The 144,179-nt window shown below is 37.5% G+C and overlaps 5 protein-coding genes across 10 annotated transcripts; 2 read left to right on the forward strand and 3 right to left on the reverse strand.

Annotated features, from left to right (window-relative positions):
- The first annotated feature begins 11,618 nt into the window (after nt 1-11,618).
- On the forward strand, nt 11,619-27,211 carry LOC129277400 (glutamate--cysteine ligase regulatory subunit-like). Its single transcript, XM_064110598.1, has 5 exons — nt 11,619-11,849; nt 18,136-18,343; nt 20,723-20,931; nt 22,959-23,073; nt 24,129-27,211. Exons 1-5 carry the CDS (start codon nt 11,712-11,714, stop codon nt 24,296-24,298), a joined length of 840 nt encoding a protein of 279 aa, XP_063966668.1. The 5' UTR covers nt 11,619-11,711; the 3' UTR covers nt 24,299-27,211.
- A 2,220-nt stretch (nt 27,212-29,431) lies between these two features.
- LOC129277854 (valine--tRNA ligase-like) lies at nt 29,432-64,534 on the reverse strand. 2 transcript variants are annotated; one of them, XM_054914032.2, is made up of 24 exons: nt 64,355-64,534; nt 63,990-64,240; nt 61,154-61,229; nt 60,500-60,600; nt 57,822-57,949; nt 57,059-57,223; nt 56,526-56,727; nt 55,343-55,451; nt 54,500-54,679; nt 53,852-53,976; nt 53,150-53,253; nt 52,496-52,654; nt 50,912-51,002; nt 49,517-49,622; nt 49,232-49,302; nt 47,409-47,639; nt 46,526-46,673; nt 41,034-41,161; nt 36,804-36,959; nt 36,158-36,364; nt 35,878-35,989; nt 34,903-35,075; nt 34,334-34,483; nt 29,432-33,052 (listed from the first exon to the last, which is right to left on the reverse strand). In XM_054914032.2, the coding sequence occupies exons 2-24, from the start codon at nt 64,224-64,226 to the stop codon at nt 32,978-32,980; spliced, it is 3,234 nt and encodes a 1,077-aa protein (XP_054770007.2). In that variant the 5' UTR covers nt 64,227-64,240; nt 64,355-64,534; the 3' UTR covers nt 29,432-32,977. The 2 variants fall into 2 exon arrangements, with proteins under 2 accessions (XP_054770007.2, XP_054770008.2); XM_054914033.2 differs by having other exon boundaries at nt 63,990-64,235; nt 64,355-64,439.
- A 13,455-nt stretch (nt 64,535-77,989) lies between these two features.
- On the reverse strand, nt 77,990-85,707 carry LOC129277135 (very long chain fatty acid elongase 6-like). Its single transcript, XM_064110229.1, has 2 exons — nt 85,616-85,707; nt 77,990-79,005 (listed from the first exon to the last, which is right to left on the reverse strand). Exon 2 carries the CDS (start codon nt 78,990-78,992, stop codon nt 78,141-78,143), a length of 852 nt encoding a protein of 283 aa, XP_063966299.1. The 5' UTR covers nt 78,993-79,005; nt 85,616-85,707; the 3' UTR covers nt 77,990-78,140.
- A 28,116-nt stretch (nt 85,708-113,823) lies between these two features.
- Nucleotides 113,824-124,458, forward strand: LOC135156899 (high affinity copper uptake protein 1-like). 5 transcript variants are annotated; one of them, XR_010295952.1, is made up of 5 exons: nt 113,824-113,973; nt 116,011-116,086; nt 117,028-117,196; nt 118,813-120,383; nt 120,585-124,458. XR_010295952.1 is itself a non-coding variant. In XM_064110691.1 (4 exons), the coding sequence occupies exons 1-4, from the start codon at nt 113,836-113,838 to the stop codon at nt 119,012-119,014; spliced, it is 585 nt and encodes a 194-aa protein (XP_063966761.1). In that variant the 5' UTR covers nt 113,824-113,835; the 3' UTR covers nt 119,015-124,458. The 5 variants fall into 5 exon arrangements, 1 of the variants encoding a protein (XP_063966761.1); XR_010295954.1 differs by having other exon boundaries at nt 120,643-124,458; XR_010295955.1 differs by having other exon boundaries at nt 118,813-120,349; nt 120,643-124,458.
- Nucleotides 124,459-128,140: 3,682 nt separating this feature from the next.
- Nucleotides 128,141-136,123, reverse strand: LOC129277137 (development-specific protein LVN1.2-like). The gene is made up of 7 exons (XM_054913356.2): nt 135,754-136,123; nt 135,230-135,334; nt 134,207-134,364; nt 133,571-133,661; nt 131,614-131,808; nt 130,162-130,253; nt 128,141-128,815 (listed from the first exon to the last, which is right to left on the reverse strand). Exons 2-7 carry the CDS (start codon nt 135,321-135,323, stop codon nt 128,735-128,737), a joined length of 711 nt encoding a protein of 236 aa, XP_054769331.2. The 5' UTR covers nt 135,324-135,334; nt 135,754-136,123; the 3' UTR covers nt 128,141-128,734.
- Between the last annotated feature and the right edge of the window lie 8,056 nt (nt 136,124-144,179).

Below are 144,179 nucleotides of genomic sequence, written 5' to 3' on the forward strand. Positions count from 1 at the left end.
CATGCACAGGGCACTACAAGATCATAAGTAGCCCATAGGGTAGTTCAATTTCAATTCAATTCACTTTATTTGCTCATGAAAACCGTACAAAAACATTACATATACAAAGAATCATATTCACAAAGCAGAAAAAAAAAACACATGCAACTAAACATTGGATTAAATATGAGAGGGACAGTAATGAAAGAAACAAGCCTTGTGATTATATAGCTGACCCTATAAAATAATGATTACCGGTATACCAAACATCTATAAATAATAATATAGGATTTGTATAGCGCACGTATCCACCTTGCTAGGTGCTCAAGGCGCTCCTATATATAAGCTACTCTATCGATTCCGGTGCGCACAGCTTTTTGAGAAATTACTTCCTGCCGGTGCCCATTTAGCTCACCTGGGTTGAGTGCAGCACAATGTGGGTAAATTTCTTGCTGAAGAAAAACACGCCTTGGCTGGGAATCGAACCCACGTCCTTCAGATTGAAATACGAGAGTCTTAACCACTAGACTACGACGCCCCCATCTATAACAACGATAGGAAAAAAATCACTAAACTATAACATAAAGGGGGTGCCTATATATAATGCCTAAATAAAATTTAATTAAATCTGAGTTAAATCTGATATGTTTAAAAATATTGCTAAAATCTTCATTTTGTTATGTATAACGCATATTTAATCCCACTGTAGTTTTATAGAGCGCCATGTTTAAAAGTACAAAATCACGTTATCGTTCAAATTTTCTATATTTTTTAAATGGAAATGGAACCTGGCTATGAGTGTATCCCTATTTTGAAGGTTTGATGTCTAAATCTCAATTTTACTAACACTGTTGCTGTAACGTTAGAGCTATCAACCAGCAACATTTTGATACATCTGATCATGACACATTTATGATACAGTATATAAAAGCGGAGATATGGCAACTTACCTTTAACCTTCCCCTTAATTTGTTAATTTTTCAATTGTTTGCTATTTTACATCATTCGTTAGAAAAAAGTGATACTAAAATTTGAGACTACGACCTACCCAGCAGCAGTGATCTAGGGGGTACGCATTAACTACCTGTACCGGCGAAATTATTTTTCCTACGAACTTTGTTTTTATTGCATGCGCACTATATATATGTTCACTTTACAAATATCATGAATATTCATTAACATCCCTACGATGATCGGAAAGACATGCAAGACGCATCCCGCGCTAATCGTCTCTTGAAAATCATAATTTTAGGCCCATACATTTTCGAAGAAGTTATAAGTATTTAAATGATATTTCGATCAATCTTCAATCCCGCGGGCCTGGAAAGCATGGGTGTAGAGTCACCGCCAAGATGATTGCAATGGAGAGATTTGTCCTAAATCTCCATCATGAATTATGGTGCGGAAAAAAAAGTTTATCTGAACAAAATCGCAACAATTAGGAGATATTCATAATGGTTAGTTTCGGTCATGTTCTCTCATTTGGTTTACGTAGCAGACGATGCTAGCCTGCTAGTATATAGTATACTTACGCAGACCCTATTGCAAATCAAAATCAATTCCGGACTCGATATTTGCTTCCTCAAACTGTAGCTATATACACTGTTGGTCATAAAGGTGGAATAAAATATTTTTGAACAAAAATCGACAGTAATGTTTGTATTTGAAAGGCTACGCGTAGACAAAATGGTAATTGAGTGATTACATAATGTTTCCCCGTTACACAGGTGACATTATAACATAAGAAATTTGGATTTCGTAATAAATTCTTTTGTTGAAGACTATAAAAGCCTATGCATATGATATTCTGTCCCTTTCCCTGATTTAGCACTGTGTATAAGAATGTTGCATTTTTTCGAGTTCCTTGTACCGTTTGAAATAAAAATCGGTAGAGACTTTCCCTGGACTATGCCTGGTCCAACGGCAACAGCAACACGCGAGAGAGTGGTAGCACTGCGATAGGAGGGCTACAAGCAGACTGATATCGCAGAAGTCCTAGAGATATCACAGGATGCAGTCTCTAAGACCCTGAAACGTCAACGTGAGGCATGGAATGTGCGGCCACGGAAATCTCCAGGACGTCCCAGATTGACCACAAGAAGAGATGATCGCCAACTGTTGAATTGCAGCCGCAGAAACCGGAAATTGCCCACGAGCCGTCTTCGTTGCTTGTGGAGGAGACATCATGGGATCAAGGTTTCCCGGTCAACCGTTAATCGCAGATTGCTCCAACATGGTTACCGAGCACGACGGTTGAACAAATGTCCCCGCCTATCTGTTCGCCACAGAGTAGCTCGTCTTCTTTGGGCTAGGGAGCACAGAAGGCTTCATCCAGGACATTGGCAACATGTGGTCTTCATGGACGAGAGCCGGTTCATACTTGACCGAAAGGATGGGAGACAACGAGTTCGTCGATTAGCCGGGGAAAACCTTCAAGATGAATGTATCCACGAGACGACTCAAGGCGGAGGCGGCTCAGTGATGATATGGGCCGGCATCCATTATGGAGGGAAAACGCCACTGGTGGTTCCGGACGGAAACGTCAACGCCGCCGCCTACAGGGATATCTTGGAGTTCCACTGTCTTCCATTTGCAAGACGAGTGTATGGGCACAATTTCCGACTGCAGGATGACAACGCTAGACCGCACAGGGCCGCTGCAGTAAGGGAATTCCTGGAGGCAGAGGGCGTCGTACAGTTGCCATGGCCAGCTTGTTCGCCGGATATGAACCCCATAGAGCATGCATGGGATGCCCTAGGCCGAGCCATCAACGACAGAGAGGTCATTCCTCAAAATCTGCAGGAGTTGGCAGATGCTCTGAGGGAAGAATGGGACGCTATGCCTGTTGACGTCATCAACAAGCTAGTGGACAGCATGCCACGACGTCTGCATGCGCTGGTTCATGCCAGGGGTGGACATACCCGATACTAGTGACTGAGTAAGAACAATGACTCAAGTTTGATGCAAATTTGTCCATGAAATCACAAAAAAAGTCATATGGAAAACTGAGAGAGATTGAAAATAAATATATCATGATCCTTTAATTTACTGTATATTGTCGTCATTGTTGTTCTATGCTCATGACATCCATCCATAAACTTGTAAAATATCACTGTCAAACGTGTGTAAAAGGCAGAATAATAAAGTAAAGTGGTTATCATGCACCATAAATGCCATATTCAAATCATGTTGTAATAATTACGCTGTGAAAATTTGGTGAAAAACAAATATTCCACCTTTATGAACAACAGTGTATATCAGTAGGCAAAGCTTTATAGTACAAGAACATCGTTACTTTCAACATTAAATGCGTTAATTAAGTTTTTTTGACAGTATTAATTGTTTCGAATGAAAAGGGTCTAGGAACAAAAACTATCATATGTTAGTCACGTGACGTTGTACACAGAAATATGCCATGTTCTGACTGCTCGATCTCAAAGTTTGGGGGGGGGGGGGAAATGAGACATAACCATTGCAAGTCATAAAGTATTATACATCAAACTGTAGGTAATCTATTTGGCATTGAGATGACAATCAATCTCGACCTTTTGTAATCTTAGGGATATTTCAGTGGGAAGGTGCCAGTAGGCCAAGAGCATTAGGTTTAACATGAAAAGTTTTGGTAACAAGCTGATTTTTTTCAGGATAGGTCTATAAATATGTCTAAAATAACATACTAAAAGTCCTCATATATCCTCCTTGAGGGTTTTCCGTAATCCAAGATGGCGTCCAAAATGGCCGCCATTCACAGAAAATGGACATAACCCACTCATCATCCACCCTAGACATCCAATTTTGGTGCATATTTCATGGTTTAAAGGTGTAAAAAGAGATATTGATAAAAGTTAGAGTGAACATAGGCAGATCAGTATACCTAAAAATCCAAGATGGCGTCTAAAATGGCCGCCAAAGCCTAAAAACCCACAATTCATCGATTACTAATGTTAGTATCTTTAATTTTGTTTCTATTCAGTGGTGTTAAGGGTCAAGTAGTACATTTGGACAAGTTACAAGGACAGTCAGTGGTCAATCATGTCCAAAAATCCAAGATTGCTTCGAAAAATGAGGTCTAAAATGGTTGCTATTACTTACAAATGGACATAGTACATTTAATATCTGCTTGAGATATATGAATTTGGTATCTAAACCATGGTTTAAAGGGTCAAATAATACATAAGGACAGGTTAAAAGGAGTTTCAGTCGTCCAGTATGTCCAAAAATCCAAGACGGTTTCCAAAAATGGAGTCTGAAGTGGCTGCTATTCCTTACAAAGGGACATAGTTAATTTTACATCCGCGTGAGAGATATCATTTTAGTGTCTAAACCATGGTTTGAAGAGTCAAATAATACATAAGGACAGGTTGAATGGACAGTCAGTGGTCCTGCATGTCCAAAAATCCAAGATGGCTTCCAAAAATGGAGTCTAAATTGACTGCTGTTACTGAAAATGGACAGACTTCATTAAAAATCAACCTGAGAGATATGATTGTTGATATAAAATTGAAGATGGCTATAAAAATGGAGTCTAAATTGAAATAGTCTATCTATTATCTGCCTGGGAGATGATATTTTGGGGTCTAAAGCATGATTTAAAGGGTCTAATAATGCATTATGACAGGTTAAGAGGACATTCATTGGTCCAGTATGTCATAGAAGTAATACTTGGAATTATATATAAATAATTAGAAATGTTATTTTATATAATAGTAATTATTTACAAATAGAATGTAAATTATATATAAATAATATTTATTATTTAATGAATAATGATTATATAACAAATAATTGTTCTATATAATATTGGTACAATCGGCGCCTCATATATAACGTGGGTTCTAACTCAGCTCGCGACTCACGTTAGCTTGCTCTATGCTACCGATGCACGTCGTGTCCGACCGCGGCCGGGTCCGGCCGCCTTGGGGCCATTGCATGCAGGCATGTCCGCATATGGGAATGATACGATGTAATATCGATGTGGCAGATATGGCAAGTTCCGACTCGGAGTCCTCGTATAAGACACAGTAGAAGTCCGGATCTATTCTAAGTTAGTTGAGCCACATGGCTGATTTGCTTGTTTGTTATGTTAAACAGTAGTCGAGTACATTTTATTTTAAAGGGGAATCCAGCCTTAGCCATAAAATGTTGTGTAGGGAAGGAGAAAAATAAATTAAACAGAATGGTGAAAGTTTGAAAGAAATCGGATACGCAAAAAGAAAGTTATAGCTGCTTTAAAATTGAGATCACTAATACTATGTAGATTTCAAATTGGCAACTGGGTAAGTAAATTATGACAAGGGGCAAGGACAACTTTTCCATAGGCCGTGTACTTTATTATCAGGGATTTGTGGTTTTCCCTTAAGTACCCATTCCCCTGGGGGAGTAATCTAAATATATAACCCAGGAAGTATATTGTTTTATGTCCTCATGAAAGAAAAATATAATTTGAAATAAAACTTTTGGGAAAAATGACATTTTAGCCATAATATTTATTGGAGTACATGGAAGAGTAGTCCTTGCCTTACATCACTATGACATCCCATATGCGGCCAATTTGAAGTCTCCATGGGTATAGTGATTACCAATATTTACAACTTAAAAAAAAATCATAACTTTCTTGTTGTATGTCCAATATTGTTCAAACTTTCACCTATCAACTTGTCTGATTTTTCTTTTCCTTATAAAAACAAGTTTTTATTTGGGTTGGATTCCCCTTTAAGGCACTTTATTGCCGGCTTAAAACGAAACTCGAATTTCAATTTCATTTTATTTTCCCTGCATGTCTGTCCCATTGAAGACACCGTTAAAAAAAATCGCACCGAAATAAAAAAAAATCGCCAAAAATTCAAAACGCGAGTGATTACGAACCCGCACGCGACGCGAGTGATTATAAACTGCCGTCCATTTTGCCTAAAAATCCCAGATGGCTTCCAAAACGGCGTCTTAATAACTCCCATCATTTGAAAATAGTGTTAATTCATACAATATCACCCTGTGAGGAATAATTGCGGTATCAACGCTTAAATGCATTGGGGAAAAGTGATATGGCTTATGGTTTCAGGAGCAGGTAACAGCAGGCATTTTTTAAACAATTTTACCCCCTTGGATTTTTGCACATAATGAAAAGCTGAACATCCTTGTTACTTGTCCTATATTTGCCAATTCACTTATCACAGGTGGATATGAAGTATGACCGTTTTTAAGTGATGGGAGTTACACGCCATAGTTGGAAGCCCTCTTGGATTTTAATGCAAAATTGACAATTGCATATCATTGTGAGGGGTCCCAAAGTATTATTTGACTCCTGAAACTATAGACACCCTTTGTAAGTTATAGCAGCCACTTTAGACTCCATTTTTGGCAGCCATATCTTTAATTTTTGGACATACTGGACCACTGAGTGTCCTGTTATCTTCTCGTAATGTATTATTTGACCCTTTAACCATGGTTTAGACACCACACTATCATCTCCCAGGCAGATATTAAATGAACTGTTATGTTAATTTGTTTGTAACAACTGCCATTTTAGACTCCATCTTTACAAGCCCTCTTCGATTTTTGGACATACTGGACCGTAGACTGGCGGTCCTGTTTTTCTTGTCTATAGTGTATTATTTGATCCTCTAAACAATAGTTTCGACACCACAATCATATCTCTCGTGTGGATTCTTAATGAAATATGTTAATTTTTCAGTAGCAGCAGTCAATTTAGACTCCATTTTTGGAAGCCATCTTGGATTTTGGGACATACTGGACCACTGGCGGTCCTTGTAACTTGTCGAAATGTACTACTTGACCCTTAACACCACTGAATAGAAACAAAATTAAAGATACTAACATAAGCAATATAGATGAATTGTGGATTTTTAGGCTTTGGCGGCCATTTTAGACGCCATCTTGGATTTTTAGGTATACTGGTCTGCCTATGTTCACTCTAACTTTTATCAATAGCTCTTTTTACACCTTTAAACCATGAAATATGCCCCAAAATTCGATGTCTAGGTTGGAGAGCGTTATGGCCATTTTCTGTAATGGCGGCCATTTTGGACGCCATCTTGGATTACGGAAAACCTATAGGTCCCACGAGCCTAATTTCATCAGGAGGGCTAAAGATATTCGTTCGACCCAACCCATTCGAATTTTTGTCAATTTGATATTGCTGATTGACAAAAATGTATGAATGTGATTCAAAATCTAACACTGATTCTAGAAATGGTAACTACTGAACTTACTTCGCCCAAATTGGGAAGATAAATAAGTGACTTGGAACTATTTTTTGACTGGCGGAATAATTAGGGCTATTTTACTGTTTCAGTTGATGAATTCGATCGATTCATAGTTATCTTCATAAATGGCGATTTATTTTTAAAATGAGCTGGCTACGGTACCCTTTCCTGGTCAGATTTGGAATGTCAGATATATATCCTATCCATTGGTAGTAAACATTCCACCCTCTAATTTCACATTTATTTTTTATGAATTTTTCAAAAGTGCCATTTTAACACACAAGTCTATGGGGAATGTTTTACGCGCGTGACACCTTTAAGTAATATGGGAAATATCTAGTAGTGGATGGAATACCTGGCCAAACTCTTCAGTATCAAACAATTTCTCACTGATATCCAGTGGCGTAACTACGGTGGGGGGGCATGGGGGGGCACGTGCCCCCCCAATCGGCTGACCAAAAAAAAAAAAAAAAAACGGGGAAAAGGAGAAAAAGAGGGAGAAAGGAAGAGAAACGAAGTGGGAAAGAAGGCATTATTGTTCATTATAATGTTATATTATATCATAATTATGTTATGTTATATTACATAAGAAACATTTTTTTTCATAACTTTATGAAACATAATTTGCTCAGGGCCTATGTCCTCATTGTTCCTGGTGCTCGCATTGTCTGTTTACCGAGATATATAATCCTGTTATACTAAAACCTCCCGTTTTCAAGTCAATATACACCAAACTGCCAAATATATTTCCTCGCACTTCGAGTTATTGTTTTATGTACAATAGTATGCTTCTTTTTCATGACTACTTGAAGTGATTGCCCCATTTTAAGGACTTGATATAAAACATTTCCTGTCCGTGCTTACGTTCGCAGTAGTGGATTGGTGAAATATGTTTGCTCTCCATGGATCAGTAAAATCAGTCCTTAAATGTCCCTCTTTCTAATCTGAATATCAAAAATTTTCAGCTCGCGCTTCGCGCTCGCATCATTTGGTTAGTGAACTACGTATGGTCTTCGTGAATTTCTACAAACAAGCCTTAAAATGCCCCTCTTCAGGTCTGAATTACCTAAATTTTCAGCTCGCGCTTCGCGCTCGCAAGATTTGATTAGTGAGATGGGTATGTTAATCATGATTACAAGTGCTTTATGTGCATGTTTAGATGTAATTCTAACAAAATCAGCAAGCGCTTATTGGCACTCGCATTAGATGACTATGGTGAGATGTGTATACTCTTAATGCATTCCTAAAATATAGTCCTTAAAATCTTCCTGTTGTGGGGTCAATATTTACAAAAATTTCAGCTCGCGCTTCGCGCTCGCATTATTTGACCAGTGAGAGACATATCCGTTTAATGGTACTGTCCTTAAAATGTCTCTATTAGGTATACCTGGCAGCTGGGCGCGCTTCGCGCGCTCACTTAGTGACTCAAAACTTTTGCTGGTGCCCCCCCAATGCCGTGACCCACGGTACGCCACTGCTGATATCAATATGTTTAGTCATCAAGTGGTGCAAAAAAATGGATTTAATGGCTAGCAGGGCTACATCAGGTAAAGTTAGTAAGTAGGTCTGTGTAGCCTAGGAATGTATGTAGATTGGTCAATGTATAGAGTCAAGGCCTCTTTATGTTCTGATTTATCATTGTTTTGTGTTAGTGTACATCACCTACTTAGCATTAGAATTAAGACCTTTAGAACTTGCTCATGTTGAAATTGTTCTTAGGAAGGGGGTAGGTATAGAGAGGAGATAGAACTTTGAGAACTTTAATGAAGAGAACTAGAGTGGTACCTTCAAGAAGGTATATAGAAAAGGGCACAGAGTATAGTGCTCAACTAAGGACGGAGGGGGGGGGGGGGGGGTGGCTGTGTGCTGCAATCTTAGTATAGCCCCCCCCCCTTTATTAAGCCATGCCATCTATAAAATTATCTTTCTCTCTCCCTCTCTCTCCCTCTCTCTCTCTCTCTATCTATTTATGTATCTCTTCCTTCTTACATCTGAGAAGCAACAGCCCTAGCAAGATTTTGAATAGGTCAAATGCAAATATACTTAAGTAGTATCTCATTCTTTTATTGTTTCCTCATCCAATCTCATGTATATTTGGTAATTATGTTTGGGGCAATTCTGTTATCCTGATATCTACACATAATTTACATACACCTTTATATTACAATTAATAGGGACCTATATTGTCATTGCATTCACTGTTGGGCTATATGCAGGTAGGATTTGTATACATCCATATACAGTGAAAATAACATGTATGGGTAACACATTAAAATGGGTGATTGCATAGAAAATAGGCATTTTCAATGCATTTCTTTGTACTAGTGTGAGTGTACAGATATAAAAGAATAGCAAAGTAGCTATTCAAAAAAATAAAATAAAATATCAGATATATATCCTATCCATTGGTAGTAAACATTCCACCCTCTAATTTCACATTTATTTTTTATGAATTTTTCAAAAGTGCCATTTTAACACACAAGTCTATGGGGAATGTTTTACGCGCGTGACACCCTCAAGGAGGATATATGAGGACTTTTAGTATGTTATTCTAGACACATTCCTGGACCTATCCTGAAAAATTCAGCTTGTTACCTGAAATTTCCTTTCTTAAGCCTATTTTGGCCTACTGCTCTTGGACTATACAGCTAGTGTCTCGAAAATATGGGTGGCGCTCAGACCGTTTGCCATAGCAAGAGTGATGAACATGGACACTTTCAAATGAACAGCGAGACGTAAATAGTGAACTAATTGTAATAAAATTTACATCAAATTAATGGAATTTGATAAAATTTTAACACTAATTATCAATAAGGTGTGAGATTATTAATAGTTCAATATAGGCCTATACGTTCATGAAAACCACTGTTCTCTGTGTTGAAGCTGTATGTGTGGACTTTCGGACACTCAAATGCACGCGACTAACCATTATGTAAAATTTGTGTATTTTCCAGAAGACTGCCATTTTTCATATTCTATATATATAGGATTTGATATATTTCATAATTTTATGTTGAATTTACTATTGTTATCTTTTTTTCTTTTCTTTTTATAGTTTCTTTCTTTCTTCCTTTCTTTCTTTCTTTCTTTAATCTTTCTTTCTTTCTTTAATCTTTCTTTCTTCCTTAATTTCTTCTTTCTTCCTTTAATTTTCCTCCTTCTTTTCTTCCTTCCATTTTTTTATTTTTTTCCCTCTCTTAATTTTTAGGGGGAGAGGGACGTACGTCTCCTCCTCCTGAAATTTAGAGGACGGACGGCCCCTATACTGTCCCCCCCCCCCCCGCTTCGCCGCCTATATTCCTTTGGCTCATTCCACTGAGTGCAATCATGGGACGCTATGCAATATTATTGACGTACATTGACGTACACGTCTTCTTCCATGGTTATTGCATGGGGACCAATAATGGGGGTACCCCCCGGGGGGGCCACTTCCATTGACGAGTGGATACCATGCGCGACCATGCGGTCTCAAAAAGCACCCTAAACACGTATTTTCCATATTCTGAAAATGCACCCCTTAACAAGTATTGGCGTCTGAAACCCTACCCTTAACAAGTATTGGAAACAAAACGATACTCTTGGCAAGTACCGGGGGCAAGTATTCCCTTAAATGTACCCCTAAACAAGTACAGCGATATTGTATTGTTATGTCACGGGTCCGTCGGTCGTCGGTTTTACCTTTGGTTTAGTATGGCCCCAGCTTTCACACCTCGCGCAAATTGGACTCTAAACACGTAGTGTTGGGGCAAAAAGGACATCCTTTATGAAACATTTTAATTTTGTTTTATCATCCCCGCAAATTTGACCCTAAACACGTAGCTTTCCTAGCGAAATAGATACCCTTTTTTCATTATTTTTGTGTTTTTGACACCCTTATCACGTTACGTACGTAACGTGCCCTATCTTGAAAAAGCTCCTTTTTACGTGTTTTTTTGGTCGCGCATGGTATCCACTCGTCAATGTAAGTGGCCCCCCCCCCCGGGGGGGTACCCATTGTTTCACTTTCCATGTACTCGAAATTAAAACCAATTTGGATATTTAATTGGTATATTCAATTGGAAAATATGTCACGGGATATAATTCAAATATATATTATATGCGTACTATTAATAAATTTTGAGTGAATCATATATATGCCCTCATATACCTGAGTTGAAATAATTTCCTTATGTTAATTGACATGTTATCACTTTTTTTTTGTTCTGTGTATATACATTGTGCATTTTATCTATATGTGTGTAAACCAGTAAAAAAAAAGGAATTTCCTTTTATATGGACAAGTTATTCCCCAACCGTGGGATCGAAGAAACCGTGACTGGACTGAATAAAAGAATGACTTTGCATTTTTTTTGTCAACAACGAAATGAATTGGATAGAAAATAGACAGCTTATCATGTTATCGATCGGTACCTACACACGCGCACAAGTCCAGAGCTAGAGTGTACCGCTGATCACTAAAGCGTCTACTATCTTGTAGGAAGTACCCTATCTTGAAACCAACCCATTTTGATGCGATCGACGATTCAAGAAGTCAACAAAATGTCAGGTCAAACCATAACTAATGCTTCTACCATCAATCTTAGCAGTGGTAATATTTTAAACTGGAATAGTCTGAAGAGAAAAGTGCCAAAGTCTTCAACAGAAGAGGTAAGAATATCAAATAATCGATGCAGCTGACGATGCTCCTGAGCTCTGCTGCTCCTGAGCAACCATCTACGGTATATCATCAGGTTGGGCAAGGGCTGCACCCCGGTGGTTTCTATGATCATCTTCGATTGTGCTTCGCAAGTTGGGCCTGTGTCTGCAGCTGTGCCTGTTGCAGTGCGCGTGTTGCCTGTACTCACTGTATATCTGTAGAGTGTAGTGTTAGTGTTGGCAACAAATGCGCTTTAAGTTTAAGGACGTTCCACAGTTAAAATGATGTCCTTGTCATTTCCACCAAATTTTGCAGAGTTACTTTGGTATCTTGACTTAGTAAGTTAGTCCACTCACACTTATTTTTAGCCAGGCGGCTTCTAGAGAGTAAAAATCATTTACTACTAGTACTAACTAGTAACGCGATAACGTAAGGTTACTCTCATACGATTCTTTACGAAGCCAGGCAGTCCTCCCCATTCATCTGCGTGTAGGCCTACTGCAAAAAACCCTGAAACTTTCGCCCCCGAGATTTCTACTTTCCTTCTAAAAGATCTAGGCCTAGCTCTAATAATAAAGTCTAAATCATGTAAATGGGATAAAACTTCATTTCCGACATTTCTACGCTCTCGTCGTTATTTTTAAAACAAGAATTCATCAAAAAATGAAAAAATATTGTGAAAAGACGGAAGAGACTTGCCCGATGTTTACGCCGCCATCTTGTTTCTTATTGTACTTCCCCAACGTTACGCGACACCAAAAAAAATAAAAATGTAATTTGAGTATAATAATCGGTAAAAAAGAGCAAATTTTGCTTACCTCGGCCTGGAAAGTGACTTCGCTTGTCTCTTCTACGGAAATACAAGGAAGCCCGTTGGTGGCGCTAATAAATTTCACAACCTTGATTCAGCTCCTCGGTAATTTTATAACTGTCTAACTCTAAATTCTTTGAATGCGCAATTCTCATGATTAATTTACTAATTATTGGCACCAATAAATGAAATACCTTCAAAAACATAATTCAAGATTATTATTGGCGATGATAACACTTTTTTGCAATTAATTTAAAACGATGACTAATAAAGAAAAATTGAAAAAAATATACGTGCCTGGAACGAAACCAGCAGTACAGGCTTTGACGAACGTCAATAATACGGTATACCAAAGTCTATACAATGAAAAGATTGGACACTTCACGGACTTTGCGTAATGCCTTGCGTCGATTTGCGTGTAAAATAGTGTAGGTGCCTAGTCTTTCCCTTGTCGTGTCTTTGATATGAATATAAATCGCGCGCCCTCTTTAGGCGAAAATTGATATCCACGCTGACACATTTTTATCTCCGTGAAATCTTCACTAAAGATCAAGAAAATATACATATTTTTAAAAGATACTTCAAGGAGAAGTCACGGAATGATCTAAATGATTCGGTAAGTGTCATAGCAGAATGTGAAATACCGGATTATGCGTGATGTTTTATGTGGGCGAAAGCCCAGTAGTTTATCGATGTGTCGTGTGTGTTGCGTGCATATGAATGATATTTCTTCGCACGCGAGATGATATGAACCCATGGGTGGACTTAGTCCAGATGGCAGCCATCTGTTACTGTTATGTTAGCATGGTTAGCTGTTTCGAGGTCGAGGAGTTTTTTTATTACATTTTTGTTTCTTTTTAATTTCTGTGAGTGGAGCCTAGTGGTACCTCGAGCGAAGTTCGTACAGGCTCCACTTCACTACCGCAGGGCGCGACACTAGCGCCGGTCCGACGGTCCCCAACTGCTGTCGCTGTCGGGCCAGTAAATTTTCAGAAATAGCAAGATTTACTGGTCCGACATGACCAGTAAAAAATATCATTGGCGGGCCAGTAATTTTTCAAAAAATAGCAAGACTTATGGGTCCGACATGTACAGTAATAATAACCATTGTTGGGCCCACTCACACGTATTGCGAGGTTAGTATTAGTATACTAACCTCGCACCATGAACCGCCTTTGGCAGTGGATTTCTAACTAGTGGGTCGCGCTGGGATCCCACTTCTGGTGTCCACAACACACGACTTCTATGGCTTGATTTTTCTGTGCGCGGCGGCATGTAATGAACCCTTGGGTGTAACTTTTTCAGAAATGGTCAAATTTACTGTTCCAACATAAACATAAAAAATATTCCATGACTCAAATTGCAAACCATTTTCCTCCCGTGATTTTCTGTCATTCACACACAGATACACACAGAATGAATCACATGCAATTTTTACAGTGTACATGTAGCCAGCCAGCCACATAACCCACATGGTAAATTTTCTACTGGCTGCTGCACGAACGAAGCTTGACTAACCTCTGGAAGAAATCTCTCACAGAACTGTCAAAATTCACATTTCACACTCATGAAAAGCTCTAATGTGCATATTTCCTGAAAATTGGGGTAACTCTGTCATTTGTAAGCAGTAAAAGGAGAAATTTTTGCTTCTGTTTTAGTTCAAACAGATCGGGTTTCGAGTGAAATCGTCTGAATACGTGATAGCCCCACATATGCATTTGTGTGTGTGTTGATACACTTGTTTTCTTTCGTAGCTATATTTTAATTGAGCCAAAAAGAAACTGTTAATTTTATTTATGATGATAGTTTTAGCTTTCTTCCTCTGTTCTCTTTCTTTCTTTCTTTGTTGTCAATCTTTCTTTGTTTCTTCCCTCTCTTTCATATTTTGATACTGTCTTTCTTTTTTAATTTTCCTTTTTTTCTTTGTCTTTCATTCTTTCATTCTTTCTATCCTTTTAAAAATATTTTTCTCTCTTTCTTTCTTTAATTCTTGAGTCCATCTATCCTAAATTTATCTCTTCTTTCTTTCTTTCTTTCTTTCTTTCTTTCCTTCCTTCTTTTTACCTTTCTTTCCTTCATTCTTTGTTACTTTCTTTGTTTAATTCTTTCTTCCTTCCATCCATCCTTTCTTTACCCTTGTTTTTTATTTCTTCCTTCTTTCAGCCCTTTCTCTCTTTCTTTCATTCATTCCTTCCTTTCTTTCTGTCTTTTGTTTTTTCTTTATTTTTCCCTTCATTCCATCTATCCTTTTACCTTTTCTTTCTTTTCTTTTTTTACTGCTTGCTTCCTTTCTTTCCTTTCTTCTTTCGTTCCTTCTTTCCTTCATTCCTTCCTTTCTTTGTCGTTCAGTCTTTCTTTCTTTCATCTATTCTTTTACCATTACTTTCTTGTTTTATATTGCTTGCTTGCTTCCTTTTTTATTTCTTTCTATCATTTTACCTTTTCTTTATTTCTTCCTTAATTCCTTTCTTCCTTCTTTCAATCCTTCCTACCTTCCTTTCATTTTTCCATCTCTCCTTTTACCCTTTCTTTTTTTTATTGCTTCTTTCCTTCATTACATGTACTTTCTTTCTTTCTTTATTGCTTGCTTCATTTCCTTCCTTCTTTCTTTTCTTCATTCCTTTATTTCTTTTGTTCTTTCTTTCTTATTTTTGTTCTTTCTTTCCTTCCTTCCTTTCCTTCTTTCTTTCTTTCTTTTTTTCCCTTCCCAGAGACTCCAACCCCAAATGCCTTCTGATCTGGAGATTCTCCCGCCTGGATCCCCTAGCAAACTGGAGACTCTAATTTGATGTGCGCTTTGCTTTGCGCACATCCCGAGCGCGAAATCCCTTGCGGCCGGGGTCCTGCATGGGGCCCACTAAAAAGGTCCAGGAAGCTCTAGGGTTCTAGATGCTCTCTTATGCTATCTCAGACTAATTTTTTAATATGATGGCACCCGTCGCATAATGAGCTAAAAATTTTGAAGGGGCCAGATGTGGCATATCGCGTAAAATTGATAAACAGTTGTGAGCGAGCGAAAATTTTGATGTTTTATTTCAGAAATCCAATTTTGTTAAAGATTTCGACATACATATGTATTAAAAAATGATAATATCACATTTCACCCTACTGTCCTTTTCTCCCTTTTTTTTTCATGGTCGTGACTCCCCCCACCCATCTGTACGACTTAGGAGGGTACCAAGTAATTAACAATTGAATGAATCAAATCATACATTTTGGCTTGATAAAACTTAATAAAACTTTTCATATTTATCATTATTCATGCATGCATATAAAATTGATAAGCATCTACAAAATCATACGTTTTTGTGATACCTTTATCTGTATCAACCAGTGAAGACATACTACCTCACGGCCTTAAAATTGACATTTCCATCCATCTTGTCTCAATACTTGATGATCTCTGGAGTAAGATTGCTCCAAACGCCATAGCGGGGTGCGCCAATGGGCGAGATCGCGTGCAGCATTGACGCTCTACTTAAGTCTTAACTTGAATATCGGCTTGGATATGAAAATTTAATTCCCTTTTTTAAAAAGGTGTTTGGGCGGGAGAAAGATCATTTAAAGCGGGAGAAAATACATCTTGTGCAGGAGACACAGGGCCTTGTCGGGAGATATAAAATCTCAAGCGGGAGATTGGGAGATTTTGGGAAAAAGGGCTTTCGGCGGGGGATCTCCCGCCGAAAGCGGGACTGTTGGAGTCTCTGCCTTCCTTCACATCTAGCCTTTCTTTACCTTTTCTTCTTCCTTCCTTCCTTTCTTTCTTTTTGTCTTTCATTCATTCATGCCCTCAAAGGTGGGATAAAAAAGTTATTTATTGTAAAAATAATAGAAACAAAATATAACGAGAAAGAAAAATAGTTTAATTTCTTACTCTACACCCTTATTTCACTCCGTGTCCATCCTCTGGTTATCCTCAAATTGGTGATTTTGGGCTAGTATCTAATTCCTCACACGCAAATATTCATGGCCGATTTCAAAACATCGCATTCGAGGGTCGCAGGTCAAACAGCATGAATATTTATATTATATTGGATGGCTCAGAAAATACCAGAATTATTCCAAGAGTTTAGGAAAATATTCTACGAATCAGTGGAATATTTTCCCAAGCTCTTGGAATATTTCTGGTATTTTCTGAGCCATCCAATATAATAATCTTCTGCATATCCCATTGACAAGCAAACCAACCAGCCTATACAAATTTTATGCACATCCGCGAGAGTGGCTAGTGCGCTATGGCCGTGCCTAGCAGAGGACGGGCAAAATTCAAATTTTCGCCATGCCAAATTCTACTTTCCCTGTAGAATTACTCGCCCTAATTTATACCATGTAGATAGGCTAGAACTTCATTTCCAACATTTATACATTATCTATTTCATTTTGAAAAAAATATTCATTAAAAAAACCCCAAGAAATATATCATGAGAAAGGGAGTAACTTGCTGATGTTCATGTCGCCATCTTGTTCTCTTTGTTAGCAGCTTAGCTACGAGATGCATATAGAGGACGGCATGATTTCGCTGCCCTCTATATGCGTCCCGTAGCTACGCTACTAACATTGAGAACAAGATGGCAACGTAAAAAAATTCCCCCCCCCCCCGGCAGCTTTAGGGTTAATGTGCTCTTTGGCTTAAAAATTGGGGATAAGCACTTACCTACATGTATTTCTCCTTGCCTTCTCCGTGTTCCAGCTAGTCTAATGTAAGGTTACAAATAATGACAAGTGCAAAAGAAACACGCACTTGATTCTTTATCGTGGAAAAGTGATAATTTTTTGTATGCATTCCTACATTTTATCAACAATATAGACAACAAAATGATCTAAAAAAGTTTGTAAATCATTACACTAAGCCATCATGATTCGATAATAAATTATATTTATTAGTGCTTTCAATGTTATTCCATGCACTAAAAGAGAAAAAGTATATATACATTGATGAGGAATAGACTGCATGGTCCCTTACCGTTGCTCACTTCTTTTCACACATGAGGTGAGTGGTCAGAAAATGAGGATCATCCCACTTTAATGTTACAGGGGCAGTCTCAGTTTGTAAAGATTTCTCTACCCAAGAAATCTAGGAAAGTTTATTCATCTGTCAAGTGCTGACACCAATCGAATGTGCTTGTCAATGTAAACTTACCTATCAGTTTTCATACCAATCGATCATCATGATATGATTATTATTAGATCTATTGGAAAACAGGAAGTTATAAAAAGTATACGATGAACTGGAGAAATTGAGGTCTCAGAATCTTTTCTCAATCCCTGTAATTGCAATCTGAATGCTGAAATTTGAGACTTGCAATTACGTTGGTTAAACTCAAAAAGTGTCTTTGCTCCCAAAATATTGACAATTTGTAATTTAAGGCCTGCAGTAAAGTTGAGATTTAAAGTACAATTGCCCCCCATTAAAAAAAAGATATAAGGCCTGCTGCAAGTGTATCCCTCATAATGATGTCAGTATTTTTTCCCCTCTGCTCCTACAGATCAAATTCTGTTTAAGACAGACACTGAAATGCTGTTTAGATCAAACCTGCGACCAGTCTTGCTCACTTCAACAAGACGTAATCACACTGACTCATCCACAGAACACTTCGTCTCAAAGGAATGTTACAAGAGAGGAAATCAAAGTTACAGTCAAACTTTTGATAACAAAGACTGATGTGGAGGAGATTACAGAAGCACTAGAAAGAGGTTGGTGTCTGATTTTCAATTTCTATTTATTTTGTTGTTTTATAGACAAATGTTATCAATTATATGACTGACATAATCAAATTTGTCTAGGCACAGACCTTGAAAGTGTTCTCCAGCTAGAAATGAACAGATTATAAAGTAAAATCAGACCGACAAAACACTGGAAATGTCATCAAAATCTGACAAAGAATATCACAAAATTAGGACGTCTTAAAGTTTTGCATTATTTGAATGGAACAGTTCATTTCGTTTCATTTCGTTTATTTCCATTTTCAACAATTACAGTTTGTTTTGTACATTTTGACATGCAAATAACAAAACATATTTCAAGTATCCCTGTACAAAAATTATATTCAAGATTATTACATATCAGGTTGGAAATGGAGGAGGCTGCTAAAAGGCGGAGCTTGTAGAGTGCAGCCTCCTAATAAATATTCTTGTAGTTACATAACATATACAAATCAAATAACAACTTGAGCATTAACCAGTTAAATTAAAAAGAATAGGGGGAAATTAAAATAGAAAAGGAAGTAAGAAACAGAGAGATTAACATATCAGGTTGGAAATTGAGGAGGCTGCATGTCCTCATATTCATGAGGACATGCAGTTCTATGCATGTCCTCATGAATATGTAATGAAGCAAGCTGAAGTCATATCCCGACTCGTTCCTTTGTACATGTATTTATTGTACATGAAATTATATCTGTTAAGATTTTGTGTTCCAAGTATGAAAAAATTGATATACTACTGATTCAATATTTTTTAGGGCTCAAAATGACGAAAGGTGAAATTGTACTTGTCGTTGGTTTGAAGGAACATTTGTTCTTGTCAAAAAAACAAAAACAGCCCGAGAATTTAGTATATACAGGAAACAAACTGGAACTAATTCTAATCTTTCGTGACGATACTTTTGGCAAAAACAAGCAGTCAGTAGGCCGTTGTAAAACTTTCTTTTTCCAACATAACAATTTTTAAATAATATTCAGATGATAAATGGTCGTTAATCAGCACAAAAATTAAGTTACACCTGCTTTCGAGAGGAAATCTATTTCTCTGACAAAACAAACTTGAAAAAGAAAATATGCTGACATTGCAATGCATCTAACAACACGTTGCAGGTTGACGCAAAAGGCGCACAACTCTATGCAACCAGTGATGTTACGTAATAATAAGTTACGTAACAATCACATTACCACAATATGTAAGATAATTATTGCTGCTACTTCAAGCTAAATGACAGTAGTAGCAGTAAACTTTGATTTCATTAAAACGTCAGTAAAACCAAGGTTAATTGTCACTATGTTATGAGCAATCTAGATCCCGGTACAGTTACATAAACTGACCTTTGTGAAATCATGAAATCTAAGCTGAAAAACGATCACACTGAAGATTGCCAACACAGATAAACACGCATGGGACAGTGTGTTACTATTGTTTGGAAAAGACCTGACAATTTGGTAAAATTCCATGCTTATTTTGCTTATGTCTCAGCAAATACATTTCTTCCATCATCCTTTGGCACATATATTTATTTATTCATACTAACATACACTTGGGTGGTCATTTTATTAGATTCTGTACGAACTCATCTTGAAATCTTTACCACAACTGGCACTTATTTCTTATACTCATATGAATTTATTATGGTCTCATGTTAAAAGTTAACAAAGAGGAAAGTGAGGACAGGACATCAGGGGCCCTTCTTACAAAGAGTCACGATTGATCCGATTAACCTCAAGTTAATGGAAATCCATCGATGTCATAATTTTTTTACAGGAAATTTGCACAATATCCTTTGAAAACAAAGAGAAGCATACTGAATTGTCAAAAAAAAACTGTGAATGTATGAATATACATTATATCTAGAAAATATTTTGAACAAACATGTATTTTAGATGTTGACGTTACTGGCTTTTCATAGTTGTCGTTGATTGGATCTATCGTAACTCTTTGTAAGAGAGGTCCCTGCTTACCGATTGCATGTTCATGACAGCATGCACACATATAATTGTATTCACAAAATCTTGCTAAAACTTTACAATTACAAAAACCTTGTTATTTGTTATCAGATTCTAATGAAATTTTAAGCGTTTTGCTAGGTGAATTGTACTTTATTTATTATTTTTATAGATATAATTATTTCCAGCCCATTCAAAGATACTATATAAACGTTTGCAAAGTGTGGAAACCTACTCATATTTTTCAGAGATTCAAGATCATACTACACTGACCATGGGTGAAAGAATATTGTAGCCATTGGCTTTGCACCTTTTTTAAAAGAATGGTAAATTACTCCAATAAATGTAAGTGTAAACATTCCTTTGCTTGACACATTCATTTAAGATTGAATAAAATCTTCAATCAATTTGATCTGCACAGTGCTGAAGGAGCTTGAAATCGATAAGATAGATGTCCTCCTGCTCGCCCTCTCAAAGACACCCAATGTGATAGAAGATAGTTTGACCTTTGAGCATCTGAAACCCTTGTGGAGTGAGCTGGAAGACGAGGTCCGCAAAGGCAGGATAGTTAATCTTGGTATATGTGATGCCGATAAGACTATGCTTGAGGAGTTGTACGAATGGGCAACGGTAAGTTGAAAGGTATTCCATGATATTTACTCCTGTTACCTGCATGTAACATTAACGTGAATCAAAATGCTCTGGCTCTGCCTTTGCTCCTAGAGTGATTGCATTAGAAAGTGTTCCACTCTCTGTTTTGCTTGTAATAAGATGTGATGCCAATAATGCACATTTATGAATGTGTTGTGGCAATGCAGTGCATTTGAGGGTATTTGCAATATGCGAAAGCATGAGGCGCTTTGCGCCGAGTGAGTGATTTGCATGTTATTGCAAATATGTGAGATGCGTGCATTGTCATAACATCACCAATTTTTAAATGTGCGTTATTTGTTTTATAAAACGGGCCGGCAGTATAAATTTGTAGTGGATAGGTTGTTTGAATACCTCAAAATTTTCTAGGAATTGCTCAGACATAGAGGTCACACCTGTTGCTGCTTACTATTATGACATCACAGGCATATTTGGTATTTGAGCTTAAGTAAGCATCAGTACTATTAAATAGCCTTTTCTTTGAAAGAACATGTATATCAGATGGAATCTCAGTTTGTACGCTCTTTGGGTAAAATGATTCACCCAAAATGCACAATACTAAATAATGCATTGTGCTGCACAAAAAAAAAGGACAGCTGGGAGGTTGCATAGAATTAAAGCATGAACATGTGACTTGTATATGCATTCACTATTGGCCTCATCCTTGAACCCATTTTATGAAATGGTTTTAGAATAGTATGTATGAAAATTGTTTTGTTGTGCTTTTAGAACCATAATCCTATTAAAATATTAAAATTCTATGGCACCAAGCCCGTGTTCAGTGTGCAGAGGTTTAATTATGAATGAATTAGTCTTTTCCACGTGCGTAAGGGAAGTCAATCATAGAGGGCCCCTTCTTACAAAGAGTTACGATTGATCCAACTCTATGGAAATCCATCAGTGTCATAATTTTTTGGCCTATGATGGTCACCGATCGATGACTGGCCCTCTTTCGACCAAAGACGTTCATGTTTTAGCCCTGTTTGCTAATAGAGAAAGTCTCTACATTACCTTGAATACAATGCGCAATTTATTTCCGGTTTTCAATACATTATTTCACGCTGTAAATATTGTGCAATTGTCGTCTGATCCCATTGGCCCGAATTCACAAAGGTGGTTTTGAAAACCCACTGTTGAGTCCATGGTTTATGCAGATTTCCGGTATAAATTACGCTTGATTTAGCGCGTATATTAAAAAATGTCCAATGCTGATGCACGCTTTTGTCACAGTGCGCCAAATTGACGCCTGTTGCCGTGGTTATCCACGCAATTTTATTCATGACTCCACTCTTCAAACAGTGGACTCATTAATAAAATAGCGTATCTAACCATGGTAACAGGCGTCAATTTGGCGCACTGTGACAAAAGCGCGCATCAGCATAGGACATTTTTTATACACGCGCTAAATTAAGCGTAATTTATACCGGATATCTGCATAAACCATGGATTCAACCGTGGGTTTTCAAAACCAAAACGCCCAAATGGAAATCAACTTCTGACTGAAGGTAAACGCGAATCTCGACATCAATATTGTCTTAAAAAGATACATTTTTAACATCTTTCCGAACATATCTCCGTCAAATTTTTACTCCGTTTTTGCTATAGATATTCTGATCTGCACGATGATGTCAATGCATTTTGTGAGCGGTTGTTAGCGATGTACGTAAAAAATATGTTTATGCACGCCTGTTTTCTTGTTTCTGCAATAATTTTCATAGCGCTAACGTTTGCTGCTGTGTGTACTGCTTTTGAAAGTGAACAAACAACATCGCAATGTGTACATGTAGGAGCAGCGCACAATTGATTTCTGCTGTCCATCAGTGATAGCGTGTTTAACGATCGGCTTGATGGGCGTCGGCTGCCAGCGCTGTGTTTATAAAAGGATTAGCGGCCCAAAGGAGGGGATTCGTTGAATGTCCAGTTGAAGTAGGTCCATGGTTGTATCAAGATACATGGTAGATTTCCTAGTAATGATGAATGAATTTGTCCTTTTTCTATGTGTGTAGGTGAAGCCTATCATTGACCAGCTGAACCAGGATACATGCTGTGTGATTCCTCAAGATCTCAAAGAATATGCCAAGGCTAACAAAATCCAGTTATTGACTCACAACGACAAGAGTGGTGAGTATTTGTTTCTTTGCTCTTTGTTGATGTAATGAAGGCATAGGCTAACATTGATTTGACTTTTTAAAAATCTGAGCAGCAAGGTCCCACTTGTCACCTGTATCTGGGATATGTTATTAAATTGAAACCCAAGAAAGATAACGCCCAAAATCATTATAAAGTGCTTCAAAAAAGTGAAATATAAAGTGACCGGAACACCCATCATGATTTCATCCTATACACTAATGTGTGTTATAATTTTTCTCCCCAGGAGATATACTACATGATGATTTTTCAGTCACAGATATCTTGATTGTCTGCACAAATTTGATTTTCCCCCTGTTTTTGTTCATCCATATGAACAATATTAAATACAAAGTTAAATATTTTATATTTTTTATAAGGCCTTTTTAATGTTAGCCTATTCCTTTTAAGGGGAAATTCACCCTGACAAAAAGTTTATTGTAAAAATAGCATAAAAATAATTAAGCCTAAAAATAATACAAAATATTGGCAAAGGTTTGAGGAAAATCCATCAAAGAATAAACAAGTTATTAGAATTTTAATTATTTGGTTTGTGACGTCATATGCGAGCAGCTTTCCTACATATCGTGTAATGGTATAAAATCAATGAAATGTCATTTTCTCAGAAAATTAAAAATGTTTTTTATTGTACCTTCAGTATATCAATACACAAATCATTTCACATGCGCTCTTTAAAGGAAATAAAAAAGTGAAATTTATGCATCTTGCCGCCTTGAAATTCACGAGTTGAACAGAAAAATTAACATTCTGTGGCCCTCCCCATAGGTAGCTAAGGATTTTTTTCCTTTTATTTTAGTGTGTTAGTGAATTTCAGGTACAAGCATTATCACTAGAGTCAGAGATGGAGTCAAGGCCCAATTTTGTGGGCCTTGACTCCTGGCAGAGTCACATGCATAAGGTCCAGGAGAGAAAGTCTTCCCCAGCTGCGTCATGACTCAGGATTCCCAGCTTTAACTTCATTCCTCGGTATAAGTGATGATTTGGTTTTGTTTTTCTTAATTCAATTTTTCATACCCTCTCCACTCTAGACCTGCTTCCACCGGAGGAATTCCAGGGGGTCCTTGCAGAGTTCTTTCCAGGGGCAGACTCGGAGCGCTGGTACCCGGCATGGACCTTGCGCTTCACTGTCCTCATCCGTTGCAGGGGGGTCATCACCACCAAAGGCTACATCCTCAAGGCGCTCAAGGATCGCGACTGACAACCTTGATGTCGTTCAAGGCGCATTCAGGGTCTGTAACACAAAACTAGGTGATCGTGGGACTTTTACAATTGAATGAATTAGTAGTTGAATAATGAAAAATGTGAGCCAGTATTTGAAGCAATCATTCTGTTTCAACTTCCAGTTCTTGGAATGGCTGTTTCAATTTACTTCTTAGATTTTGCAAAGAATTAATTTTATAACTTAAAAACTATGCAAAGATACAAGTTGTTCTTAGGAAGACCAATCTCAATACCTGAATTCTTTAATATACGCAGGGATTGGGATTTTAAGTACGCGCTAGTGAAAATCTGAGATAATTCTTATTGAGAGCGATACCAACAACATCTGACCATTCATTGACCTAGTCATATGAATTTTTTCTCCAGGAAAGAACATGTTTTTCAAATCTCTGTTTTTAGTCTACCCGATGCCTTTCAATAATCTGTTTTAACATTGGTTTCATGGTTCATAAGTAAATATGAATCTATCCAAATAGAATTATTTATCTTACCTTGAACACATAAAAAAATGATAACTTTCCCTAATAAAATCTAGATGTAAGAATGTGTATATGAAGTATACATTGATTTGCTTCTTTTTTTTCCAATTCAAAGTAATTTCAGATACAATTTGATAATTCGTATTACTGTAATATAGTTGTTTTGTTGATATTGAACGCTTTGACGCCAGGCACTCCATAGTAATGTCATTCATAAGATCATGTAGCACTTCATGAAGTTAATTGATGAAGATGGAGTTTGATTCAATTTTAAATTCAAGATACTATATGCCATAGATCTTATTGTTATTATTATAAGCTATGTAGATAAGATTTATTGATATTACAGGAGTAGCTTTTATGCACATGACACTCCATAGTGATGTCATTCATGAAATCATTTGGAACTTTATGAACAGCTTTGTGAAATACATGCTGAGGTGATCGATTTTCCTAATTATGCCATAATCAAGCATTTTAAATTATGTTGATGTAAGCATTTAGTTCATGTAACACTTGATATACTTCAGGTAAATATCATCATTGATTGTATTCAAAGTGATTTTAGAGGCTTCAAATTACATGAATGATATAAGGATGTAGTGTGATTTCTTAAAATCAAAAGCCCATATGCTTGTTTCGATATGAATAAGCCAGTTCGTAGTTCCTTTCTGCGCATGATCAAAAGATTCTACGCATGATCAGAGGAAGGTCATTTGTACTAAAGTGACATGGTGGTTTAAAATCTAACGAGATAAGCACCAACTTTGATGTCTTGATTATTCATATATTCTTTTGAATTGTTGTTTTCATTTACATCCACAAAAAACAACAATGCGTACACGAACGACTGGTATTTCACAGTTTGCCAAGTACATTATGCAACATGCTATGATATGCATTCAAAGTAGGAATGCGACAAATACCTTCATAAAGTGTTCATTGGTGTGCTATTCTAGTCACCTGGTCTATTCAGTTTATTCATCCTGCTTAGTGCTATGTAAGGCAAGCTTACGTAATATCTTGCTTTGAAATCTGCCTAACATAATGAAAGTTTTAAAAGGTCATTTGACCAAAATTGTCCATGAAGTAACTACGAACTTGTCTATTGACAAAGGTCAGCAAGACTTTCCATATTGTACAGATATGGAATGACAAATACAAGGTGCAAGACAATTCTATTAGTCCATGAATGCAGGCATAATAGAGACATGTTGGTTCCATTGACTTTCAAATACATATACACAAGGGATAGAATATACAATATATCGAATAAGTCAATATAAGGTCGCACCAATAAATGCACACTATATGCTTCAAGTCTCGGAGTAATCAAAAGTGGAACAGAGCCATGGCATAATGATTCCATTGCATTGTGATGTCATAACGATTTCATTATTACATCTTGAGTCATGAGGCTTTTATTTTTTAATTATCCTAGTTTGAATTGTTTGTCACTTCTATTTGGAGACAAGCTTTTAGGGGGAAACAAATGAAGTCGGTCAATGGGGAATGTATATTGATGTGTAAATACAGTCGTGCAGCTGACATTAGTGTTATGTGCCTGGTAGAATTTCTTTTTTATTTTTACTGATTAATAAATCAAACAAGATGAAAAGAAAGGAAGATTGTTGAAGTTTATGTGTACCCTTGGATAATAATATTTGACAAATGTAAACAAAGCATTCAAATTTCAAGGAAGATTTTGTCGAATGGATGTAAAATTATATAAAGTGCAATTTTCGTAGATCTAATGGGGTGCATACCCTGGCCTCATAGGCCCGTATTCTGAAGTCGGGTTTAACTTAAACTCAGGTTTAAAGTTGTGGTTTAAGTATGGACAGCCGATTGTTACATAAATCACTAACGGTAGAGATATCATATTTCAGCTCATTTGGCTCTCAAATCATTCATAATTGTCTAGGAAGTATTATATAGATTATTGTCTTCACCATCGATGTATCAGGAAAGAGCACAGTAAACATAAGAAACGTACAACTTAATAAAAAATTTGCTACTTTTGGCTTCCCATACTTAAACCACAACTTTAAACCTGAGTCTAAGTTAAACCTGACTTCAGAATACGGGCCATACTGTCATTGTAAAAAAAAAAGGTATTCATTAGATGGCAATTTCTGGTCACATTTGCATTTTCATATAACACTGTATGCCTGTAATAACACTCCTTTATGGTGATTAAGTGGACGAAGGAATTATTCTGCAGGTTTGTCTTCTGAAATTGGGGACTTTTCCTCTGATTCTGATACGTGTAGTAATTATTGTACAGTACATCGGTGTATAGGTTTTTGTACAAATTCTTTTCCAAATTTAGTGTGGCAGATCAAGATATATACCATGTGTCAACGTACATGCAAAGCATCAATTATATTAAATTGTATGTTTACAGAATAGATATGACTGAAAAGATGATATTGTCTGTTATGTTTGTATGACATTTTCACATGAAAAGAAAGAGAGAGACAAATGGAAGAGATAGGGGAAGAGGAAGAGAGAAAGTGAGAGGGGAAGAGAGGAGAGAGAAAGGGAGGAAGGGAAAGAGATGGAGGCGAGAGGGGCCTGGGTGGAAGGAGAAATAGAGTAGATCACATGGGAGAGGAGAGCATACAATGTTGGATAGGAAAGAGGATGGATATATTTGATAAATTTGAGTGGTCAGACATCGTATATTCAGGGAAGGACCAAATAAAATACTTGGGGTGGGGTTCATGAAGCTGTTTATAATTAAAACATACAACTGGTCACCTGTTCTTGTTTTGAGCTAGATTAGATTTTTAATCATTTCTACACAAATCACCTAAAGCTGAAATCAGGGTCCTGTTCATGAAGACAATAACTTGAACAATATCTAAAATAAATTTACTATCAGCCAATCATAATGAAGGATTTCAGTAGCTTTAAACTGTTCTTGAAAAATTTGTTGGTATAATAAGTTTTATGAAACAGGGCCCTGGGGATGGTTTCGTGGAAGTTTTCATGGTTGTTGGCACTGACAAATTGACTTTCTCCGACTGTTGCCATAGTAACAGTCAGAGGCCAGTGCCTCTCAGCCAATCAAAACCAAGGATTTCACTGACTGCTTTGTAAATTATGATTCTTGTTGATCACAAGTCCGTGTTTGATTAGGGTATGTCCCAATTAAGCAGTGAAAACTTCTTCTTCTTTTTTTTGGGGGGGGGGGGCAGCGATGGGGTATCTCATATGCATAAGATCAGGACAACAGTCAAGCATGAAGTTGTTCTTGTATCACGAACAGCATTATGGTCCACCTGACTAATCTTATATGAATGCAATTGATGCAAAGCTTATTCTGAAGTATGGGAATCCAATGAATTCATGTCCTAGAAGAATGTATTATTATGTCTGAGCATGGACCATTGTGGTAGGGACCATTGCCCAAGGATATCACCTTGTAAGAGACAATCCACATGTACACCAGGGGCCCGTCTTACAAAGAGTTGCGATTGATCCGATCAATCACAACAATGGACAGCCAGCAACGTCAACATCTAAAATGCAAGTTGGTTCAAAATATGTTCTAGCTATGATGTATATTCATGCATTTCTTGATTTCTTGAAAATTCACTGTGCTTCTCTTTGTTTACAAAGGACATTGTGCAAATTTCCTTTAGAACAAAATTATGACACTGATGGATTTCCATAGAGTTACAATTGATTGGATCACTCGTAACTCTTTGTAAGACGGGGCCCTGGCATGTACAGCATATACACTGCAATTTTGCAACTGTTGATTTTAAGTAATCAAAATGTTCCTTTCAGTTTAGAAAGCAACTGTGAGAGTGCTGTCCAGGGTCCCGTAACACAAAGGTTAGCGATTGATCGTACGTTTGATTTTTTACGATTGTACATTGTAGTCAATGGGAATCAAACATAGAAAAATGTTTTACGGACATTGCTAATTTTGTGTTACGGGCCCCAGGTGACATTGTATCCCTGACATTCCATTGTTAAATTGATTGAATCAATTTCAACTAGAGATGATCGAAACAAACCTTGTGCAGAGAAATGTCCTCAAGAAGAGTTGGATCCTCAGTCGAGGTCCTCCTGCAAGTCATTTCGGCCCATTATCCTTGATGTGGCTATGTGGCAGGAGGCGGGCCAGCAGCATTAGGATGAGATGCCATCTCCAGCTGCTCGATTGGTAAGTTGGCTTTATATCTGTTCCAAATCCAAACATCTTTATAAGAGCCTAAACAACCCATTCACAGAAACATTTGAAAATAAGAAGCATTTTGTAGATGAACTTGCATACCACATATGTGCTGAGAGACTCCCGTTCCCTTTCAGGGTTGACCACAGCTGTAACTTCTTGGGTTTCACTTAACACATATGGCTATGTGTGGGAAGTTGGATTACACTTTTTGTTATGCACCAAGACCCCTTTATGGGTTGATTAGAGATTTAATCTGTGGCCCACTGGAACTGAGTGGGCCCTGTACAGAGTCTATTGGAATTGTAGAGTACAGTGGTTAACAGGTTAAATCTTTTAGATTCCACTCGTCCCATACGGCAATGGGAAGTTAAGTTTGAAACGATCCAAATATCACCTGAAAAATTCCCATGCATAATAACACATCCAATACAGTACTTCATCATTTGAAATAAGCATATTTAATGTATTCATCATAAGATAATACATTTCAAATAGATATGAAATCTGTTAATATTGAGGCAAAATGACAAAAGATTGAAGCACATAAGACAATATTATACCCATAGTATAATAATGTACAACTAATCCTATCTCTACAACATGTAGAAATGAGCTCAAAATACTTAACCCTTGTAATAATTAAAGGATACGGTCACCCTAACAACAAGTTATACAGAAATCAAAATTATAATTTATTTCATTTACTGAAACACAACCCTTTTTTATTGAAGATATCAGTGTTTGGTCATGTGGCATTTTTCTTTTTATGGTTCAGGTCAACTTATTGGTGGGGTGTGCTTGATGTTTCATATTATTTTAAAATGAAATAAAAGTAGGCATATTCAGGTTTGGGGATGGTGTATATACCTAGCATGTGTATCCTGTTTGAAGTGCAACATATACTTTAAAAAAGGTTTATTTCTCTTTATTGAAACAAAGCTGAATTACATACTCTCCCCGGACAAGATACATTTTAGAGTAAAATTAATCACAAATTTTAACATAATAAAACTAACAATTTTCTTTCACTGGGTCATTGCTAAAATAATTCTAAAAGCTTTGAAACTAAACCGTTCATAATTGCTGGAAAATTAAGAGTAGCAAATGTATCCAAATTGTTGCAAATTCTGTCAATAAAAATTTTACCTTCTTTATTTAAATTCATGAAAATAATTAATAGTAACAATAACTCCAAAATTGATAATCTGAGCATAATTTTGGCCCTTTCAGATTGTGAATCATGCATGTTTTTGGTCGGGTTCTTGATAGAGTTTTTTTGGAGGAGTAATTAGCAAGGGCAAAAATTATTTTCATCACATCTACACTTGTTAAAAAGCAAGTTGTTGCTACATGCTGGTACTTTCTCCTTAAGAAAAAATAACGGGATGAAGTTGCTAAAAAATAGGGAAACACCCATAATATTTCCTATAGAAGTGTGTAGGAAATCATGAAGAAAAACATTTAAAAAATCATAATAAAGTGAGAGCTCTGAATGGTCAAAATTCAGATTATATCCTTCATATTTAAAATAGCTGGGCCCGACTTACACAGAGTTATGATTGTCCTTATCAACCTGAAGTATATGGAGATCCATCAACGTCATAATTGTTTCTCAAGGAAATGTGCACAATATCCTTTGTAAACAAAGAGAGATGCCTATTGAATTTTGAAGAAAACTGTGGATGTATTATTTTACATTATATCTCGAATATATTTTGAACAAACATGCATTTTAAATGTTGACCTTGGTGGCTTTCCATAGTTGGAATTGACCAGATCGCAGGTAAATTATAGATGGTTAAAGTAGTTATTAAGCATAGTGGAAATCTTTAGAATATATTTGTAGTCCTTCATATTGACAGTCTAACATTCCAGTACAGGGGCCGCGGAACGGTTTTCAAAGTGGGGGGGCCGAGCCCAAAGTGGGGGGGGGGGGGGCTGACCATGCTAAAAATCACAATCATATGGTAATTTTTACGTTTTTGTACACGCTTTTGGAAAAAAGTGGGGGGGCTTCAGCCCCCCCAGCCACCCCGGTTCCGCGGCCCCTGCAGTAGTGATTTGTCTATTCTTCGTTTTTCTGCTTACCTTCTGTCCAAGCAAATATGAGAATGGATGTCTACTTCCTCTTTCTCAAGGGCAAATATATAACTCAAAAAGTTATTCTTAAAACTACTTCATGAATGATTGCAACAATTTCTGCCATTTGAAATACTGCAACGCATGAGTATGCACCCTCTAACGCATTGTACTATGATGATGTATAAACAAGTACATGCATTCATTAAAAAAAAAGGCAGAACAACAGATATATAAATATTTTTATCGATCAAACCGCCACCAAAGAAAAATATCCCATCCACCGAGAAATTATAAAACACTGGAATGAAATGATTGTCAAACAGACAATTTGATCTTGCATGCTTGCTCATACAAGTACGCATTGAGGGGAGAGTTTCACGTAGGAATTGATTAAACCGGACGATTAAAGTTGTACCTAGATTCCTACATGTAGTTGCATGCCATATTCAACGCATCAAGTGTGGCATTGTCTTGTCGTTATTTCATCAATACTTCTATAAGCATGAATACCGGCAAATTACCGACCCCTAGAACACCAGTAACTCATTGGTCCTATCATAAAATTCTTCTTTAAATGGTCACATGACATCGGACTTACTGCACAGAATTGCACTTAAGAACCTTCTGGTATATTCCCTACCCAAACACTTCGTTATAATAATAATATACCCGGTAGGTTGTTTATATTGCGCACATATCCACCTTGTTAGGTGCTCAAGGCGCTCCTATATTACCCGGCTAAGCTAGGCGTTCATAGCGCACACAGCTTTTTAAGGAATTACTTCCTACCGGTACCCATTTACCTCACCTGGGTTGAGTGCAGCACACTGTGGATCAGTTTCTTGCTGAAGGAAATTACGCCATGTTATATATACATTCAACCTCTAGAGTGACTTCATTCACAAGTCGATGGTAAACATAAGATGACTGAGGACTTGTGATTACGGACCCTTTATGTTGTTACAGTTTAATGGTAACTACCATGGTAACAGTGCTTAATTGATCAAATTCAAGGTTTCCATGGTATGAAACAGACACCAATTGAAGAAATAAACAATGTTAAAAAAAAAAAAGTTGTATCCTGCCACATTTGGCATATATCATAAGTAGTTATACCTTCTAGAAAGATAAGGGCAGAATTCAAAATCACACTTAGATGTATAAGATGATGAGTAATATCTATGTTTTAAATTCGTAACCTGTACATTAATTTAAAACGAACAATTTCGCTAGGCTCTCTTCCGAGGAATCGTACAGAGTACACAACATACCTCTTAATAATTAAACACATGATTTTCGGCCAGCTTCTGGCCCCCATTTTATTCTAAAAGAAAGTCGGTGTGAAAGAGGAACCATTGTACAACAGGACTGCTCCCAGCCAATGAAAAGCAAACATTAAATCATTCTAACAACACAGATTGGACCCCGTTTTATAAAAATTGTTATCAATACTATATGCTAGGATTATTTGGGAAATTCCCTTTCTACCAATCGAACTGCAGGATTTCAGTGGCTTATAACAGTACAAATAGCACGGAGCTTGCCAATAATATAAAGTTATAATTATGACATGCAGTCTTTGTATCAACAACTGCTGAAACATTTCCAAGCGTACTGTCTCAACACAAGTCACAAATGGGATAATTCGCATTACAAGTCATCAAGTATAACACCACTAAAATGCTCACAAAACAGTCTTTTGAAAACTTTTAGAGTGGCAATATAAGTATACATGTATTTGGGTGAATTTCCGGAAGTGCTTGTTGTGTTTTATTTCCTTAATGTACAAGTATCTGTCATTATGATATTCACATTGAATAAAATAAAAATAGAGATTGACCTGGAATACATCTTAATTCTAAACTAAATTGCATCAGATATAATATCGACAGCACGTCATGGGTTATGAAGTTGATAGAGATTCAAACATCCGAATAGCTTCTGTTATAGTCTCGATCTCATTCACAGTCTGGGATAGCTGCAAAGACGAAATACAAAATGAAATTATATGAAATTGGTTGAATGTAAGAATGTGAAGTGTCTGTGATTATATGAGATATATAATGGATTATTGGACAACAAAATATAATTGAGGAAGAGAGTTTACTCAGTTGGTTAAGCATCTATCTGATGAAACAAAGATTGCTGGTTTGAGGGGGAGGGAGAGGAGAATGAGAGGGAGAAAAAGAAGTAGGAGAAAGGGGAGGAGGAGGGAGGGGAGGATGATGAGTAGGAGGAGAGGAGGGGGAGGAGGAGGGGGAGGAGGAGGAGGGGAGGAGGGGGAGGAGGAGGAGGGGAGGAGGGGGGGAGGAGGAGGAGGGGAGGAGGGGGAGGAGGGGGAGGAGGAGGGGGAGGAGGGGGAAGAGGAGGGGGAGGAGGAAGAGGAGGGGAGGAGGAGGAGGGAGAGAGGGAGAAGTAGGAGGAGAAAGGGGAGGAGGGAGGAGAGGAGGAGGAGGAGGGGAGGAGGAGGGAAAGAAGGAGGAGGAGGGGGAGGAGGAGGAGGAAAAGAGGAGGAGTAGGGGGAGGAGTAGGAGGAAGAGGGGGAGGAGGGGAGGAGGAGGGGGATGAGGAGGAGGGGAGGAGGATGAGTAGGAGGAGAGAAGGAGGGGGAGGAGGAGGAGGGGAGGAGTAGGAGGAGGGGGTGAGGAGGAGGGGAGGAGGATGAGTAGGAGGAGAGAAGGAGGGGGAGGAGGAGGGGGAGGAGGAGGGGGAGGAGGAAGAGGAGGGGAGGAGGAGGAGGGAGAGAGGGAGAAGTAGGAGGAGAAAGGGGAGGAGGGAGGGGAGGAGGGAGGAGAGGAGGAGGGGAGGAGGAGGAGGGGGAGGAGGAGGAGGAAAAGAGGAGGAGTAGGGGGAGGAGTGGGAGGAAGAGGGGGAGGAGGGGAGGAGGAGGGGGAGGAGGAGGGGGAGGAGGAGGGGGAGGAGGAGGGGGAGGAGGAGAGGAGGAAGGGAGGAGTAGGAGGAGGGGAATGAGGAGGAGGGGAGTAGGAGGAGGGGAGGGGGGAGGAGGGGAGGAGGAGGGGAGGAGGAGGGGAGGAGGAGGGGAGGAGGAGGGGAGGAGGAGGGGGAGGAGGAGGGGGAGGAGGAGGAGGAGGAAGGGGGAGGAGGAGGAGAAGGAAGGGGGCAGGGGAGATGGAGGAGGGGAGGAGGGGTGGAGGAGGATGAGGGGAAGAGGGTGAAGAAGAGGAAGGAAGAAGAGAGGAAGGAGCGGGATATAGATGGAGAGAGGAGACAAACATCAAAGATATGGACATTAACTTACCTTTTCTGAATTGGACTCCTGGACCTTCTGTGGGACCTTGGTCTGATAGCCATCAACGTCCATTGCCTTCTGAAGACGGTCCTTCTGATTGGTCAGATTAGTCTGGCGTTGGTTCAGCTTGGCCAGCTCTTTGCTGGGATCTACCAAACCCTATCATCAAAAGTGAAGGAGAATTTGTCAATGCCATTAAGTCTGTAATACAATATTCTGCTTAGCATGGTGGCTTAATGAAAATTAGTTTAGTCAGTGCACTAGTTACCTCTGCAATGATTCTGCACAAGATCTATATCTTGTTCATGATTGGGGATGAATCAATCATTTCAATTTGTTCAAAGTAGGATATGAAACAAATACACCACTTACCAGATATTTCTTTCAAAATTAAAGTGAAAATATTCATCCTCAGTTTGAGCTGGCAACAGTAATTGCCAATTTAATCATAGAGGCTCAGACAAATAATTCACTCTACATGTATACTATCTCAAAGGCTGGTATATTTGTATACTATACACCTAAGATATAAATCATTTCATGTGACACAAAGTTACAAAAGTGAAAAGTAATGTTACCTTGAGTAGCAAGTGAACCTCACACTTGTCGGAGACGGTTGCCATGGCGCAACCAACCGGAAGTGCATCATTGACCAGGAGAGTGACCTTTGAGGACGTGGTCAGTGTTTGTATGGTGTCTGTGTACGGCGTTAGCAGTGTGGCAATGTCTTGGTCGGAGCATTTCAAGTATACTATAGCGGAAAAACAGAGAAACAATCACAATCACAAACTACTACGTGTTCAATATCTCCATTGTTCAGGGCCCTGCCTTACAAAGAGTTACGATTGATCCAATCAATAACTATGGTAATCCATTAGTGCCATAATTTTTTTACAGGAAATTTGCAAAATGTCCTTTGTAAACACAGGAGAACACACCAAATTGTCAAGAAATCAATTAATTTACAGATATGCATTCATATCTAGAACAATTTTTGAACAAACATTCATTTTTATATGTTGACTTTGCTGGCTTTCCATAGTTGCGATTGATCGGGATTGATCGGATCAATCACAACTCTTTGTAAGACGGGCCCCTGTTATCAAACCTGGGGCCCGCTGCAGAAAGAGTTGCAATCAAACGCAACTCTAAAAATCATGCGCAACTTTATTTTCAACCAATCAACAACGCGCATTTGGGACTTGCAATTGATTTTTTGACTTGTGTTTACACGCAACTCTTTCTGCAACAGGCCCCAGGTGTGATGCATGGGTGATCACATATCCTGATTTGCTCAGGTTTTAATCATATCATCCTTTTATTATTACTATTATCATTTTGTATTGTGAAGGGGGGTCTACATCTTAAAAGCTTAGCTCTTCAGTAGACCCATCCATCTTTTCATGTCATGTGTTCAAATATGCATATTCCATGCAGATGATGTATTTTTTTCCCCACAAAATGATTTATTATGAAATGAACTTAAATGATTTGCAGAGTATGAATATGGATATGAGAAGTAATTCCTTGAAGGCCATATTGGGTGTACTTACATTCAGCCTTTTGCTTGGAGAGTTGATAGTCTGACCTCATTGATCTAGCTTTGTTGATAATACTCTGAACAAACTCTACATCCTTCTCAAGAGACTGATTGGACCAGGGGTGCTATAATGAGACAAACATAAAAAGAACTTAAAGCTCATCAAAGAAGTACCTTCTTGCATAATCCAACAGATCTTCACTACAACTTTGGCATATTGTGGAGGATATCCAAATAACATCATCATCATCATCATCATCCTCATCCTCATCATCATCAAGAATAAGACTTACATCTACGGCAAGAGGGTAAGGGGTAACACAGATGCTTGGGGGCTCACTTGAGGTCCTCCTTGGTAGCCTCTGGAAGAGTTCCTCCGAGATGAAAGGCATGAAGGGGCTGATGAGACGAAGACCAGTATCTAAACAGGTGTAGAGGATCTGGCGGACCACGCCCAGGTGGGGCGCATCAGGGGTCAGGAGCAGCGGCTTGGTATATTCCTGGAAATAAATGTGGAACTTTCTTAAGGGGGTGTCTGCAATTCTGACAAGCCATTGGATTGAAACAAACACCAAATTACTCTTTTCCTATATTCATTATTTCAATACACGAGACATGACAAGACAAAATTATGACCATCAGCAAGAAATTGACCCACATTGTGCTGCACTCTCCCCACATGAGGTGAATCAGTATCCAACAGGGTTTATCCCTTGAATAAACTGAAAGCTGGAAGGCAGCTCGAGCTAAAGCCGGGTAAAAATAATAGTGCGCCTCAAAATAGATTAGTTCTAGATAGATGGCATTATATAAATGCCTATTATTACCTTATTACGAGTCCGACAGTTGTTTTTACTATAAACATGAACTGAGGTAATCATTTCACTCATGTGGAATTGCCCATGATAACAATGACAGGAAAATGATTTAACTGCTTACCAAGTAGACATCGCATAGATCATAGAGCCAGAAGGCATAGATTGCTGTAGTGATGGCAGGGAAGTCATATACCGGCCAGCCATCCTCGCAGACCTTAATAGCTGATGATAACCGACTCAAGATCCACATATCTGTAGGTGTCTCACTGCCACTCAACTAAGGAATTTGATAGAGAAAATTTCATCTTAAAAATGTCAACACTTCAGCCATATCGACTGTAGAGGCTCACTTTTAGTTCAATCACGTCTTTGCAACAAAACCAATAGATGAGTCAGTGTCTGTAATGGTAAATTGATCCCAAATATGTTTGTATTTCATCACACATATGTATTCACTAAAATCATAATTATCCTCTAATCATTTTCCACTTCTAAAGCTGTATGTATGATATTCCAAAGTTATTTCCCGTCCTTACACTTTTAATGACCTCTGACAATGAAACGTTGACCTCATGACCATAGAATTGATTTGATTAGCTCATATGCATATTGGGCGTAACTAAGAAATTTCATGAACATCCGTGAATCAATTCTTAATGCATCATATCCAGGAGGGACTGATACCAAATTCAAATACGCTGCTAAATGAATATTGATCAGAGGCCGATAACAAATAATATCTACTTTTCTGCTTTGAACACAGTGACCAGACCTGAAGGGGGGGGGGGGGGCGAGCCGGCCCCAGCGCCCCCCTATATATATATATATATATCATAGGCGGATCCAGGGGGGCCCGGGCCCCCCCTATTGGCGGAGCAAAAAAAATGAAAAAAAGGAAAGAAAGAAAGAAAGAAAAAAGGGGAAAAGGGAAAAAAGAGGGGGAAAAGGAGGGAAAAGAGAGAAGAAAAAGAAGAAGAGGAAGACAAGTGAATAAAATAAGATGTGGGGGAAGACTTGGAAAATAAAAAAAATCTTTCATGTCACTATATAAAATTTTCGCTCGCGCTTCGCACTCGCATTGCCTGTTAGGTGATTTTCATATCTTGTTCAATATGGAGTTAAAAAGTCAAGTTTGGAAGTCAATATACAAAACATATTTCACCTCGGAAATCGAACTTTCATTATTTTGTGTGATTTACAAATTTATTCTTAAAAAGTGCTCTGTAAAAGTGTCAGTTTTATGGTCTGAGTATTAACATTTTCTGCTCGCGCTGTGCGCTCGTAAAATTTTGATTTATTAGGTACCTATTATTTTCGTGTATTCCATAAAGTTTTCAAAATATCCCTTTTCAGAACTGATTGTCAAAACGTATCAGCTAACGCTGCACGCTCGCATTTTGATTGGTGAGTTATGTATGTCTCAATATTGATTATACAACAAACTACTTAAAATCCCCTTTTCATGACAGTTTATCAGAAATTTTGGCTCGCAATTTGCGCTCGCTTTAATGGTTAAAATATATTAACTGATGCATCCTATTCATAATTACAAAAGTGCTTGAAATGTCCAGTTTTCAGGTCATAATATCATCAGATTTCGCACCCTCATTAGGCATTAATGAATAAGATATTAATTAAATTGTCCCTTTTGTTTCATCTCGCGCTAAGAAAGAGGAATAGTAAGATAGTCGTCATTGACATATGCATGTCCCGAGGATATCCCGGTCCTATGTGAAAATTCAAAGTAATAATAACGTGCGATCCATATCCACCTCACAATGTTCCTACAAAGTGCTTGAAATATAGAGCTGAAAACAACCTTTTTTCAGATCGGAATATCAAATAGTTCAAGCTCGCGCTTCGCGCTCGCTTTGATTTTCATGACAAAAGATGTATTTAGAACGCATTTTTATTCAGATACTCAACTTCTTCTCTATTTAAATCATTATCCAGTGTCAAATCACATCAAAAATTTTCTGATCGCACTTTATTAATGTAGGAAGATCCCCTTTTACTCATTCGTTTTATGATTCACAAAACATGAATAGAGTGTCCCGTTTTTAGGTCTAAATCTCGATTTTTCCGCTCGCGCTTCGTGCTCGCATCAAATGCTTAGTTATATACCTATCCTGTTCACGATTACAAAAATTGATTAAAATTTCACATTCTTTATGTAGAAATGTCAAAATTTTTCAGCTCGAGCTTCGCGCTCGCATTATTTGATTGTTTAAATATGTAACATCTTCATGGCTAGAGCAAGCAGTCCTTAACAGGTACCTTTTCGCTCAGTTCAAAACGTATATAAAATTTTCTGCTAGCGCTCTGCGCTCGCATTATTAATGTAAGGAAGATTCCCACTTACTCATCCTTTTCATGATTTTCAAAACTTGAATAGAGTGTCTTGTTCAGTAGGTCTACATCTCGAAATTTTCCGCTTGCATCAATTGTTTAGTTATATACCGATTCTGTTTAAGTTACAAAAAGTGCTTAGAATTTCCATTCCCTAGGTTAAAATTTCAGCTCGCGGTTCGCGCTCACATTATTTGATTTTTTAAAATATGTTACGTCTCCATGGCTAACTGCGAGCAGTCTTTAACAGTACTCTTTCCATCAGTTCATTTGTGCTCGAGCTTCACGTTCTTAGTGATTATTCATTTGCATATACATCTTTTTCAGGATAACATTCATTGCCCAGAATGTTCAAAATATTAGGAAAAATTACATAAGATTTCCCAAAAATAAAACTAAGAAGTGACTAATAGGAATACCCCTTCAAAGAAACCAAAAATCATTTTTGAGGGGCAGATTGGGGAAAGTATGGCTGAAAAAATTCCGGGCCCCCCCTATTGGCGAAGGCTGGATCCGCCCCTGAATATAAACCAAGAAGAAAGTGTTCTTTTTAAATTGAGAGAAATGCTAAAAAACAGAAAGAAAATAAAGAGTTATTTTCTCACAAGCAAAAATAGGCCAAACCTATTTTGAGTGACCACACACACAGTATGGATACATATAAGTCAGAAATCACAATTCTAATTGTGCAATTCACATTGTGTGTTATAATTGCACCATTACAATTACGATTTCTGACTTATCCATACCTTGTCTGTGTAGTCACTTAGCCCTAAAAGGACTGGGCTATTTGAGATGTATTGAGGATGGGGGGAGGGGCATGATGGCCCCCCCCCTTCTGATCTCGGCCGCCGTTTGCGCGATTGCGCCAAAATTTGGCACGCAAATTCTTTACCACATAAAATACAAGCTAGTATTAAAAAAATCTGAAAATAATAATCTTTTTATTTTCATGAATAAAATATGCAAATTTATTCATGAAAAACATTATTTGCATATTTAACACCCTATTTCGCTTCAAATTTTCTTATTTTTTTGCAGATGTCATCTTTGCAATCTAATTTAAAGGTTTCCACACAGGAAAATTGCAAAAGCCAATTTTTTCCTAATGTATTATTTTAGAATTTCTTATGTATTTCTTAGTTTTTTCATTGTTTTTTCAATGGAAATTATTACAGACCATTTAACAACTAAATTAAACCCTAAATTAATTAAGCAGACCAATTAGAACGAAAAATAATCACCCTTTTATGAATTTCATCTCCCATAGACTTTGTACACAAAGCATAAAAATTAGCCATTTTCGGCATGACATTGATAAAAGTCACGTGACGTCGCAATGGTATACCCGTATGTCACGAATTTGGTCTCAAAAGTTACGCGAGACTTCAAAGAAAAAAGTCATAAAATTTTGCGGCGCTATCTTTTTGCGTGTCAGAAATATCGCGCAAAGCGTTGAGGGGGGGCCATCATGCCCCCCCCCCCCCCCCCCCCCCGTCCTTTTAGGGTTAAAATAGGTTTGGCCTAATTTTGCTTGTGAGAAAAAAACTTTGCAGAACCTTAACTCCAGCACACACTACGTGATTTGTTGCAATACGGATTTCAAAGAAATTTCATAACATTTGATATGAACATTCCAACCAATAAAATCTTAGTAAAGAGAATTCAGAAATGTGATCGAGCCTCCCTGTAGGAATAGAAGCAAAATCAATTCCAAATCGTAATGACGTCATCATCGCCTGCGAATTGAAGCCGATTTGGGTTTCACTCCGAGCACAGGGCTTGTTGCAAATCAAAATTATGATTTTATTATTCCTAACATTATCCCTAACTTCAAACAAAATAATTTTGCTTCTTGGAAATATCACATTTCATGCAAAATGCATCAGATCACATAGTGTGTGCTGGGCTTTAGTCATAAACTGAAATTTGCTTATGATACATCCTCTTAAACATGTTTTACATTTCATTTTGTTTTTAGAAAAACCAAATCAGTACTTACCTCAAAGGCGGGGCTTGGAACAAAGTTATCTCCGAGCGTCTTCATGGCAAACTTTGTAGCATTCCACATCTTGTTGCAGAAGAAACGGTAGCCTTGTACACGTAGGACGTCAAGATTGATGTCGCGACCTGTCATGATAAAAAAAAAAAATCAAAAGAAAATATCAAGTACCGTCTTCAAATTGACTCACTGCCAGAGCTGCCAACCTGAAGAACATTTCAGTATTAGAAAAGTTTAAAATCAGTATTTTCAAAGAAATACCATAGAACGCATAAAACTGGAACTTTGGAAATCAGTATTTTGCATGAAACCATCAGGATTATTCTCACTTTTCAGTACTAAATACGGGAAATCCGCACTACTTGGCAGCTCTGCACTGCTCTTCTGGTCCTCTGTGATGTCTTCCATTATTTTTACTTTCTCCTCATTTTTTTCTTCCTTTCACCTCTTTCTCACTGCCTCCTCTTCCTCTCTGTCCCGATCCCTCTCTCTCTCTCTCTGCCACACTTCTACAGCATAAAATGTATTCCTTTTACATACAGTACATACAGGGAACCTGTACATTTTTTACACATATATGTATGCACTTGGCAGTCTTTAATCCTAATGCAGTAATGGTCATCACTGTATAAATTGGAATTTATGACGATGGGATGTATTTTCTCATTTATTACAATGTAATACGCTTCTTCCAATGTATCAATCTTTTTAATTGCTATATTGGTTTTGTGTTTTAATGACACATACACATGACCAGGTCACCACAATTAAAGTGTAATATAACAAGCTCCTCAGCCCTGTGAAATAAAAATACAATCAATCAACAAATTCATCATAATTGTAAGTCTATGAAACACTCTGTATAAAAACTTACAATCAATCATATATATCAATTATATATATAATATGGATTTACCATGTGAGGTTGCCCCGGGGACCTCGACACGTCTTTAGACAGTGTCGAGGTCCTGAATGCAACCACTCATTATCACCGGAGTACAAAACTTCGCGATGTTTGGCATAAGAAAACCGATGATCATAATGAATCAAAAATCTAACGAGTAATATCAATCTTACCTAAACAAACTGTTCCTAAATCAGCTTACCTTTGAAGTAAGAATAATGAATACAATTCCATGAAATCCTTCAAAAGAGCATCAATTTTCGGACTTTTGTTCCAATCGCGAGATCGCCATGTTTGAGGTAAAATTCTGCGCATGCGCATATGAATATTTATAAGATGTCGTCACTGCATGCCTTTACAGCACAGTTTAATGAATATGCATGTAAGAGTGAAAACTTTCGGCAAGTCGTCTCTATTCAATTAAATCGTGATTTAGGCATATAATTCAATACCATTTTCCTTTTTTGGGGGGGAAAAAAATAGATCTATATTTATGAAAAAAAAATATTTATTTCATATATATTTTTATTTTGTTACATTTTGTGTTTTTATGATAAGTTTTTGTTGTCATTTGTTATATTCTTTCTTTCTCCTTTTCATTCTTAATTCTTTCTCCTTTTCATTCTTTTTTATGCTTTGTTTATGGGAAGGGGGGGGGGGGTAAAGCGTGACTGTTCGCTTGGTGTGTGTTTTATTTCATATAACTTCCTCAAATTATTATGATTTAATGATACTAAAAATGAAAAAAATATTTATCAATAGTGTGCTTGTGTTTTAATATATTCAGAGATTTCTAGATCCGAATTTTTTTAGTCTGTATTATTATTATTATTCCCTTTGTGATTATAAAAAATCCAACAAATATTTACAAATGGATTCTAATTTTACATTTAGAATAACCAATTTATGATTTTCTTAAATATGAATTCTGATTCAATAACGTTAATGATTTCATGTTATTTATCTTTTTCACATGTTATAACAATGAGGAAGGATTGAATATGGTTTTAAAACAAAAGGAAATACTTAAAAACAATTTGCCTGCTTTAAAAAGAAATGCTAAGTCAAGATGTTAATATATAATTATAATTTTTAAAAAAAATATGCCGCTTTGATAATCACCAATCACCATTTGTTGTTTAATTCACCGCATGGCAGTAGCATAATCAACCCCTCACCTGCCCCCCCCCCCTTTTTTTCGGGGACGAAATATCCTCAATTTTTGGTTGAAAAACTTTTTTTTTTTTTACTTGTCAAATTTTTCATTGGCCCTGTGCCCCCCTTTTGGAAAATCATGGATCCGCCCCTGATTGAACTCATTTATATGGAGCACTTCTACACTGTCAAAAATATTTTTAACAACGCTGTTTACTGTGAGAATTGCATAGTAGTCCCCCCTAAATTTGAGATGGGGGACGGTCCCCCCCCTAAATTTTTTGTTGATAATTTTTTTTTTGCTTGTCAATTTTTTTTACCTGTGTCTATCCCAAAATTTCAATTTCAGGTGGACCCCCTGATTTTTTTGGCTTCCGCCACCAATGGTATTAGAAGTATATAAGCTGATTTAGCGTCACCATGATTTTCATTAATTTCTTGTATATAAAATAATGAATGATTTAGTTCCAAATTATTTAAAACCTTTAGTATGTAAACGGCCCGTGAAATACAGGACACGGTATTCTTTACGATGCCCCCTTCAGCTTCCCAAAGCTAGAATTGAACATAAAAGAAAATCTTTCGCATATGTCGGACCCAAATTATTTAATGCACTTCCTTCAAATTTACAAGTTTGTACCTCCTTGTTAGTTTTTAAAAAATTATGCAAAGCCTTTCATACGAATTGATAAAGAGCGAAATGATATTCCATTGATTTACAATGCTATGTATGTTTAAATTGTCACTTCCCACTCTATATTTTGGTGTTAATTGTTTCTGATGTTAGATATTTTGTATTTTGTATTTTTGATGTTGTTTGTTGTTGTTGTTCATAGTTATCTTGACATGTATTTTAAACTGCAGGGCGCCTTTGTAAAGCAGTTTTAAGAACTGAACAGGCCTACCCTGCAGTATAAAATAAATAAATCAAAATAAATAAATAATAAATAATAATAATATAAAAACAATATAAAGAATGGGATGTCTTTAGGAAAAAACCCTTTTGTACACCTGGAAAACAATCAGACAAGCAGGATTTGCGGCGACTTTATGCGTCCTATAATGAGCAACTCAATTCTTAGTAATTATAGGCTTATACTTATCCCGCAGAGATTTATATACCCAATTATTGAAGCTTAAAAATGCCAACAAGATGAAAGATAACATATTAATTTATAAACAAACATATGAATTATAATCACATCTCCGTTCAAACATAATACAAATTAATAGGCATCAATTGTATGAAAATGGTTGTTGGATGATAATGAGATTTGCATATATTTTCATTTCATTTATTTTAAATTCTCATTAAAACATACAACATACAATTGAAATTAAAACTAAGGATACATGCACAGTATACAAAATAAACAAAATGGAAAACATAACAAGTGAGAGAGAGAGAAAAAAATATGTGGGAGCCAGCATTGGATTCCGTGATATTTTTAAAATCATTTTGCATCACGGAGTCCTCTAGGCTAAGCCAGCAAAGCCCTGTCAGAGGCTGGGTTCCAGAAATAGGCATCAAAATCTTAAATAGATGGTTTGCTGATCACTCAATAATTTTGATCAACGAATATATTCCTTTAATATATGAGTGTTCATTTATTTCTTCACTTTTTTATTTACATATATCTATACAGTTTCCAATAATAATAATAATAATTAAAAAAAACGTGTAGTACGATACCATGTGCATAATCTCTTGAAAACAATGAAGAAACAAGAACAAAGAGAATAAAGACCCCAAAAAAAGAAAAATGACGAAGAAAAAAAGGAAAAAAAAAAAGAGCAAATACAGAGAATATTTAAAAAAAGGGAAGAAAGAAAAAGAAAACAGACCCCAAAAATGAAAAGAAGGTAGAGGAAAAAATAAAAATAAAAATAAAAAAGGGGGAAAAGAAATAAAACAGAACAAAAGAAAAGAATGGAGGAGAAAGAAAAACAAATAATTCAAACGAAAATATGTTACTTCTTTCAAAGAAAAAGCCGAAGCTAAAATAGTTGCCAGGCAAAGGGTGAAGCAAGAATTTACGGAACTAGACTCATGAATATTCATAACAATCTCTATCCGACGCATCAAATGATAGCCTTTTGTCGGGGCATTCTGTTGTATTATCTATAATGGACTTTAGTGGTATTGGCAGGATCTGATGATAATAAGAACTTACTGAAATCGCATATTGAATTATTATTTTATTTTTAAAGTATTTTTTCTCTTTTATCGCTTGTTTTTTGTTTTTTGCCCGTTTGGTAATAAAAATCAATCTATCTCGTTGCCTCGTCAAAAGGCTATATCAATCCTCCATTGCTTCCTGTACGAACGAGTTTTAATGCACACCGGCAAAATTTTCCGACGTTTTTGCTTCGTTTTGGGGAATTATTTCGAAGTTTTGAGGGCCGCCCATATTGCGGCTTAAGTTGTAAGTATGTATTGATTCCTTTGTAACAGTTTTGTGCAATTTTATGTATTTTTGATTGATTCCCGATGCTCATCTGATTTCATCTGGTGAGTCGGGGTGAATCACAACGCAGCCCGAACACAGTACGTGTTCGGGCTGCCGCAGTAACATGTGAGGTACTATGAAGTAAGTCTGACAGGACTATGCATGTACACTACCTTGTATGGTATACAAATAGCGAATAGGCATGAGTGCGATGGTGCGAGATTTCGCATGAGGTGAAAGAAAGATGCTCTATTCAACGAGGCGTTAGCCGAGTTGAACAGAGCGTTTCTTTCTTTCACCGAATGCGAAATCTCGCACCATTGCACGAATAAGAATATTCGCTATTTGTGTTGTACAACGCCTCAGAATTTAGCGAAAATATGAAAAAACAAAGAGTTTATCCCCATAGTAATCTATGAAAAGGGAGCAAAAATACCGAAAGCAGAAAGCAAAATCCCACAAGCGCACATGACCTTGGGCAGCCTTGCGCATTTAGCCAGCTGGCTTATACGCGTATTGTTCATTTTTACTAAGCGCAATGAATAAAATCGTATTGTGACGTCACCTCCTAAAGCCGTGCAACGGTACATTTTGGATGGTACGTCTTTTGTGCAACGGTACAAATGTTTGACATTCAGCCTCCCATTTGCTCGCGTATAACAAGCTAAGTAGGTGTTGTACAATATATAATAAACAAGGGCAAGTCTAGCTTGACAGGATTTTGTCTTCTGAGCTCCATTGCATAAAAGTTATTATTACTGTAACTTTGCCATCCAATGGTAACTACCATGGTAACAATGCTCAACAGCCAATCAAAATCAAGCATTCAGAGAAAGTTACCATAAGATGGCAAAGTTACCATACGAGTAATTTTTATCAAAGGGGCCCTGGTGTGTAATGAAACAAGTCAAAATATGAGAGGGTAATACACATAGTTTGTGAGGTATAATTAACAAGGGTAGTCTAGTTGGACAGGGTTTTACCTTGTGAGGTGTAGGCGCAGAGGGCAAACCTGAGGGCGTCTGTACCACACTCCGGGATCCCGTTAGGATAGTCCTCCTTCTGACCCTTCTTGGCCTTCTCCACCTCCCTGGGATCCAGGTTACCCTGCTCCAGGATCCTGTGTAGCTCCTGCAGGAGACAAACAGTCAAAAGGAGATCGGTGTTATAATAAATTCTCTAGCGATATATTGAATTAAAACCATATGCAATAGCAAACAAGAGATGTAGAGCCATATACTGAATCTGGCTGTAAATCAAGACAATGGTCTGTTCCAATTTCAAACCTCACCTGCCACCCCAATATGGGATCACAGCATGATCAGCACAAAGATTATTCAGGGTAATCACCTAAATGACATCAACCGCATCGATCACATTGCAGAGTAACTTGATCAATCTTCATCAAATTAACGGTGTACAGTCACCCTCTACCTCCCACTAAACCCCTCGCTACCCCTCCCCCATCCCACACGATGCCAAGTACAGTAACAATTAGCTTGAGAGTAATCCCTTAATGGCAACAACAGAATCTATCCTGTTGCTACATGACATAATAGATATTCCATCATATACAATGGTGTACACATGTAGTCATCCTCTTCCCTCATCTCCCCCTCCCCACCCCCTTACCCCACATGGTGCCAACAACAGAAAGCAATCCCAGAAACTCACTTGGAGGACAATCCCCTTCATGACGTCAACAGGTTTGAGTCATGTTGGCCAGACACTTATCCAAAGGTGTATTATACATAGGCCGGGTAGCTACCATAGTCACCTTACCCCTACCCCCCTCCTCCCACACCCCTTCCCCATCCCCATCTATCACTACCCACCCAACATGCAGACAGCAATCGGGTGACTCACCTCAAGGGTAATCCCCTTGATGACATCAACAGGATCGATCACATTGCCGAGGGACTTGCTCATCTTCCTTCCATGCGCATCCCGTACCATGGCATGCAGGTAGACCTCCGTGAACGGGAGGACGTCGTTGAGGGTCAGACTCATCATCACCATCCTGGCCACCCAGAAGAATAAGATGTCGTGGCCTGTCTCTAGGAGCGTGCCGGGGTAGAAGGACTTCAGATCAGCAGTCTGAGGATGAAATATCAACAATTCTTCTTTCTAGTTTTTTTTTCATTTGGAATATATAATTCATCTTTATTTGCCATAAAACAAAACATCAAATCATTAACACATCGAAACAGGCTTAATAAAGACAGAAAAAATTAAAGATCACTATAAAATGATTATACTGTAACATGTAAATATTCAAATAGAAAGAATAGAATTAAAGCCCAGGTTCCTGACAAGAAAAGTTCAAAACTAAATGGCCCGAATTCACAAAGATGGTTTTGAAAACCCACGGTTGAATCCATGGTTTATGCAGATTTCCTGTATAAATTATGCTTAATTTAGTGCGTATCAGGCACGTGTATAAAAATGTCCAATGCTGATGCGCGCTTTTGTCAGTGCGCCAAATTGACGCCTGTTACCATGGTTAGATACGCTATTTTATTCATGAGTCAACTGTTTGAAGAGTGGACTCATGAATAAAAACAGTGGACTCATGAATAAAATAGCGTAGAATCGGGCCAATAAGCTCATCTGGCCCATCGGGCCTCATGGGCTAATAAAACTAAGTGTATAAGAAATAGTACAGGACAGTAGATAGCATAGAGAGAAAAAGAAAAGAAGGGGAAAAAGTAGCTTTCCTTAACCCTAACTAGACCGGGCTTTTTTGGCTGTTCTGCGGCCGGGGGGGGGGGGGGTTGATTCAACCCCCCCCTGAGATCTCGGCCGCCGATCGCGCGAGCGCCGCAAAAATTTGCACGCTGGTAGTGTGCGATGTAATCTACAAGGCTGTATGGTAAAATTTTCCAAAATAATGAGATTTTATTTAATATGAATTAATAATGCTAATTTATGCATAAATCATACTTTTTGCTCTAATTCACTAAATAAAGCTCCTAGAATGCTAATTTTTTTGTAAAAGTATTCTTTGTAGCATTCTTAACAATGGCAATTGAAAAAAACTTCGGTTTGGAAATCAATTTCTTATGTATTTTATTGTTTTATGTATTTCATTGTTTTTCAACCTTTTGTTTTTCTTTGTTTTTTTTCACCAGATTTATTGCACAACCTTTTTGAAGCATAATTATGCTAAAATCAATTGATTTCAGCTGTTAAAAGCAAAAATAACCATATCTTTATGAATAAGATGAGAAAACTCAATTTGCATTGACTTTGTACACAAAATCACGTTTTGGAACAATTTTTGGTCTGACATGCACTTACAAAATGTTGCGTAATTTTGAAACCGCATACCCGGGTGTCGCAAATTTGGTATGAAAAGATGCGCGAGACTTGAAAGTATAAACTCTGTGAGTGGCGCGGTAAAAAAAGTTTTGTGCGGCGAAATGATCGCAGAAAATGTTGAGGGGGGAGTTGATTCAACCCCCCCCCCCCCCCGGTCAGTTTAGGGTTAATGCTATAGTTACATGTACACCAACAAAACCAACTCCTTGATTTTTGTCTGACTTTGGGCCTATCGATATACACATCCCATTTAATAACATTTCTTCTCAACAAATATGCCCTAGACCAATCATATAGCAGCATTTCAGTGGCTTACAACACTAGCTGGTAACTTGCCATTGATAACATTGTTTTGTTGTATCATGTACCTGATTGGGCCATCCAAAAATGGAGAATGGAAATAATCCCGAGGAGAACCAGGTATCCAAGACATCTTCATCTATAAAGGGAAAAGAGAGGACATAAAACAAGTGTTATCATGAAATAATGATGATGATAATAATGATAGTAATGACAACAACGATGATATGGGGCATTTTAATTATATTGTGCACATATCCACCACTATCCTTGTAAGGTGCTCAAAGTGCGCCTATATTACCCTATTCTATTCTAGGTTACAGATTCCAGTGCTTTTACTTTTATTTTCTAACCTTGTTTGAGGGTTATTTTGTCCTCTGTGACCTTGAAGCGTTCTGCAGCTTTCCGCCTGGCCTCCTCCTCAGTCAGGGCGGAGATCCAATAGTTGTTATCAGTTTCCTGTGTTCAATAAAAAGACACGAAATTATTTCAAGAACATTGCTAACAATGTTACTACTACTACTACTACTATTAGTTCTGCATCAAATTTACTAAAGATGTCTTCGACAGATATTCCTGTACTACTTCTCTGATCAAGTCTTTCATTTTGGTATGGGAACAAATTAAAGGACAAGTCCACCCCAACCATTAGTTGATTTGAATAAAAAGAGAAAAATCCAAAAAGCATAACACTGAAAATTTCATCAAAATCGGATGTAAAAGAAGAAAGTTATGACATTTTAAAGTTTTGCTTAATTTCACAAAACAGTTATATGTACATCCTAGTCGGTATGCAAATGAGGAGACTGATGACGTCATCCACTCACTATTTTTTTGTATTTCATTATATGAAATATGAAATATTCTGATTTTCTCCTCATTGTCAAGTAAAACATAGATTAATTCCTCCCTGAACATGTGGAATTAGCATTGTTTTAATACTATATGGTTCAGTCAAGTTGGTCCTTATTGTCAAATCTGTAAAAAATGAAATATTGTATAATTCAAACAATAAAAAACAAAAGAAATAGTGAGTGATGGACATCATCGACTGTCTCATTTGCATGTCACTGAGATGTGCATATAATTGTTTTGTGAAAAATAAGCGAAACTTTAAAATGTCATAACATTCTTATTTTACATCCGATTTTAATGAAATTTTTGGCGTTTCGCTCGTTGGATTTTTCTCTATTTATTCAAATCATCATTTTTCTGGGGTGGACTTGACCTTTAATATATTCATCTCAGTAAATTTATTGTTCAGTTTGATACAATCAGCTTAAGAAAGTGCAATGTAAACAAATTCTGCAAACCATATTATTTCATCAGAGCCTGAAATCATGCCACTGCCTGAAGATTGGAATCCCTGTTTTCTGTCACTTACAGAACTGCCAAAGCCTTGAAGTATACAAAGTATTCATCTACATTTATGGAATGTGCAAATACATAGATAATCACATGTATTCCTGTCTAGTCTACTGTACAGGCACATACCCAGATTGAAATCAGCAAATGGGTGTTCACACAAAACTAGCATATATAAAACTTGCTGTTTCAATTTCGGGGTCTGCATTACTCTATAAGTAATCAATCATGAGCAAGAGGGCATTCAGTACACAAGTCGTTGTAGGCTGCATATTCAGACCACTGAACTCGAGAGAAGGGTTTGCACACCAGACTAATACATGTCTGCCCACCCCTCTTGCAATTTGTATGGATGAGAAGTATATTGTTTTCATTGCACTTACATCTCCTACAGGAACACCCGGGTCGTTGATTGTCACAAAGTATGCTGGGATACGATGTCCCCACCACAGCTGTCTTGAGATACACCAATCCCTGTGGAGGGAAGATTTTGCTAATCAATTTTTAAAGGCCAAGTCCACCCCAGTAAAATGTTGATTTGAATAAATAGAGAAAAATCAAACTAGCATAACGCTGAAAATTTCATCAAAATCGGATGTAAAATAAGAAAGTTATGACATTTCAAAATTTTGCTTAATTTTCACAAAACAGTGTTGTGCACAACTTGGTGACATGCACATGAGAAGAACGATGATGTCCCTTACTCACTTTTTCTTTTGTTTTCTATTGTTTGAATTATACAATATTTCATTTTTTACAGATTTGACAATAAGGGACAACTTGAGTGAACCATATAGTATTAAACAATGCTAATTCCACATGTTCATGGAGGAAATACCCATTGTTTCACTTGACAGAGAGGAGAAAATAAGAATATTTCATATAATAAAATGCAAAAGAAATAGTGAGTGGATGACATCATCAGTCTCCTCATTTGCATACCAACCAGGATGTGAATATAACTGTTTTGTGAAATTAAGCAAAACTTTAAAATGTCATAACTTTCTTATTTCACGTCCGATTTTGATGAAATTTTCAGTATTATGCTTGTTTAATTTTTCACTTTTTACTCAAATCAACTTTTTGTTGGGGTGGACTTTTTCTTTAAAGGCAAGTAGTAACTTCTTTCAGGATTCAAAATTAAAATCAGCATTCCAATTGCCTGACCTTAGCAGACCAAGCTGTCTTTCAAAAAAAGCTTGTATCTTAAAATTCAAAACTTTTTAGGAGAGCTCAGGAAAAGCTCCATTTTAGAGTTATGACATAAGTAGCAACATTCTTTTGCCTATAAATACTTCTTTACAGATTTTAAGAGACTAAATTTTTAGACATGCGGTTGCCACCATTGCAAAAAATGCTAGGTGCAGCTTTGTCTTTAATAGTTTTCGTCAAAAACTTTGATTTAAGATATGAGGTTTTGATGGCCAACTGAATATAGAGCAAATCCATGACATAATAGCATACCAGAGATTAAGAGGAGTAAAGCCATGCGTTACATTATTGGAGAAAGGAATTCATCTCCTATTCATTTTTGTTAACTTGTGGTGTGTAAAGCTTGGCAATCACAAGGAAATGGTGCTATATGAAATATCAACAAGGTTGGTTTGGTTTAGATTTCCCTTGAATATGGCATGCAGCATACATAATAGACCTGTTTGGTTTCAAATCATAGTAACTCAAGTACTGACATAAGATTAAAGGCATTTCAGTGGATTATGCAATGAGTATTGATGTGTCGCTTTGTCAGTGAATTAATATGTATTTATTTGTTACATTACACAGCGGGAGAAAATAAAGGTGATTGCTGCAAATGTGACGCAAATCCGGAGCGCCTATTCAACTTGTAGCCCCCAGTTAATAATTATAATTTTCAAACATGTAGCACCTTAATAAAATTGATCCACAGAAACATTGGAACTTGGAAAATTTAGGATTATCACTCTAAAAAATGGAATCCAATGTCCTACCTGATGTTATTGAGCCAAGAATACCACGTCTTCTTGTGCATCTCAGGGACGATCTTCAGTGTGTTGTTCTCTACTACTTCTACTGCTCGTCTAGCCATTTCCCGACAGTCAACAAACCACTGAGACTTCAGTAAGGGTTCTACGATGTCTTTGGAACGACTGAGGAAGAATGAGATGATTTGTTTCATGTAGTACAGTTGGTGTGTATTGTTTGTAAAAAAAAAACATCACCACAATCAACATCTATGTCATCAACATCAATATTACTATCAATATTATCAATGGCATCATCATCAACAAGTATCATCATCATTGTCACAGTTCTTTATAAAATACTCTACTTCAAAATCATCATAATCGTCAACATAATACTCGTCATCATCATCAATATCATCGTCATCATTATCATCATTCTCGAAACCATCATCACAACATCATCAACATCATCATCATCTATCAACATCACCATAATCATCATCATTATCGTCATCTTCGTCATAATCGTCATCATCGTCTTCATTGTCATCATCATCAACATAATCATCAATCATCAACATTATATCATCATCATCATCATCATTGTATCATAACCATTAACATAATATTCATACGTTTCATATTTTTGTAATAAAAACATCCCCACAAATGCATTACCTGCACGTTGGCACCACCATAGGGTTTGGCTTTGTGCCTCTGTAGAGATCTTTCTCCTTCAGTGCTTCTAAGACAGCTCGTCTTGCGTTAAACCTCTTCATTCCCTGAAAGTCGATTTGAAAATATAAAGGCTGAAATATCGCAAATACCTTCCATCAATAACATCAGTGGCACATAATTAAAAAAACATACTGCCTCTAGTTAAGAACATGGTTTTGAATCATCTGGAGTTTGAATCCATAGTTTATGCAGATTTTTTTTTACATTGAGTATGCTAAATTCAACACATATATAGCGTCCAATAATGAATGCACATTTCTATAACAGCATGCTATAAAATAGACACATGTTACTATGGTTACAATTAATGTACATAAATGGTGGGCTTATACATACAATAACCTTAATGGCAAGAGTCAAATTTATTACCCTGTGGCAAAACCGTGCAATTATTATTGGACACTCTATCAATCTACCTACTGAATAAAGTGTGATTAAGAATGAAGTCTGCATAAAAAACAACCTTTGTGAATTTGTAAATACAAGTTGAACCGAAAACTGGAAATAAAATGTGATTTCATAGATACATAACAAAACAAAATAAGTTCCTTTAAATAAATGATAACGATTAAGACAACACACAACTTCATAAATGAAAATAAAAACCTAGAGAGACAAACAAAAAGGAAACAAAGTCCATACCTTGAACTGTCCACCAACTTCTGTGATGTTACCATCATCATCAATGACATTGAGGAATTCAAGATTGTGACGCTTGCCAACCTGGTAATCAGTGTGATCGTGGGCTGGTGTGATCTTCACAGCACCTAGGAAAAACATCAGTGAGAGCAATTACAACCAAACTTATTCCACTGCCTGCCGTGAGAATAATTGTGATAGAAAGTCTTTTACAATTCACATAGATAGGAACAGCTAAGGAAGAATGAATTGAATTGTATTTTTACAGCTGGTGTTTTACATTGTTCATTATCAGCAACATCATCACAATCAACATTTTACTGTTATCAAGATCGATATCATTGTCACTCTTTTCATCAACATCATTCTATAAATATCATCATCCTTATCACAATCATCAAACTTACCATCATCATTGTCATCATTGCCGTCATCATCATCACAACAATCATTGTCATCACGACCATCATCATCATCACCATCATCATCATCATAATCATCATCACCATCACCATCATCATCACCAACATCTTCACTATAACCACCAACACCACCACCATCACCACCTTCATCACCATCATTGTCCGCTCCTCCATCCATTCATCCTCATTCTCCAATTTTCACCCCCATCATCACCACCCCCTGAGTTACCTGTTCCGAAGCCCATTTCAACAAAGTCATCGCATAGGATGGGCAAGGAGCAGTTCCTGAATGGATGAATGACCCGCTTCCCGTGTAGATGCTTGTAACGGTCATCATCCGGATGGACGGAGACGGCGGTATCACCCAACATCGTCTCAATACGAGTTGTCGCAACAACCAGCTCCTCATCTATGTGAAATATGTATTTTGATAAAAAAATATACTGATTTTTAATGAAGAGAAGTGACAAGCTCCTTATCTTTGAAAAATAAATCTATTCTGGTAAAAATAAATCAATCTTTATTTTGTCTACATGTATATCTTCACTTCCCCTAAATGTCTACAACATAGCAAGAAATATACAACAAAAACAATCTCACATTTATCTATTTAAAGGACAAGTCCACCCCAACAAAATGTTGATTTGAAAAAAGGAACATGGAAAATGAAACATGGTTAGGCATATCACAGGTGATATGCAAATGAGAGTTGATGAGGTCTCACTAGTTCTCTTGTATTTTATGACATGAAATAAGCAGTTTAGGTTAAAGGTTCATGAATACACTCTGGATTGAAGGATTAACTATTGAGGTATGGCTCAGACATAAACGAAACAGCATCTAGGGCCCATTTCATAACGAAATTACAACTGTTATCACTTTGCCATTATGGCAAATACCATGGCAACAGGGCTCAGCAGCCAATCAAAATCAAGGATACCATGGTAGTTGCCATAATGGCAAAGTTACAACAGTTTTAACTCTTTATGACACAGGCCCCTGGTCAATAATGATGGGTCAAATCATTTATCACATGACTTGCCAACAGTCCAATATCAAGATTACGTCTTACCAGAATCTTGAACCTTGTAGGCAAATTCTACTAAGACCCCGAATTCAACTTTCTCTTCATAGCCAGGCACAGAGAGATAGGTCCTCCCAGTCAATTCCTTCTTCTCTACCTAAAAAAATATATATAAAAAATAAAAGATTAGGAACCTGGAAAATAAATAAACTGTGTCATCAAAAGTTAATTAATTTCTTTATTTTGGCTAAGAAAAAAATCATTCCAAGCCCTGAAAATATCGAGAGGAAAGACCTTTGTGATACAAAAATCTCATTTTGTGATAAATTTTGACATACCATTCAGAATATATTAATCATATTTCACACTTATCCTTTGCTTTCCTTTTTTTTATCCCCTTGGTTGTGAAAATTTTGGGCGGTCCATTGCCCACTATACACCCTCATCTGTACGCCCGGGGGGGGGGGGAAGTTTTGAGAAAAATCAGACAAATAATGAGAAAGTTATGAGCATTTGAATACTAGTATAGTAGTATTGCGATCACTAATCAATGCTATGGAGATCCTACCATTGGCAATGCAACAAAAAATGTGTGATGCCCGGGGGGGGCCACTTCCATTGACGAGTGGATACCATGCGCGACCATGGGTTCTCGAAAAGCACCCTAAACACGTATTTTCCATATTCTGAAAATGCACCCCTTAACAAGTATTGGAGACAAAACGATACTATTGGCAAGCATTCCCTGAATTGAACCCCTAAACAAGTACAGCGATATTTCAATTGTTATGTCATGGACGTCGGTCGTCGGTTTACCTTTACCTACATCATTGGGTTTAGTACAGCCCCACATCCCACCCCTCGCGCAAATCGTACTCTAAACACGTAATGTTGACTCCTGGGGCAAAAAGTACATCCTTTATAAAACATTTTAGTCTTAATTTTTTATACCCTCGCAAATTTGACCCATAACACGTAGCTTTCCTAGCGAAAATCGATACCCTTTTTTCATTAGTTTAGTGTTTTTGACACCCTTATTACGTTACGTACGTAATGTGCCCTAAAAAAATTGAGACTCTCGCTATTAAATTAGGACAATTGGCAAGTACCGACAGTCTGCAAGCACAGACCCTGATTGAAAGTTGATAATGTTGATTATGTGATAAGAGTGTCATTTAGGATCTTTGCCTGCAGACTATGACAGGGGGGCACGCCCGCCTTGCGGACTTACTTCGATGTCGGAGATGGCAGACTTGAGGGTACAGGACCAGTTGATGAGACGGTTGCTCCGGTAGATGGTGCCGTTCTGATGCATCCGTATGAACGCTTCCTGGACAGCGTTGTAGAGCTTGGGGTCCATGGTGAAACAGGCCCTGTCCCAGTCCATTGATGAGCCAAGGGTTCTCAGCTGATCATAGATCCTTCCTCCTTTCCTGGATGGGGATATCATCAGAGAAATATCGGATCAATCTCTTAAGAAGCCTCTACATTTTATGAATAGTCCACGAGCGCAGCAGTTGGTTCCAGTTGTATTGTATAAGGACTTAATAACCACTGTAACTACAACCATGTTGGAGTCGCCTAGGTTGTTGGGACAACACTGAGAAAATAAGCAGAAAATCTTTCCTCCTTCTCTTGTGGATCATGAAAAACAATGTATCAACTACCAAAGCACACATCTGATATGATATTCAAACTTTTTATTATATGTATTACTTTACAAATTGCTTCATTACTCCTCCCCCCCCCTTTTGCCATACTTACTCATGTTTCCACTTCCAGACCTCCTCTACAAAGTTCTCTCGGCCGAGATCGTGTCTTGTGAGCTTCTTCTCTCTCCACAGCTTCTTCTCCACGACCACCTGAGTAGCAATGCCTGCGTGATCGCATCCAGGATTCCACAGACATACCTTGCCCTTCATGCGGTTCCTGTACAGAGCAAGGATTGGATTATTATTTAATCATTAAAGTGTTAAAAGTGGCAAATTGGCAATGCAGTGCACGACATACAGCATTGATATACAAATTGCGAAATGTTACAATTTGCAAATGATTCATTATATATGAATTATAGTCAACATTTTAAGCACTATTGTCCCCCACCCTAGCAATTGTTTTTTTTTTTAAGTCTTTCAGTATATATCTATTTCAATTATAAACTAGAGGGGATCCAAAATAATTGTAGGCCTACTGAGTGAAGTATGAGTGGTTTTCTTGATTTGAGGTACAGATGATGTATTAAGAAAAAAAATCTGAACTGCTTTTTCTGGCCTTAATAGAATATAACTATAGTGATATATAAATCAAATTAGTGCAAATTTGAGAAAAAAAAAGTAATTAATCAATTTTGAAAATAATAAATTTCTAAAATACTTTTCCACAGCATTCAAATTAAGGTATTCTTTTATAATATTGCTATACACAAAAGAGATGTGAAAATGAAAAGCAACTGTGCCAAGAAATTGTTGCCCACTTGTGTAGGGGCAACTGATTTTACGTAAACTCTAAACTTGTAGTGCGTACTGACCATCTTGTGAGGGCATCTTCAACGGCATTCGTCAGGGCGTGGCCGAGATGAAGAGACCCGGTCACATTGGGAGGAGGAATACAAATCATGAAAAGATCCTCCTTCTTCAGATTTGTCAAATCTCTACCCTAAAAGTAATAATCAGTTTGAAAATTCAAACCTTTTGCCAGGTTTGCTTGATAACATACACAGACAAATAAGTACGCAAGAACCCAATTGTATTTAAATTCAATCAAACAAGTCGGTCTTGAGACAAAGCTAGCACAAGTTCCAATCTCACACGAGTGTCAGAATACAAGTCAATTTATGCTGAAGCAAACCAAGGTGGTGTTGCCAAAAATTACTTGAAATCATGTGAAAATAACAAAAAACTCACAACTCACAATTATTTTCAGAGTCTTGGCACATATTGCATTGTGGGACTGAATCAATTTACTAAACTGAACACAGCTGGGGCCGGTTCAGTTGCAGAAAGAGCTACGATCAAACACAACTCTAGCAATCAAAAGCAACTTCATGTTTCAACCAATAAGAAGTGAATATTTTGAAATGGCGCTTGGTATTTCTAGGTGCATTTGAACACAACTCTTTCTGCAATGAGCTCCTGGGGCCCGTTTCATAAAGGACTTGCAATTGTTTAAGTTTGCCATAATGGCAACTACCATGGTAACAGGGCTCAGCAGCCAACCAAAATCAAGGTTACCATGGTAGTTGCCATAATGACAGTTACAACAGTTGCAAGTCCTTTATGAAACGGGCCCCTGATAATTTAAAAAATATGAAAAAGAGAAAGGGAGAGTTGGGGTTTAAAGCTAACTTTGAAAGGTTTTTGATTCTTTCTCCTTCAAATCAATCTAACAGTAAAAGTTGTAAAGACTAGCACATCAATGATGTGGAGCTCATCCAGCATCTCGAAACGAAATTGAACACAATTTTAATTTCAGCCAAGTTGACGCTGTAGTGAATTATATTGGTGACATAAATTGAGGATATAGAATTGAAATAAATGAAGAAATAACATAGAAGCATTTTTTGTGATCTATGAATAAATTTCATATAAATTAAGCATAAATGATTTTCTCATCAAAATTTCTTAACTCTGTGTGAAACCTTGGTGAACCTCATGTAGCTCTCAGATGGAACAAAAATAATCAAAATCAATCAACAAATAAAATAAGAATTTTTTGTGAGTTTTGAAAATATATGAATAAATTAGCATATTTAATGAGTTTCAAAATTCTGTGTTTAAATTTTGTATCACCACCTCGAGCTATCATATAAAGCAAACAAAACTGAAATTGATCAACAAATGAAGAAGAATAAACATTTTTTGTGATTTATGAATAAATTTTGCATAAATTAGCATAAATGATTTTCTAGACAAAATTTCAAAATTTTGTGTACAAGTTTGGTGAACCTCATGCAGCTCTACCAGATTGAACAAAAAAAATCAAAATCGGTCAACAAATAAAGAAGAGGCATTTTCTGTGATTTATGAATAAATTTCGCATAAATTAGCATAAATAATTTTCTACTGAAAATTTCAACATTCTGTGTAGAAGTTTGGTGAACCTCATGAAGTTCTACCAGATGGAGGAAAAAAATCAAAATCGGTCAACAATTAAAGAAGAAGCATTTTATGTGAATTTTTAAAGATATGCATAAATTAGCATATTTCATGAGCTTCAAAATTCTGTGTACATGTAGAAGTTTTGAATCCCCCACCTAATGCTATCATATAAAGCAAACAGAATTGAAATCAGACTTGAAATGATGAAGAAGCATTTTGAAATTCAGTCAACAAATAAATAAGAGGCATTTTCTGTGATGTATGAATTTTGCATAAATTAGCATAATTTTCTACTCCAAATTAAAAAAATTCTGTGTAAAAGTTTGGTGAACCTCATGAAGCTCTACCAGATGCAAGAAAAAAAATCAAAATCGGTCAACAAATAAAGAAGAAGCATTTTATGTGAATTTTTGAAAATATGCATGAATTAATTTTGCATAAATTAGCATAAAAATTGTTTTAGTCAGAATTTCAAAATTAGTCAGAATTTCAAAATTCTGTGTATGTTTGGTGAACCACATGAAGATGGAAGCAAAAAATTCAAAATCGGTCCACAAATAAAGAAGAAGCATTTTTGGGAATTTTGAAAAATGCGCATAAATTAGCATATTCAATGAATTTCAAAATTCTGTGCAGAAGTTTTGAATCCCCCATCTAGTGCTATCATATAAAGCAAACAGAATTGAAATCGGACTTGAAATGGCGAAGAAGAAGCATTGTGGACGGACGACCGACGACAGACGCCACGCCACGGCATAAGCTCATCTGGCCCTTTGGGCCGGATGAGCTAAAAATCGGTATTACCAAATATCAGTTCAACAAGAGTCAACACTTCATGAAATGATCATGGAGTGCTTTGTGTATAATGGGATTTTAACTTAGAAAGTTTTTAAAATAGCACATTATTTAGCCCACCCCCCCCCAAAAAAAAAAAAAACTTATATAATTGATAAACTTGACAATTTCAAAAGACTTTGAAAAACAGATCAAATATACATTCATCATTATGTGTTACATTGTCACATATTAAGGCCTGCACATAAGTTAAAGTCACTGTAGGCTAATGCAATGGCAAAATATTTTTTGAAGTACAATCAAAGTTTCTTACTCCATATTCTGGCTTGAAGAAGCCCTGTTTTTCCCACCATGAATACCAAGCAGCTTCTACATAGGCAGGGCTGTAGGAATCAGGGAGGGTTCCACTCACATCTGAAATGTAATTCAACACAAATGCTCTTTATGTTTAATTATCAAGTACCATAAATTTTATTTTCTTTACCAATTTACCACCATTATCTTCAACATCATCACCATCATCATCATCATCATCACCCCACTAACACCAACACCACTGTCATCACCACTGCTACCAACCCACCACCACCACCATCATCATTATCATCATCATCATCATCACCACCACCATCCTCATCCTCACCACCACCACCACCATCATCATCATCTTAGTAGTTTAGCCAATAGGCCTCCTAACCATGGGGGAGTACATGCACTTGTGCCATCACATAATTGCATCATAAACCTACACGCATGCATAATGTTTTATGATGGTTTGTAAAATCACTTGAGGCATCATGACTTAAATTCTGAATTGTCTTTTATATTATCACTGGGAATAAAATGCTTATAATTTGATTGATTATAATTAAGGAGAATTTTTTCATAAATTTGACCAGAAAATTAGTTTAAAAAATAATACGTGCTTTTCAGGTAAAATGAAAAAAAATAATGAAAGTTACCTTACCTTTTTTCTCTCCAGGTGGAATATTTTTGTCATAAGTTATTGCAACTTTTTCTTTCTTCTTCTTATCCTTCTTGCCCTGTTTGAAACAACAAACAGAATCCAAGTTCAAGAAACTTTTTTTTTTCAATAATTACGTCTTGCTGTTGCAGCTGAGTTGAGTAAGAGAGAAATGAGGAATATTGTATATCTGAGGGAGGGGCAGGTAATGGGGGAGGGGGACAGAGTGTACCTGACCACTGTCAGAATTTCAAAACTTAAAAAATAAATTAAAAAGTGATGGTTACAACCTTTCTTTTTTGTGATACTTTACTAATTTATTTTCTGCTTGTCAAAACAATGTTTGTCATCTCGGATGCTGCATGAAATTTATCTTAGATGGGGAAATCCATTTCCATGCAAATTCAATGTATTATCATTTATGAACGGAAAATGAATTTGAAGAAGATTTCTATTTCAAACAGTAAAATATGGATTATTATTATTATCTTCACCATCTTCAATCTACTCTTTGGACTCACTGGATGCCAACATTTCACTCTTTTTTCAAGGAAAAAAATGGAATTATGTGTGGAAACTTTCATGTTTTGTATCTTGCTAGTGTTGTTCTTTGCAATATTTTCAACAAGATCTAGTCATGCTAGTCATCAGTAGACTATGCCCTTTTATGCTGCAAATTATTGCAGAAACAAAACATGATTGGACCAAGGATGTGATACTATTTTGCCATAGGCTGTGGGCAGACTGGGCTTGGCCGAGCCAACTATCAAAATATACTGTAGACAGCAGTCAAACTTAAAGGATATTTAAAGAAAAATTAAAAATTATGCAACTAGCAAGCTGGCAGCCAGCCAGGCCCAGGGGGTTTCGAAAAGCACCCTAAACAAGTATTTTCCATGTTCTGAAAATGCACCCCTTGACAAGTATTGGCTATAGATCGAGCCTGTGGGGGTAGGGGGGGCCAGTCAAATATATTGCTGTACACACGCGTGACCAAAAAACGTGTTTAATTTTCAAAAAAGGGGTAGTTTAGAAAGTCTGGTCAATGGTCAATCGCAGGGTCAAACGTATTTAGGGTTTTTTTTTTTCCAAAGCTCTTTTTTCTTAAGACTAGCCAAACGTGTTTAGGGTATGTTTTTTTTCCCCAAGCTTTTTCCCGGGGTCACATTCTGGCGACTTGTTTAGGGGCCAAAATGTGTAAATAAAGCCTGCGAAAAACTTGTTTAGGGTGTCATTTTGCACACAGAGAAAAACTCTTTTAGGGGGTGTTTGGAAATAATTTGGCCACATGCGTGTACAGCAATACATTTGACTGCCCCCCCCCCCCCCCGGAGATCAAAATCTGTGACGATCTTGATATATACTTTCTAATGTCCTATCAATGAATATCCATAATTTGAGCTGCGATTTCCGCGCATGCGGCAGTGAATTAATAAGGGTGAGGAACCCGATACTGGCTCTCAATCGCCAATTTTTAGACTAACCGGAGGATGGATATGGAGTGACATTAAAATGAAAAGTAGGAAGTTTTTTATTCTTTTTTAAATTTAAAATCGTGTTGGTGCATGAGTTTTATATTTTCCCCTATAAAATCCCACCACTCGGAGTATCAGAGCGAGTTCACCACCTTGATGTTCGGCCTTCGGTGGGTGTAGCATTAATGTAGCGGTAGTGGAGTGGAGCCCTACACAGCCAAACAGGGCTACACTGTCACCACTCACACTAATACGAGGTTCGTATATATATACGAACCTCGTACACCGGACCGTGTTTGACCGTAGATTTCGAAGTAGTCGGCAAACATTGCTTCATTGCTGAAGTAATATTTGCCGAAACTCCTTCTCGCTACGCACCGGGGCTCTTTCCGGTAAGTAGCAATACATAACAAAATTATACATTACATATGATATTTAACTCATTTCATTTAAAAAGAGCAAATTTCGCTTACCTCGGCCTAGCAAGTGACTTCGTTTGTCTCTTCTACGGAAATACAAGGAAGCCCGTTGGTGGCGCTAATAAATTTCACAACCTTGATTCAGCTCCTCGGTAATTTTATAACTGTGTCTAAATTCTTTGAATGCGCAATTCTTATGATTAATTTACTAATTATGGGCACCAATAAATAAAATACCTTCAAAAACATAATTCAGGATTACTATTGGCGATGATAACACTTTTGTTGCAATTAATTTAAAACGATGACTAATATAATTTTTTTTTTTTTAAATACACATGCCTGGAACGAAACCAGCAGTACAAGCAGTATTAACGAACGTCACGGTATACCAAAGTCTATACAATGAAAAGATTGGACACTTCACGGACTTCGCGTAATGCCTTGCGTCGATTTGCGTGTAAAATAGTGTAGGTTCCTAATCCTTCCCTTGTCGTGTCTTTGATATGAAAATAAATCGCGCGCCCTCTGACTTTAGGCGAAAATTGATATCTACGCTGACCAAATTTTATCTCCGTGAAATCTTCACTAAAGATCAAGAAAATATACATATTTTTAAGAAAAAACTTCAAGGAGAAGTCACGGAAGGATCTAAATGATTCGGTAAGTGTCATAGCAGAATGTGAAATACCAGATTATTGGTGATATTTTATGCGGGCAAAAGCCCACTATCTTTTTGACTTGTCGTGTGTGTCGCGTGCATATGACTGATATTCCTTCGCACGCGAGATGATATGAACACATGGGTGCACTGTCACTGGCGTCATGACTTTACCAATACCAAACATTGATTTGAGGTAGGGCCTAGGCCCTAAATTAAAAAAAAGACTCAATGATCAATCTCACTCTCAGCTGATTCAGAAAATTTGTTTCAGCCGTTCTTACCTCTCCACTTTTATTTTCCTGTTGAGCTTGCTTTTCTTGTTTTTGTTTGAACTTCTCCAGCTTTGCCTGTCTTTGTGCCTCCTTTTTCGCTTCTTTTTTCAGCTGAGCCTCTGTCTTCTCAACGGCTTGTCCAGCCGCACCGGCCCCGGAAGCTGCGGGGTTGGGGTCGCTCGTAGATCCCGCAGCGGTCGGCTGAGACTGAGCCAGATTGGGTGTTCCTTCGTCATTCCCTGCCATGGCTGTAACCTGAGCTGTGCAAATTTCAAAATAATCAGCATTCGAATTAAATGACAATTCTATACATATATCAAAAAGGCAAAGTAATGAATGCAATAGACAAGCAAGAATGTGCAATTCATACTCACAAATTCACTGGTTGATTGAATTTGTTTGTCTGACACGCGTAATCAAAAGTTTACATCCGATATAACTATGCCAATTTGTCTGTGTACATTATGGCGCCATAGATGATATCCGATGTATTTATTTGCGAGCACGCCTTTTCTGATGCAATCGTTCCTGCAGCTCACTGCTCAGGCGACCCCGCGAGCGACCATTTGTTTTTCAAATTTATTTATTTACGTTTTACTTTTCCATTTGCCTGCTAAAAGCCCAATATAGTTTCATTGAAAATAGGCTTATAGGGCATGTAGGGCCTACACGAAAACTCAGTGGCTTACCATACGTGGGGGACTCATTGGGGCGCCGGCATGGGGCTTGCCCCCCCCCCCAAAAAAAAAAAAAAAAAAAACGCCACTGTGAAAATAATTTTAAATTCTTGTAAGGGAAACTCATTCGACTATAACTTTAACAGTTAATTATCGTGATATATCATTTATCTAACTTATATCATAAAATAGTAGCAATTAATTTAGTCAGTAAGCAGTAAATTATCGTGATATAGCCTTTATATCATAAAATAGTAGAAATTGAGTTGACCAATACTTTAATTCTGAATGTAACAATTAAGGCCTATACGCATGCTGATACCCTGCAATAGGTTCTTCTAACTAGTTGCAGATACTGAATCTGATAAAAAAAATCATTCAAGTATATGATGCGCCATATCGAGGAAGCAAACAATACTGTTGGACAAACGAATAATTTTGTAAATTCTAAATGATAGATCTGCATTTATGGTCCACAGCAATAATGGTTTATTGGCCTATTCGTTTAAGCATAGGCGGATCCAGCTTTTGGCGAAGGGGGGGGGCGCACTGCCGAGCGGCGCACATATTTTTGCACTTCACCGGCGCCATAAAAGAAAATGTTGAAAAAGGGTACGTCTGACCCTGTCAAATGCTCTTTTCAAAATGTAGGATTTCCAGTCATGCCATTTTGCATGACCACACGCAGATAATATTTCCGGGAGGGGGGGGGGGCAAGACTCAAAAATTTGGTGCACATCTCACATTTGCACATTTTTCATAGTTTTCATGAAATGTTAAGGAAAAAAAATATTTTTCACAACAGCAGATCGCGAATGTGCCCCCCCCCTTCCCCCTTGCTGCGTACGACCATTCCCTGAAGTCCACTTAAACATATCTCATTATAACAGAAAATATACATAAATTTAAACATATAATCTTTCTAAAACATATATAGAGAGAGTTTGAAAAACTTATTAAAGAAAGAAACAAGCAAAAAGTAACACAAATTATGCATGTTATGTGCGATTTCAAAATCTCGTGTATTAACCCTTTTATTGCGATGAGGCCAATACTTTTGTATATTAATAGAGATACAAGTTTTTCTTTACTATATATATATATATATATATATATATATATATATATATATACACACACAGGGGCGTCGATCCTTTTTTTAAGATTTGGGGGGCAAAATCATGAATCAACTTTCCAAAGGCGCTCGATATCACACAAAACAAACAAACTCACACAAACACACACACACATATGCATATATATATATATATATATATATATTTATATGACTCATGAGATAGAAACACATATCTCACCAACAAATTAATGCGAGCGCGAAGCGCGAGCTGAAATTTTTTAGTATACTGACCTGAAAACAGGAAAAAGGTGCCTGTTTAGGACTGTTTGTAGTAACTCATGAGGAGGATACATATTTCACTACACAGATAATGCGAGTGCCGAGGGCGAGCTGAAATTTCTTTATACTCTGACCAGAAAGCTTGATATTCTATGCATTTTTGGTACCAATGATTAAGATGGGTATCTAAAAAAAACAATAGATGCGAGCGCGAAGCGCGAGCTTAAAATTTTGATATTTCGATCTGATAAAAAATGACAGTTTAATGGACGTTTGTAATAAAGAACAAGATTATTGCAAATCGAAGCGGGAGTTCTTTTGACGTTTAGAACTGAAAACGGGACATTCTATTCACCTATTTAATCATGAAAAGTATGGGGTTTTGCTACAGAAATGATGCGAGCGCGAAGCGCGAGCTGAAAATTTTTATATTCCAATCTGAGAAGCGGATAATTTAAGCACGATTTTAAATAAAGAACGAGTTGTGTAGCTCAATCTCAATATACGACTGGTTGCGTAATTATTCACTCCCGGTACTAGCAACGGGTTTTAGCAAAGTTTTGGGCTAAAATATCGAATCATCTTCATAAAACACTATAGTACCTGTCTTAAACTAAAGGCCATAGAGTTGACACAATGTGGAATGTGTAAAGAAGAAAAGTGACTGACCTTCTTTTTATTAAAGCATTGGAAAATAAGATCAAAATTAAAGGATTTGCTCTACGCTTTTGTATGATTCTGGGATTTTTTTAATAAATCAAAGATTTCATGACGTCTGTCATTCTGTGGGCAACTGCCCCGCCCCAGTCCACTCCGTAAGGGCATGCGATAAGCTTTGTTATGACCATTCAACAATAAAATGTATAACCAGGTGCCGCTGATCATTCTTGACCGGCCCCGATTTAGATTTAGGTGGCGCTGATTATCCTTGATCGGCGCCGGTTACGAACTCAGGCAGCGCCAATTTTTCTTTACCGGCGCCGATTTATAACCAGATGGCGCCGTTTATTCTTGTCCGGCCCCGATTTAGATTTAGGTGGCGCTGATTATACTTGATCGGCGCCGGTTACGAACTCAGGCAGCGCCGATTTTTTCTTTACCGGCGCCGATTTATAACCAGATGGCGCCGTTTATTCTTGTCCGGCCCCGATTTAGATTTAGGTGGCGCTGATTATCCTTGATCGGCGCCGGTTAAGAACTCAGGCAGCGTCGATTTTTCTTTACCGGCGCCGATTTATAACCAGATGGCGCCGATTTATAACCAGATGGCGCCGATTATTTTTATATGGTGCCGATTTAGATTTAGGTGGCGCAGATTATCCTTGCTCGGCGCCGGTTAAGACTCTGACAATGCCGATTTTTCTCGACTGGCGCCGATTTATAACCAAATGGCGCTGATTATTCTTGTCCGGCGCCGATTTAGATTAAGGTGGCGCTGATTATTCTTGATTGGCGCCAGTTATATGCAGGCAGCGCACTGCTGAAGGCGGCGAAGTTGTTGGGAAAAGGGTAGTTAAAAGAAAAGATAAGGAAGATGATATGATTGTGCTTTGCTGATGATGATGATGATGATGATGGGTTCTTGTATAGCGCCGGTATCCGCCTCAGCTGGGCGCTCATGGCGCTTGCTCAAAAATAGGAAATATCTCACAAATTTCAATGTCTTCAAACAGTGCTTAGGATCATCATTCAGTTCAAGTACTGTCCTAGTAATGCTACAATTGAGTTATTCTTGCAATAATGTTGGAGTGGGGAACAGAAAAGTCTTCAGGTAAGACTCAAAAGTTGATTGGGTCTCTGCTCTCCTGATAAATTGGGGAAGGCTATTCCACAGCTTTGGTCCAGAGATGTAGAAGGCTCTGTCACCCCAAGTTGTGTGGCTGAAAGATTCTGTCAGCAATGCTTGATCTGCTGATCTGAGACTGCGTGTTGGTCTATGCTGAGATAAGAGCTCTGATATGTAGGGTGGAGATTTATCGTTGAGCGCTTTAAATACGAGGACCCCAAGTTTATAGGCTATTCTCTGGTTGACAGGCAGCCAATGTAGATCACGCAGAATTGGAGTAATGTGGACTCTCTTTCTTTGAAGGGACACAAGACGTGCGGCCATGTTCTGCAGACGCTGAAGTCTGTGCAGTTGATGTTGAGTCAAACCAGTCAAAATTGAGTTGCAAATGTCCAGTCGGGTTGTTACAAAGGCATGAACAAGGAGTTCAGCAACTTTCTTAGTTACATGCTTGCGGATCCTTCCAAGATTACGGATAGAGATACAGGCAGCCTTGGAAGTGCCTGTGACATGCTGCTCCATTGTAAGTGAGGAATCAAACACTACTCCAAGGTTTCTCACTTGATCAGAAGGCTTGATTAAAGAGTTGCCAATTCTTAGATGGTTTATTGTAACTTTGGCTCGTTGTTGACGAGATCCCACAACAAGGAATTCCGTCTTGTCCTTATTCATCTTAAGATAGTTATTAGACAGCCATTCCTGGAGGTCAGCTACACAGGATTCAATGCGCTGAAGTCCTAAATTGACCTCAGTTTGAGATGAGTTGACGGTACAGTAAATCTGTGTATCATCTGCATATCGGTGATACTGGAGTCCGTGCCTCTTGATGATGTGAGATATGGGCGAAGTGTACATGCTGAACAACTGCGGGCCGAGGACAGAGCCTTGAGGAACGCCATACTTCAGCGTTGATGAGTCGGATCTGGCACCGTCGACGGAAACATAGCTCGTCCTTCCTGTCAGGTACGATCGAAACCACTGTAGTGCGACTCCGCTGATTCCATATAGGTCACTAAGTCGATGGAGAAGAATATCATGGTCGACAGTGTCGAATGCTGCTGAAAGGTCCAGTAGGACTAGAAGCGATATCTTCTTTTGATCCATGCCGGAAAGTAGATCATTCTGGACTCTGAGGATTGCTGTCTCGACGCTATGATTGGCACGATAGGCAGACTGGAATGTATCATGGAGAGAATTATCTGTGATGTAGGAACTCAACTGGTTTATCACGACGCGCTCCAGTGTCTTGCTCAAGAAGCTGAGGTTGGAGATCGGGCGATAGTTGCTCATGTTCTCTGGATCGAGTTTTGACTTCTTCAGCACTGGATTAACTTGTGCAACTTTCAGAACTTCTGGGACTTCTCCAGATTGTAAAGAGGTATTAATGATTGATGTCACAATAGGGATCACAGTAGAAGAACAGGATTTGAGCAACAGAGTTGGGATAGGATCCAGATCACATGATTTTGGTGGTGAAGATAATGCAATGCGTCGTACCTCATCCTCTGTTACCTCTTCGAAAACCGACAAGTTACTAGGTGATGACAGTATTCCAGCAGAAGGAAGGCTTAGGTCATCAGCAATCTGGCATCCTTGGCGGATGTTTGAGATCTTTTCATCAAAGAACTTACAAAATTCTTTGGATAGCTGTTCCTTTGACTGGTGCTGTGGGAGAGGAGACTTGCTCTTGCGATGAAGGACTTTATCAGCAATACTGAAGAGTCGTCTCTGGTCTTTTGCATTCTCTGTGAACAGGTCATTGTAGTATGTTGACTTTGATTGACGAATGAGTCGATTGACCTTCTGCTTCTGCGATGTATACATCTGCCGATGAATCTCAAGTCCAGAGTTTCTCCACAAGGTCTCTAGGCGACGTCTTTCCCGCTTTTCAGTATGAAAGCTGCTCTTGAACCATGGAGAATGGGGTCTCAGAACCACTGTACGTGTCTTCATTGGAGCATGACTATCAAAAATATTTCCAAGGATGGTGTTATACTGCTCAGCTTGTGATGACAATGAGTTAAGTTTCAACTCTGTACTGGAAAGCTTGGAAGACTTTATATCATAACAGAGAGCCTCCTTACTGATGGCTGATACATTCCTTGTTTTTACTTCAACCTTCTGGTTCTGAGGGCGCTCAAGATACAGCTTGATGGTTATTGCTGAATGATCAGCTATCCCGTCGATGACATGCAGATCATCAAAAAAGGTTGGGTCTGATTCCCTGGTGATCAGTAAGTCCAGAGTGTGACCTTTTTTATGCGTAGGACAGGTAACACTTTGTCTAAGGTTGTGGCTAGAGAGGAGATTCTTGAAGGCACAAGCATTTGCATTTGACGCTGAGTCGACATGAACATTAAAATCACCTGTGATGATAATAGGCATTTGATTCAAACATACATCTTCAATAAGTGACTCAAACTCTGCAGTGAATGCATCGAAGGAAGAACCTGTTGATCTAGTTGGTGGGCGGTACACTACAACAAGTAGGAGTGATAATGTTGAACTGACAATTTCAGCTGAGAAAACCTCAAAAGCCTTGGGGTTAGCGATAAATTCAGGAAAACGCACATTCAGAGTAGATTTGTATAAGAGAGCAAGGCCTCCACCTCGTTTGTTGTTTGTGCGTGGAAAATGCTTGAACGTATAACCCGTTGGCGTGATGTCTCCGATGACAATATCATCTCCAGTCTTGAGCCAGGTTTCACAAATGGCCACGATATCAAGTTTATTGTCTAACACAAATTCAATAAATTCTGTTGCTGGGGGATAGTCTTTCCTTACTGTTGCTAATATTATATCAGTGTATAATTTTTTTAAGCGGCGCCTTTTCTTTTCTTTCCTTTATTTTTATTTTTTCAAGCAGCGCCTTTTCTTTCCTTTACTTTTCTTTTATTTTTTTTTCGGCGCCGGTCAAATATTAGGGGGGCGCGCGCCCCCTGCGCCACCCCCTGGATCCGCCACTGTTAAGGTATACAACACTGGCGCTGGCGGATCCAGGGGGAGGGGCACATCCGGCTCCCCTTTTGTTTCAATCCACTGGGCCACATTGCTCCATAGGTAATACTTTTTTTTTTGCTCGTCAAATTTTCATCGAAAAAATGCACCCCCTTGTTTTGGAAAATCCTGCATCCGCCCCTGAGGCTACACGGGCCTATTAACATTGGGAAAGCAAGAGATATTCATTCGAGCCAACCCATTGCTATTTTTTTAAATTTTGATATGGCTGATTGACAAATTGTATGCATATGATTGTCCATCTAACACTGATTCTATTTTTGGTAATTACTGAACTTCCTTTTCCCAAATTGGGAAGAAATATCACCAATTTTGGACTATATTTTGACTGGCGGAAGGATTAGGGCTATTTTGCTGTTTGAGGTGATGAATCTGCTCCCCCCGACGGTGTCTTCAAACACGCCAATTTATTTTTAAAATGAGCCGGTCGAGGGACCCTTTTCTGGTCAGATATGGATTGCCAGATATATATCCTATCCACTGGTAGTAAACATTCGACCCCCGAATTTCATCCTTATTTTTATGAATTTTTTAAAGTGCCAATTTAACACACGAGTCTATGGGGAATGAATTAGGCATGTGAGACCCTGAATACAGGATTAAAGCAGATATAAGTTCCGCATAGCAGATACGAACCAATAGCGCCATCTCGAGTCCTCAACTACTCATACCTGGCCAATTTCCTGACCCATAATTAGTCTAGTAATATAGACCCACTTGAATGATAACATACAGATTAACAACTCAATACATTTATACCGCAATAATTATGTTACCAAGTAGCAAAACAATTACTTTTCCTCTCAAAACATGTTAGTTTCTCTATACAAATACAATTATAGGTCTATCTATTCATTCTCTGTAGTATATGTAGATATCTAAAAACGTAGATTTTAAGACTATGTATTTATATCACACAGTCAATGAAAGATCACACAGGGTTCACTCCCCCTTTAACATGATGAATCATTATCATGTTCATTATTCAAATTATGAACAGATAATGGTTTACAAAATGTATTATTAATCTTATAATGAGCTTTAATCCGGGATTGTCATTTTTCAAGCAACCTGCTTATGATGACACCCCTATACTGCAAATTGTAAATGTTGAAATTATTTGGAAGTGGATTATATTATTCAGTCCATTTTTTTCCCTAATGATTCGTGCCCCCCCTAAAAAAAACAGAAACCAGTATGTTATGTTATGCAAAATTATTATACAAATATAATGAATGCATATAAGAAAACAATAAATCAAATAAAAAGAAAAAATCAAATGAAACCCCTTCGGTCTTCAAAATATATTATTTAGTCTATTAAAACGGTATATGGTATAACATTTTTTTTTAATAATTGTCACATAGTGAGTAGGAATATAAAGATTGACCCCATTAGTATTCTTTTTCATTGTTCAAACCTTGAAAGGTATGATTCAATCAACTAGTTATTGCAGGAAACCCATATTAACAAGCCTTGCTTTCCAGTGGGTTCCTTTTTTACATTTCGGTATATTTATATAGTTTGTTTTGTTTTGCCTTGATCATACATTGTAACGTTTGTTGAATTTCGGAACGAAAAATAATATATGCAATCAATCAATCAATCAGTCAGTCAGTCAGTCAGTCAGTCAGTCAGTCAGTCAGTCAGTCAGTCAGTCAGTCAGTCAGTCAGTCAGTCAGTCAGTCAGTCAGTCAGTCAATCAATCAATCAATCAATCAATCAATCAATCAATCAATCAATCAATCAATCAATCAATCAATCAATCAATCAATCAATCAATCAATCAATCAATCAATCAATCAATCAATCAATCAGTCAGTCAATCAATCAATCAATAAATCAGTCAGTAGGTGGTTTCAGACCGCCTCGAAGTTCGTCAGTTCCAGGTATTCTCCGATCGGGAAATTTATCCCGATCAGAAAATACCAGGTATTTTGGTAATGTGAAAGCAAACTACGCGTAATTTCCCCGAAAGAAAATGCCCGCTAAATAGTAGGTACTTGGCGAAATTACGAGAACTTTCGCGGTGATTTTTCCAAGGTCGCAGGTATTTTGGCGATGTGAAAGCAAATTACGGGAACTTTTAGCCCAGCGTGTCGTTGGGTGCGGCGCCGTGGGTGGCTGCTGGGCTAGTAGTTTTGAATCTCGCGCCTTGCCTGCTTATTAGACCATACTGCGCATGCTCCTAACTTCAGGAATTTATCCCGAAGTGTATGTTTCGGGGCGGTCTGAATGCAGGAATAATTAATGGGTATTTTTTAGCCTAAAAATGTTCTCGTAATTTAACGGGGATTCTTGTGATCGAGGCGGTTTGAAACCACCTAGTCAGTCAATCAATCAATCAATCAATCAATCAATCAATCAATCAATCAATCAATCAATCAATCAATCAATCAATCAATCAATCAATCAATCAATCAATCAATCAATCAATCAATCAATCAATCAATCAATCAATCAATCAGTCAGTCAGTCAGTCAGTCAGTCAGTCAGTCAGTCAGTCAGTCAGTCAGTCAGTCAGTCAGTCAGTCAATCAATCAGTCAGTCAGTCAGTCAGTCAGTCAGTCAGTCAGTCAGGCAGTCAGTCAATCAATCAATCAATCTCGCTCATTATACGGACAATGCAACTACCTGACAATTTTTCCCCTCATCCCACCCTGCATGGTCACTTGTCTTTCTTATTTCATTAATTGTTCTCCCACTTCTTCAATTTTTTCTTTCTTAATTTCCTTCTTTTTTCTTCGTTTGAGTTCTCTCCCAATCCCCCCTCTTTTTTGTCGCCAATAGAGGGCCGTGCCCGTCTCGACCCTCTAAATCCGCATAGATTCATAATGTTGTTGAAAAAATTACAACCCGGGATTACAACAGAGTTATACATCTTTTCTTCTCTCTCTCTGTTTTCTTTTCCTTTACCAGTTCCTTTTATCTCTCTCTCTTTACTTCCTTTCCCTTCTTTATCCTTTGTTTTATTCTATCTTTCCTTTATGTTCTAGCTGGGTATCTCTTAATTACTACAAGCGGCAAGTCATTAGAGTGCAAGAGGTCGTTTCGGACCCAGACTGCTCATTGGCGGCGGAAGCCCAAAATTTTAGGGGGACCACCAAAATTTGTTGACAAGCAAAAAAAAAAAAGGTTATCAACAAAAAATTAGGGGGAGGGATCGTCCCCCTATCTCAAAATTAGGGGGGACACGTCCCCCCCCCCCGCTTCCGCCGCCTATGAGACTGCTTCATTTTTACCCCCCCCCCCCTTCGATATGGAAGAGGTACTGACATGAATCCTGCACGGCTTGTTTCTCCCCCTCTTCCTGAAAAGCGCTCGAAAGGGGGAATAAAGTACAAAGGAATCTTTGTGTGTACTTTCCAGTTCCCTTCCACTTCTTTCTCTCAAGTTGCCTTCTCTTTCTCTCCCTCTCTCCTTCTTTCCATTCTTTTCCCTCTCTATTTCCCCATTCCTGCTAATTGTTTTCCTTCTACTTTTCTTTCTCTCCCCTTCTTCTCTTGACTTTCTTTTTTCCCTTTCATAATCCTTTACTCTCTTTTTATATACATTCTATTTCCTTTTCTTTCCGTCTCATTTCCTCCCTAATTTTCCCCTTGCTTTCTTTCCCATTCCTTTGCACTTTCCTTTCTTACAATTTTCTCTTTATTTCCCCTACCCTTTCTTTAACTTTTCTTTTCTTTCGATTCTCCTGTTCCTTTCCCTTTCTGTCTCCTTTTTCCTTTCGTTTTTCCCCTCTCCCATTCTTTCTTTTCCTACTTCCCCCTTCTTTCTACAGTTCCCTTTCTCTCCCCTCTTCATTCTGTTCTCTCTTCCCACTTATTTTTCGTCCATCTCTCTAGGCCTACTCTTCGTTCTTTTCCTTCTCTTTCTCTCTTCCTCCTCCCCGAGCACTTAAAACATGTATTAGCAGCAACAGATTCTCGAGCATGTCGAGCAAGTTCTATTAGCATTTACGTTAGCTCCGATTTCTCAGTTTTATGACCCCTGCTTTCTAGTCTTTGTGTTTAAAGCAGGCTTAGAAACAATTGATATTTTATCTGCATTCGGGCAATTACACTACGCCTCCTTCCAGTGGCGTACCGTGGGTCACGGCATTGGGGGGGCACCAGCAAATATTTTGAGTCACTTTGTGAGCGCGCGAAGCGCGCTCTTGCCAGCTAGGTAGGCCTATACTGACCTGAAAGAGAAATTTTAAGGATTGTGCCATTACACGGATATGTATCTCACTAATCAATTAATGCGATTCACACCTAAAAAGGGGACATTATACGCAAATTTTTACAATCATGATACGTCCTGTCTCACTAAACACACAATGCGAGCGCGAAGCGCGAGCTGAATTTTTGTTATTGCATATATTGACCCCAAAGAGGGACAATTTAAGGACTTTTTTTTAAAATTCATACAGAGCATACATATCTCACCATAGCCATCTTATGCGAGCGCCAATTGCTTGCTTATTTTGTTAGAATTACATTTAAACACATTAAACACTTTTTGTAGTCATTGTAATCATGAACATGATACTTATATCACTAATCAAATATTGCGAGCGCAAAGCGCGAGCTAATTTTTTTTTTAAATTCAAACCTTAAAGGGGCATTCTAATACTTGTTCGTAGGAATTGACTAAGATCATAATTATTTCACTATACAAATGAAGCGAGCGCGAAGAGCGAGCTGAAAAACTTCGATATTCAGACCAGAAAAAGGGAAATTTTAAGGAATTCATGAAGAGCATACATATCTCACCTATCCACTAACGCGAACGTAAGTACGGATTTGAAATGTTTTATATTCAGACATTGAAAGGGGGCAATCACTTTATAATCATGAAAAAGAAGCATAATATTATGCCACTACATAACAAATCATAACTGCAACTATAGGCCTATTTGGTGTATATCGACTTGAAAACGGAATGTTTTAGTACAACAGGAATTAAACAGACAATGCGAGCACCAGGAATGATGAACACATAGGCCCTAAACAAATTATGTTTCATAAAGTCGTAATATGATATAATGTAATATATAATATAACACAGTATAATATAATATACAATAATTTCTTTATCCCCCACTATGTTTTTCTTTCTTTCTCCCTTTTTTTCTCCTTTTCCCCGGATTTTTTTTTTTTTGGCCAGCCGATTGGGGGGGGGGGGGGCACGTGCTCCCCCATGCCCCCCGTAGTTACGCCACTGCCTCCTTCTACCCCCCCCCCGGATACCCAGTATATACGATCATATTGCCTCGGAAATGATTATCAGATTAGTGAAAAAAGTGTAAATGTGAAATTGTCAAATGTAATTAACGCTCATCACACTACAGGTGTTTGAAAAAAAAGAGACAATAATAGAAACCTTTAAGATGATTTTTTTTTATTGTTGGGCCAGAGGTGCAACTCACCTTGCAACCTTTTCCATTAATTTATGGATACTTGATCATGTTGATTGCATCAAAATTGTGATGAACTATGGCCTACTGATAAGGCTCCTGATAATTGTGCTGGCCATTTCAGTCTGACCAGCCCATCATCGAAAAGTAAGTTAAGACTGATGGAGTCGGAGAAGGGGACGAGGCACTCACAATTTTCAGAGAATGTGCAGCTCCGGGGTGCAGCTCAGATTAGATTGTCCTCATTTGGAATATCACAGGGGTAACTGCCAAACTTGTATTCATGGTATTGCCGTCTTTACGTGAAGTTCGCATGGGTAAAAAATTGCATCGAGTCCTTCATTTAAATGCACATTTTATTTATTTATTTATTTTTTGGTAATTTCCTTTTGCGTATGTGTGTGTTCGTTTGAACCTATATTGATAAAATGCAGAACGTACAGAAATACCGATAGGCCATTTGAGTTGTTTCCCCATTTGCAACTTTATTGATGCTTTACATCGCATAAGCTCTGTGGATAAGCCATAGTCTCGTTATATTGGGAGTCAGTTTAATAAGAAATTAACATATTTTTGCACGGATCGATTAATGTTGAAAATAACAGACAGGACAGAGTACCAAATTTATCAAGATAATAGAATCAATAACAGAACATAGTTTTCAATCCAAAAACATGATTTTCCTCTTTAGTTTTCTTTAAGAAGGTCATCCACAAAGAGCACTGAAATGGTGATGTGCCGTAATCATTACAACATTTCAAGAGTTCAACATGGCACCTTTAACACTGTCACATTGTAAGTATCTTTTACATGATCAACATTTCATTCTGCGGCTCTCTGGTCTGAAAGATGTGAATTCGCATCTGTAAAAGTGTTTCAAGACCAGAAAGATGCAAAGCGTGTAGTCAAACATATTTTTGAAGTTGTAGTGAAGGTTCTTGACAGAAAATCCAAACAGACACCGGGACAGATCACCCCATATGACTTTAAATATTGAAGATAAAAACAGACCAGACCAGACCAGAGATAAAACGAAAAAAAAAGAGGAACGAATAAAGAATTTATATACGGGTCGTGTGACTGTCGATCGAAGACGTAATAATTTGTCTAACCCTCCCCCAACTCCCACCATTCAAAATACCCTGGTGCCGTCCCTATCAACAGGTAGTATAAAATATACCAGTCCAGTGGATTATAGGTCGATAGCATTGGCATTCATAGACATTTATGGCAAGAAGAACCAGTAGCCATATAGTGACGTCACACTAATTATGCATCATATTAGAGCGACATACATGTACTCACTAGCGTACCTACGGGGGGGGGGGGGGCAGGGGGGCACTCTGCCCCCCCTGACGAGCCACAACCCATACAAAATACATATCACTGCCCCCCCTGACGAGCTTGAAAGACCTTTTATGCCCCCCCTGACGAGCTTGAAGACCTTTATTGCCCCCCCCCCCTGACGAGCTTGAAGACTTTTTTTTTTTTTTTTTTTTTTTTTTTTTTTGCTTGTCAGTTTTTTGGGCGGCCGATTTTGCCCCCCCTCTGGAAAATCCTAGGTACGCCACTGCATGTACTCCTTATAGGAGTCTGAGGGGCGAGGTGCATGGGTTGCAAACTATATGTAGACAGACTTTAAACAGGGTTGAAACGATTCACGAAATTTTGGGTTGAGTCGATTCATTTAAATTAAGGGTTCAAGTCGAGTTGAGTAAGTCGAGTCACTGCCAATCATGTCAATGGGAGTCACTGAATACTGCATTAGCCATTGGTGGGTGACTCGAGCCATGACTTGATTTACAACCCTGCATGACTTTAAAGTAATTTAAAGGATCGGAGTCTCTATAAAAAAAGACCGGTTGCTATCTCCAGGTCTCATCCTATATAGTTCTATGTTTTTAGTCACTCAAGGTATAGGTTACCGATCTTTACGTGATTCGGCTTTAGGTGGAGATCGCTCTTGTCGAGTTCCTTTCACGATATACGACTTCACAAAGAAGTCAATAAAAAGCAGACAAATGAAGCCATACCCGAAAGAGCCAACTACCACTCCGAACATGTCCAACTCGCAAGGATGTCCTCCAAGAAAAAAGATCCACGCTGCGTAGAACTGGACATAGGTTCCAATAATGAGTTGGATGATTTGAATGGTTGTCAGGATCATGGAGAGCTTCTTTGGCACTTGGACACCAAGAATCCGAAGGACATAGTAGGAGTACATGAGCGAGTGCACATAGACGTTCATCAGAGCTGAGATGAAGAGAGTGGGGTTGCTGTAGGCGAAGGTATGAAAGCCGACTAGAAATGTAAGGATGTGGTGCAACCAGTGGAGAAGTATGAGTTTTGATTTCCTGAGGACTATGAAGACAGTGTCGCCGTACTCTGCCACTTTGCTGAAGGCGAACAGCAACAGCCAGAATGCAGAAAGACCTCCGCGTTTGTAGTAGTTCGGACCACAGACCAGTGAATTCCACATCTCCTCCGTTGACACTAGATTCGATGCAGCAATTGTAAGCCGCCAAGCTGATAGCATGCTGAATACTGACAAGAGTGAGTTCCAAATTATCAATGGCGTTCGCAGGTTGAGCTTTTCGCGCGTCTCCATAACTTTGGCGCCACGGAAAATCATGGTAAGGTAGAATCCAGTGCAGACGATCCACAAAACCATCCCTTCCCGCCGCATCCACAGTTGCCATGGTAATGGGTCAAAGAGCGTCTCTATTTCCCATGGTAATGTGAGGGCCTCAAGCCCTGTAGAGTTGATGAGCATTATAGTCCAGTATCTAATTTGGGTGACATAAAAATTAAGAAATAAATGTACGGATCATCCTTGTTCACGAGTATTCAAGCAGTATTAAAATCTATGGATATAATCACATCGACACAATCAATCATACAAGCATTTATTTTCTCCACCCCCCCCCCAAACAAAAAAATAGAGAGGGAAAGAAGGGAGAGAGGGTGGGGAGAGGGGGAGCGGGATGTAAGACAGAAATGTGGGTGGATTGAAAGTGATTAATCTTAATTCATTTATCCAAACAAAGCTTATTAAAGTTAAAGTCCAAGTCCGCCATAGGAAAATTTGGCTTGAATATAAAGACAAAAATCCAATAAGGATAACACTGAAAATTTCATCAGAATCGGAGGTAAAATTTAAAGTTATTACAATTTTTTAGCTTATCCTAATTTCACAAAACACTTATATGCACATCATTGTCATTATTCAAATGAGGTGACTAATGATGTCATCCACTCATTTATTCTTTTGTATTATATGAAATATTCTTATTTTATCCTCACTGGGCAGTGGAACAATGTTTTATTCCTCTCTGAACACATATCATTGTTTTAATATTATGGTTCGATAAGATGGTCCTCAATGTCGACTTTGTCAAAATTGATATGTCTTATGATTCAAACAATCCAAATCAAAAGAAATAGTGAGTGATGGTATGATGGACATCATCGACTCTCTCAATTGAATGTCACTCAGTTGTACATAATTCTGTGAAAAATAAGCGAAACTTTAAAATGTCATAACTTTATTTATTTTACATCCGAATTTTATGACGTTTTCAGCGTTGTGCTTAATTGATTTTACTCTATTGATTCAAATAAACATTTTCTGGGGTGGACTTGACCTTTCACACTATCTTTATCCTGAAGTTGAACCCGACTCCATCCCGTCCGGTTCCAAACTAAAGGAAATTTCAAACATGCATGCATTCTTGAATTTTGCTGCGCATTAAAACTAAATATTTAGAATGTGACGGGACTCGTGGAAATTTCGCGTGCAAATCCCGAAAAACCTCTCTATCACATTTTTCCACCTATAGGCGGATTCCTGGGGGACCCAGGTCCGGACCGCCCCCCCCCCCCGGCCATTGGCGGAGCAATAACAAAGAAAAGGGGGGAAACACCAAGAAAGGATAAGAAGGGAAAAGAGAGGATAAAAAAAGAAAAGGAAAAATAAGAGGAGGAAGACGAGTGAAAAACATAAGGCCAGGTGAAGACTTGAAAAAATAAATCATGTCACTATAAAATAAAATTTCGATCGCGCTTCGCGCTCGCATTGCCTGTTCGATGAGATACATCTTGCTCAATGGGCTAATTAGGAGCTTAAAATATCAAGTTTTGAAGACAATATACACAACATAATCCACCTCGAACATCGAGCTTTCATTATTATGTTTGATTTACAAATTGATTTGAAAGAGTGCTCTGTAAAATGGTTAGGTCTGAATATCAACATTTTCAGCTCGCGATGCGCGCCGCATTATTTGAATTGTCAAGTATCTATTCTCTATATTGTTTTCAATAAAGTTCTCAAAATATACCTTTTCTGGTCTGATTGTAAAACCGTATCAGCTAGCGCTGAGCGCTCGCATTTTGATTGGTGAGTTATGTATTATAGTGGTGCTCAAAAGTTTGTGAACCCCACCAGAAAGTGATTTTTTTTAAGTGTTCAAGTTCTGCTATGTTATATTCAATTGTGAAGTCAGGTGATAAAATATTACATGAAATAAAGTTTATTTCACTGGGCTCTCCGAACATAGTGTTGTTTTCTACATTCAACACTCATAATGAAGGAGTGCATTTTGTGAAGGCGTTCACAAACTTTTAAGCAGAACTGAATACCTCTATTATTAATTCTAATAACTATATAATTACTTAAAATCCAGGGGCGGCGGAGCGAAGTTGAAAGTGGGGGGGGGGGCACGGGGGAAAAGGGCACTATCTTAATCATGGCCCTATGCAGATTTTTTTTCGCTGGGGGCAGCACGCGTAAACTTCTAGGGGAAAATTCGAAAGCAAGGGAGCAAAGCGACCGAGCTTTCATCGAGACACTTTTGCATTTTGTTAAGTGAAATTGTTGGATTTTGTGCATAATATTTTTGGTGATTTTTTTTGAAAATCTGTGGTAAAAAATGTGTTTCCAAAAAAAAATTGGGGACAACTGCCCCTTGCCCCCCGCTTCGTACGGCCATGATCATAAAACAAATAAGAAAAAAAAAGACTTCTCTACCCCACTCACTTGACTCATAAAACTTAAGGCGCGTAGGATTATTTTACAAGTTTTTTTCATTCATTATGCACTTGCACACTGCAAAAACCCCGGTGTTGATTTAAAGGAGAATGAAACCCTTGAAACCAGCTGAATCCATATCAAAGAGAAAATCAAAGAAACATATTGTTGAAATTAAATTTGAGGAAGATTGAATGAATAATAAGAAAGTTATGAGCATTTGAATATTGAGATCACTAATGCCATGTAGATCCTCCCATTGGCAATGCGACCAAGATCTGTGATGTCACACACGTACAACTCCCTCATTACTTTAGTAATTATTTCACTTATATTCTCACTTTTATAGAGTCTATCACAAGGTGAGGTGTTCTCTTTATGAGAGGACAAGTGAAGAGGTTTCACAACATTATATCATTGATGAATCGTTTGTCATATGATTAGAATGAGCAAAAAGAGATGTTTTGGGGTATATTTTCAGTGTCCAAAAGGGGAGAGTTGTTCATCTGTGACATCATAGATCTTGGTCGCATTGCCAATAGGAGGATCTCCATAGCATTAGTGATCTCGACATTCAAATGCTCATAACTCTTCTATTGCTAGTCCTATTTTACTCAAACTTTTGTTGATCTTATTCTTTGATTTTTCTGCTTTCACAAAAGCTAACTTGCTCCAAGAGTTTCATTCTCCTTTAACACCAGCCAGGAATATATATATGTCCACATCAGAGAAGTATTGAAACAACACCATTTTGGAATCAAACCGATGCTGTTTTAAAACTAATTGGTGTTGTATAGACACCTATCTAGTGTTAGACTAATATCAAAACCGGTGTTGTTTAACACTTCTCTGGTGCGGACATATATAGATTCCGGGCTGGTGTTAAATCAACACCGAAGTTTTTGCATGCAGTGTAGTGGGAAGCAGAACGGCGCTAAATAAAGAAACCGGGCGCTCATCGGGCAAGAAAAGGGTAGTTTTTTAGGAAAATTTAACTGATATAAAGAACAGGTACCTATGAAAAGGCACAGGGGCGCTAGTTAACACATAAAACGGATCCTTCTCAGGTGAAAGGGGCACAGGACAAATTCGTGAGGGGCACTTTTCTTGGGTAAAAAGGGGGCACTGATTCGAGAAAGGGAAGGCTAGGGAGCACTTGCTAACACATAAAACTGGTCCTTCTCAGGTGAAAAGGTCACTGAACACGTCCGTGAGGGGGCATTTTTGGAGAAAAAAAAGTGGCACTTATACGCGAAAGGGCACTAGGTAACACCTAAAACGGGTTCTCTTCCGATGAAAGGGGCAGAGTACACGTTCGTGAGGGGCATTTGTCTTGCGTAAAAAGGGCACTTTTTCAGTGCTTCAAAAAGTGGGGGGGGGGGGGCACTGTGCCCACCCCCCAGGATCGCCGCCCCTGTTAAAATCCCCTTCTTATGACAGTATAAAGAAATTTGTCTCGCGATTTGCGTTCGCATTATTGTTAAAAATATATCAATCCATGCATCCTATTCATGATTATAAAAGTGCTTGAAATGTCCAATTTTCAGGCCTTATTTTGAGCTCATTAGGCTTAATAAGATGGGAGGCGCGATAGCTCAGTCGGTAGAGCGGGGGACTCGTATTCCGGTGACCCGGGTTCGATTCCCACTTGGTGCGCTAGTGCCCCTTGGTAAGGCATTAATCCTCAGTACCAGGTCCTTCGGAGGGGACCTTAAGCCGTCGGTCCTCTGGTTGCTTGCTTACAAGCATTCATGCTTTCTTAGCAATCAGGTAAAAAAATCACCACCACCAATAAGATGATATCATTTTCATTAATTCCTAATAAATAAATTGTCCCTTTTTTAGAATGGAATATTGATTGATTGATTTTATCTTATTTCTGCATTCAAGATAAATATGCAACATAACATTTAAGTGATACATTTAAGTTTTACAAAACAACAGAGCAATAGTCATAATAAAGCAATGAAAAATAAATATCAACAAGAAGCAATATTCAATTAAAAGAAAATACCAGTTTAAACGAATGCAGGAGACCGCCATCGTGAGCGGTTAAGCTTGAAAATTATGGCGGCCTCGTATAATATCGACAAGTTTCATCTCGCGATTACGAACGCTTTGCGCTCGCATTATTGATTTTCATAATAAAAAATATGCATTTAGAATGCCCAGATTCTGTGTCTAAATCTAAAACACACGCACGCACGTTTATAAAGATATGCAGCTTGTTCTTTATTTAAAACGTGCTTTAATTATCCAGTTCCAGATCAGAATATCAATATCAAAAAATTTCTGCTCATGTATTGCGCTCGCATTATTAGGCAGATGCCCAATTACCCATCCTGTTACTGATTTACAAAGCATAAATAGAGTGTCCCGATATTTTTCCACTCGCGCTTTGCGCTCGCGTTGTAGGTCATAGTTATATACCTATCCTGTTCAAGATTACAAAAAGTGCTTAGAATATTTATTAGGTCGGAATGTCAACAATTTCCAGCTGCATGGCGCTTAGCGCTCGCAATATTTGATTGTTGAAATATGTATCGTCTTCATGGGTAACTACAAAAAGTCCTTAACAAATCCCGTAATAGGTCCCTTTTCGATTAGACCAGAACGTGCTTATATTAAAAAAAAAATGTTCGCACTCGCGTTCTGGATCACAAACATTGCTCAGATTCAAATTTTCAGGACAAAATACATGGAACTAAAAAAATATTAGCTCGCGCTTCGCGCTCGCACTATTTGATTGACTCTTATGAGATTATCATATAGGCCTATATTTATGTTGTTTTATAAGACTTAAGCTAAGAAGGCACTGTTAAGAATACCACCGGGACCACCTCTTCAAAGAAACAAACAAAATTCAACTATGAGCGACCCCTCCCCTATTGGCGAAAGCTGGATGGTCCGGATTTCAGGTTACTAGGTCACGACTTCGATACTGTAACCATGGTAACCATGGTATCATGCACACTGACCAGTAATCAGGGTCTATGATTTTGCAAAGACAAGGTCCATTTTAATATCTTCTTTTTCCATTGATCATGCAGGTACAGCCAACCACTGACATGATAATATTATTATTTGCACGAATAGGTTGATAACAGGAGCGGATCCAGGATTTGCAGAGGGGGGGGGGGGTAAAAACATTTTCCCAAAAAAAATGACAAGCCCCCCCAAAAAAAAACGTTAGAACGGCAAATTTACATTACAGATATTGATTATGCCTCTCAAAAACCATTTTATATAGTGGGAACTTAATTATTCCTCGAAAGGCTTAAAAACCTAGAGGCTGTTCACACCGCAAGGGGGGACCGTGGGCGGACCGTGGATCGCGCTATCGTAGCGCGATCCACGGTCCGCCCATTGGCATTCGCCGGATTCACACCGCAGTGAGATAGCGCGGTCTATCGTAGCGTAGCAACCCCTTTTTTGAGAGGTCCTGTTGCCATGACGCGTGACGTCATGAGGTCAGAGCGGTCAAAGATTTCGCGCGCTATTACGAACCCGTACTAGTTAGTTGAGAGCTCGATATCGCTGTGCCTATTATGCTAGCCGGTCTACGTTTATTTCATGGCGTTGTATACATTGTGCATGTATTTCTAATTTGATTAATCTAGATTCTAGACTCGTGTAGAACGATGACTTCCGGCGTGCTATCGTAGCTCGGGTTCACACCGGCAGCGCGATCTAGCGCGCGCTAGACCGCGCTATCTCTCGTGGACCACCCCCCAAGAGGTGCTCCAGTGGCACGCCGTTTTGGCTCGCCGTGGCTCGCTGTTGGGCGGACCGAAACGACGTTGTACCTTCCACACCGCAGAGATAGCGCGATCTAGCGCGCGCTAGATCGCGCTATCTCTGCCGGTCTGAACAGGCTCCTAGACCCCTAGACCCCTCTAATGCAATATAACCATAAAAAACTCATGCAGTGAACCCAAACACGGAATGCACTCCCTCATCATGCGTCTTGAATCCACAATTCGGCGATCGAGCCCAAGAGAAACATACTGAATGTATTGAATGTAGACCCTATATATATAGGCCCTATAATATTCCCTATTCATCCCCGTATTCATCGAACAGAAATAAAATGGGTCTCAATTTTTTCTGTAAGAGTCACCTGACTTCAGAATTAAATATCTGAAGCATGACAGAACTTGAACACTTTGAATAGTTTCTGGTGGAGTTCACTAACTTTGAGCACCAGTTTATATGTGGCATAACGGTATTGTCATTATTGACCGCACACAAGTGCCAGATGATAAACCAATAGGGGCCCAATAGGAAGTAGAGTAGGATTTAAAAAAAATATTAAGAATAATATACATGTACAGTCAGTAACCTTCCCGCTATCAAGATTGACTCACCTGTAACCAATTAATTCGGTGCAGACGGAAGCTATAACAGTACACTTGATGTTTAAACGTACAACTTACAAGTCAAAAAGATATACTTGTCTGCCGGGCTGATCTTCGTGTTTTAGTCTGAATTTTCGCCTATGACTTTTGGACTCTCGTAAATCCGAACGCTGATCTTTGGCTTATTTGACAATCCATTCAGATGGTCACACTCAGCCTTATAAGCCCCTTTCACAATTGGTGTGGCGACTGCTTACAACCGTTGCGATTCTGTGTAACATAATTGTGACAAAATGAACCCAAACGATCGCACGAGCAATAGTGAAAGCCCCTTTACTTATCAGCAAGATACCAGTACGACGTACCAGTACGATATCAGCAAGATACCAGTACGACAATACACCAGACGGTGGACTGTACTGTTTCCAGAAGAAGAAGAAGAAGATGGAGTATGCTCTATATATGCACACAACTTAAGTGCATTTTAATCTTTGTAAACTATGACACGGGTTTTTTTGTGTGTGCATGTCCCGTTGAATAACTTCACCGAAGCATGCAAGCTAGTTGAAAAAGGCAGATCGATACCAGCATTATAGCGATATGTCACGTATGTGCGGAACATAAACAATTAACCAGGGGGCACATCCAGCCCATTCCGCCCCCCCCGGCCCCCCGGAATAAAGAGAAGGAACGATAAAGGGGAAAATTAGGAGAACCGGGTGAGGGCAAGCTAGCTAGGGCTCGCTGAGCTCTATTTTTAACTCTGGGAAATATCTTTAATTATTCCATCTTATTTTTTTTTCCACCAAGGAGTGGAAGATGACCAAAAAAAGAAGAAGAAAAAAGTACGATGCGCAGCAAAAGAAATGATAAAATTGAAGGAAAGGTGCAAACGGCATGCCGACTCTAAAAGTACTTTATCGCCATCTGTTGTCGAAAAACAATTTGTCTTGAAGTTGTCGCCTCAGGGCACACACCACTAACTATTTCCCCATAGACTCATGTGTTAAAAATGAGATTTGAAAAAATCGCCAAAAATAAGTCTTAGAAATGACATCATCCACACCTTTATCATTTGGTAGTGTATCCAATATCCTTCAAATGCTAAAGATATGAAAAGGTGTTTTTCAATATTTTTTCGCGCTACAGGGGCTCAAACCAAGACTACGTGCAAACTTGGTTGCTGTCACAGTGCTCACTGGGTTTCTTGGGCAACTAATTAAGTTCCCATAAAACCCAGCATTGACAAATTACTGCTCTCCCATGGGACTGAACAGATCCAGTAGTAATCCCTCTCTATGCTCATATGAAAAAAATTGTTCAGATATGCACCGTTGATTTTATATAAATATTTTTCCAACCATTACATCATCACGGGTCTAAAGGGGATTCCCGAAATTGCCGGATCCTATTAGTGGTGTGCGCCCCTATACACGCAGGCCTATTTAATAACAAAGGCATACAGCGTTAAAAAAAAAAAGCATTGAAAAAAGGGTGCACTGAGTATGCTATTTATATCCTAAACAAGATGTAACGCGCTCAAAACAGATTTTTTGTCTTTCTTTAAAGGTCAAGTCCACCCCAGAAAAATGTTGATATGAATAAATAGAGAAAAATCAAACTAGCAAAACCCTGAAAATTTCATCAAAATCGGATGTCAAATAAGAAAGTTATGCCATTTTAAAGTTTTGCTTATTTTTCACAAAACAGTGATATGCACAACTCAAATGAGACAGTCGTTGATGTCCCTCACTCACTACTTCTTTTGTTTCTTATTGTTTGAATTATACAATATTTCATTTTTTATAGATTTGACAACAAGGACCAACTTGACCGAATCATATAGTATTAAACAATGCTCATTCCACATGTCCAGGGAGGAATTAATCGTTGTTTCACTTGACAATGAGGAGAAAATTTGAATATTCTCCATTTCATACAATAAAATAAAAAAAAACTAGTGAATGGATTACGTCATCAGTCTCCTCATTTGCATACCCACCAGGATGTAGATATAACTGTTTTGTGAAACTAAGCAAAACTTTAAAATGTCATAACTTTCTTATTTTACATCCGATTTTTATGAAATTTTCAGTTTTATGTTTGTTGGATTTTTCACTTTTTATTCAAATCAACTTTTTGTTGGGGTAGACCTGTCCTTTAATTTTGAAAATGTTCTCATGCGGTCACTATATGTTAGCATCCAACGTACACTATCATGCATGCTAGCAAGTCTATAAAACTAATGGCTTGACTTAAGCATATATATAGTTTTAGAACTGCTTCATAATCATAGGCGGCGGAAGCGGGGGGGGGGCCTAGCTGCCCCCCCTAAATTTGAGATGGGGGGATAATCCCCCGGCCCCTAAATTTTTAGTTGATAACATTTTTTTTTTTTTTTTGCTTGTCAAAAAAATTTGTTGGCCCCCCCTAAAATTTTGGTTGATATACTTTTTTTTTTTTTTGCTTGTCACATTTTTTTGGGGGTGCCCCCCCCTAAATTTTTGGGCTTCCGCCGCCAATGTTCACAATACAAAGTTTTACCGAAAATCAAATCTTGTTCTAGAGCTCTGCTCCTTCATAGATTAGCGACTGAAATTATTTTTTCGAAGATATGGGGTGCCACAAAACCCTATAGGCCTATTCCTAAGTATACCCGATTGTATAACCTTTACCTATACGATCATAAGTGCCGAGTGCTAAAAAAAATAATATAAATAATATAAAAAAAACATCAGCTCGGAATCGTATAAAAAAAAATCAGCTTGTACTTCGCCCTCGCATTATTTATTTGAGATATGTCTCCTCTCCGTATACGTGAGTCCCCGGCGTGAGTCACTGCACTGTCCTTTTCAGGTCAGCAATTTCAACTCACGCTACGCGCATATATAATAGATACCAATTCCGTTCATTGCTTAGAATGTCCAGTTATTATGTTATCAGCTCAGAATAAATCAGCTCCCGTTTTCAGGGGCGTCGATCCATTTTTCAGATTGGGGGGCAAAATCATGAATCAACTTTCCAAAGGCACTCGATCACACAAAACAAACAAACTCACACACACATATGCCTAAATATATATATATATATGGCAAAAAGAAGCTGCTGAAAACTGCTTATCTAATAAAAGAGAGCCAATGGAGTAAATTAGAAAGTCAAAAAGGGGCCTAATAGCTTTCGATCCTAGCAGAATCTACGTCGGAGGCAAAATGACAAACATATAAAGTGGAACAACCATAATATAGACCACAAATAAGAAAACACTAAAATACAAATACAGAAAATCAAACATATATGGATAAAACAAGACAAATTAGATAAGGAGGATCACATGGGAGTGATACAACGGCAGAATAGGAGATCAATGGTATCACTCCCATGTGATCCTCCTTATCTAATTTGTCTTGTTTTATCCATATATGTTTGATTTTCTGTATTTGTATTTTAGTGCCTTCTTATTTGTGGTCTATATTATGGTTGTTCCACTTTATATGTTTGTCATTTTGCCTCCGACGAAGATTCTGCTAGGATCGAAAGCTTAGGCCCCTTTTTGACTTTCTTATATATATATATATGACTCATGAGATAGAGACTGTCACATATCTCACCAACAAATTAATGCGAGCGCGAAGCGCGAGCTGAAATTTCTTTATATTCTGACCTGAAAGCTTGATATTCTAAGCATTTTTGGTACTAATGATTAAAACAATAGATGCGAGCGCGAAGCGCGAGCTGAAAATTTTGATTTTTCGATCTATAAAATTGAGTTTAACGGACGTTTTTAATAAAGAACAAGATATATATCCAACAAAAGATTATTGCAAATCGAAGTGGGAGTTCTTTTGAGGTCTAGAACTGAAAACAGGACATTCTATTCACCTATTTAATCTTGAAAAGTATGGGTTTTTGCTACAGAAATGATGCGAGCCTGAAGCGCGAGCTAAAAAAATTCATATTCCAATCTGAAAAGCGGACAGTTTGAGCACGATTTTAGAAAAAGAACGAGTTGTGTATTTCAATCTCGCTTGCTGATTTCTGTTTTGCACATGCGGAATTATTGGGGGGGGGGCAAAACGATATGTTTGCCCCCCCAATATTTTCATTGGTGGGGCGATCGCCCCCCCCCCCTGCCCCCAGGATCGACGCCTCTGCCCGTTTTGATAAATAAGAATTGGACCGCGTTTATTGATCCCAATAAAAGCCTCATTCAATTATCATTATGATAAGAAAGAAAACAAAACAATATTTCTCCTTTAAATCTGGAAGGCCAAGGGTGCATGTCGATCGGCCTTCGTGTTTTTTTTTTTTTTGGGGGGGGATGACCATGGGCGGAAATCTGTTCCGAAAGGTAGGGGGGACAACAGGGGCTGATCCAGCCTTCGCCAATTGGGGGGGGGGGGCGAAAAATGTTTTCAGCCAAATGTTAATCCCCGATCGGCCGCTTGAAGGTAATTTTGTCTGTTTCATTGAAGGAGTAGTCCTCAGGGTCACTTTTTAGCTTTTTTCTTATAAATCAACATAAATGTATAATATCATTGTCCTTATTTATATAATGCGAGCGCGAAGCGCGAGCATAATTTTTTGGGCAAATTTGTGTATTTTTTCCTAAAATTTGAACATTCTGGGCAATGTTTGTTATCCTGAAAAAGATGTATATACAACTATAAATATTTACTACGAACGCGAAGTGCGAGCAGAGGTTTACTGATGGAAATGGTACCTGTTAAAGACTGCTTGCAGTTAGCCATGAAGACGTTACATATTTCAACAATCAAAATAATGCGAGCGCGAAGCGCGAGCTGAATTTTTTTGAAATTTTTACCCAAAGACTGGAAATTCTAAGCACTTTTTGTAAAACTTAAACATATAATAGGTATAATACTAAACAATTGATGCGAACGCGAAGCGTGAGCGAAACATTTTGAGATTTAGACCTAAGAACGAGAAACTCTATTCATGTTTTTTAAATCATGAAAAGGTTGAGTAATTGGGGGTCTTCCTTACACCCGGTCCTTACATTAATAATGCGAGTGCAAAATGCAGCCAGAAAACTTTCATATACCATTTATACGTTTAATTTGAATCGATCGAAAAGGTACTTGTTAAGGACTGCTTGCACTTAGTCATGAAGACGTTACATATTTCAACAATCAAATAATGCTAGCACGAATCGCGAGCTGAAAATTTTTGACATTTCTACAAAAAGAATCGAAAATTTTAATCATTTTTGTAATCGTGAACAGCTAGGGTAGCTATATAACTAAACAATTGATGCGTGAGCAGAAGAATTCGAGATTAAGACCTAAAAACGGGACACTCCACTCATGGTTTGTTAAATCATGAAAAGTGTGAGTAATAGGGGATCTTTCTACATTAATAATGGATAAAAACTGGATAATGATTGAAATAGAGAACAAGTTGAATATCTGAATAAACATGCGCGTGTTTCAGATTTAGACCTAGAATCTCGGCATTCTACACATCTATCAGCGAGCGCGGAGCGAGCTTAAACTATTTGATATTCCGATCTGAAAAAAGAGTCAATTTTAGCTGTATATTTCAAGCACTTTGTAGGAAAATTGTGAGGTGGATATGGATCATTAAATTAATATCTTATTTATTAATGCCTAATGAGGGCGAGATATCGGATGATATTATGGCCTGAAATCTGGACATTTCAAGCACTTTAGTAATTATGAATAGAATGCATCAGTTAAAATATTTTTAACCATTAATGCGAGCGCAAATCGCGAGCCAAAATCTTTGATAAGCTCTCATGAAAATCAATATTGAGACATACATAAATCGCCAATCAAAATGCGAGTACCGCTATCTGCTACGTCTTGACAATCAGACTTGAAAAGGGATATTTTTCAATACTAAATGGAATACACAAAAATAATAGGTTCTGAATAAATCGAATTTTGCAAGCGCTCAGTGCAAGTAGAAAATGTCAATATTCAGACCATAAAGCTGTCTCTTTTACAGAGCACTTTTTGAAAAATCAGTTTGTAAATCACACAAAATAATGAAAGTTCGATTTCCGAGGTGAAATGTATAATGTATATTGACTTCCAAACTTGATCTACGGTGCGTATCAAAAAAAAAATTACACTTTGAAAAAGCCCTGGGAATTAAAAAATATACAACATGTGGGTAATTTTTTCACATATAATCTTGGGTTTGGGTCTCATCTATCCAATGAAAGTAAAAGTTTTGACGGAATGTTACACTTGAGTGAGCACTGTCCATTTTTGTAAAGCTCGCAGAAATCTGTTTGCGCAGAAATGCTTGTTTTCACGCGGTGTCAAGGGGAAAGGGTGAAATCAAACTTACCCTACGAAGCATTTCTCATAAATTTCCCTAGCACTTTTAGCCAAATGAAATAAAACGGATACATTCAAGCATTTTGTAACAATTTTGCCACCCAAATTGAAATTTCAACACTTAGTAAGCACAACCTTTACCCTTTTTGTGCCAGCTGGATCTGATGACATAACTGAATCTGAACAAAAGTTTATATCAGACATCTTCAGCATTTTTTCACTAAGTTTTTATCATTTAAAGTGGGTTTACATTTCATTATTCATTTAATACTTGTTTCTCCACACTTTTCCCAAGCTTGACAATGATTAACAAAATGAAAATCAAGCCTAAGCCATTTCAAGTAAATCACAGCTCAGTGTAAAGCAAATATCGTCACGATGGCCTCGATGTGTGCATGGGGGAGTGGGGTGGGGTGAAATGCACTTTTTGAAGTGTTTTGGGCAAAGAAACAAGTCAAGAAAGGTAAAAGATATCTTCAAATCAATTTTACTAGCTAAATTCCACTTGTTCTTCATGATTAAGGTCTACTTTTATTCGCATAACTATTTCAAAGTTCTGCGCAAATCATTTTTCACTAACTTTTCAAAAGTAAGTGGTGCTCACTCAAGCAGAAATATTTTTCGACAGTTATATTGTCATTTGCTTAAATGGATCTGTACCAATCTTCAGGATATTACAAATGTATAATTTACAGGATTTTTTCAAAGTGTAAACTTTTTTTTGATACGCACTGTATAAGCTCCATATTGAAAAATCATCTAACAGGCAATGCGAGCGCAAAGTGTGAGCGAAAATCCCCTCATCTTATTTTATTCACTCTGGAAAACTTGACAAGCAAAAAAAAAACAAAGGTTTTCACTCAAAATGTAAGGTCATTTAGTCCAAAATACATGTATTATTTCGAATGTGAATGATGCATTTTTCTCCATCATAAAAGACCAAAAATAGTAGGGGGACATTTGATATTGTGTCCCCCCTACTATTTTTGGTAGGGGGGACACGTCCCCCCTGTCCCCCCTGGGATTTCCGCCCATGGGGATGACTGACACAAATATTGTTCTTGTGAGGGATTTTTTTCTTTCGTTGAAGGGGGATGGGGGTCAATGACTTTACGAGTCTAATTTTTTTAGAGGGCCTGATATATGGCATGGCATAAAGGACAACATTTATAAAAATCAGCAAGAGAGCGAAGCAAGCAAGCAAGCAAACAATTAAAACTTGTTAATTGTATAAAAGCTAACTATAATTTTGTTATAGATAGGTTTTGACATGATTTAGGCGGGGCCAGTAGGGGAGGGGGGTCGTCACTTTCATTTAAGGAAGAAGAAGTACATATTGTAGCCTTTTTTTTAGCTTCTTATCGCTTCTAGCCCCCCCCCCCCCTCCCTTTTTTGTACGCCACACATTCGGACGTCGGACCCTCGACCGGAACGAGTGATGACGTGCGCGATGAATTATAGTGGGTATACTATATACTATATAGTGCAGTGTAGCACAGTGTTTCACAACGAAATATCGGCTCCGTCGTATTCGGTCAGTGTGTTAGCCTGCTTGGCTTTGATTGTGTATTTCAGAACAGACAATTTGTTATTACGTGACAGGAATAATGGATATGAACATGGTAAGATAATGAGGCATCATGGTTGTATTATTTTACATGTAGCATATTTTAATTGTGCTTGTGCTCTGTGTTTGATTCATATCTGATTCTGAATTCTGTGCGTGGTCCCATGTGTGTGTTTTTGCGTGACTCCTTCCCTAGTATAACGTGAATTTTTTTTGCAACTTGGTCTTAGTTTTCTACGCAGAAATTATAGATAACAATTTAACATTTTTTTGTGAAAGTTTATATTTTCACCTCAATCATTATTATGGTTAACTTAAGATCTAGTTGAAACATTTTATATAATAATGCTTGCCTTAAATTAACCCTAGGCTATAAAAATATGAAAAAAAACTAGATATTGAAAACTAAAAAAATCTGAAATTTTTATAGTCTTGGGACTTGTTAATGTTATTGTATTAACTATTATTATGTTACTTGTAACGTTAGTTGAGTTGTATCATTATTATCAATTCATTCAATCATTGTGGATTCTAGACCTCATTCAATAACAAGTTTACCCACTCATTCAGTGAACAAGGTTATATACTTATATTATAATATGACATAACCTAACGCAGGGTCAGGGAGCTCCGGCCTGCGAAGCGGGCCGGAGCCCAGGAGTCGAACGTGCATTTCGAGGGAGACACGGGACTGGGGTCAGAATAATAATGTTAATAAAGTGTGGAAACAGAAATTATGCACTTACCACGATTATATGGATGAAGGTCTATCGTGACACACAAATCCTGACATCGAGGCACAGACTGGAACCTAAAAAAGAAATGCCATTTTCACCAAAATTTGCAAGCTTGTAGAGGAAGATGTACTTAAGCGGTGTAAACATTAAAAAATGGGGGTTCATGTGTGCTTGTTTTATAACTGTCACTTTTATTAGCAAGTTTAGTGTGCTATTTAAAACACCAAAAACACGCCAAAGGATTTGGATCTACATGTTTTATGTAAGGACAAATTCAAACCACTGTACCATTTATTAGATTTATAGATTTCATATTCATCATACTTGAAGCAATTAAGAAAGAGTAAAGACTGTATTCAGAAATGGTAGTGGTATTTAAAACATTGGTTCATGGATTATTTTCAGCTAATTAGCTTTACTAAATAAATCGGATCTGTAGTTAGAACGCAGATCGTGTGAAACATCAGCTGATACCCTATATAAATGTAGCTGATTTATAATCAGCTGTTCATCCATTGTGAGTCAATGCGCATAGCATAAAATATGCGCAGATCATGATGCGCACAAACATAACTGTGGAACGTCATTGGGTAAACTAAATTCTTGAAATTATTTTTTCTAAACTGAAAATAAAGATTATTTTGTGACAATTCAGAACCAATTTTACTTTCCACCAATAAATAGAGGGCCTACACTGTACACAAAAATATGCTCTAAAAAATTGTTTTGAGCACTCTGGTGAAAAAAAAAGATCTCTGCCAGTTACCGAGAAAAAAAAATTACAACTGTATGGAAATAATTATTTTTTGTTACAAAAGTGATATTTTAAAGATTTACATGTACATGTACAATGTAGATTCACCATAGGCAATGCGGTTGCAGTGAACAAGTGGCAGAGAATATCTAGTTGAGTTTTATTTTGGACAAACGAACCTACCACTATTACCATACCTTTACCTTTACCCAAGATTCTGGAAAAGTGCTATGGATCCCAGGAGTCAGGGTTCCAGTTCTGTTCCATTTTCATCGTCGACTGATTGGTATTAATAATACCAGGCTTTAATAGCTTAGCCACACTACCTCCCTCGGCTTCTACCAATCTTTGTAGTAGTAGTACCAATGAGGTAAAAACGTAACACCTGGCTCAGTGTACACTGGATACAGCAAAATCAAACCAGTGGAATCTGTCTGAAATTATTAAGTTATAAATTAAATTCAACCAACATCGACCATTAAAAAGTTTTTTTGGTGGTGGCACAAGACCATTTTGGTTGCCTGAAAAAATAAAACATTAGAATCCAAATAAGAATTAAAATAAAACATTAATAGTGTAAATTTAATGTTTAACATATATATAGAATAAAATCTACTGCCATGAACAATGTTAGTTTCAGTTTGTATGTGAATCTTGTTGTCAGTTATTTAAAAATAATCTGCATCAGTTTTGGTTTAAAAAATATAAATATGAAAGATTGTGAACAAAAGAAAAAAAAACACAAAACAAACAAAGACTTGCGATTGAATTTTGAAATGTTTGGGCATAGCCCTTTGTCAAGGAATTAGAATTTTATTGAATATCAAGAAAAAAAATAGCGAAATGTGATTAATGGTCTTTTAGCAACAGATGGTGGCCTGTACAATACCGGAAGAAGGAGAAGAAGAAGAAGTCCTGTTGCTAAAAGTGATAATACATCAGAATAAAAGCTAGAGTACAGAAAAAAAGCAAAAAGAGAAAGGAAAAAAGGGAAGAAGGAAGGAAAAATAGAAGTAATAAAGAAAAGAAAAAAAAACCAATGATGAAAGAGGTTAGAAGAGGTTTAGTAAAATGTGGGGAAAATTGGGAAAGCAAATGCACAAACTACGTGGTTGCCCGGATCTAGCTACCAGAAATTCAATTTTTTCAATAATGGTTGCCCGACCCAAGATACATTTTCTAATGTTGACCCTTACTTGGCGCATATTAAATGCAGTTTTGGATGTAAACAAAGTCTCTCATTCTTCAATAAGAATTGAAAGTAGTTGCAGTAAACACTAATTTCATGAGAAAGATTGTAATACCAAGGTATCTGTAGATAAAATTGTACCTTGACTCAACTTTGCAAAATCACATGATACCTATTACTAGCTAAAAACACAATCACAAACTGGATTACCAGCACAGATACGTACATGTTGTATGTATTATTGCTTGGAAAAAGACCCGACATCGGGCTGGAATTAGTCTGCTGTGCAAACCCTTCACTCGAGTTTAAGGGTCTGAATGTGCAGCCGACTCATGCCTTTTGTACTGAAGGCCCTCTCATAAGTTTTTTATGTGCTAGTCTTTGCGTGGCTCAGGCACACTTGTTGATCAAAGTTCCAATCAGGGTCTGTGCCTGCAGACTAGGCTGGAATCGCGTGCCCGGTTTTGTTGATTTCTCAGCACTTACACAATTTCTTCCAGAGTCCTAGAACATATATATTTTTTCTTTACAGTCATTCGATTGGTATTGGATTTGATTGGAAACTATTTGGATGAAAAATTATGCATTTTTGTACCTTGAATTAACCATACTGTACATGTACATGTAATTAAAAAAAATAATTTTTTATTACTTGATCAATTAATTCAACCCTGCACATGTACATGTCAATAAATAATAATAAAAACAAATTTGATGAGATTAATAGATAAAATAATGAATAATGATACAATAATGCTAATATTGGACCTTACATGCCCTCTTGTCTGCCAAATAATGTGTAAGTTACTGCATGTAGATAACCTACTAACCTACATGTACATGTACATCTATGTAAATTTTGTACTGTACTTTGTTGCTTTATGATCATGCAGGCATTGTTTTTCCAAATATTTGTAGAGGAAAGCAACTTTTTTATACATGTATTTTGATTTTAATACCATAACATTTAAAATAATAATAATATTAAAAAAGGCACAAAAATTTCCAAGGCATTAGGGCCAATCTATAGGGTGACACGACATTTGCTCCTGCGACAATTGCTCCGGGCTTACTAATTTCGTCTAAGATGTAGGGTTAGGGTTGCAATAGGGTTTTATGTTGCATGTAGGTTGAGGGTTGGGTTTAGATTAGGGTACAGTATGTATATAGTGGTAACCCTAGGGTTGAAGTTGGTCATTCCATAGCGTGTGGAATTAGAGCGGCGTAATTGTCGCCGGAGCAAATGTCATGGAACCATCTATGTTGCCTATACGTGAAGTAAATGTGCATATTGAATCTGAATTACCGGTAAGCAATGTACATGAACAGACTTACATGTAGAGCAAACATAAAAAGGGCCTTGCACTTTTAGCTGCATGTATTTTTTTCAGATCACCTGGATATATGGCCCTTGATGTATTTTTGTACAAGATTTCTTTGTGTTTTTAATAGGACAAGTATTTGTGTCAAGGTACATCTCATGTCAATTATTATAATGGAGATTTAGGCAGGCGTCTCTGCGCCCTGTCATCCCTGATTCCTGTTGCGAAACACTGGCATGTAAATATCCAGAACCACTTTTTTCCATCTAAACTGTATGTACAAAAGTGAATAAACATGTATATACATGTATATAGCAGAATTGTAAACTTTTTTGTATATTGCTTTGTTAGGGGAAATGAAACCTTTGGAACAAGTGGGCTTGTGTGGAAACAGAAAAATCAAAGAAGAAGAACAAAGAAAGTTAAAGAAAAATCTGACAAATAACGAGAAAGTTATGGGCATTTGAATATTGCGATCACTAAATCAATGCTATGGAGATCCTCCCATTGGCAATGCAACAAAAAATGTGTGATGTCACTATGTGAACAATTTTGCCTTTGATGGATTATAAACGAGCCCCAAAATGTCTCTTTTTGTTCTTATGGTGATACAAACTCTTTGAAAATGTGCCCCCTTTCGAAAAATCCTGGATCCGCCCCTGCTGTATGGTGGTGTACAGTACATCTAAAACTGTACAGGCTTGCATACGTATGTAAAGTGGTATTTGAGCAATATGAGTTTTATACATTAACTAATTTTATATAAGAAAATCATTTAGCCTGCATGTGTAGAATCACACTGCACATGCACCAGAATCCCTGATAGTGATATTAATAAATTTGAATTTCCAGTAAACCTGGGGTCAACTTGTGCCTTTCAAGTATTGTTCTGATTACTTGTAGAGCAAGATGTTTAACAGATGTCACAGGTCAAAAGTGATGGGTAGGATAAAACACAATAAAAGTGCTTTTTAGTACTACACTTGTATAGTTCAGTGGCAAGTTTTCTCTAAATGTCAAGTCCACCCCAGAAAATGTTGATTTGAATGAATAGAGCAAAATCAAACTAGGATAATGCTGAAAATTTCATAAAATCGGATGTAAAATAAGAGTTATGACATTTTAAAGTTTCCCTCACTCACTATTTTGATTTTTATTGTTTGAATCAAATACTGTACAATATTTCATTTATTTGACAATAAGGATCAACTTGACTGAACCATATAGTATTAAAACAATGCTAATTCCACATGTTCAGGGAGGAATTAATCTTTATTTCACTGAACAATGAGGAAAGCTTAGAATATTTTCATATTTCATATAATGAAATACGGAAGAAAAATTGAGTTGATGACATCATCAGTCTCCTCATTTGCATACAGACCAGGATGTGCATATAATGTAATTAAAGAAAAACTTTAAAATGTCATAACTTTCTTATTTTACATCCGATTTTGATGAAATTTTCAGTTTTATGCTTGTTGGATTTTTCTCTTTTTATTTTTAGATCAACTTTTTGTTGGGGTGGACATGTCCTTTAATTGTGTAATGTAGTCCCACTGTGGGTGGAGCTACATGTATGGGCGTTAACCCAATGGTTCAGATATCACTGGATTAGCCCGTATCCTGACACTGGTTTAAGTTAAGTGGGCTAGCTGGCCCCACCATAGTCCTGTCCTATAGTAGCTGGCCCTGTAGAAAACGGCTCACCCAACATTTGTACAGTTTACATGAAAAAGCATGCAGCACCACTGCAATATGATGTACGGAAGTCATATTTCCAGATGTGAGCATACATTGTATGTGTACTCCTGTTAAAGCCTGCCTTATTTCATTTTTATACCAAACTAAGTTTAGCATTCTCGTATCCATGTTTCTGTGGCATTGAAAGTCGGTAGACAGGAAGGAAAGCTTGCCGTGATTCCAAAGTGCTTCCAACTGTCTTGTGATCTCAAGCTGTCATTGTTTCTACATGTATTTGACAACTTTTTTCAAAATGAATTATAACCTGTACATTATTACCACTGTAATCAAATGAACATGGACTCTGTATATTAATCACTTATGATCCAGCATTACTATTGGATTTTGAGACCGCATTGAATAACTTTGTAATGCACAGGGCTTATCATTCAAAATATTGTTGCTGATTATTGTTGGATAGATTTCATGCCTTGAATTCAATGACTTCTCATGACCCCCCCCCCCCCCCGTATACCGGTAGGGGGGGGGCAGTAAAATGTATTGCTGTACACATGCGTGACCAAATTATTTCCAAACACCCCCTATTAAACAAGTTTTTTTGTGGGCTTATTTACACATTTTGGCCCTTAAACAAGTTGTCTCCAGAATATGATCCGGGGAAAAAGCTTGGGAAAAAACATACCTTAAACATGTTTGGCTAGTCTTTAAAAAAAAGCTTGGAAAAAATATCCTTAATACGTTTGACCCCGCGATTGACTGTTGACCCGTCTTTCAAAACCACCCTGTTTTTGATGTACCCTTAACGGGTGCACGCATGACCCGCGTCACAAAACTGAAAAAGCATCCCTTTAAACGTGTTTTTTTGGTCATGCATGTGTACAGCAATATATTTGACTGCCCCCCCCCCCCCGGAAATATACACTTTCTCGCTAAGATATTCTTATCATTTGTTTGTATTTAAGTTACTCTGTACATGTACCTGTACCTTCTTTTTTTTAGAAGAGATTTATATAGATGTGTATCAATATCTTTATCTAGATGATGTATCAGCAAAAGGTTGACAATTTCTCACAAAAGTTTAAAAGTGGCAAGGTCTAGATTGTACATTGAGAAATCATAATGTATCTTTTTTTTTAGACTGAACTGCATTCCTCCAAGTTCATTCGCTCTTATTGTCAAACAATCATCCTGTTGTAGAAAATAAAAAGAATGTGGCTTATCTCACGGTACCAGTATGTACTGTAGTACTGTACACACTTGTACCAGGCATATTTTCTGTTGCATGCTTTTATATGTACATGTACACGTAGACACTAGACATCATTATCTTCAATCAAGTTTCAATGAGGATATATCTGCTATTGTCTCTGTGTTTACAGTAGGAGAATCAAGACCTTTTGAACTCGTTAGTATATCCCATTGTTTGTCTGGAAAAATAGTTATTCAACAGATTTTTCAAAAACTATTTGTATCTTGTTCTGCTGTAGAGCTAAGTGGGACCCCCCCCCCAAAAAAAAAAGGAGCAATGGGCTGAAAGTTGTAAGATCTAATAGCAATAATTGCAACTTGAAGATACATACATATGTAATTATAAGTGTTTAAAGGATTATAAAGAAAAAATAAAGACATAAACAAGAAAGGATGTTGCTTTTTCACCAAGGTGAAATCCCAATTTTCTTAAACAATTTGTGGATGAAGAAATATTCAGTGGTCCCTGCACTGTAAAATTGAAATGATTGATGATCCTCCAGTATATTATATTATTGAACTTTTATCAAAGCTTTTGTAGAGCCAATATCGTCCTTGTAAATTGACATTGACAAATGTATATTTTTTATTATTTATTTTTATGTTTTGATGCTTTTATCAATGAAAGAGGTATAGGTACTTTAGAAAATGTAACTGATTTTACCTATATGCTGCACTGTGATTTTTCTCATTAAAATCTAATCAGGGGAGCGTTTCATCAAGATTTTTGTCCGACAAGTCGTCAGATCTGACATCTTTCCTTGATTTTGATTGGCTGTGAGGCACTGTTACTATGTTAACTGTCGGATAAAAGAGGACTTGTCGGATAAAACGTCCGACAAGTCCTTTCATGAAACGCTCCCCTGATTTCCCATTGTTATTTCCATGGTACATTGATTTGATTTTAAATGTGCTCTTTTGAAACTAAATTTGGTTTCAATATCTAGGTTGTGACAATATTAAATGTGAATAGAAATCAATAATGATTATCCACTCCGTTTCAAAATGAGAAAAAAATAATGAAAAGAACTAAGTCATCAATTAGCAACTTTTGTGAATTGACTGTACATAACTAACAGTGGTTTCTTTCTGAATGCCTCCCCATTCAGTCAGACCGCAGGTCCCTATGCTAATGAGCAAAAAGGCCAGATTCATCCAAATCATCTCGTGGCTGAATCCTCCTCCTTGCAAAATCTCATGATTCGTGAGATTTTCTTTCTCTAAGAATTTACCTGTTTTAAACTCAAGTTAAATGAAATATTATTGCACCATCAGATAAGAGTAAATGTTACTCTTTCATATTGGTCATTTACTTTGTATACAGTATTTTGTTAAATAAGTAAATTTCTGGCCTGAAAATGTGCCTCAAAACTGAATTTTCTTCCTCTGTTTTCTTTTGCAAATTGTGCAAATTTTTTTATTTTGAGCCTCAATGATATATACATCACCATAAAGCTGAACTTCTGTACTTTCTCACAATGCCACTCTTGATATGCGGCACCTTTTAATTGGGTCAAGATCACACTTTTCCCACCAAGGTGCAAGACGAGATTTCTGAAATTTTGTACTTGCATGAAATCCAGAGTTCTGATTGGCTGGATAAGGTTCACAGAATAACAGGCACGGGGAATTTGAGGAGATTACCACATGGGAAGTGTGACCTTCCCATGAACCCAGGTACTGGAACCGTTGAAATTTGCCAGTGTATGGTCTCTTTGACCAATCAGAGTGCAGTATTCTTGTTTTCAAGCTGCTTTATGTACTTGGCCAATGAAAAGTGTGATCTTGACCCGATTAAACCAATTCTTATTTTGAAACCTATACCATTTTAAAGCATACATATTCAGCTTTATCACGATCTAAAATTCATTTGGGCTCAAACAAAAATAAAGTGTGAAAATAGCAGCTTTTGTCAGGTGAAAATGATTATTTTGTAGCATATTTTAGATCAAAATTTTAACCTATATTACAAAATCTTTGAATAAATTTAAACACATGACCTAAAAGAATGATTCTTCTTCTTTACAATGATACAAAAATCATGAAATTCGATGCACAATTAGTAGTCTGGTCTGTTAGCGAAATTATGTGGACACGGTGGACAAAAGCATGATTTTTTCTCCAGACCTTTGTTTATGTATAAGAATTAAAAATGGGGTATGCTCCAAAAAATCTGGCTGCAGGAACAGTGAAAAAATGGGTGAAAATGTCAGAATTTATGTGTTTAGATTTGTCTGATATATAGACTAGCGCTAGTGCAAAACTCAATAGCAGTGCATTATTTTGCATTGGTTTAGTTCTTGAATTCAGACCCTTTTTGAACAGATGTTCTGTTTGTCCTCACATCTCAATGCACTAAATATCTGAATGCAGATGCTTAACAAGCCGAAGGGTGGCAGTGGAGGGGGTTGAATGTTGGTGTGTATGTACATATTTTGGTCTTGGGGTAAAGATGTGCAAGACACATTTTTTGCATGTGTTGGAAATTGTGTTGCCATGGTAACAGTGTATTATGGCAAAAATAAGGTAAAAATCTTGCAGTTAGAACTACTTCCTCTGTTTTCATCCGATTCTCATGAAATTTGGCACACACATTGGTCTTGAGATGAAGATGTCGGAGACACATTTTTGTGTGTCTTTCAGAAATTTTGTTGCCATGGTAACAACATATCATATGGTGAAAATTGGGAAAAAAACTTACAATTCAAACTGCTTCATCAGTTTTCTATCAATTCACATGAAATTCGGCACACACATTGGTATTGAAGAGAAGATGTACAAGGCACTTTTTGTGTGTGTTTCAGAAATTGTGTTGCCATGGTAACAACATATTATATGGCAAAATCTGGGTAAAAACCTTGCAATTTGAACTACTTCATCAATTTTGAACCACTTCTCATGAAATTTGGCTAACATATTTGCCTTGAGGTAAAGATGTGCAAGAACCATTGTTTTCGTGTGCATTTGTCACCCGGGGGCCACTTACATTAAAGAGTGGATACAATGCGCGACCAAAAGAAACACCTAAAAGGGATGTCTTTTTCAAGAAAGGGCACGTTACGTACGTAACGTGATAAGGGTGTCAAAAACACAAAAATAATGAAAAAAGGGTATCTATTTCGCTAGGAAAGCTACGTGTTTAGGGTCAAATTTGCGGGGATGATAAAACAAAATTAAAATGTTTTATAAAGGATGTCCTTTTTGCCCCAACACTACATGTTTAGAGTCCGATTTGCGCGAGGTGTGAAAGCTGGGGCCGTACTAAAACCAAATGGTGTGTAAAGGTAAATCCGACGACCGACGGACCTGTGACAACAATAAAATATATGTACTTGTTTAGGGGTTCATTTCAGGGAATACTTGCCAAGAGTATATCGTTTTGTTTCCAATACTTTTCAAGGGTAGGGTTTCAGACGCCAATACTTGTTAAGGGGTGCATTTTCAGAATATGGAAAATACGTGTTTAGGGTGCTTTTCGAGACCCCATGGTCGCGCATGGTATCCACTCGTCAATGGAAGTGCCCCCCCCCCCGATTTGTCAGAGAGTATATTGCCATGGTAACCACATATGATAGCCAGAAATGCAGGAAAACTCATTGTGGATCAAACTACTTCCCCTGTTTTTAGTCAGTGCTCATAAAAGTTGGAAGAATTATTCATCTTGGGGTAAAGATTTATATTAAATTCTAAACTGCATTAAAATGTTCACGCCAGAGTGTAGGGGTATTAATCACTTTCATTAATATTTCTAGGTTTTGGGGGAGGGGCGGGATTGGTCCTTAAAATCTGACATCAAAATAAAGAAGTTTAAAGGCGGTGGCCATTAGGAACATAAACATGATAAACACTCTTAAAATAAGCATCCCCTCAAGGGCATAGGCTGGGGGTACACTGGGTGAATGTGAAACCTTCCGCTGTGGCAGAGGAGTTCCAACACTGGCAAGCAAAACGAAATGTGTACCCCTTCTACTTTCAACAGCTGATTTTCCAAACCTTAGTTCTACCTCCCCAAGATGTGCACCCCTCCCCACCACTGTTAGTTCTACCTCCCCATGCTCAAACCAGTCTACGCCTTCGCCCTTCAGGGGTCTTTGCATTTTTAAAGCGAGACATTACTCCCCTTTTTTTGGGGGGGGGGGTCTTTAGAAAATGACCTCATAAAAGTAAAAGTTAAAGGATTATGACTAGGAACTTAACCCCCCCCCCCCCGAAAAAATAGGGGGCTGATATATTTTTTGAGCAGAAAAATGCCCCCTTTAAAGGTAAGTCCTTTGCACTTCAGAGTTCAGACCATTCATTTGAAGTTTAATGCCTTCTGCTTTGATAAAAAATTGTTTACGGTACCCAATTAATCATTGTTTATTTATATTCTCCTACTCAGTCTTTTATTCATATTCCGTTCCTACTCTTTCTTTTTAACTTTATCACATCACTCTTGATTTTGAGCTTCACCATACCATCTTCTGTTTCCTCTCTTCTTTTTTTACTCCCTCTCTCCAAGTATATTTTTTCTGACATATTATAAAGTGTACGCTTAATCATGCAACTAATTATAGAATTATATATACAAAAATTTCTGCATTTGTTTTAGAAATTCACTTGCAAATCCATGACTCAATAACATACCATATCAAAAATGTACATATGTGCACAATAAATTTTAGCCTTCTATTTTCTTTCATTTATTTTTTTCAGTATATTTCTGTGACAGTCCCTGCTTTATACATCCTACATCTCCCATTGTCAAAAAATGAATATTATGTTTCAGTAGCAAAATTGTTGGATGCTAACTCTGACTGTCATAAAAAATGCAAATAATTTTCCATTGGAGTAAAGACAAACTTATTCACTGTTCATTGAGCAAATGATGACTTTTATTTCTCTACATATAATTATATTCTAGTCATATCCCTTTCAGATGGTGGTAACTGCAGGAATGGGGAAACTCAGTGATAAAACTAAAAGTTTCACAGAGGATTTTCGGAAAACATTTTTGTCAAGCAACAGTTATTCCATTCTGAATGCTGCAACCTTGTTAGTAAGAATTTGATGCACCTTTACCAGAATATAATATCATGACAGTCATTTCTTCAATAAAGTAGACATTAGATATTGCTAATAGTATTATTCAGGACGTACAGAGTGTAGCCAAAATGGAGTTTAAAAGATTATGAAGAAAAAATATAAATGTCATGGTATTATATTTCGGTGTAGGTGTAAGCATTCAAAATGGAATAATTGTTTCTAGATAATAATGAATTAAAATAGCAAAGAAAAATGTACTTAGAGAGGGAGACAAAGGGGGGGGGGGGGAGGAAACAAAACAAGAAGGTATGGTAAAGCTCAAAAGTGCAAAAAAAGTGATGTATGAAAGTCAAAGTAGGAACTGAAATGAACATACACTGAGTAGAAGAAGATAAATAAAACATTGATTGATTGGGCACCGGAAATAATCTTAAAGGATTTTTCTTCCCCCCTTTTTTTTTTTGGGGGGGGGGGGGTTAAGTTCCTAGTTGTAATAATTTCCTTTTACTCTTTATGTGGCAATTTTCTAAAGCCCCCCCCCCCCAAAAAAAAAAAAAATGGAAGGGGTGCTTTCTTTAAGAGTGTTTAAGTTCCTAATGGTCATGGCCTTTAACCTTCTATATTTTTATGATGTCAGTTTTTAAGGACCTCCTCCGCCCCCCAAAAAAGAACCTATAAATATTATTGAAGGTGATTAATACCCTGCGCTATTTAATGACGTTAAAGAGGAATCCAACCCAAAATAAACACTTGTTTTTAGAGGAAAAGAAAAAATCAGACAAGTTTATTGGTCAGAGTTTGAACAATATCGGACAAACCATAAGAAAGTTGTGAATATATAAAAGTTGTAAACATTGGTAATCACTATACCCATGAAGACTTCAAATTGGCCGCTTATGTGATGTCATAGTGATGTAAGTCAAGGACCACTCTTCCATGTACTGGAATAATTAATTGACTAAAATGTCTTTTTCAAAAGTTTTACTTCAAATTATATCTTTCTTTCATGAGGACATAAAACATTATACTACCGGGTTTATTTTACGGCCCCAAATGGAATAGGGATTTAGGAGAAAACCAAAAATCCTGATAATTAAGTACAATAAGGCCAATGGGAATGTTGTCCTTGCGGCCTCGCCCCTTGTCATAATTTACTTACCCAGTTGCCAATTTGAAATCTACATACTAGTAGCCTTAGGGATCTTAATTTTAAAGCATCCATAACTTTATTTTGCTTGTCCGATTTCTTTCAAACTTTCACCAAATTTCTCCTTTTCCACACAACATTTATGACCAAGGCTGGATTCCCTTTTAACACTGAATATGAATCTTTACCCAAAATGAATATTTGTGTCAACTTTTATGAGCACTGGCTGAAAACTGAGGCTGAAAACTGAGAAGTAGATTGATCCACAATGAGTTTTCCCGGCATTTCTGGCTATATGTGGTTACCAAGGCAATGCACTCTCTGACAAATGCAAAAAAAGGTTCTTGCACATCTTTACCTCAAGGCCAATGTGTGAGCCATATTTCATGAGAATTGGTTTGAAACTGATGAAGTAGTTCAAATTGCAAGGTTTTTACCCAGATTTTGCCATATAATATGTTGTTACCATGGCAACACAATTTCTGAAACACACACAAAAAGTGCCTTGTACATCTTCTCTTCAATACCAATGTGTGTGCCGAATTTCATGTGAATTGATAGAAAACTGATGAAGCAGTTTGAATTGTAAGTTTTTTTCCCAATTTTCACCATATGATATGTTGTTACCATGGCAACAAAATTTCTGAAAGACACACAAAAATGTGTCTCCGACATCTTCATCTCAAGACCAATGTGTGTGCCAAATTTCATGAGAATCGGATGAAAACAGAGGAAGTAGTTCTAACTGCAAGATTTTTACCTTATTTTTGCCATAATACACTGTTACCATGGCAACACAATTTCCAACACATGCAAAAAATGTGTCTTGCACATCTTTACCCCAAGACCAAAATATGTACATACACACCAACATTCAACCCCCTCCACTGCCACCCTTCGGCTTGTTAAGCATCTGCATTCAGATATTTAGTGCATTGAGATGTGAGGACAAACAGAACATCTGTTCAAAAAGGGTCTGAATTCAAGAACTAAACCAATGCAAAATAATGCACTGCTATTGAGTTTTGCACCAGCACTAGTCTATATATCAGACCAATCTAAACTCATAAATTCTGACATTTTCACCCATTTTTTCACTGTTCCTGCAGCCAGATTTTTTGGAGCATACCCCATTTTTAATTCTTATACATAAACAAAGGTCTGGAGAAAAAATCATGCTTTTGTCCACCGTGTCCACAAGTAGGGTGTTTTTGACGCTAACAGACCGGACTATAGAGCAGCAATGACCGAATGAAAAGAGATGTTTTGGTCCGCATCAAGCTCATCAAATATGCAAAACATCTCAAGTCATGAATATCACTTGGATGAAAGAAGCCACTTTCTTGGGACCTGCCTTCTGACTGCATTAGGGCAGTAACAAAGCTCTATAAAAATGTGACAGACATAACAAATCTCAGACATATTCCAAATCTAATGGGCACCAAAATTAAATACCTCGTCAGCAAATTAATTGCTACATTTATGGTATGGGTTGGGTATTATAATGATATTGAATTTAAAAAAAAACTCCCCCTTTGTGCCAAGTTGGTTTATAATAAAATCAGAAATGTGGGAGAAATTTATTCCAGAAGGTTGGGTGAAAGTTGATTATTAAATAAAACGGTTATGTTTTGTTGAAAGCAGTTTTGTGACTTAGCAAGCAAGCACGCAACCCCATTATTATTATGATATGTAGTCTGGATCGATTTATAGACGTTATGATATTCATGACACAGATTTAGGGAGCTGAAATGGTTCTTGAGGATTTGATATTTCATTAAATACAAAAGTAAAATTAATTTTAATTTGTCCATTTGGGGAAATTGCTTATATGTATGTGATGTCAAAAATTGAAATCTATAAAAATTAATAAAAAATCCCAATTTTGGTTTTTGCAAAGTATTCTTTAATAAAATACTTTTTTTTGGCTTCTAAAAGTCTGGATGGACTTTCCCCTGTGTTTGATGTGTCTGATTTTGTTTGAACTTTGACCCATCTGCTTCTCAGCTGTTTGGGGGAGAAAAATTATTTTTAGATCAACTCACACTTTGATTTCAACTGAGTAGCCTTCATCATCTACATACATAGTAATGATAAATTTAAGAGCATCAATGTTAAAATTTTAGGTTCAGAGTCAGCATAACAAGTAGTTATACACCCTCTTGACAATTAAATAAAAAAGTTGGTCTGGAGAAAAGTCTGGTATATACAGAAATTAATATACACTTTTCCGCTGCTTTATTATAGACTCCAAAGTCAGACCACTTTCCACAAACCATAGGTACAGCTGAATGATCACCTTTTGTTTTATACTGCTTTTGGTACAAAACAACCATGAGTCTTGATGACTCAAAAAGTAAGTTGACATCTGTTCGACCGGATGTTTTTATTCCATTCTACCAAAGGATACATACACCTACACAATATGAGCCAACATGAATAACATCTACACCTGTTGATAATGACTCCCCCCCCCCCCCCGAAAAAAAATAGTTGCCAAATAACATGTTAACTTTTTTATAGTAATCTTGGCATGTTATCACTATTTTGTACTAGTTGATTCGTAATTAATTAGACCTACATCCATTTACAATGCAATGCAGGATAAAGATTTCTATGCCAATAAACTACTATTGTTTTATTATGATAAACAACAGATAGATTGAATTGTATTACATGCATATTAAGACCCCGTTCTCATTATACATTTGAAAACTAGTTTACTGGAAACCAGTTGGAAAATCGTTTTGTTACTGTTCTCATCTGATCAGCCCAAAGTGGTTTTCAAAACCACTTCACATAAACTGGTCCTGTTGCTATGGGAACTTCTGGTAACCGAACTTCTCAGTGGGGTGACGTGTTTCGCGGAAAATTTGAAACGACAACGTAGACATTCTACGTACATTGTGTGGAGTAGCGTGCTCAAAATGTGTGAAGATCACTTCTTAAAGAACTGTCGTGTCCTCACGCTAAAACCAGTTTAACGTTGCAAAGCGATCTTGAAAACTACATCGCGAGGTGGTTTTCTGAACCGGTTTAGAAGATCGCTTCCAAGACCACTTCGACCATTCTCATTACACGTTACACTATAGTTTCCAGTAAACTAGTTTTAGGAAGATAATGAGAAACGGTGTCGAGATGCCCTTCTCCTGCTTCAAATAACTCAAAGCCCTTTCACACCGTTAAAAAAAAAAATCGTAATTTGTATGATGATTCCAGTGAAAAACAAGGCTAATGACGAATATTTAGCAATGTGAAACCAAACTAGAACATGATTAGTATCACCAACGCTAATATAATAAGTCGTCATGAATATTCATTAGGTGGACTGATGATGTCACATCCCCACTTTCCGTTTTCTTATGTTATTACATAAAATCATATTTTTCATTATTTCATACTCGTGTGAATAATATGTCTCCCTTATAATGAAATAAGTTGCAGCAATAAATATCTATTGCACTAAATCAGTTGTCAATCCAATTTTATAGTTCTTGGAGGAAAAAAATTGAATAAACCTAATTTCATATAATAAAATACAAAAGAACAAGTGGGGATGTGACATCATCAGCCCACCTAATATTCATGACGAATGTTTTCACAAAATATTGCTAAACTTTGAAATGCAATAACTTTGTTATTTGTTATCCGATTTTGATGAAATTTTCGGCGTTTTGCTCAGTGAATTCTACTCTATTTATTAAGTTATAAATGCTTTCAGCCCAGACCATCCCTTTAAGGGCACCTTTTCTGTTCCTTCAGCATATGGAGCGTTGTGGCCCAGTGGATTAGTCTTCTGACTTTGAAACAGGGTCATGGGTTCGAATCCCAGCCATGGCGTAATTACCTTCAAGAAATTTATCCACACTGTGCTGCACTCAACCCAGGTGAGGTATGGAACCCGGTAGGAAGAAAACCCTTAAATGCTTTGAACGCCCTAGCAGGGCCCGCTGGGAGAACAGTTTTTAGAACTGAAATGGATTCCCTTGGTATATATACCTATATTATTATTATTATTAATAATATTATTATGTGTCTAGAAGTATCCATGGCTGTATGCAACAGGCAAGGGTAGGGGCTCTTGCCCTCCCTCCAGTCCAAAATTTCAAAACAAATTGTTTGTTTAGAAAATATTTGCAAACTTCCACCTCAAGTTTGCCAATCAATTAGAAATTATTTTTTGTCTCATAGTCAGCTTGGTTAATTACTAGTTAATTTACTCCCTTGCTTTGACATGTTTTGTGTCAACTCTCTTCCCCCCCCCCCCCCGGGGAAAAATCTATAAAGAAATTGACACTTGTTACAATGCCTAGCTTCTTTGTACAATAATATCATTCTCCCTACACTATAGATCTTTCTGTGAAAGACTTGTACTAATTTATGTGCAAAATTTGTTAGAGTCATTCATCATTGGGTTGAAATGTGACTCCCCCAACGTGTATTCTGTGCACAGTAGAAAAGTTGGGAGATAAACACGTACAGTAGTATAAAAACACGCAAATCACAATTGCATGGTATCTTTTCTACCATGCCACATATGAACATGCACTGATCGTGTATGCCTACATGTACATCTGGAAATTAACTTGTTGATCTGTGCCCTTGTGAGAAAGTAGTTTAACAGGGTGCAGTTGGCTCGAACTTACTTCTTGTTCATCTTATTGTACGTAGTTAGTCACATGGAATGGAGTTTATACAATGAAATATCATTTCTACCTCCATGATATTAAAGAATTGATGATAAGACAAAAATGTCTCGGGTACATGAAGGCTGGTACTAGAGTGACTTCTGTTTGATCGCAGCCATCATATTCTAAACATGTTTAAAATGTTTATATTCACTTATTCATCCTGTAACTTGATCCTTATGATTGAGATTTCTAAGAACGAAATTTTAATGTGATTGTGCCAAGATTCGGTAACTAAAATTACCTTGGAAGAAAGATGGTGTGTACCTGTAAGTCTACATACATGTAATAGGCCTAGGCCTACATGTACATGTAACATGTAACTTCAATTAAATATTAAAGCTTTTGTATGTACATGTATGATGAAAATCATTGTTATAGGGAAATTTTGTGAATTGCTCTGCCAGGAATGGCATTTTTAAACCATTTTCTTTCCATATGATGGTCCAAGTTTGTACTCCACTCTGGAGGGTAAAGTTTGGTATGAACACACCCTTTCTATCTGTTCACATATATGTATAAGTGAAATGGGCATGTTCATACATGAACAAAATAATTCATCCGTAAAATGTACATGTACATTAAGCCCACTGTGTGACTCACAGTGTAAATGAATAGTAGGAGGAAGCAGGAAGAACAGATAAAACAAAACAAGAGGAAAGATTTTGGCTTAAACGGACACAATGACAATTCTAACGGACACAATGACAACTCTATTACACCATCAAACTGGCTTTTTATGGATACACAGAAGGTCAACACAGAAGTACTAAAAGAATTAGGCCCATTTACACTTTGTGGGGAAAATGTGACTTTTACCCGTTGACGACTGCAGGAAATAGGTTAACACTATAGATGCAAACTTTGGAATTTTACAGGATCACAAACTGAGCTGATTGAAAAGCACAAAGTTACATTGGAAATAGATAAAATGTACACGACTATGGGTCAGAGAGAAGTAAGCTAAACAATACATAGAATGTATAATGGCCTATCAAGTATCATGATCAATCTGAATGTACTTACGTAATAAACCCCTTTTTTGCAATAAAGGAAATCGGCTTTAATGGTTTGTGAAGTAGAACTGGTTTTGGGGCAAAACGTACAGGTATTCATGTAAATATAGATTTTTGTCTCGCCTGCATAGCAGAGCGAGACTATAGGCGCCGCTTTTCCGACGGCGACGGCGGCGGCGACCATGGTCAATGGTCATTTAAGGTCAATGGTCATTTAAGGTCAATGAACTTTGGCCGTGTTGGGGGTATTTGTTAAATTACCATCCTAACTCTGAAAGTTTATGGATCTACATGTAGTTCATAAAACTTGGACATAAGAGTAATCAAGTATCACTGAACATCCTGTACGAGTTTCAGGTCACATGACCATGGTCAAAGGTCATTAAAGGTCAATGAACTTTGGCCGTGATGGGGGTATTTGTTGAATTACCATCCTAACTCTGAAAGTTTATGGATCTAGTTCATAAAACTTGGGATATAAGAGTAATCAAGTATCACTAAACATCCCCTGTGAGTTTCAGGTCACAAAACCAAGTCAAAGGTCAGTTAAGGTCAATAAACTTAGGCCATGTTGGGGTAATTGTTGAAGTGCCATCATAACTTTGAAAGTTTATGGATAGAGTGAATGAAATGTGGACATGGGTGTAGTTGACAGTCTTAAGTCTCCATTCAAATGTCATTTATGGTCAATGAACGTGGTATTATTTCATTATATGAATTATGTTTTTGTGAATGATTATTTTATAGTAGTTTTCAAAGTTAGCACTGCTGCTATATTAAATTGCGTAATGCAGGCGAGACTGCCAGAGGCGTTCCACTTGTTTAAATATTTTATTGGGGTGGGGGTGGTTCAGTTTCATATTTTTTTAATGGAGTCTATTGAGTTTAGCATCAAAGACCAATAAAACATGATTTGTCATTTAATTGTAATTTCGAATTATTCAAACAAGAGCTTCAAATAAAATCACTTTTGTGTGTGTGTGAAAATGGAATGCCCTAGATTTTCATAGAAATCTTTTGACAGCAATTGTCTTTTTATGACCTTGCTCTAAAAGAAACAGAATCGTTATGAATCACTAGAACTACTTTTTCATTTTCACCAGTTGCACTTATTTTTCATTTTATATTTCAGATATTGTGTTTCCATGGTAATGGCATATCATGGCAACAAATATACAAAAAATTGAGCCAACTTCATGTACTTCCTCAGTTCATCCAATGTGCAAAAGATTGGTACAGGAGTTTGGCATGCAAATTGGTCTTGGCATGATGATGTGAAAGATACATTTTGGAGATAGGTCAGGTACTGTATTGCCATGGTAAAGACACATTTTAGCAATAAATGAGGGGAAACTCTTGGGAAGCCCTGTATTTCCTAGTTTTCGCCAATGACAATTGTAGGTAGAATTACCCATGAAGTCCTTTGTGTGTGGTGTGCACACCAAAGTATTGTTGTCCAAAGACATAATTGTGTTAACTTTTTTTTTTATCCAGACGACTGATGAGATGATGACCGGAGGGCACGGTCATCACACGATGCCTGGCGAAATGACCCATGAAATGACCGGTCATCACCACCCGACAGATATGACCGGAATGACACATCCTCATGATGGACATCCAACTGACCACACCATGCACATGGTATAAAAATTTTTGTATTTCTCTCACTTTGCAAAGCAATGTCAATAGGGAGATGCAGAACGCTTTCAAGAACATAGAAAATGTATTGTCAAATGTCATTCATTATAAAGAGCTGCCAAGAAGTCTTTGTCGAAAATTGGTGAATCAAAACAGCAGTTTCCTCCTGGAGTCCCGGACCCTGGACAAATAACATATTTGCAATTTTGAGTCATCTCCAAAACTTATCCACCAATTTTCGACAAAGACCTCCAAGCTGTCTTTTATCATGTGTTGGACGGTTTCAGTACATTTACTATGTTCTTAAACTTGTTCTATATCGCATGAGAGAACACCCTATTAACATGAAGAAAAACCTTGAAAACTCACTATAATTGCAATCAATTTTTCCACAGTAGTTTCCATTTTTAATTATGAAAAGGCAATGAACTTTTTTTCCATGAAGCAGTGTAATCACAATAGTCAGTCACTCGGGTTTCAAATCCGTTTAAGTCCCCGACTTTGGGGATGGCCAGATTGACCTTGCATTCATAGAGATTGCCATTACCCGCCTCCCTCGCTCTGTTCAAGGCCTTAACGCAACCAGCCTACTCTCCACAGCTTCTTTCATGTCTTTGTCGGTTGCCCCTTCTCCTCTGACCAGGCACCTACATGTATAACTATATCGCCTTTCTCAAAACATCAGTATCCAAGCGTCACAGCTAATTAAAAAATCTTAGGATCTGAGACTTGTGACACAAAATGTAGCAATCGATCTTGCAGTTGATTTGTAAGCTGGATGGAACATAATTGAGAATTTCAATAGTAATAATGATAATTTGCATGAAATTTAATTTATTGGAACATCATTATTTACACCTGCCAGTGATATATGTAACATTTACAGTGCGCCTATGTTTCTACATGTAAGTGCTGCATACTATTCCCCGGGGCTTTAGCACAGCTTCCCTGATCAGGTGCTTAAGCATTCAAGGAATTCCTTCCTACTGGGTACCCATGTACTACACATGGGTGGAGAGTGGCAAACTTAAGTAAAACCCTTGTCAAAGGATGCAAGTGCCATGGTGGGATTTGAACCTCGGATGAATCTTGTGGTTCATATTCCCTGTGACACAGCTTAGTGCTTAATTATAGGGCTGATTTTTATGCTAGGGGCTGACATACTTTGATGTTTTATAACATGATGTTCAATAAGTCATTTTATCATTTAATCTTTAATAAAATTGAATTTAAGATTTGCCATTATTTCGGTGAAACAGTTCTATGCATGGCTCCATGAATATTCAATGAGCGAACTAATGATTTCATATCCCCACTTGTTCTTTTGTATTTTATTATTGTGTTTATTCAAACTTTGTCAAAAACTAAAAAAAAACTTGGATCGACAACTCACAACTAATATAAAGCATTATATTAACTGCTGTAACTTATTTTACGATAAGGGTGACATGTTACAATGGACAAGGGTTACAATGGAAAACACTCCGTCCCTTGGATAGGACGTTAAATGGAGGCCCCGTGTAGAGGAGAGTCACCACCTTTGCATGTTAAGAACCAACTGCACTATTCGTATAAGAGTAGGGGGAAACCCCGGTGTAGTGGTCCACCTGCATTCCCCCAATCAGTTATATCGGGAGGAGAGACCTGCGGGTCATAGTGATACAGTTCGCTTTTCGCCTCCCAGGCACAGGTGACGCCAAACAAATAATAATAATAATGTACCTTACACAAATTGTGAAAATATGAAATAATTAAGATTTCATGTGATAACGTAAGAAAATAGAAAGTGGGGACAAGACGTCATCAGCCCATCTAATGATTATTCATGATGACGTCTTTTTTCACAAATTGAAGCTAAACTTAAAGTACATGTAACTTTGTTATTACCTGGTAGTTTTTTAATGAAATTTTCAGCATTTTGCTCAGTGAATTGTACTCTGAGTCCGAGACAATTTTCTGTCGCCGCATATCCCCATGGCACTGTTTCTGAATGTTTTGTGCCATAATTTACAAAATCATCTTGTTTTGTTTCTCCTACAGATGATGCAGATGACCTTTTATCTCTCAACGAAGGTGACTATCCTCTTTGAGCAGTGGTCAGTGGACAGTGTTGGGGGTGAGTCAGTGTCATCTGTATTGTTCTTGATCAGACCGGTTTGAAAACACCTTCATGTATATAGGGATGCATGTGAACATTGATACATTTATGTTTCTGTAATCCATGTATCATATCTCATGATGGGATCATCGATGTTGCGGGGGAGGGGAAGAGGGGGGGGGACACGGTGCATCCTTTTAAGCCTGGCTCTCACTGTTGCATTTTGGGCTTGAGTGTGAAGACTAAACGCAGCCAAAGTCAACACAACGAAATGAAACAAGCTAATAGGTCGATGTAATAGCAACCAAATATTGTGCTGCGTAGTATGTATTGAGCGCTATGTATTGCTTTTTTCGCTAATGCATTGCTAGCAGTACGCAACTTCAAATGCAAAGGTGTGAGCCAGGCTTTCCTTAGGACTGCACAATATGGCATAAATATCATTGAAACATGGAAAATTAAATCAAAATTAGTACCAGTAGAAAAATATGAAGTGTTCATTGTCATAAAGCAGTGGTATATTTAATCACAGCCCTTGACCTAGTTTACTAAAAAAGGATTTTTAAAATGTGTTGATTCCCTCCTTATTTATTGAGACTTGACGTCAAAGGTAGAAATACAGGTCATAATGTTTCAGTTTATATATAGAAATCAATCAATATTCCATCCCATTCTCATAAAAAACAAAAATTGGTGATTATTATTTCCTTTTAGCAATATGTAATAGCATATATTATAGAGGATAACGATGCCCATATATCTTATCGAGGCACAATACTTTTGCATACATGTATGTGTGTCAACTTTTTTTTGTCTTCGAGTTTGGTCCCGTAAAAGGTTGAAAAAAATATTGGGCCAAATCAAGAATGTGGTTATTTTGCACAAAATTCTTAGCTTTTATCATTACATAATTCATTGGTTTAACCCCCTTCCTCATTCCCTTATAACACTTTGCGTAGGTCTTGTTGGGTCATGCATTGCCGTGTTCTTCATGGCTATGTTCTATGAGGGGTTAAAGGTCGGCCGTGAGCTGCTCCTTCGTCGCTCCGTGGTCAATGTCCGATACCATTCGCAACAGATTTCCAAGGGCAGTGAGACATTCTTGACAGAAACCCACAGCGCAGGAGAGTAAGTATCTACCGACCTTTGCCTGTAATAACCCATTGACTGCCAGAACTGGGTGGGCTCTGTACAAATCCTATGGGGATTACAGAATTGAGTAGTAAACAGGTTTACCCATTGTTTACTGGAACCGGATGGTTCCTTTTCCTAGCCTATGGTTATCACAGAATTCATAATTCCTGTTGTCTGTTGGAAACCGGATGTGGATGACAGATTTCAGTATTCAACAGATTAACCCGTTGCCTTCTGGATCTGGGTAGTCCCTGTATAAAGCCTATGGGAATTGCAGAATTCAGTTGTCAACGGGTCTACACCATTTTGTACTTGAACCAGATGGTCCCCGTGCAAAGCTATGGGGATTACAGAATTCAGCAGTGATTGGGTTAACACACTGCCAACCCGCACTAGTTCGTCACTGTACAAAGCCTATGAGAAGTACAGAACTGGGTTACTAGTTTGCAAGTTAACCCACTGTCTACTGGACCCGTGAGGTCCCTTAAACAATCTAGGAGTATTACAGAATTCGGTAGTTACTGGCCTGGAATCATGAGTTAATGAATCAGTGAATTTGAATTGAATAGTCACCATTGGTGAAGGTGGATGAAACAAAGTTGTAGGATTAATAAAGAAACACATAGGGTATTGTTTTGTTTATATTATGTCACAATCAGCTAATAATTATCTACTGATATACATCCAGGGAGTTCACCAATACCTACAGTATTCTATGTACATGTAGGGCCTCCGTCCTTCATTCATTTTTAAAGCACTTTGCAAGTGAAAACAAATGATCAGTACATGTACTTCCTCATGGAGTAGCTTAAAGATAAATTCCAGTTGTGGGAACGATCTCAAAATGACTTTTTACAGAATTTAATATAATGATCACCAAAGTGTCTGTTTGTATGAATAAAAAATGTGTGCCAAAGGATTCTGGAAGAAATTGTGTAATTGCTGAGAAATAAGCAAAATAAGCGCGGATTCGGTCACTTCCGTCTGGTCTTTATTCCAGCAATAATAATACACTGTCCCACGTGTACTTATCTGTGTTGGCGATCTTCAGTGTGATCGTTTTTTAGCTAGATATTCTGATTTCACAAAGTTCAGTTTATGTAACTGTACCAGATCTAGATCCACGAATACGATGATATATCAATACTTTACCTTGGTCTTACAGACTTTCTCACGAAATCAGCGTTTTACTGCAACTACGTTCATTTAGCTTTAATAATATGGGTGGAAGGTCTGAAAGGGAGAGTGAAAAAAATCAATAGAAGCTTATTGTGGGACAAAACCCAGGAAGTTGTGTTCATTGTTTGGAACTGTTAGTCATAGAGCTATTGTGAATTAAGAGCTTGTCCCCAAAACAATAGGGCCAGGTCCAATGTCACTCCCTTTTCCTTTTCTCTTTATTGTGTGGGCTTTTTTGTCAGATTGTCAAGGACCTAGTATCAATGGAAAGCAAAGACAGTTATTTGCCCTGGTGGGTGTTTCGTTGCTAAAGCGATGCAAGCCATGGTGACTGATGGGGCAATGCACATTCTACACCAAGAGTTTCATGCATGTTAGTATGTAGTACTATACTATGGTAATCGTCTTTTGTTACTGACTTTCTCTTTCAGAGCCCACATTCTGAGCTGGGGACATGTCATCCAAACCCTCCTCCACATCGTTCAGGTTACCCTCAGCTACTTCCTCATGCTTATCTTTATGACCTACAATGGCTATCTCTGCATCGCTGTCGTCCTGGGCGCCGGTGCCGGCTACTTTGTCTTCGGTTGGAAGAAGGCCATTGTCGTTGACATCAACGAGCACTGCCATTGATCACAGCCGTGGTCATTGGTAAGGGGAGATGGATATATTGGTGCCTGCCGTTTGAAATGAGAATTCTTGAAAATCTATTTTAACTTGATATTGATTTTAAACTGCACTATGCTATTTACCCTAGTTTTCTAGAGTCTGTAAAAATATGTTGATATTTTAACACAAAAGAATCGCTTGTTAAAGACTTCAGGCATATCTTTCTTTTTTTCTTTTTCATTACGTCAGCAGTGATAAAGAATGAAAATATGAAGAAAGTGTCTTCTATTACTCTTTTTATTATAGGAGCAATTTTTTCCAGTGAAATTTGAAAAAAAGGATACTTTCAGTCACAACCAAATATTCCAATTTACTCCCATGATAAACGAAAACTGTCTAGAACATGATAATGGTTTGGAATTATAATCTTACACCCTAATTATCATTAAGAATCAGTAAAAAATTAATATGACAATTGAAATTGTAATAACAATATTTGCAATTCACTAAAGGAATCTGGATGTGTGAAAATTTAAAATATAAAAATTATAGTTTTTAAACCATCAGATGGGTAACAGTTGCTTCTTGAAATGTTGATTCAATAAAAATTCATGACAGCATCTACCTGATGCAAATACGTTGTCCTTCACAATACGTGGTATAGGTCAGTCAATTATCCATTTACCTAACCATGTTTTGCGTAAGTGCAGTGGTCAAGGGATCTTAGATGCCTTACTACACACATCAAAAGTCTTAGCTTCAAAACCCTACAATTGCATCATGTGCCCCTTACCAAGGCATTTTATCCTTGTTCTTTCACTTATTTCAGATGGTGAAGTTAAAGAACGGCCCCAGATACAAATAATCATACATTATCCGATTGATACACGTCTATATAAAAAATTTCAAAAAACAGACACTTTTCAACCATTATCCAAGTATCCAAGTGAATTAATCACTTTCCATCTAAAGTATCTTTCTAAAGATTTCAAAAATGGTATATGTTCATTGGTCTTTGATATACATATTTTTTTTTGCACTGAAATGTCAACTCAAGCATGCAGCTCGACTACATATTATTTTAGTGAGTGTTTTGTAGTGCTGGAGCTGTAAAGGAAACCGTTTTAATGATATAATTTGTAGTATTTCCCTACTTGTGAATATTCTCCTGCGCCTATTTTATCGTAAAAATAGATACATTTTTGATGGGGTGTTTCACAAAGTGAATTGTGACTGAATGTCCGTAGGGTAGTTATTACGCAATCTCATTGATTAATATGGAGTATCACTTGTCCTCTGAGCTTGATGATTTGGCCAATGCAGTGATGCAACCTGAAAGTTTGAGATCACTAATGCCTTGTAGATCCTCCCATTGGCAATGCGACCAAGATCTGTGATGTCACACACGTACAACTCCCTCATTACTTTAGTACTTATTTCACTTATATTCTCACTTTTATAGAGTCTATCACAAGGTGAGGTGTTCTCTTTATGAGAGGACAAGTACAGAGGTTTCATAACATTATATCATTGATGAATCGTTTGTCATATGATTAGAATGAGCAAAAAGAGATGTTTTGGGGTATATTTTCAGTGTCCAAAAGGGGAGAGTTGTTCATCTGTGACATAGATCTTGGTCGCATTGCCAATAGGAGGATCTCCATAGCATTAGTGATCTCGGCATTAGTGATCTCGACGTTCTAATGCTCATAACTCTTCTATTGCTAGTCCTATTTTACACTCAAACTTTTGTTGATCTTATTCTTTGATTTTTCTGCTTTCACAAAAGCTAACTTGCTCCAAGAGTTTCATTCTCCTTTAAGTGTGATTTTCAGTCTTAAATCTTTGTGAAACACCCCCACAGAAATTGTTAAGTTTTCCAAAGATTTTATACCCTAAAACTTTACAGGCATGTGCTTATTTCCCACCCTTGATATCTGATATGATATGTGTGCTGATTTTTATCATTTTATGACTGACTTGATATATTACAACAGAGGAATTTAAATTATGTATTATTTTGCCCTGAAATGAAATGAAAGAGTGATTGTCGTAGTTTACGTGGATGTAAGTTTTTCAGTACCACGGTATATTGAAAAACTGTCATCTGTTTGCCTGTTTGGTGAATTTTAATATTTTGTATGATTTATGTTTACATGAATAGTGTAATTGATGACATTTTATGTTTTTATGATTTTGATAGTTTATGTGCTAATATTTTTAGAATCTTAAGTACTTTTAAGAGCAAAAAAATGAAAAATATGCTATGATGTTGTTAGGATGAGATCATATTTGCCTTAAAAGAACAAATTTTATGATTATTTGATTAATGCTAGCATAAGAAATATTGATCATGATTTGTTCATGATTTCAACATCCTCACATTCTGAAACGTTTTAAATTCTTCAGCCTAGCTCATCAAAGAAAAGTATTTTTACATTATTGTAATATCAATATTTTTCTCCCATGTCATATACTGTAAATGTTTTTTTAATTATTAGTCAACAATTCTGGATATATATCTTTGATTCTGTAATAGATATATTTAATATTGTTATAATGATCACTTTACCTTAAAAATAATTTTGTGGATAATAAATTTGTACAACCAGCTTATATCCAATGAGATTTCTTGATTCTCAAACTGCAGTAACAAAAATCATGAAAGTTGTCACTTTAGGAGATTTAACATTCCAGTAACTCTGTATGTGACCTCCCTATATACATGTACATCTGTTCTATTTTTCTCATGAATACGCTTATCCAATACTTTGCTTGTAAATATTCATTGCAAGTCGGATGTATTTTTGAAGGGATTTTAATAAGTTTTTTTGGTCCGTCGATCTGTCCATCAAATGATCAGAGAAGCACATGATGACAAGCTGAAAGATATGTGGTCTTAGAAGAGACTAAATTGGATGTTAAAGACTGAAGATATGGGAAAGAGATAAAAGAAAATACTTTTTAGTTAAGCATCCGTAGACATCGGGAAATGTTACTGAAAGATTTTTGTAACTACACCTTATGTATTGAAATTCTCATGTTGGCATGGATTTATTATTTCTGACGACACAGAGAGCAATATTTTTCTTCAAATAAACTCAAAAGTAAACTTTCTCTACATTGCAGAGAAGATATGACCATTTATTATGAGTTTATGAGTGACCGAGTGGTGTATATTATAAATCTTATTTTGGCGGGGGGGGCATTGGGGTCACGTCCTGGCAACCAAAAGGGGTTCCAACAAAAGCCAACAAGTATGTAATAAGAAGGTAGACAGACTTAGACATCAGTTGATTTCAGACATTGGAAGGGATTTATACTTGAGAATTTGCCACAGGACTCTACTTTACTTTACTTACATGTATGCTTCTGGCTGTATCAAGAACTGCTCCTGTCATCACACAATATCGGTATGTCAGACATATAGGTATATTTTAATATATAGTATATTACATGTACAGTAAGTATTATGCATATTATCACAATGCTACATTATATATGAATGTATGTAGATATAGAAATGATAGTTCTCTTTTTAATGTCAGTACCCATGCAGAGGGGATGATGTTGTACTGAGTCCTTATTATGATACAAACATATTTTTAATTACTTTTAGTACTTAAGTACGATGAGTTGGAATTGAATACACATTTGTCTTCCCTTCTTTTTTTGAAGGATCTATTGTTACTTCCAACAGGGAGATAAAACACAATTGTGTAAATTTTACCTCTGCAAAATCAGCCATTGTGCAAACTTGATAGCATAAAAACTTGTGTCATGCAAATCAATCATTATGGGATTTTTTTCAATCTTACAGGGGAGAGGTCGGGATTTGTCATTATCATGAGTTGATGCACAGATTTAGATACAGAGTGCCCACTGGAAATGTAAAAGAAAGATATTTTGGCGTTGATTAAACAAAATTATTTGCTCTCAAATAAAATATTATCTGCGACCCGAAAAGGGATAAAATTAATTCTTTGGATGTGTACTTTATTTAGGTAAGGGAAGCAAAGAAAGCAAAAATATTTTGATTTTTTTTTAATCTATCAGTACTTAAAATTGCTTGAGTAAGATATTAGTTTCAATTGATTTGCAGAGATTGTATTGTCTGGGAGTGCATTGTTGATGAAGCAATCTTGTGGTAATTTGGTAGTAGGTAGTTTAGGGTAGAAAATGAGTTATATTCAAGCTTTCAATTTTTATGTTAACCATACAGGGCCTTGTAGCACAAAACTTAGCGTTTGATCGTAGGGCTGGCTTTTAAGATTGATTATTATCATTGTAATGGTCAAGCGTACAGGTACGATCGGTCGCTAAGCTCCGTGTAACAGGCCTCTGGTGTACTGACAATGCCAGTTCTATGAATACATTGTATCTTTAGGGTAATCTATGCATGACAATATACTTGCCCTAGATATAGAGTTGTATTAGCTTATTAATCATTGCGAAGAATTCTGATAATGAATTTCAAGATATTGTTGATGGTGGTTTTTTTTCTTTCTTATTCTTCACTAGATACTGTCCATTTCTGTTCAAAATGGACCTTTCTAGTGGAATGCAGAGGTAATACGTCTATATCATGACTAGCCTTCATAACAGGAACTTTGTTACAAAAGTGACTTTTAATGTAAACAAATAAAATGTCAATGCCATTTGCATTGTAAACATTTTAACCTTGTAATTTAACATTGTTCTTTCCAAGGGGTGGATCCAGCATTTCAGAAGGGGGGCAGAGATTATGACAACACAAAATGGGTCATTATATTATTAAGATCTCTCACCTTCATTTTTCTCTCTCCGAATAGACAACAAGGGTCTTGTTTAAAAAGGAACCATACATTCGTTCTCACTCCTGAAGGGTCACTTGCTGGGGCACAACATAACGTTCTGTATTCTTTGTGAAATGGAGTAGATGAAATTAGGAGCATATACCCTCTGCCCCCCTGCCTTCTCCTCTGGACTGGTGCCTGTGTGCACATGGTATTCTACATCATCTTATTTAAAACTGTATTAGTATTATTGTAGTATTATGCATCTTCTAAGCCTGATCTGGCCCATGCTGTGTTATGAATAGCATCCAATTAGAATGTATGTACAACTTAAGTTAATTGACCACTTTTACTCCTTTTTTTCTCCTCCAAAATCCTTTATATTTCTGACATGCGAAACTAACATGACATATTATAGTCTGAGCATGATTCCATGCATAAATACTAAGCTATTGGAAATGACCCAAAGATAATTTCTGATATTAAGTACTCAGTATCATGTGTAGTGTCCAATGTATTACCTGAGATAGTATAGTATGATATACTGTATGATATGAGAGAACCATACCCAAGATATTTTTATAACATTTGATGGAAAATGTTGTATATGTATTTGTAAAATTAATTGCCCTTTCTGCTTTTCTTGTCCTGGTAGAATTATAAAATAAATTACAACCTTAGCAGGTAAATAAATATGTTTTCCATTCTTTAGAAGAATTTATTTGTTGTTTACATGCAACCATAAATATATACAGTGGTGCTCAAAAGTAAGTCAACTCAACCAGAAAATGAACATATTCAAAGTGTTTAAGATCTGCTGTTTTTAGATATATAATTGTGAAGTCGGGTGATAAAATGTTACATTCAATAAAGTTGGTTTCTTTGGGCTCGCCGAACATTGTAGTGCTGTTGTCTACATTCAACACTGCATTTTGTGGTGGGGTTCACTAACTTTTGAGCATAACTGTACATACACCCATAGTACTGTAGTCCCAGGCCCCGTCTTACAAAGAGTTACGATTGATCCGATCATTCTCAAGTATATGGAAATCCAACAACGTCACAATTTTTTCTTTTAGAAATTTGTTTGATGTCTTTTGAAAACAAAATGAAGCATATTGAATTGTCAAGAAAACAGATAATGTATGGATATATATAATTTCTAGTAATTATTTTGAACAAACATGTATTTTAGATGTTGACGTTGCTGGCTTTCCATAGTTGCGATCGATTGCAACTCTTTGTAACGGGCCCCCGGACTCGCCGAACGGACTGTAGTATGTATGATTGTCTCTTATCATGCATGTCGGTAGTATTTATATTTATGTATGCTTGTATGTGTGCTTGTGTTTATATTAATTTTGACAAATTCTTTAAAAAAAAGAAATAAAGAGGATATGGAGATGAAGAGAAAATGTGAAATACTGAGGTTGGAAAAGATGAAAAGTAGGGGAATAACAGTGAGGTTATGGATGAGATCATCGGCGGGGGGTTGGGGAATAGAAAAGAGAATTAAGATCATTATAAGGTCAAATGTTGACGGATTACATGAACTGAATATGATGAAGACAAAAATAATAAAGAAAAGTATCGTTTTGTCAGACCCACGTACCATACTTCCCCCAGAGATGGTTCAATATTATCAAGTCTGGTATAAAATACCGTACTATTCTCACTTTTCTTTTCGGCATAATTTATATTCATTTCTCGGCAATATCTATTTGTTTTTCTTATTCTATAATCTCCATGTTCACTCTAATATATATTGGGCGGCGCCATGCAGGGCAAGGTGACCCAAATGTACGGGGGGGGGGGGACATGACCAAGGTCCCTCTTTTGATATAGGGGGTCCATCATTTTTCCTATTTTCATTTTATTCCCCTGTCTTTTTCAGTGGCCGCCAAACGGTGGGAGGACTGGGTGGCTTCAGCCCACCCCCCCCCCCCCATTTTTGACCAAAATCTTGTACAAAAACGTCTTGAAAATAAACCATCTGATTGTGATTTTTTTGCACGGTTAGCCCCCCTCACTTTTGGCTCGGCCCCCCCCCCCCCTACCACACACACACACACACGCTTTCAAAACCGTTAATTTTCCTCGGCCCTTGTATTTATTTTCCTAATTTTTTCTCTAATTTCTTCCCTACTTCTTCTTCCTATGAAGAATCATAGGAAGCAGTTGCGCCGCCTGTCCAAATCTATTTAGTGCCACCCCTGAATATATACATAGAGTACAATTTAATTCTGCTTGTGATTGCAACGACAGAGTTATCTCTATATTTTCGTTCCCAAAGTTTATCTTGGACCTGACAATACTTTCCTGTTCCATCGCGTAGAGGGAAGCAGAGAGGTTTGGAGACGCCGTCACATCAAACATTTTCATTTGGATCGATATCAAAATTTGATAATGTGTCCATTCTGAAGGCTAGATAATGATAATACAAAAATGATAAAGACACATTTCCTCTGTATGAGTTATACCAACATTTTATGGAGATTGCATTCAGGAGTTTATTGCCAAGAAGAGCCTCATGCTTTTCTTTTAATGCCCAACTTCAGCATTGCTTCAAAACCCAGTATGCTGTTCTTTTTCTTTTTGCCCAGGGTCAATTCTTCCCAGCCAATAATTTTTCATCAACATTGCGCCCTTATCACAAAGCCCATTTTCATTTCGAGGTTTATATAGAATACTGGGTTATAAAATTTATTTGATTGATCAGATCTATAATCAACCAAATTATCTTTAAAATAAGCGTGGAACATAAAGTGATATTGCGGAGGCCGCGGAACCGGTGGGGGGGGGGGGGGGGGGGCTTCAGCCCCACCTTTTTTTTTTCAATAAACGAATACAACATGAAAATTACCATCTATTTGCAGGGGGGGGGGTTAGCACGTTCAGTACCCCCCACACACGCTTTCAAAACAGTTCTGCGGCTCAAGTATTGTTGGATTTTAAATGGACGTACAAATGCCAAACAACTTTAGGAGGACTAAATTCGTAGAATGATATTGAAACCGCCCGAAAAATGAATGAATAAAAATGCTAGTACAAACATTTTCTCATTCGGCAATTGAGCTAAGAAATGAAATTCATTGAAGATGCTGTACACTTTATTTTCAAACCTTATCGAACGCCATTCTGGTTTTTGAGGCGTATATAATATTTAATGTAGAAAAGTTGTCTCCCGGGAGACATTTCAAGACATGTATAATGACTACGTTGAACTATATACAATTATTATTATTATAATCATGATAATATAATTTTGAAGAAATTGTTTATAATAATGATAACAATTAAAACTTACCCTTCAGCTTTATCATCATCATCATCATCATCATCATCATCTTCATCATCATCATCATCACCACCACCATCATCATCGTCGTCGTCATCATCATCATCATCATCACCACCACCTCCTCCACCACCACCACCACAACAACAATCTCCAGGGTTGTCCACATCAATCCTCTTTCATCATAAGTATTTATTAATGGAATTGCATTCTGCTTATAATGGGGAATTTCAACCCTGATGAGAAGTTCGTTGAAATGAAAGCAAAAAAAAAATCATATCAATTAATGTTTGATAAAAAGCTTCTTCTCAGCCAATCAGATTCAAGGAAAGTTGTCAGATCTGACAACTAATCAGACAATAATGTTGATAAAACGCTCCCAGGAAGTATCTCGACAATGATCCATCAAAAAAAAAAATTAAGCATTCAATTTCATTATCATGTACATTTAAAGTGGTACTTCAGACTGAAAACGATTTCACCGAGCATAAAGCTGATAATTTCATCAAAATCTTTTAAAAAGAACACATATAACGAAGTTATTGACTTTCAAATTTTAGCAATATTTTGTGAAAACAACAGTTATGCACGTCGTCATGTATAGGGATTATAAGTAGGCTGATAGGGATACGTTATGTCCCAACTTTCCCTTTTCTTACGTTCTTACATGAAATCATAATTATTTCATTAAAAAGGATTAAATCAATAGAATGTGAAATAAAACAATAAAACACACTAAACTGGATGTATTTCGAATCAATCACAATGCTCTAATTCATGTTGATATATGATATATATATGTATATACGACCCCATCATGCCCATGGTCGTGCCTGGTATCCATCCACTCGTCAATGCAAGTGCCCCCCCCCCCCGAGGAGGGCACATATGAGTAATTCCAACTTCCATTCCCTCACGTGTAACATCACAGCTCATCAATATCAAAATCATTTAAACTCAATTATTATGCTTGATTTTTTAATATGTGCATTAATATGATCACTACATGTTCTTATTATTTGATATAAAATATACAGATATATGACTTAACGAAAAACAGATAAGTCGGGGAAGAGATTTCATTGTGAAAATTGATCATTTATTAATTCATACCATTGATTTCAAAATTTAACAGCAATGCAGCAGAACAAGTGACGATCAGCTTGGTTTTTTTACCAACAATAAGAGAGGGTATCACTACCATGATTGCAATCATGTAGTATTGTCTTCAAATTGTTGATGAATATCATCGTGGTGTAACCTTTATTTAGAGCGATACACTAATACATTATCAGCCTCTAAAATTAGTACTGTAAAACAGCTCTTATACCCAAGTGAGATAAATTTCCTGTCATTATATTTTACTTACATATGAATTGTTTTCAAATAAAATGATAAAAACATATTGCGTATCAATTTGGCTATATATGCCTACCTATAACTAAATGGACTTAAAATAAAAAGTGAACAAAATTTTGAAGTTGACAACCTTGAAGTATTAAACTATAGTCCCGTTTCATAAAGTCTTTATATAAGAACAAATGCACGATTTCTGTAATAAATTTACTACAAGCCAATCAGATTGAATGATTTCAATTGCTTTGAACTGTTAATGCAAATGTGCTCTTATAACAAGTTTTTTTTATGAAACGGCCACCATAGTGTGGTATCTTAGAAGAAAGTTGGCAGGTGGAACGCCTTGAGATTGAAATCTGGTAGAGCTCGAGAAAAGCGTGGCGACACACTGTTACCCTGTGGAACAGCAAATGAGAAAGGAGCGGGGGGGGGGGGATAGGATGGGATTGAGGAAAATAAGTGGGTGGGGCATGATAAGAGAACGGGTTAATAAATGGCGGCAAAAGTCGAGAAAGGTTAATGCACGGTGGTGTAAAGGGGAGGGGGGAGAGGGAGGTATAGATACCAGGATCCGATAATGGATAGAGGGAGGAGGTAGGGGAAAGAGAATATAGATAGAGAAAAACAGAAAGAGAAAGAAAGGGGGAAAAGGGGGGATAGGTGGCATGGAGGAGGAATGAAATGAGGAGAGAAATATAATAAAATGTGAACGGTATTTTACAATCCGATTTTGATTGCCTGCCTTATTAAAGCCTTTCTATCTGACATTACTTTCATACACCGTTAGTATACATCTCCCATTTCATACATCTCACATTTCCACAGATACCTTTCTTCTATCTAAATTATATTTTATAATTTGACTACCATATTTTGTATATATATTTATATGTCAATTATCATTGATGTTTTGTATCATTAATATGAATTTGTTATAATGTATGAAAAATGATTTGTATCAATATTTATGTCCTTTCTCTTGGAAATAAATCTGAATCTGAAAGTATAGGGTGTAAACAGAAGGACATGTGGATTCGAGTGAATGGCCAGCCACGTGTTAAAATACACTGGAGTTTTAAAGTTTTAACTAGAATCAAATGTGTCAACCCAATTTGGTGTTTAACGAATACCACTGTGCGGTTCATTGTTGTGAAAAAATTGGTGTGATCGTGTAATAATACACAAGGTGGATTATTAAAAACACCACAGTTTAACACAATTGTTTTTCCACTTGAGTTTTAACTAACAACCAAATGTGTTATACTAACACAATTAGTTGTTTGAAACAAATACCTTGAATCGAACACTGATGCTAAAGTTTTGTTGTTGGACCGTAATATTATGGAGTCTACCCCCAACTCCCTGGCAATATACCCCTGGGGCCCGTCTTACAAAGAGTTGCGATTGATCCGATCAATTGCAACTATGGAGAGCCAGCAAAGTCAACATAATTTTGAAATGCATGTTTGTTAAAAAAATGTCTAGATATGAATGTATATCCATTAAGTCATTGATTTCTTGACAATTTGGTGTGTTTTCCTTTGTTTTCAAAGGACATTTTGCAAATTTCCTTTAGAAAAAATTATGGCACTGATGGATTTCCATAGAGTTACAATTGATTGGATCAATCGTAACTCTTTGTAAGACGGGGCCCAGTTGGTGCATTTAAATAACCAGTTTATTAATAACACCGAAATTTTCCCAGTGTATGACTATGGTGTAAACATGGATAAGACACTTACCCTCTGGCATGAGTCCGGGAGTGTAAACCAAGCATCTGGGTTAGGGATACCAACAGTCATGTTTACTACACCCGATGTGCTTATGAACGGAACTGATACAAAAAGAACAACATATTACATAAACAATCACGTGTTTTCATTTAGACATACCTGTATTCGTACAGGATAACGACATTTCAGATACTTTGAGGAAAGAAATTGTTTGATATATTGACTAAATACTAGAAGGTGTTTTCAGGACAAGTATTAGAAATGTAAAGAAGACACTAAACATCCTTTAAGGTTTAAAATAAATTGACAAAGATTTTATCAAGGAAAAGCGAGATCGAAAAGTTACCAAAAGCTAAAAATCATTGTCCAATAAAATATAATTTAATCTATTTCTTGACTATTTTCTGCGCAGATTAGGAACAAAACTTCCAAATAACATAATTGAAAAGAAAATTGATAAACATAAACAAAACATAAAGTTGTCATGAACCGCAAGAACTGGACTAAAACAGGGTTCGGTCCTTGCTGTTCATGTTGACTTTAGCGTGAGAAGGGGGCAGCAACAGTCACAATATTTTGAGAAATAAAGAACATACTTGTCGAAAAGTCGAGTTTTGGACGTCAGGACCAAACATGATACATGAAACATATATTTTGTGGTGTACAGAAAAGCCTCTACATCGGTATTTTATATTATATGTATTGTTTTTGTATCGGGATATTGTTCTTCTTACTTTGATACCCCCCCCCCCTCTCGGATATCAGGGCTCCGTAACACAAAGGCATTTCAAGCAATCGCTAAATGTCAGTGACCAATCAACACAGTAAAACAAAATAGCACATTGTTTAAGCCTGTCACTCTAACAATTGTAATTGGTCTCCATAATTTTTTTTTGGAAGAAAAACACACTTTAGTGACATTTTTCAACTATGTTGCAGTCACCCCTGCAAGCAGTAATTTACCGAAAATGTGCTAGTCTGGTTAAAAGAGGATTATTATTTCCAAAAAGATTTTTAAACCCGGGTTTAACCCAGAACTAGGCTATCAGAATACCAAAATAATTAAACTACACTTGGACCAGAGGTAAGGTTTAGAGGTGGTTTAGTTAAACCAGGGTTAACTTTAGACTAGGGTTAAATTAAACCTGCTATCAGAATACGGGCCAAGGTGTTTAAACTTTTTTGTAATTGTTTAAACTTTTTAAACTACTTACTTAAAAGTTTAAACAGTTGTTTAAAATTTTTTAATAATAGTTGTTAGAGTGATGGGCTTAAACAACGGGAAAGAATCTGCTTAAAATCTTAAGCAACGTTTTTACAGTGAAGATCATAGTTACACGCACGCTTTATTTGTTCAAAACTCATACCACGAACCAATCAGAGTTGTTCATTTATCATTTGCAATTCATGGGAAACTTGTGTGTAAAGGGGGTCAGAATTTACAGTAAAGGATCGACTCACTTGTTGAATTTATATCAGGGACAAACACCTCCCCAACGAGTGCGACGGTGAGTGGATAGCAGTTCTCGTGGACGACGGTAGCATATGCCCTGGCGTCTTGAGGCACATGGGGATAGTGGATTCCGTAAGAATAAGAATCCGCTACAAGACCATTATTGCCTCCAAAAGTCATCTGCGCTTTGAACTCGGCATCATCTGAATGATACAACAAAATGGAAAACAAAAAACGTTAGCAGGATTGAAAATATTGAGAATATTACAGGGGTCACGGAACCGGGGGGGGGGGGGGGGGGCTTCAGCCCCCCACTTTTTTCCAAAACCATGTACAAAACGCAAAAATGACCAAACGATTGTAATTTTTTGCATGGTCAGCGCCCCCACTTTTGGCTCAGCCCCCCCCCAACTTTGAAAACCGTTCCGCGGCCCCAGTATTGGTAGGTTATGAAACAAGTTAGAAGGACTCGGGAGGGTAAATAATTATTGGACATCAATGATTATAGAGGGCGCGCGACTCCTCTTCGTATGTAGAGGTCTCACATTCCACTGTGTGTTAAAATGGCACTTAAAGGAGAATGGAATTCTTGGAGCAAGTTAGCTTTTGTGAAAGCAGAAAAATCAAAGAATAAGATCAACAAAAGTTTGAGTAAAATAGGACTAGCAATAGAAGAGTTATGAGCATTTGAATGTCGAGATCACTAATGCTATGGAGATCCTCTCATTGGCAATGCGACCAAGATCTATGATGTCACAGATGAACAACTCTCCCCTTTTGGACACTGAAAATATACCCCAAAACATCTCTTTTTGCTCATTCTAATCATATGACAAACGATTCATCAATGATATAATGTTGTGAAACCTCTGTACTTGTCCTCTCATAAAGAGAACACCTCACCTTGTGATAGACTCTATAAAAGTGAGAATATAAGTGAAATAAGTACTGAAGTAATGAGGGAGTTGTACGTGTGTGACATCACAGATCTTGGTCGCATTGTCAATGGGAGGATCTACATGGCATTAGTGATCTCAATATTCAAATGCTCATAACTTCCTTATTATTCATTCAATCTTCCTCAAACTTTCAACAATATGTTTCTTTTATTTTCCTCTTTGATATGGATTCAGCTGGTTTCAAGGGTCTCATTCTCCTTTAAGAAAAATTCATAAAAAATAAATGTGAAATTAGAGGGTCGAATGTTTACTACCTTTGGATAGGATATATATCTGACATTCCATATCTGACCAGAGAAGGGTATCGTAGCCAGCTCATTTTAAAAATAAATCGCCATTTATGAAGATAACTATGATGGGATCAAATTCATCAACTGAAACAGTAAAATAGCCCAAATTCTTCCGCCAGTCAAAAAATAGTTCCAAATCATTGATATATCTTCCCAATTTGGGCAAAGGAAGTTCAGTAGTTACCATTTCTAGAATCAGTATTAGATTTGAATCATATTCATACACTTTTGTCAATCAGCAATATCAAATTTAAAAAATTCGAATGGGTTGGGTCGAACGAATATCTTTAGCCCTCCTGATGTAATTAGGCTCATGGCACCTAGAGGAGTACCTACGTGTCCGCAGGCGCCATACATGCCAGAGAGGTGGGTTAAAGTAATTAGGCACAGACCTAAGTAAAAGGTGTCTACACTCTACAGTAGAAGTCTGAGTGAAAGAGAGAGAGAGAGAGAGGGGGGGGGGGGAGAAGGGGGAGGGAGGGGGAAGGCGGGGGGGGGGGGGGGCAACCCAACTGTGATCAGAGTTCTTTTTTTTTTAAGAATAACATTGCGGCACACAGAAGAGGTGTGTTCTTTGAACCCTTTGTACATTCTTACAAAAGAAGCCATAACAAAAGTAAGACTCGGTTTTATAGCCAAATCTTTATATTCACTAATTCACTGGGGATTGATATTCAACTTGAAAGAGTAAAACAGTAAATGTAAATATTACTTACCCGGAATGCAATTATTTGGTGCCGGCTGCGTGATCGGCTGCTTCGTACATTTCTCTGTCTTGCCCTCGTACTGTATCACCCATTGTACTTGCTAATAAATAAATAAAAAGATCTTGCTCACACTCTAAATAAAGGTTTACCCAATGTTGGGTAAAATGGGAACATGCTTGTTGGTTGGGTAAAAAGATATATTTTGTAAATTTTACGCAATGTTGCGTTGAAATAACCCAATATGGGGTAAAAAATACCCAGCAAACATGCATGTTCCCTTTTTACCCAATATTGGGTAAAATTTTACTCAGTGTTTTTAGAGTGCAAAATACATGCTTATAATGAACATGATGACGTTGCAGTTGATGACGATGATGACAATGTAAGCAATGGCGTATACAATGACCCCCCCCCCCCCAAAAAAAAAAAAAGGGACGGGCAAAAATGGCGTATCGGGCAAAATTTGTTTTAAAAAATGAAGAAATAGAGCGAAGCGAGTAAAAAATATATATTTTTTTGGCAAAAAAATATTGTTTCCTTTTCTTCCTTTTTCTTGGTCGTGATTTTTTTTTGCGGGGGGGGGGGGGACATGGACCCCCAACGTTTTCACGGCCAAACTGGTATGTATATTGATGTCATTCTCACCTCAGTATAATTTTGGATAATGCGCATTGACTGCGAGGACTGACTAGAGTCTAAGTTCAGATAGTAGCCATAGTCTCCATTGCGAAAATCGAAAGCTCCGTAGGCGTAGGTGATATAGGCTGCGGGCTGTCCACCAAGTTCTAAGCCGTTCGTGGCACCTTTGTAAGTAAATCATTTCAAAATGGTGTATTAACCGGGGCACTCCGAGATGAAAATGATGTTTGGATAAATAGAGCAAAATTCAGCGTGCAAAACGCTGTAAATTTTCATCCCAATCTGATTAAGATCAATAAAGTTATTGTTTATCAATGTTCGTCAATAATTCGTGAAAACATTTACATCATGCCCTTATAAATTATATGCATTTGATGGGCAGATGATGTCACGTTTCCACTTTTGCTTTTTATCATCCTTTCAAATAAAATGATAATAATTTATTTTTATACTGTGTGGAAAAAAAAACATGTTTCCCTTATGACAAAATAACTTTCAGCCAAGGCCCTAGGAATTATTTTTTTACTGGGGGCGCTGATGTACATTTGAAAAGCAAAAAAAATAAAAATAAAAAACAGTTTTTCGCTTAAAAAATGGAGGTAAAATTTCTACCGATTAATCTTATAAGTCCCCCCCCCCAAAAAAAAGGAGGTTTTGCTACAAAATGGAGGTTAAATTGGTCCTGAGAAATTTGATTTGAACACTGAATGTTTAAGCCCCATGTTATCTCAATCAACAGCCACTGCAAGCGCGAAGCGCGAGTGATATTTTGATTTTTTTTTTAATGACCTGAAAGATTTGTGTTAGATAAAATATGCTGAGGGAGCTAACGGTGACTGGAAGAGAAAATTTTCAGAATTTCAAGAGTGAAAATGCTGTTCTGGAGCACCTTACAGCTCGAGTAGGATGATAATGACAGAATTTACAATACATTCCCCCCGTTTTTCAAAATATCTGGGGAGGGACAAGTGGGGGGGGGGGGGGATGCCTCCTCCCCTTGGTGCCGCCACTGATGAAATGTGTACTCACCTACTCCTGCAATGACCTGATCAGGTCCACAACACTTAGGTGCCCCCGCAGACACGGCCAGTATCAGGGCTCCGAGGGTCACAAGTCTTAGCATGTTGGAGAGTTCTAGGAATAAAAAGTTAAATTACTTCTCAAATCATCATATAGACATTGTTATCTCAAGGGAAATCAAAGAATAGAAAATATAGCTTTAATGCTTTGCAGAAAGAATGTAATGTAATGTAAGAAGAAAGTTGGGGGGGGGGGGGTTCAAGACTACAATCACTTATGTATTAGTTTGATATTTCAACTGAGATTTCAAATGCTATGGAATGGATCCTCAAATTATAATACGCCCTGGCCCCCAGCTCCTCTGACACCAAACAGGATTTTCCTTTCCCTGCCCTCTCCTTCTCTCTCTTGCTCTGTTCTTTCTTTTACACTATCATGCTATCTCCATCAATAACCGTATTCTGTCAAGTTCTAAGATAATATGTATGATAAAAAATGCTTCGAAGAGGAATTGAAATGAGATTAGTACTTACGATATAAGGTTTACTGCCTCTGTTATATATGTTCCTTCCAGAACGACCTCCTATATTACACTAGACCTATCTCCTAAAAGAGTTGAATGTAAATCGAAAAAGACCGAATAAATAATATGGTCCAACGATGGCGAGCCAAGAGGTGAAAAAGCCACAATTTTTGAATTCTCAGGGTCCGGTTTCACGAAACCTTGGTTGGTTCAGGACAGTTCACCGACGCCATGCCTTTGATTGTGAGACAATGTTCAAGGCATGTCAGAGGAGAACTATACGATGATCCCGTGAAACGTTCCTTCGCATGTTCGCTTCTAAACTGAAACTAGGGATCAAAGTCTGCATGTATTGTTGACCTAATATTTATTGAAATATCACGTGAAGTGAAATATCACGTGAAGTGACACAAGTGTTCTTTATTAATTTTGTTTGCCTGGTATCACGCGACATTGAGGCATTCTCTATAGAAAGTGATGCAATATTGTCTTGCAGAAAGAAACTTGGAGAAGTGGTAGATTCGTGAAGTGAGTGAAAGGGAAAGAGGAGAGAGAGGGGGGGGGGAGATGGAAGGGGGAAGTACACGGAGAGATATGAAGAGGAGTACGGCCTATATTAAAGTTTTAAAATGAAAATAAAATTAAACAAATGGGCTTCATTGGCATGATTGGTAAAAACGAGGATAATTGTAATGCCGAGTGTAGACCTAAAATAAATGGATGCAAAATGGGAACCACCGGATAAGATTGCTGATAGAAAAGTCATAAAAGTAGGCCTCCAGTCGGCCTAAATTTTGAAAACCACAAGAGATATTTTGATATTATATGACAACTGGAAAAATACCATAGATTTGGCGTTTATGACTTCTTTCTGTTGAATTGTAGCAGAGAGTCAAGGATATTATCGACTCATTCAATCGATTGGCAAGCACGTGCATAAAAGAACAAATAAAAATTGATTTTCAAAAAATGTCCCGCAAAATATCGAATGTAATATGTTTTCTCGATTATACCGTGAAGCTATGGTTCGATGTCTTCCTGAACACGCGTTCTCGTAACTCATTTTACATCAGATTTTATGAAAATTCAAATGTTATTTTTCTTTCATTTTCTTTAGTTATTCAGATTAACTTGTTGCTTTGATGAACTGGGGCCATGGCCTTTCCTTTGGGGTGCTGCGTGTGTTATTCCCGACCTTTCGCTGGAGAACGCGAACGCTTATTTACGACGGTAGTTGATTTTGGAAGAGACTTTTGGGCCCGTCGTCATGGCCGTAAAACTCTGTCCTGCAATGCAAATTGTGTGACATGAGATTTTTTTTTTTCGTTTCTGCAACGGAAACATTTAATATTCGTTTCGTGTGCAAAATGCTGGTTGCTACTATGGTAACAGCGATATATCCGATTTAGGACGACTTTCCAGAGCCACATTTGGTTCCTCCCAGAGCTCGAGAGGCCGCCCGGGGGGGGGGGGGCACTTCCATTGACGAGTGGATACCAGGCGCGACCACGCGTAAAAGGGGACAGAGTGGGCAAGTACGTTACGTATAGGCCTATAAACGTTATAATGGTGTCAAAAACGATGTTTAAAGTACTGAAAAAGGGATATATTTCCAATACTTGTAGGGTTTCACAAGCCAAATACTTGTTAAGAGATGCATTTTCATAATCTGGAAAAGACTTGCTTCCCTTGTTTAGGGTACTTTTCGAAACCCCATGGTACTCGTGCCTGGTATCCACTCATCAATGGAAGTGATCTCCCCGGGAATTTGAATCTAATCCCCCATTTCTGGGAAAGTAAAACATAATGCCCATTACATTGTGTGCTAGAGGCATATCGTTTGTGTAGTAGGAGTAAACAAAAGAAAAAAACCCCGCAAATTCGGCTGGTGTTCAGACGTATAGGCCTATTGCATATGCTGTGTACATATCAACGCATGCGAAATGGTTTCGGCTGGAGAGGTGATCTGACCCATGGAATCAATTGCCAGTGATCCACCAATAATTCCCAATAAATGCAATATCGATTCGATGGACTGTAATGATCTATATCTAAGCCATAATTCAGTAAGTTTTTCCTCATTCAATATGTACTCGATTTGTTTGAAAAACAACTTTCTTATCCATGTCATAATCTATTGTGGACCCTGCATTTCGAATATCTCCAGCCAGCTGTCATAGTAGAGGCTCGCCGCCGGCTCAGGGGGCATATACGATGATGACCAGACGTACATGGTGCGGGTGTCGCGTGAAAGAATTTTGCACACGAAAAGCAGATCTATAGGGCCTGTATCACAAAGCTTAGCAATTAATGTAGAACAGTTTTCTATGATTGATTCCATTGATTATAATGTACAATTAATCGTGAAAATCCAATGTACGATTAATCGCTAATTTTTGTGCTAGGGGACCCTAAAGTTACCGTCCCTGAGGTTTGCGAAAGGTGGCTAATATCCATAGGCAGTACCCCCTGGAAATCTGGTAGGTATGATGAATGACAGAAATGTAATTAAAATGAACGACGTTTTGTAAGAACCCCCCTCTTCAGAATTTTCCTACACAGTGCTTGAAATAGTGCATAAATTCATCTTTTTTTCAGATCGGAATATCAAATATTTTCAGCTCGAGCTTAGCCCTTGCATAATTGATTTTTATAATTAAATAAAATGTATTATAGGTCTAAATCTAAACACACGTACGCATGTATATTCAGATACGCAGCTTGTTTTTCTTTTTTAACCTGCTTAAATCATAAAGTTTCAGATCAGAATTAAAAAAATTGTGCTCGTGCTTCGCGCTCGCATCAATTGTATAGTTATATACCTATCCTGTTCATGATTACAAAAAAGTACCTAGAATGTCAATATTTTAGGAATATCAAAATTTTCATCTCGCATTTTGCGCTCGCATTATTTGATTGTTGAAATATGTGTCGTCTTCATAAGTAACTGCAACCAGTCCTTATAACAGGTTCCTTTCGATCGAGCTGAAGGTTTATTAAAAATTTCTGCTCGCGCTCGCAGTAATAATTTGTTACTTACTCATCCTGTTCAGGATCACAAAACATTGCTCAAAATGTTTTTTAAAAATTTCAGGTCGAAATACATGAAATTTTCAAAGTTTTTAGCTCGCGTTTCGCACTCGTACTATTTTATATCTATGTTATTTTATAAGAATAAAGCTAAGAAGTGACTGTCATATATATATATATATATATATACAGAGACATTTTTTCGGCATTACCAATTTTTCCAAAGGGTAGATAGCTCTGGGGAACCTTGATTTAAGCTACGCCTACCATTGTTCTCTTCATCAATTTCTTTACAATATATATATATATATATATATATATATATATATATATACATGTATATATATATATATATATATATATATATATATATATATATATATATATATATATATATATATATATATATATATATAAGTTTACACTTTGAAAAAGCCCTGGGAATTAAAAAAATATACAACATCTGGGTAATTTTTTCATATCTTGGGTTTGGGTCTCATCTATCCAATGAAAGTAAAAGTTTTGACAGAATGTTACACTTGAGTGAGCACTGTCCATTTTTGTAAGACTCGCAGAAATCTGTTTGCGCAGAAATGCTCTTTTTCACGTTGTGTCAAGGGGAAAGGGCGAAATCAAACTTACCGTGCGAAACATTTCTTATACACTTCCCTTGCACTTTTGGTCAATTGAAATAAAGCGGATACATTCCAGCGTTTTGTAACAATTTTGCCACCCAAATTGAAATTTCAACACTTAGTAAGCACAATCTTTACCCTTTTTGTGCCAGCTGGATCTGAGGACATAACTGAATCTGAACAAAAGTTTATATTAGACATCTCCAGCATTTTTTCACTAAGTTTTCATTATTTAAAGTGGGTTTACATTTTATTTTTCATTTATACTTGTTTCTCCACACTTTTCCATTCCCAGGGCCCTGATTCGTGCTTAATTTTTTTTTTTCAGAGTAAGTATACCTAAGTGATGTTAACAAAAACTCTTTTTTTTTTCGAGCAAATATACTTTATTGGTTTGATGCCAGCATATTTACAATACATAACCTAGGATACCTTCTGTGTAGGCAGAAAGGTACAAGGCATACAAATCATGTAATATAAATAACGGAGGTTAGCAAGAAAACGGTACAACGATGTTTCCCAAGGTGTCTGAACGGAAAAAGATCTTACTGAATATCAAGCTAATATTTACTCAATTGTTCAGAATTTGAAGTCTACAAAATAACCAAACTGTAGTAGGCCTGTGCGGCATTTGTCTCTTGCATCATGGACCTATGTAGGTCCATGCTTACATATACTGGGCCGTGCACTTTCCACCCCATAAAAAATATATTAGGATTTTTGAGCTATTTAGGAAGGAACCTTCAAGAATGCTTACATTGTTTTCATGTTCCGTTGCTTTTATGCTATGTTATTGTCAGTTTTAAAGTGATAATCACCCTCTTTTTTGTATTATTTGCTTACTAATCTTGGTTGGTGACAAATCAGGCGCGTATCCAGGATTTTGTACCCGGGGCCCCGACCTAATTTTGGCGCCCCTGTAAACTTTTCGGAAAATGGCGCCCCCGCCAGGCAATCATAGGTGCATGTTGAACACAGACATAGTCACATACATTACTAGTTTCCTAGTTATTAGTGTATATCTCTATGATGTTGAATTATCTTATTTCATAATCACGTGAAAAAATGGCAATCGAAGACCCCTTTAATGTGTTTATGAAAAAAATATCCATGAATATGTTGTAATACCACTTTTTGAAAAGAATAAATGCGACCATAAAGCAAAGAATTTTAAGCACTTTGGGGTTTCAATTTAATTGAACTTCTCATCAGAGTGGTAAAATGATGTGTGCGGGAGCTGAACTTTCTTTACCAGGAGCGGATCCAGCTTTCGCCAAGGGGGGGGGGGATTTTCACTTATATGTTTCCCGATCGGACATTCTAAGCACTTTTTTGCAACCTTGAACATGATGGGTATACGTATATTTAAACAATTATTGATGCGAGCGCAAAACACGAGCTGAAAAAGTTTGATATTCTGACCTAAAATTTGGACATTCTACGCACTTTTGGTAATCATGAACAGGATGGATATCTAACTAAGCAATTGATGAAAATTTTAGATATTCTGCCTTAAAATTTGAACATCCTAAGCACTTCTGTAATCATGAACAGCATGGGCATCTAATTATCGATGCTCGCGCAAAGCGCGTACTGAATATTTTTGATATTCCGACCCAGAACTGGACATTCTAAGCACTCTTTGTGACCATGAACAGGATAGGTATCTAAACAATTGATGCTAGCGAGCTGAAAAAGTTTGATATTCTGACTTAAAATTTGGACATTAGAGTAAGCATTATTGGTAATCATGAAAAGGATGAGTATCTAACAAACCATTTTATGCGAGAGCGAAGCGCGAGCTGAATATTTTTGATATTTCGACCCAGAACTGGACATTCTAAGCACTTTTTGTGACCATGAACAGGATGAGTATCTAAACAATTGATGCTAGCGCGAAGCGCGAGCTGAAAAAGTTTGATATTCTGACTTAAAATTTTGACATTAGAGTAAGCATTTTTGGTAATCATGAACAGGATGAGTATCTAACAAAGCATTTTATGCGAGAGCGAAGCGCGAGCTGAATATTTTTGTTATTTCGTCCAAAAGTTGGACATTCTAAGCACTTATCTAACCATGAATAGGATCGTCACCTTACAAAACAATTAATGCGAGCGCGAAGAGCGAAATGATTTTTTTTTACATTCGGACCTAAACTTTGGACTTTCTTAGCACGTTTGGTAATCATGAACAGGATGAGTATCTAACAAAGCATTTTATGCGAGAGCGAAGCGCGAGCTGAATATTTTTGATATTTCGACCCAGAACTGGACATTCTAAGCACTTTTTGTGACCATGAACAGGATGAGTATCTAAACAATTGATGCTAGCGCGAAGCGCGAGCTGAAAAGTTTGATATTCTGACTTAAAATTTTGACATTAGAGTAAGCATTTTTGGTAATCATGAACAGGATGAGTATCTAACAAAGCATTTTATGCGAGAGCGAAGTGCGAGCTGAATATTTTTGTTATTTCGTCCAAAAGATGGACATTCTTAGCACTCATCTAACCATGAACAGGAGCGCGAAGAGCGAAATGAATTTTTTTTACATTCGGACCTAAACTTTGGACTTTCTTAGCACGTTTGGTAATCATGAACAGGATGGGCATCTAACTAAGCATTAGATGCGAACAAACATGGATTTGGCACCCCCGGTCAAACATCAAATTGGCGCCCCAAAGGTCGAATACTATTTTTGCGCCCTCTCCCTAGGTAGAACATGAATTTAGCGCCCATGGACAAACATCAAATTGGCCCTATATGTCGAACATCAATTCGGCCCCCAGGTTAAAGATTAATTCGGCGCCCAAACTTTAATTCGGCGCCCAAAATTTAATTCGGCGCTCCCCTAGGTCGAACATAAATTCGGCGCCTAGTATGTCGGACGTCAATTCGGCACCCCTAGGTTGAAAATCAATTCGCCCCCCCTAGGACGAACATCAATTCGGCGCTCCCCTAGGTAAAACATAAATTTGGCGCCCCCCCCCCCTAGGTAAAACATCAATTCGGCGCCCCCTAGGTTAAACATCGATTCGACGCCCCTATGTCGAACATCAATTCGGCGCCCCCCTTTGTCAAACATAAATTCGGCGCTCCCCTAGATAAAACATCAAATTCGGCGCAACCCTAGGTAAAACATCAATTCGGCCCCCCCCCCCCTAGGTAAAACATCATTTCGGCGCCCCCAGCCTAGGTCGGACATCAAGTCGGCGCCCTAGTATGTCGGACATCAATTCGGCACCCCTAGGTAGACCATCAATTCGGCGCCCCTAGGACGAACATCAATTCGGCGCTCCCCTAGGTAAAACATCAATTCGGCGCCCGCCCCCCCCCCCTTGGTTGAACACCGATTCGGCGCCCTTAGGACGAACATCAATTTGGTGCTCCCCTAGGTTGAACGTCAATTCGGCGCCCCCAGGTTGAAAATCAATTTGGCTCTCTAAGTCGAACATCAATTCGGCGCCCCCTAAGTAAACATCGATTCAGCGCCCCCAGCCTGGGTCGGACATCGAGTCGGCGCCCCTAGGTTGAACCTTAATTCGGCGCACCCCCTTGGTTAAACACCAATTCGGCGCCCCTATGTCGAACATGAATTCGGCGCCCCTAGGAGGAACATCAATTCGGCGCTCCCCGAGGTAAAACATAAATTTGGCGCCCTCTAGGTAAAATATTAATTCGGCGCCTCTCCCCCTAGGTTGAACATCAATTCGGCGCTCCCCTAGGTTGAATACCAATTCGGATTTCCTAAGTCGAACATCGATTCGGCGACCCTATTTCGGATATTCGGCGTCTCTAGGTCGAACGTCAATTTGGCACCCCTATGTCAAACTTCGATTCGGCTATCCCCCAGGTCGAACACAATTCGACGCCCCCTATTTCGAACATCAATATGGCGCCACCCTTTTTCGAACATCAATTCGGCGCCCCTATGTCGAATATCAATTCGGCGCCCCCCTTTGTCAAACATCAATTCGGCGCTCCCCTAGGTAAAACATCAATTCGGCGCTCCCCTAGGTAAAACATCAATTCGGCGCTCCCCTAGGTAAAACATCAATTCGGCGCTCCCCTAGGTAAAACATCAATTCGGCGCCCGCCCCCCCCCCTTGGTTGAACACCGATTCGGCGCCCTTAGGACGAACATCAATTCGGTGCTGCCCTAGGTTGAACGTCAATTCGGCGCCCCCAGGTTGAACATCAATTTGGCTCTCTAAGTCGAACATCAATTCGGCGCCCCCTAAGTAAACATCGATTCAGCGCCCCCAGCCTGGGTCGGACATCGAGTCGGCGCCCCTAGGTTGAACCTTAATTCGGCGCACCCCCTTGGTTGAACATCAATTCGGCGCTCCCCTAGGTAAAACATAAATTTGGCGCCCTCTAGGTAAAATATTAATTCGGCGCCCCTCCCCCTAGGTTGAACATCAATTCGGCGCTCCCCTAGGTTGAATACCAATTCGGATTTCCTAAGTCGAACATCGATTCGGCGCCCCTATGTCGGATATTCGGCGTCCCTAGGTCGAACGCCAATTTGGCGCCCCTATGTCGAACTTCGATTCGGCTATCCCCCAGGTCGAACACAAATTCGACGCCCCCTATTTCGAACATCAATATGGCGCCACCCTTTTTCGAACATCAATTTGGCGCCCCTATGTCGGACATCAATTCGGCGCCCCTAGGTCGAACAGCAATTTGGAGCCCCCCAAGGTCGAACATCAATTTGACGCCCCCTTCTTTTTTTCCCCTTCTCTCCTTCTATCCCCTTTTTTTCTCTTT

Source organism: Lytechinus pictus, chromosome 15, assembly GCF_037042905.1.
Source record: "Lytechinus pictus isolate F3 Inbred chromosome 15, Lp3.0, whole genome shotgun sequence".
NCBI lineage: Eukaryota > Metazoa > Echinodermata > Echinoidea > Temnopleuroida > Toxopneustidae > Lytechinus > Lytechinus pictus.

Coding starts and splice junctions, on each gene's coding strand:
- LOC129277137 (XM_054913356.2), bottom strand. CDS start 135,323: ATGCTAAGACTTGTGACCCTCGGAGCCCTGATACTGGCCGTGTCTGCG. Junction 133,662..134,206: donor TTATCCAAAATTATACTGAG/GTGAGAATGACA, acceptor TTTATTTATTAG/CAAGTACAATGGGTGATACA. Junction 128,816..130,161: donor TCCCGGACTCATGCCAGAGG/GTAAGTGTCTTA, acceptor GCTGTTCCACAG/GGTAACAGTGTGTCGCCACG.
- LOC129277135 (XM_064110229.1), bottom strand. CDS start 78,992: ATGCTCATCAACTCTACAGGGCTTGAGGCCCTCACATTACCATGGGAA.
- LOC135156899 (XM_064110691.1), top strand. CDS start 113,836: ATGATGACCGGAGGGCACGGTCATCACACGATGCCTGGCGAAATGACC. Junction 113,974..116,010: donor CTGACCACACCATGCACATG/GTATAAAAATTT, acceptor TTTCTCCTACAG/ATGATGCAGATGACCTTTTA. Junction 117,197..118,812: donor GAAACCCACAGCGCAGGAGA/GTAAGTATCTAC, acceptor TTTCTCTTTCAG/AGCCCACATTCTGAGCTGGG.
- LOC129277400 (XM_064110598.1), top strand. CDS start 11,712: ATGCGATCGACGATTCAAGAAGTCAACAAAATGTCAGGTCAAACCATA. Junction 11,850..18,135: donor CAAAGTCTTCAACAGAAGAG/GTAAGAATATCA, acceptor CTGCTCCTACAG/ATCAAATTCTGTTTAAGACA. Junction 20,932..22,958: donor AGTTGTACGAATGGGCAACG/GTAAGTTGAAAG, acceptor CTATGTGTGTAG/GTGAAGCCTATCATTGACCA.
- LOC129277854 (XM_054914032.2), bottom strand. CDS start 64,226: ATGGCAGGGAATGACGAAGGAACACCCAATCTGGCTCAGTCTCAGCCG. Junction 56,728..57,058: donor GTCTGGAAGTGGAAACATGA/GTAAGTATGGCA, acceptor ATCCCCATCCAG/GAAAGGAGGAAGGATCTATG. Junction 53,254..53,851: donor AAGTTGGTGGACAGTTCAAG/GTATGGACTTTG, acceptor ATCGACTTTCAG/GGAATGAAGAGGTTTAACGC.